General features: G+C 41.0%; 3 protein-coding genes and 1 long non-coding RNA gene across 6 annotated transcripts; 1 reads left to right on the plus strand and 3 right to left on the minus strand.

Annotated features, from left to right (window-relative positions):
- Window positions 1-2,762: 2,762 nt before the first annotated feature.
- On the minus strand, window positions 2,763-50,893 carry disc1 (DISC1 scaffold protein). 2 transcript variants are annotated; one of them, XM_031301316.2, is made up of 15 exons: window positions 50,399-50,891; window positions 50,280-50,368; window positions 43,989-44,902; window positions 43,205-43,274; window positions 41,490-41,646; window positions 40,052-40,148; window positions 39,436-39,668; window positions 36,080-36,134; window positions 33,840-33,942; window positions 33,476-33,664; window positions 25,600-25,660; window positions 17,273-17,516; window positions 14,350-14,394; window positions 6,858-6,975; window positions 2,763-3,499 (listed from the first exon to the last, which is right to left on the minus strand). In XM_031301316.2, exons 1-15 carry the CDS (start codon window positions 50,428-50,430, stop codon window positions 3,303-3,305), a joined length of 2,604 nt encoding a protein of 867 aa, XP_031157176.2. In that variant the 5' UTR covers window positions 50,431-50,891; the 3' UTR covers window positions 2,763-3,302. The 2 variants fall into 2 exon arrangements, 1 of the variants encoding a protein (XP_031157176.2); XR_004895189.1 differs by lacking the exon at window positions 2,763-3,499 and adding an exon at window positions 16,045-16,080 and having other exon boundaries at window positions 50,399-50,893.
- Window positions 50,894-55,039: 4,146 nt separating this feature from the next.
- Window positions 55,040-64,820, minus strand: tsnax (translin-associated factor X). 2 transcript variants are annotated; one of them, XM_031301358.2, is made up of 6 exons: window positions 64,477-64,820; window positions 62,895-62,984; window positions 62,669-62,783; window positions 62,268-62,398; window positions 56,460-56,567; window positions 55,040-55,676 (listed from the first exon to the last, which is right to left on the minus strand). In XM_031301358.2, exons 1-6 carry the CDS (start codon window positions 64,490-64,492, stop codon window positions 55,297-55,299), a joined length of 840 nt encoding a protein of 279 aa, XP_031157218.1. In that variant the 5' UTR covers window positions 64,493-64,820; the 3' UTR covers window positions 55,040-55,296. The 2 variants fall into 2 exon arrangements, with proteins under 2 accessions (XP_031157218.1, XP_031157211.1); XM_031301351.2 differs by having other exon boundaries at window positions 55,040-55,674; window positions 56,446-56,567; window positions 64,477-64,819.
- A 2,378-nt stretch (window positions 64,821-67,198) lies between these two features.
- egln1a (egl-9 family hypoxia-inducible factor 1a) lies at window positions 67,199-118,944 on the plus strand. Its single transcript, XM_031301338.2, has 5 exons — window positions 67,199-68,250; window positions 102,135-102,254; window positions 117,936-118,072; window positions 118,159-118,226; window positions 118,343-118,944. The coding sequence occupies exons 1-5, from the start codon at window positions 67,552-67,554 to the stop codon at window positions 118,396-118,398; spliced, it is 1,080 nt and encodes a 359-aa protein (XP_031157198.2). The 5' UTR covers window positions 67,199-67,551; the 3' UTR covers window positions 118,399-118,944.
- LOC116051113 lies at window positions 91,285-112,497 on the minus strand. The gene is made up of 3 exons (XR_004105271.1): window positions 112,487-112,497; window positions 98,101-98,103; window positions 91,285-91,420 (listed from the first exon to the last, which is right to left on the minus strand). It is a non-coding gene; the product is annotated as an uncharacterized LOC116051113 (long non-coding RNA).
- Window positions 118,945-121,172: the final 2,228 nt, after the last annotated feature.

The raw sequence follows: 121,172 nt of genomic DNA on the forward strand, positions 1-121,172 counted from the left end.
GCACATCTGTCAGTCTTTTGATTTCTCCACATGTGAAGTGGTTTGCATGGAGCTGCAGGGATGCTGACTTTTTGCCTGGGACATGTAGCTTTGGCTGATGTGTAATATATCATGCAAGTAGCCATCAAGTGCATATTTAGAACTCATTTTATAGGGTTCTCATTTTAAGTCAGCTGGAAACATCAATAAATTAGGTGGAGACTATGTTTTAAATCAACTAAGCTAATGTTAGGTCAATTAGCTAGCTACAGCTGATAAAATCAGTGGACAGTGGTAATTTCAGCCTGCTTTTGTCTGCCTCTATCTGAAATCAAAGACCCATTGTTTCCAAAATAACTACGAATTTCGAGTGGTAAATCTACCAATGTCGTCAGCAACAGATTAGAATAATATAGAAATACTATATAATTGGGCAATATTATAGCAAGCACATTGCAGAGACCTTACACTGCATGGTGCTTCATTTTACATCAGGAAACCTCTCACCCTGCTATATCTGCCTGCTGAAAACAATCAGCTTGGGCTTTTCTCTGTGGCCATTTTATGAGCAGAGCTTCCATGTGGGGCACAGTATGGCAGAAGCACAAATTCAATTATAAGGTGTTGGTGTTTGGCAGGAAGGTGTGTGTGCCAGGCTCTGTCTGTACGCTGCCTGAGACTGATAGATGTGGAGACTTCTGGCCTGGCAAGTGGTTTGCAACCTGTCAGTAATGTGAGAAAGGCCCATTGTGCTGCTGGAAAAACCCTAAATACTCAGCTGTGTTTACAGCCCAGAGCGTGGGACTGCAGACACGCCTCTGAGGATCCCTCAACAGCCCCCTGCTCCAAAACCACAGGGCAAAATCAGATTGAGACAAAGCAACATCATCCCATTTTCCCCGCCATGTCCTCTATGAGGCTGCCTCCCAATTAGCCACACCAACGCTGCTGAGGCGAGATAACAATTGAAGGCCCATGTATCCCCTATAGACCTCACTAGAGGACCTTTATGACCGTATTGATGTCTCCTACATGTCACCACTGCCCTCACTTGCCTGGCAGCATGCCCGCACATTTTATATGAGGGAAAATAACCAGATCGACTTTAACTCAATACAGGAATAAAAACAGCAGGACACAACATTAGGCTGAATGGTACATGCTGTAATTAGTGAGATGCTGTAAGGAATAAATATGATACAGCGAGTTCAAGCTGCACAGTAAATTAAAAAATGCATTAGTGGGTCAAAGTACAAAAATGTTTCTGGCAAAAAGTCAAGTGACACCCAGTGGAATGAAGAAAAATATTGAAATATTACTGAGCTTACATAAAGTAAAATAAAAATAACACAACACAATCAGTGGCAGATACAATTATTTTAGAAAAACAAAATATTTCTAAACTTAGCACAAAAAGTAAAATTTGTGTTTGGTAGATTATTTCTCTGTGGTAACAATGCTTTTTGGCAATACATCTTATACCGTTGGAAAGCCTGTTCAGTTCCTTTTTAAATGGTGCCCCATTTGTAAGGAACATGCATTTGTGCAATGGCAGAGAAGATTTGGCAAAGTTTTCATGGGCGCAACCCACATACTCAGCGCTGCTGCTCATCCCACAAATGCATGTTCCTTACAAATGGGGCACCATTTGAAAGGGAACTAAACAGGCTTTCCAACGGTTATAAGATTTATTGCGAAAAAGCATTGTTACCACAGAGAAATAATCTACCAAACACAAATTTTACTTTTTGTGCTGCGTTTATTAATGTGTCCACTGATATTTTATTTTTTTAGTATTTCCTACATGTATAAGACACAAATGGAGTTTTGTGACAGATGTATTTAAAAAAAATACAGAGCATCTCTCCAAACCTTCAGTGCTTTAACACAGGGAGGAAAAACATCTAAATATTGCACACAAAGAAAACCAAGTGTTCAAGTTAGCTCACATTCTGTAGCACCACAAAAGAGTTATTTCATGGACAATGGATTTCAAGTCCAATCGTACGGAAAACGCACAAAAGTGCCTAGCTGACCTAAAAGTGAAGCATACATTTTAGTTTATGTGCAAAACTGTTACCAGTAAAAGATGTTTAGATTGTCCACTTGGTCCCCGGCCATAATTCAGTTGGGTGGTCGTGCTGAGCGATTAGTTATTTTTAGGCTTCAGTTTGGTTTCATGCTTGCTATTTAAAAAAAAAAAAAGTATATAATTTTCTGTTTTTGTCATTGAATTTTAAAGCGCTACTATGTAACTCTTGAAAGAAGAAATAACACATTCTGAACCACACCCTTGGTCAATTCAGTTCACTCAGGGGTTTTGTGATACAGCTTTACTCTAACTTCCAGTGGCTATGTTAGCTAATATTAGCAAACCCTGGATAGATATTGCTTTGTAACTGACATTACTCATTAAGTTCACTCGCTGTATGACTCTTACTCTTACTGTTACACTAGTCTATATCCACGACTTTCCACTTCCGGGATTGCTCCGGTGCCGACGGAAATTCCTCCGGTGGATTTGTGAGGACTATGGTTAACTTCTCCTCAGATCTCTGCAGAGTGAATCCAGACAGCTTGCTAGACTGTCCGTTGGAGTTTTCTGTTGCACGACTAAAACAACTTTTGAATGTGCACGTTCCACCAAAAGAAGTTCCTTCCTGATGCTATTTTGCAGAGGCGCCGTTGCTCCGTACGGTGCTTAGCAACGCCCAAGACGATTGTGATCGATTGGTTTAAAGAAATGCCAATAAACCAGAGCAAGTTTCTCCCATCCCGGAATGCTGTGTGGCCTCACCAGACCCTCCTTCGCAGCGCTGTGGAGGAAGGTCTGGCATTGCATTTGCTGCAAAAGTTACACAGTCTCGCTTTAGGGCTGATCATTTAAAACTTCTGAGACTCAATAAATCAGAGCAACTGAAAATTTTCAACTAACCAAAAAATCACGTAATTGCTCAGCAACCAGTAAGACGTGACTTAAAAAAACATTGCAAAAATAATCACTATAACGGCATGGTAGCCTAAGGCACTCTTTACGTGGTTAAACTTAGGCTGGCAAGATTTGAGGAATGTGCATTAAAGTGTCTTATATTTTACATTAAAATCCTTCATATGTTTCTATTTGTAGATGGATACAATGTCATACACACTTTCCAAGGCTCTATACTGGAAACTTTCAGCAGTACCACAGAGGCTGGTTTTGTAGCCCTTTGAGTGAGGCTTTACAGTAAATGGATATGGGGTCACTCCTATTGCAAAGCTGAGTTCAGGCTCTCAGAGAGCCGGTCTCTGTGAGTGGTCATAAAACATTACAAGCATCCATTTCAAATGCCCCAGCTGTCACTGAAGTACTGATCATCCTCTTCTTCTTCCTCTTCTTCTTCATCGTCAGTCCCGTTTTTCACAAGGTCGTCACCTTGTAACTCATTCACTTCCTCTTCCTCCTCTTCTTCCTCTTTGAGCTGTGCGAGCATGGTTTGTAAAGTGGTTTTTAATTCCTGAACCTCCTTTTCCAATGACTGTGCAGCATGAGTTAAGGAAGAATCCGATGCTACAGACACAAACCGAGAGTCACACATTAACATGTAAATAAAAAGAATGCCAGCATACTAATATCAGGGCAAATGTGGCACTCAATAGTTAATGGTAATAGCAGAGGACAGCCATAACCTGATGAAGTAATCAATCTCCAGTTTGGCCACCAAACGGATTACTGGGACAGATCATCAAGTCATACCCAATTTAACCCCATCCAATTCACTATTCATGAGCTCATCTCGTCTGTGGAGCTGTGTGGCAGTGTGGGGACCCAAGCAAACAGACTGCCCAGCTAAATTATTTATAAACCATCAATGAAACGGGATAGAGGAGGTCATCAGTATGGGGATTGTTTAACCTGCTTAGAAACTCAAATTAATCGTATGAGTGTCCATCTTAAGTGGCAAATCAAAGGGATTGCTTTGATGGCAGATGGGGCCTGATGGCTCGTTTTACTGTCTGAATGGACACAGATTGTCATCATTTATAATTAACCAGCAGTTAAAGATCTTTTTATGAATACTGCAGACATTTCGCAATACTTTTAAGGCAACATGGTCTAAATAGGTAGATGAAGTTCAGAATCATGTTGAAGACCTTTTAAAACCAACCACAGAGATTGACATAATTTTTTTCTATCCCATCCAGTGTTTCCTCTGTGTTGATTTTGTAGTGGCGGCCCACCATGGCAAAATTTCTGCCACCACGGTATCAGAAATAGGGCTGTACAAAAAAATGTAGTCGCGGTTGCCTTTTAAAATATCCTGCCGACATAATGCACCCCCCATTGGCTGCCGCTCACATTGCAATTTAACAACAAGTAGAACTATTTAGAGGTTATTGGGCCCGTCCAGTTTAACACTGTTGTGTTGATGTAGTTTATTGTCAAAACGTTCGCTTTCTTCCGAGTCGACTATTAAACGAACAGCTCCACTAAAAACGTCACCGCAGTTGGTTAAGTGCCCTATAGTTCCTCAAAAAATACAGTTCAGTCACAACTGAAAATATGCCTCATTGTGTGTGAATAGAGGTGAATAAATATATTAGTTTGTGTTGCAGTGTAGTGTCAGTTCCGTTTCATACGTAAAACATTTGGCTGCAGGGGGTTGTTGTTCGGACAGAGCTGCCCCCACTGCTAAAAAAAATCCTAAAGGAAACACTGCCCATCTTTTGTTCTTTTTTGCAATTCCAGTCTCTGTGGTTGTCCATCCACCTCCATGTAGAAGGTGTAGACCTCTCTGTCAGCTCCCCAAAACGTATGCTGAGTTGTCTATTTTACAAATATTAGTTGAGCTTTATGTGGTTGACTTTGGAAGGTGATGACATGTGGCTATGAGTCGCTCATCAGGATCGGGAAATCAACTTGCCAGTCTCCTGCCAACTCTGCTAACCTCGTGCCAACTCTGCTAGCGTAGGCTAGCTAGCCAGCTGGCTCAAGTTTTCGAATGTAAACATCGGAGTAAACACTGAGGAAAAGGTGGAGAAGATGAGATTGAGCTAGCAAGACCATCTCTGCAGCCATCTCATGACTACGAGTCGCTAATCAGGATAGGGAAATCAACTCACCAGTCTCCCGCTGACTCTGCTAGCCTGGCCTGTCAAGGTTTTTTAAATGTAAACATCAGAGTAAACACAGCAAAAGGTGAAGATGACTATCAGCTATGGCCTATGGCTATGATCTCTACTATATGGACAAGCAAGACCATCTCTGAGTCCATCTCTATATCAGAGGGGCACCGAGGCAAGTGTGGAGGAATTGCAACACCGACTGCGACTTCTCTTCTGTGCATCCTGCTGGCCAGTGTGCAGGCGTTGGACGGTAAGCTGGGTGGCCTCAATGCATGCCCTTAAGGGGAATGTCGGGCGATGTGGTGTGCTTTCGCTGAGACTTGGCTGGATCCTGGAGTGCTGGTGCATTCAACCAGGTGACATATTTTTCTGTGTGCCGATCTGACGGCTACATTCTGCTTTATGATGAATCATGCACATGTTAAAGGAGCTCATGGGATAGCATTTCACTGGAATTGTACTTCGTACAAATTCATGTGACGAATACAATTGATTGATTTATTGAATTGAGAGAAGGGACTCAATTAAGACCACTAGAGACTGGAGGTTTGATCTTCCGTCACTATAGCAACAGTAGCATCATCCCAAGTTCAGTTTCTGTTCCATGTCTGCAACCCAACATCAATATTGAGCTGTATCTTTAGTGTCCTCTAGTGTCCCTGGCTCTTTTGCATGAGTGCCTTGACTTCAAAAGGCTGAAATGAATGGCACGTAAGGACACAGCAACAGCGAGGTGGAGAGAAGCAGGCCAATCTGTCTATCTCTGACTGCCAGGCTGCATTGATATCATGCAAACACTGTAAGGAGCCAGTACTAACCCCTGACAGCACAGCGGGGGACTTGAATCTCTAATCAGATGTGAAAAAGTCAGGCCACACTTGAACAGAGAGTGAAGGACGTACTGCATAACACAGCTTTTAGAGATCCTAAATTAACATCTTTATCAGATTAGGAAAGTATTTCTGGCAGCCCGTGTTCAAAGAAGAGAAATGAAGCATGACACAAAATAAAAAATAAATTAAAAAAAAGCAGGTTAGATGGCAAATTTTCTTCATCCCCGTGTTGAATCATCGCCTTTTCTATCTGTCTTAATAAGCCCACAGTGTAGAGGGGAAAAGTGGAGCGAGAAAAACACACTAATCTATTTCCAATCAGCTTTCTAATTAGCACAGAAAATGATGTATTGTAACATGTAATCAGCTTCAACAGTTTCATTTGAGTCATTATCATGGATATTGTAATTTCCTCCAAGCCAGATCCAACAAGTGGAAGTGAGCAGACGGAGGAGGGGAGGGAAAGGGAGGGTCAGCAGGAGAATGGACATTAAGATATGACAGGAGCAGAGTCATTACAGTGACATTCCTCTATCTGCTGAGGCGCTGCCCCCGTCGGCCGACTTTAATCTCAGCCCATGGTGACTGGCAGCCCACATCGAGCGCCCTCTAATAACCTCGCTTGGACTTTTTCCATTTCATTTTCCAGTTGGTACGTCAGGCCTGTCAAGAAAAATCCTCTGATCGCAGTTTATCTTCAATTCCCTCCCTGAATGGAACCATAATGTCAGATGAGACAGGTTGATTTTTCCTCGAAAGGAAAAGTCACAGAACATCAGTCAGCCTAAAGGTAGTTTGGATGTGTACTTTTTTTTGGAGTTGGAAGGCCTAGAGTAAACTAGGTCCTTAAGATGGATGTACAGAGACACAACACCCACACAGATAGTATACAGTCAGTTTACATGATGTATGTATAATTAGAGAGCAGTGAAAGGATATGGGTGAGGGACTGATCCCGGTTCAGTATGGCCGTCTGCAATTCATCTTCCAAGGTCATCAGTCTGTCGCTGATCAGCTCGCAGCGCTCTGTCAGGTCTGCAGCCTCGCTGCACCCGTCCTGGCAAGGAAAAGGAATTAAATGATGGGTAAGGAAAGATCAACAATTGACATCTGTGCTGCCTTACTCTCAGTTCACCTTCTCTTTTCTTTATATCCTCTGTGTGGCAGTAGTACTATTCCTACTCGAAGCAATTAACTTTAGCTGCAATGGTTTTAAATATATGGGTCTGATATTGAAGAATGAACACAAAAATCTATAACAATCTCTCACAGTAACTAACATAATCTAACAATAACAAGATTAACAATTTGTTATGAACCAGCTCTTAGGCCACAACAAATAGGAGACACACCATGATAAAGTTTTACAAAAATACATTTTATTAAACCAAACCAAAAATGATTAAGGTGTGGTTGTCAGTATAGTCACTGGTGTAAGCCAGACCCACATCAAGATGTTGGGTCTGGGAACACACCATTGGCAGGGCTCAATCCGAGGGGCGGGATAAACGGTTGTCTTTCAAATTCCCTCTGCACGCAATAGGATAGCGCAACCAGAGCAACGAAGAAGGTGACGTAGTCGGAGCGAGTTCAGTGCCGTTCTTTGTTCTTTTCTCAAAGAAAAGCTTAACTCCAAGTCTTCCAGAGTCGCGGCCAAAGCCGATTCGAAAGACCGCTGTTCGCCAGCAGCAGCAGCCATGTTCTTTGTTTTCAAGTAGCAGGGAATTCACACGCAACTCTGCCGTCATTATGTTAAGCCCGCCCACCGACTCTATACACAATGTGATTGGTCTGACTAGAGTTTAGTTTTTCCAGCTTACAAGCCAACGGAGAGTTGCTAGACGACCCTGGCTGCAAATTACATTTGCTGCTGCCTGGTGCGTCTAGATTTCTAGGCTAAGTGTAAAGTGCAGACAAAGCATAAAGATAAACTCGAGCAATATAACCAAACCAATCCAACGGATAAAAAGGGAGAGGTGGAACAGCAGCAACTGAGGGTGGTGTGCACAACATTCGGCAGTGTATGTGCACATCACCTGAGGATACTGCGAGCCAGGCTGAGTGTGTATTGGAGGATGGTGGGGATGTTAGGGTGGTGGAGGAGCAGAGTGCAGTAGAGCAGAGCATTCAGAGAGCAGAGCTGGCCATAATTAGAACAGGCCTCTTTGCAGACATCGTGTCCTAGTTTCTTCACACTTATCAAGCGTAGAGAACACACACACACACAAGTACACAGACGCATTTCAAGCAAATAGAAACACGCACATGCACGCGCGTAGACCCAGTGTTCTCGTCAAACAACACATAGAAAGTCTAATCTGACTCATCGCTGCAGGTAGAAAATATCAACTCCCTGCAGCTCAGAAGTGTCAAAACAATCACTGGAAAGTCGCGTCTCTGGTCTCTGTCCTGGAATAGCACTCCTTCTCCGGATGATGTAACAGCCCACAAGAAATTTACGACAACAACTGGCCTGAGGCACGATGATATGTAGGCTACAAGTCCTCGCTGATGCAATTAGGGACTTTGACTAAGACTTAAAGGGAGAGCAGCTCACAGGACAAAGGATTTAAAGAAAACACGTTTTGGGTGGCAGTAGCTCAGTCCGTAGAGAGTTGGGTTGGGAACCGGAGGGTCGCTGGTTCAAGTCCCAGTACGGACCAAAAGTACATAGTGTGGATTGGTAGCTGGAGAGATCCCAGTTCACCTCCTGGGCACTGCCAGGTGCTCTTGAGCAAGACACCGTACCCCCACCCCCCCAACAGCTCAGGGCGCTGGTCCAGCACCGGCAGCCCACTCACTCTGACACTGTCAGACACTGGGGATCAATAAACAGTATAAATTATTAATTATTTTGAGGCACTTAAATGAACAAACAACCATTGACACAGGTCTGCTCTCAGGCGTCACCTTATGTGATGCTGGCATCCCTGTCCTCCTATACCAACACAGTCAACTTATAGATTGACTGAGCTGTTTGTTTGTCAAGGTTAGGAGCTTCTTTAGCAGATAAGAGCCCTGTGTTTGTGCAGCTGATTGATTCTACACTTTAAAGCCTCCAGTCAGCATTCGTAAAGTCAATACAACCACAGGATAGAAGACAAAAGCTCACTGTGCAGAATGACACTGTTGAAAACACCCCTTTGTACACAAACCTTTTAAATAACTATTTAAAAGATGTTATTCTTGCACCTGGTGGCGATCAAAACAATACAAATGACTTTCTCTGCTACATCTGCTTTTGACAAACAAAGCATGGGAAATAAGATTTCAACCACATGTAAATTTGTAATCAATAATAATAGAATCTCAGGCATACATGTATTGGCGTGTTGATTCCTGATGCACATTAGGGATAATGTTATTAGACCACAACTAAACAAAGCAGACTGCATAAGTATGAAGAGATTATTTAGATATTCAATGTTCAGTGCATGCATGCACTGGTATGATTATTTAAGCAATAATTAGTGAGAGACAGCAGTTGGGCAATACAAAGCAATAATATTGCACTGGTATTACACTCAAGGTCATATTTATATATTATTATATGTACAAACAATAAAGTAGCTGAATTCATTTTAAACTCAAAAGCTAATTAACTAGCGTCTTTGTTACCACCGATGCTTTGCCAGTAGAAATACTTTTCAAGAACGTCGACAAGGTAATTTACAAATATGTGCAGTGACAGTATGAGGTGTTACTGTCTGTAGCAGTGTCCCAATTCTGTACCACACACTGATTCAAAGCAGGTTTTGAGGATGTAGTGTTTTCACACTGGAAAACAAACAGTTATGTATAATTAAAGGAAGTATGCCGATTAAAAAACACTGCTGATGGACAATAGTGTCCATCAGCAGTACACTCAAAAATCAACAATTCTTTAGTCTGCACACTGACAGTTTCGAGTATACAAAATGTTATCACTTAGTATGAAGTGGAATTGGGATACAGCTTCAATTTAAGAGTGTGCTGTTGGTGTACACTTCTGTCCCACAATGCACACTTATTCACAGGTTTTCATATTTTTTGGAAAAATATCAAACTTTTGTTTTGTTTGATAGTAACATTCTAAAGTTGCAGTTTGAGTGACATGACATGTAATAATGCATCACATTTTATATGTACTGTACCTAATCACCTGTTATTTATATTTGCAAAAACAATATACACAGTGTATGAAGATAGCCTATAATTAGTATGCAGTAACATTTCAATTTAATAATGTCTGTATATTTGTTTGGTACTGTGGGTCAGTGTGAAGAGGGGGATGTAAGGACCTTGAGAGGATAAAAGAACAATTAGTAGAGATTATAACAAAATAGAGTACACACGCACGCACACCAATCAATCTCCGTTGTGGCAGCAGGGCAGCGGCTTGGCAGCGGCTAAGTGGAAATCATTTACTTAAAGTCATTATGGAAAGGAGAAAGAGGTCAAACACTCTGCGAGGCAGAGAATCCAGCTCCTCCATAGGGCTATATCAAGACAAAGATACCAATACCATTCAGCAGCCATCATATCATTTGACTCAGTGATGCATCATACTTTATTGTGATTGAGGCATTTTATGTCAACTAGGTTTTCAATAATTCAATGTGATTTAAAGTTGCATAGTTCACATATACAAGTCACTGTCCTATACACCTTGTGCATGAGGAGAAACTGACCGTTCCAACCTTAGTTACAGTTGCTAAGCCTGGCAACCTTTCTATTCTCGCACAGCACATGAGCAGTTTATAATAACATTGGTAGATTTACCATCAAAATTCTTGGGTTTTTCTTTTTTTTTTTTTTTTAAACAATGGGTCCTTGATTTCAGACAGAGGTAGACAAGAGCAGCCTTCTCATGTAGAGGTCGACCGATTAATCGGCCGATTTTTGGCATTTTTTACATAATCGGTATCGGCCAATATCAAGCCGATTAATAAGCAGGCGCATCTGTGGGCAGCCTAGTGTTAAAAACATGAATAGGCGACATTTTTTACAGTGCGCCCAGACCAGCTGCCTCCAGCCCCTCCCCTCGTGAATTCTTGCCATGTGTCTCGCACAGTTACTTCAGGTTCAGATGCTACCGTTAGCAGTAGCATGTTGCTGGTGTTCTTGCCTTGGGATTAACTGTACTAATAAAACCGTACAAAACACCGCGGCCACACCGCTGTGGAAGCTCCCCGAATGTCATTTATCAGAGTCTGGTTGTTACCCCTGTCCGTGGCAGTCTCATCCACTCCTATAACAGAGCTAACTGGAGCTAACCGCTAACAGAGCTAAACGCTAACGGAGCTAAACGCTAACGGAGCTAATCGTTGTTAACAGAGCCTTCAGTTCTCCGTGCCTGTATCCATTAACTGCATCTATGGACTCGAGCACGAATAAAACCCTTAATTTTATTAAATTGGCTGGACAAGTTTTAAATTACAACTAAGAGTTGTTTGAATGACAGAAATCTGCTCAGATAAGATCCTAATGAGGTCAACATGTAACAGTAGGATCCCCAAAACACAGATAAAACACTGATCTAACAAACAAGGTGAACAAGAATTGACTTTAGATAGCCCTAGTCTTATGTGATTCAACAGGAGTTAGGAGGAAATAGTGTTGAGATTAATAATAACATGTCACTTTCTGTGAAGCTTGCAGATTTGTATTCTCAGAAGTTTAATAAATGCTGCTAAGTGCACTAAACTTTTTTTCAATTTTTTCATTGAAAGGTTTATTTGACAAAGTTTATTTTCTTCTTACCTGTTTCGTTTATTTAATATATTTTTCATACATTATTTAGGCTATACAATATACAGTAGGCATATGTTTTTACATTATACATTTTTAATTGAAGTAGCCTATACAGTGTAGATTGGTGAAGTGTTCAATAAATGTTTTTGTTGAGAAATTCTGTGTATATTAGTGTTACATTTTATCTTTCAAATAGAGGTTTAAAAACAAGCACATATCGGCCAAATATCGACCAAAATAAATCGGCAGCATTAATCGGCCATCGGCTGACCCTGATTTCTAAAGATCGGCATCGGCATCGGCCAGAGAAAAACCATATCGGTCGACCTCTATTCTCATGTCTAGCCGAAATCATAGATTTTGGTGGCTGAAATGACTGTTGCAAGCAAATTGTATGAGCTGTACTGTAGCTAACTAGCTGATTAAGCTAATGTGAGCTCCATGACTTGTGTTAAAACGCCGTCTCTGGCTGACTTTCGATGTTTTAGCTGACTTGTTTAAAACAAATCTTAGATATTTCATACACATGATATTGTGCTCAAGGACTGGCGCTAAAGATGCACGTCTCTGGTTGATTTATGTGGATGACACAGAAATAAAAAAATGTCTTACTGTATTGTAGTGGCTAGTTAGTCCTAGTATTAAAAGTATGATAAGGAAAAATTCTCAAAAGATCAGACCTGTATTTCATTAGAGATGCAAAGATTAATCGATTAGTCAATTAGTTGTCAACTACTAAATTAATCGCCAACTATTTGGTAATCGGTTTGAGTAATTTTGTTATGAAAAAAAAGTAAATATTCTGGGATTCCAGCTTCTTTATTACAGTAAATGGAATATCTTTGAGTTAAGGACAAAACAAGACATTTGAAGACGTCATCTTGGGCTTTGCAAAACACTGATCGACACTTTCCACCATTTTCTGACATTTTATAGACCAACTAAAAATAATCAACAGATTAATCGACTATGAAAATAATTGTTGCAGCCCTATATTTCATTGTAACATAACACTGTTTAGTAGGGGTGGAACGGTATATGTATTCATATTGAACCGAAACGGTACTGGCGTCACGGTTCGGTGCATGAATTTACACAGAGAATACACGGTATAAAAATATATATAAAACTCACGTGCAAATTAATTAATGTAATGCGGAACTAATGTAATGCAAACTACTGTTAGATACGCGGGTTCTTTAGGAACAACTAATCTGTAGCCCCGCCTTAGCTCTGAAGCTCTGAGCGAGTGGTGGCGACCCATAAGAGTTAGAGGATCCGCCGGCCTCTTTAACATCACAAGTTTGGGAAAACTTCGGTTTCTCAGTCCGTTCCAGTAATACAGGCGAGAGAGTGGTGGATAAGACTGCTGTTGTAGATTAGTGTTACGTTTCCAGCGTCGCGGCTCCAAACCGTAACCTTAGTTGGGACAGACGTCTTGTTTCTTCAGGCTAACTATATTAGCTTTAGCCAGGCAGGGAGCAGCTTTCTGCGGTGAAAAATGGCCGGTAGACGTTGTGATAACGTTGCATTAATCAGGTAATTTAGTTTGTCTTTGCAGAAAATAGAGATGATGTATTTTCAGTTTTATGGCTGATTGTCTTATTTTGTTTACAAGTTACAGATGGAGTCTGGAGATGATGTGGGGTACTTATTGTTTACTGTTTACATCTTACTTTACACATTTCAGGCTGTTGCAGCTAGCTCAGGGGAGAGACTGTATAACACTAGGTGGTACAGCCTGAGACATGCACAATAAAAGAAATTGCCTTCTACATTTTTGTTTTGCTTTTCCCTCCATTGTACCGAACTCGTACCGAACCGTGATGTCTGAACCGAGGTATGAACCGAACCGTGACTTCTGTGTACCGTTCCACCCCTACTGTTTAGCTTACAAAGAAAGACAGAGGTTAGATGTATGCTTAATTGTTCGTGTTTTTCAAACGGTGTGTATTCATTATTGGTGTTAAAGAAAAAGCTTTGAGGATGAGCACTAACAGATGAGTAAGCTTTCGGATGAGTTTCCCATGGTAACTAAAATTGAAGTGTTGGGTTACTACTGTAGGTAGTAAGCTAGTTAGCCAGACATGCTAATGTGTGCAGCTTACATTAGAAGGGATAAACATAGTTTAATCAATGTATCACAATTTTGCTCTTTTATTTTTTTGTTTTGGAGGGACACCACCCTCCAAACTCTATACAGAGTATTGCTCTCACTACAGCCTCATGTACATTGCTTCAAAATGTGGAGAAAGTTTGACAACCTGCCGTGCCGGACATGACTCATGCTCTGAGATATTGAAATAATTCTGTTTAAGTTTTGACAAGTTTAAGGGGCTAAATCACAATATGGTTTGAAATCCTGTATTGGAAATATCCTTAAAATTAAGCTGTGAATGAATATAAATGTATGAATTTTAAAGAAGGGAGGTGCTGAAAGGAGAACACATGCTCAGCAAAACCCTCCCCTGTATAAATAAAGGTCTTTGTGCAAACTCAGGCAGTCAGCGACACCAACCGACGCTTCTCATGTAGATCAGTATCGATCTGACAGTCAGAAAGGCGGCTGAAGTCATGTTTAGGTTAAGGTCAACTAATGGATTCTTCTCTGTTCCAGTAAGCCCAGCGTCAATGCAACTGACACTTTAATTACACTGATAACATTCCAGTATACAGTGACAGTGTTAGCATTACCAACCTCGGGGTGATTATCCTCCATGCAGAATAAAAACTCCTCCAATTTCTGCAACAAAGGGGAAACATTTGTTGAGGCCACACAGTCATAAACCAGCTCATGAATTATTGAAAATGCAATTATGTTGGCTGTGTACTGTATGTGTGCAGCATCATCATAATTAGAAGAGGTTGTAATTATTCATCACCAAAACTGACAAGGAGAAAATAGATTAACTGGCTCCTCATCTGTACTGCAGGTTTCCTTTGTTAGTATGTAATTGTACATTCTTCTCTTAAGGAAGGAGGCAATTACTGTACCTATTGGAGGCAAACATATTGTTTGTGGCTTTAGGGTAAGTACATAAGAAGGCAGAGTAACAACAAATAATAATCAGCCAAGTTTTAATTATTATTTTTTAATCAAAAATTGTATAACACGTGCCCTCATCGCTTTGCTCTCCAGTGAACATAACTCTTCATACAGTATCTGAGATCAGATCGTTTAAACGCTACCATTTTGAAGCAGTCGCACAAACTGGATTGTTTTTGCTCTCTCCAATTACATCCATCTCACAGCAAAATATAATCTGCCACATGCAGTTTTCTAGGTACAGATTGCAAAGGTTTTCCGGCATCCAACACGTAAAATCTCTTCTGTTGCCTCAACGTGATATCATGACTTAAACATATGTAAACATACACGCCACTTACTAAAGCCACATGCCGTGTTATCGTGAGACTACGGTCGGTTTTAACGTCACGCGGGGGAAAAGAAAAACCGGTTGGGATTAGGAAAAGAAGAACTGGGTTGGGTTTAGGAAAAGAAAAACGTGGTAAGGAAACAACACGCAGAAAACGAAGGAAACATCACACACGGGACGCGAGCTACGCTCTCCTGTGTGAAAGTCCTGTGTTTTACCCATCCTCCACCCCGACCAACCTACGGCGTTAATTCACACGCAAACGCAAGGTAATGTAAGTCAATGGAGGCCAAACGGCGTTGATAAACATGCTGAAAAGCGTGGGTCTTCATAACATGCCAATAAACGGCATACCAATTGGCATGTCATACATACGCCACTTCATGAGATCAGTTTGGTTGCCTTGAGATGAAAACCCTTTTGATGTGTGGATCTTTGAATATTCAAAAAAGAGACTTTACTTAACATATGCTGGAAGATACTAAATAGCTGAAATATAATAATTTTAGTATTTTTGTTCTGTAGTGTTTGCTTCACCAAAGATAAAATGCCAGATCTGCAGGACAAAAACCTGCCACTAAATTTCTGCTATCCATCTCTTCTTTTCTACAGTATAAAAGATAACAAGGTGCATGTTCTATTAAAAAAAAAAAAAAAAAAAAAGGTGAATGCGTTGTCATTCATGTAAAATGTTTCAAAGAGGATTTACAGTACAGCTGTGCTTTTTCTTCGGTCTGTGATCGTAGAATTACATATTCTTTTTATTACATTTTGTGCAAAGAAATTCAAAGCAAAATTGTGACTCCTTTCCAAAGAATAATTCTAAATTGAACAGCACTGATGTTCGAAAATATTCAAGGATTTACGCTAAAATTCTAAAACTTATAAAAAAGGTATACTTGCAGTGACATGATACACATTTTGCCCCATTGAGCTCCAGTGTTTCTAGCTTAGAGGACACAGAACAATAGTGCACAGGAGTGGAGACAAAAGGGAGAAATGGTTGGCTTTCTCACCTTTTAGTTCTCGGAGAAATGTTAGGAGGGGCCGGGCTTTAGGAGGAGATAGAAAAGCAGAGAGAAACAAAGGGAAAGCAGAAAATGGATCCATGCAGTTTGTAAAATGTGGACAGGCAAGGAAAGAAGACATCAATGCAAAGTTGACAAAGAGAGAAGGTTAAGATCTTGCAACAGTAGGTGAATTAAATATGATAATGAAAATCCACAGCTTCCAGTTTTAATACATGTAAGTGGACATTCTGCCAACAGCACCGGGAAAGATCACTGACAAATATATGCTTATGGCCACAGTAACGGTAAATCCATACTGAAAGGAGTGCACTTAATAGTCAAAGTAGCAACTACTGTGGAAAACAAAAGCAAACGTGATACAAATCACAGTCTGTAAGCTAAACTTAAAAAATATAGTCTCACAAAAACATGTCTGGCAAGTGTGCTATTTTTTATTAATGCTTGCTCTGTTGGCTTTGTTCCTATCTCAGACGAGTCTGTCAGACTACGTGGGTGGAGGAAAGTGTGAGGAGGGAATGAGTTGGACTCTGCCCTGAGGCAGTGCACCTCAACTCACTGTGGGATAGACCGGTGCAGAGCGCCCACACACACACACACATATATATACACACACACACACACACACACACACACACACACACACACACACACACATATATACACACACACACACGCACAGACGTATACACACATGCATTCCCAATACACAAATGTAATCATGCAGAAAGAGACTGTTAAATTTGCCCACTGTAGAATGAAACTCTTTTAAGGAAGCCAAATTTTCTCCAAATGGTTGCCTCCATAACGCCCACATATTCCTCGTCTGGAAATACCTTCAAGCCAAGGTTGTAATAGACTGCTGCTCATCTCGTTGTAGCCGACAGACTTTTATATTCTGCCAACACCTAAATGTTCAAACTTAAAATGTCCTCTTCACACTTTATGTGAGTCCACGTTTCACAACACAGTAAGAAAAGAAAAGAAAAGAATAGAAAAAGCAAGTGAATGTGAAAATAGGCTGTTCTCATTTGACCTTTTAGTGGCAAAGATGTGATATGTGTAGAAAATATGTAAGACTTCAGCAATGGACAGCCTCAAAAGGGCATCTTTTGTATTCAAGATACTCTAAATGTCTGCCTGCACACATCAATCTGTCGTATGAAAGCATAGGCATTAATGTGAATAATGACATTATAAGACATTGTTGCGTTACCTTTGTGAACTCGGAGTTCTGTAAGTTGGCCTCGGGACACCAGCGCCCTCCTAATGCAGTCAGCATGGCGCAGTCTTCTTCTTCTTTGGTGCACGGCTGGGTTGGAGGATAAACTGCTGCAGTGGAGAGGTCTTCGATGTCTCCTCCACTGCAGCTGGGAGTCCGCAACTGGAGGCCTCGCAAGAACAGGTGACACGCTTCCAGGTCAGCTTCCCAGATCCGCTCCAAGCCTGGGCAGCCACAGCTATAGAGAGGAACAGGCCACTATGTTATACCATAGCATGCAATACAAGATACAATGTGATACTATAAACTATCTAATATACCAACATGGTATAACATACGGTATATGATATGGTAAACAATAGGGAAAAACACGGCACAACACCATACTGCAAGGTACAACGCAATGTCGTGGCAGTAATGGTACAGTTGAATATGATATTCAATATTGTATTATATATATATATATATATATACTCTCAGCAAAAAAAGAAACGTCCTCTCACTTTTTTCCAGCCAACTTAATAGAACATAACAAAATTCAACTACTAACAACTAAACTGAACGTTTCACAGACATGTGACTAACAGAAATGAAAAGATTTGTCCCTGAACAAAGGATGGTCAAAATCAAAAGTTGCAGAACGTTACAGGAAAGACATCCTCCTCCCTCATGTGGTACCCTTCCTGCAGGCCCATCCTGACATGACCCTCCAGCATGATAATGTCACCAGCCATATACCGCTCGTTCTGTGCGCGATTTCCTGCAAGACAGGAATGTTAGTGTTCTGCCATGGCCAGCGAAGAGCCCGGATCTCAATCCCATTGAGCACGTCTGGGACCTGTTGGATCGAAGGGTAAGAACCACGCCCCCAGAAATGTCCAGGAACTTGCAGGTGCCTTGGTGGAAGAGTGGGGTAACATCTCACAGCAAGAACTGGCAAACCTGGGGCAGTTCATGAGGAGGAGATGCACTGCAGTACTTAATGCAGCTGGTGGCCACACCAGATACTGATTGTGACTTTTGATTTTGACCATCCTTTATTCAGGGACACATTTTTCCATTTCTGTTAGTCACATGTCTGTGAAACGTTGTTCAGTTTAGTTCTTAGTAGTTGAATTTTTTTATGTTCATACAAAGTTTTACGCATGTAAAAATGTTGGCTGAAAATAAAAGCAGCTGAAAGTGAGAGGACGTTTCTTTTTTTGCTGAGTTTATATATATACAATTTATATTGTTACATTTTGTTACTTAAATATCATCTACTATAAAACGTGGACACAAGAACGTAAACACAATAGTACATACATTATTTGACATGTCATGTATTAAAGGAATAGTTTGACATTTTGGGAAATGCACTTATTTGCTTTATTGGTGAGACCTAGATGAGAAAATCGATACCACTCCTACGTCTGTCCGTTAAGTATTGACCTGGAGCCTGGAGACGATTAGCTTAGCTTAGCATAAAGACCAGAAGCAGGCTGAAACGGTGCTTAACCCTGTGTGTAACCATCAGTGGTGGAATGTAACGTAAGTACAAATACTTCGTTACTGTACTTAAGTAAATTTTTCACGTATCTGTACTTTACTTAAATACAATCAATAGTGCATACTTTTGACTTTTACTTCGTTACATTTTGCAGCAATTATCTATACTTTCTACTCCACTACATTTCTACAACATTCCGTTACATTTTCGTTACATTTTCTGATCAGTTTTTCCCCCTGCCAAAACGTCTTCCTGACCATCACACGTTTGCAGTCCGCAGGGAAGCTTTCAGCAGCGGCCATCCAGCTCCCGGTGCCGCTCGTGAATCCCACTATGGCCACGCCAAGACCCGCCCTTCAATAGCATTTATTGGCCAGACGCGTACCGCTCCCAGTACTACCGCTGCTCCTGTTACTGCTGCTGCTCCCGATACTCTGCTACTAACTATTTAAAGAATTCACATGTATAAGGCTATAAGATGCTAAACATATAGTATGTTATGAAAGAATGTAGACATCATAATGACACTAATATCAGTACAACAGCACATACAAAATAATTGAAAAAAACTAAAAATGCATGTCATGACTGTGAACTGCTGCGTGACAACTGAGCACAGTAGTTGTAAAGGCACCGTTAAGGACATCTTTAATAACATCTCTATAATAAAGCACTGACAAAAGAGTTTGAATTCCATTGATACAAAATGATGTAATGACAGTGAATGTCCTCCTTGAAGGCTGCCCTTTTCTTAAAGAGCTGCAGCAGAGACAGAAGAAAGAGCCTGGATGTGTTCATCTCTGCTGGGCTCACTGAGCAGGAGTTCAGGGGGAGGACGAGAAGATTGCTTTTTGTTCATCTACTCAGTGAGTTACAATCAATCAATCAGTCATCCTTTTTGTACTCCCTCGCCCCTGAACCTTGTGATATCTCAGAGTGTAAAAACAGAAGGGAACAGTTAAAGCAGCTACATCTGATTGGATGTATGATTCAGAAAATGAGCAACATGGTCATTCCATTATTTAGGTTAAGCTGGTCACTGTGTGAAAGCAAACATTTACAATAACACTAGGCACTTCGTGATATCTGATAGTCCACCATGGTGAAAGTAGGGTATCAGAGTGCTGATGTTGAATTACAAGCATGTCTTTTTAGCTTTCCAAAAAAACAGTTTTCCATTTCCATTAAATAAAATACTCCTCCGCTGGCTCACATTTGTAACCTCTGACCTTTAAAATATTCATATTTATTCCCCTTCTTCTTTCAGTGACCTTTAGATCACAAATCATTCGAAAATAGTTGTCGTCCCAGGTGACATTGTAGGAACCAAATCCATTGATCTAAGAAATTCTACCTCTTAATATGGCTTAAGAGACACACACAAAAATGCTAAAATTCCACACTAAAGAGCATAAAGCTTTCTCTGTCTTAACAACCTTGTTTCCAGAAATCCATCTTGTGTAGAAAACAAACTAAAGCTGACAGGTTGCAAGGACAAAGATGTGGGTTTTATACATTAACATTAAGAGATGCATCAAACATCTTAAAGGAAGAAATGTCCTCAGTCTCTGTATGTGCCGATTTTCAAACCAGGGGGAGATTCTCTGTCACAAACACTGATTCTCACATTGACTGACTCGGAGTGATGAACACACAACAATTTCATACTCTAAGCACAAATATACTTACTTACACATAAGTATTTTCACCTAAAGAGTGCCACCTTGCTGCACATTCTCCATCACACATAAACAAACTCCAAGGCAAAATGCACCCCAGACAATATTGTTTAATCTCTCTCTCTGTTCCTTCCACTCTCTCTCAGTGATGAGGCCCCCTGAAAATTGAATGCCACTTGTTTTCCAGCCCATCTCCTGCCTGAAAAGGCTGCCAACCTTTGTACCCTGCCAATGCACGCCTCTCAGCCGTTCTCTAACCTTCATTTGGCACACAGACAATAGAAAAATTGCTCGGCCCAGCCCCCCCTGCCCTCACCAATTTGCTACTCAACGCCGCCGCTTCTGAATTCTGCTATAGTGGGGACGCACCCAGTGAGCCGTGCCATTGTTATGTGTCTCTTCTAAAGTGGAGAGACACACAAACACACACACACACACACACACACAAAAAATATGGGTGGGCACACGTGTTAACTTTCACACATACCCATAAATCATTCTCTGTGGGGATTAAGTGTTGTACAATCATAAATTCCCATAAAAATGTCAAAGCCGGCCTCATCTATCCCGAAAGTTAAGAATTGTAACTCCAGATCTATTAGTTCTTTTTCGTATAGGCTTCACCCTCTAAGAGTTATTGCTATTGGGTTAAGGGTGAAGCTGACAAAGTCAAAGCCACCTGTGACACCAAGTTCAAAAAGCAGATAACACACACTAGTTCATGGCTTCGTAAAAGAGAAGCTTATTAGGACAGGGAGGCACTGGCTGCATCATGGTTGACACCATGATCGCCCCTAGTGGCCTATTAGCCGAGTGACAAACTCTTCACAGCCGCACCGCTGGTGCAGGAGGATGAGACGGCAACATATTATACTTACGCAGCCTACTAATCTGTGATGATGGGATTAGAGGTTCTTGTTTGGTATCCAGCCCTATGGGACTATCTAGAAGCTCACGTCTGATCTCGGTAGAAAGCTATCACATGTGAAGCGTCTTCCATGCCATAATCCTGGACAGCGCCACTGTAGAAGTTGTGGTTAGGGTCAGGACAGCCGTCAGGGCCTTGCCGATGTCAGTTGCTAGCTCTGGGGAGAGAGCCCCAGGCTTACTGGCCATGCCGGAGACACCAGAGGACAACAGAGAAATGTTGTTTTGGGTCGCGGCCACCTGCGCAGAACAATGGTGCGAGCGGTCGGTGATGCGAGCACAGACCTCGTCCCGGGGAGATGGCAGTGTGGGCTTCCGCCAGCTGAAAAAAGGGGCTTTAAGAAGCAGGATGGAGGTCAGGCTTTTGCTCTAGCAATGGGACTGCAGGAAACACCTTTTCTGTGCCCCTGTGTACCCTTGTGAACAGCACGTAGCAGGATACCAGAGCCTTCAGTTTCCCGGGGTCAGAGAAAGCCTCCTCCATGAAGGGCTGAAGCTCTGTGAAGCAAGGCCACAGCGGAGAACATCTGGCAAACACCGCTGGTCTTCTTTCCCGTCTTCATACTGCTTGTAACACTTAAGGAAAAAAAGCTGTTCTATACAGTAACTGAGGACGTAAGAGAGGCCCGTGCAGGGCACAATGGCACAAAAGAAATCTTCACAACTGTACATGCATGAGGGATAAAGCCATTAGCAATAGCTCTTAGAGGGCGTAGCCTCTACTAAATAGAACAAAAGCTTCTCTTCAACAACAACCTCAGTTTATTACAAATAACCAGCATTGGCATTAGGGTTCTGAATACTGAAAATGCAGACAACATGTCATCTCCTAAGCATCCCTGTGATGGTTGTCTCCTGGTGCCTGTCGGTATGAACTCCTCGCCTGGGGGTTAATTGGTGGCAGCCGCTTGGCCTGCCATCTGACAGTGGCAGGGTGTGGGTGTGCTGCTCTTCTGATGGCCCAGTAATAAGAAAGAGAGACAGGCAGGCACACTCCTTCTACAGTCGCTAAGCCCCCCTGTGGGACTGCTGACTGACAGACTGCTCTTTCTCCTCAAGGCATTACGTACACACAGACGGAGAAAGGACTATTAATATACCAGTTAAAGGAAAGTAGCAGCGGTCCAGTCCTGCTGGTACCAGTTGGTTGAGTTAGACCTATCCATAGAGAAAAGGCACAAAGCAGTGAATGGCCAATATTTTGAACTCTACCCAGTCATATGTCCAGCTTCATCTTCAAGTCTCACACATGAATACCAATGACTGACAGACTGTGAAAAACAGCTCCTATCTTCAGTCACAGCTGGAGCTTTTAGCTATCAAAAGAGCAGCCATCTCCCCAAGAAATTACTATCCAGAATAAAATAAAATAAATATGACTTTCACCTGTAGTGGCACGACAGCGCTTCTGATATTTAGGACCTCCCAACACCATAAACAAAATTAGAATTCATAAAAAAAAACAAAAAGGAGTTGGAAATGTTTTCAGATTAATCATGCAGCAATATTTCAAATAACACCAGGAGAGGTGCTAATAATACAAAGGGGGTGACTATTGGATGAGCTGTGATGTTGAACTAAACAGTTTGTAAGGTGGGTGTCTTGATGTCTGGGGAGGTTTTTACAGCAGACAACTGAGCAACCAAGGTCCCTTTGTTACAAACACTTTGAATGTATCTTATGTAGATTCACGATTATGTACTATTATTATTATTATTATTATCATTAAAAGTGATAATAGAGTTTTTTTTCACTCCCTGCCTAGAGGCTCTCAGCAAGTCCTCAGTTTTAACTAGGGGACATGTCTTGTCTGAGTATTTCAATGACTTCTACATCGGTTGCATTGTATCCTTTAAATATGATAAATGACATCCAACTCTCAACAGAAGAATGCATAAATGTAAGAAATATTCTAGAGGCATTTCCTAATGAAACATCTACATAATGTATTAAACAACTGCTGCTAATCTGAATAAAATGTTTTTTTTTAGTCTGGTGACACATTTACAGCATCTGCGCTGCCCCAACATCCTGTTCTAGTCTTTAGCAAGGAAGAGATAATTGGTTTTTTCAACACCATCCGTCTCCACAGAGACCAGACATCTCACCAGTACTAATCTGCCTCTCTCCACCACCCCCCCCTCTCCTTGCCTCCCATCACCACCGCACTCCATCAACAGTAATGTACATTAGAGCTGACTGATCAAATTTACAGTGGATGGTGGGTGCATGTATCTGAGTGTGTGTGTGTGTGTGTGTGTGTGTGTGTGTGTGTGTGTATGCACATGTGGGGACAATTGCCCATTCAATCAAGCCGAATATGTGTCACCGTGCCGAACTGGAGAAAGCTACAGTGCTGGTCCATGCCTGAAGGCAAAGCTGTACTTGTGATTTGATCTGGACCAACTCTGGTAATGGAAGCTGATCCAAGGCTGGAGAGCCAACAATTAATATACAATGTGATAAGCAGGACAATTAGTTTACAGTACCCAATACCTAAGAAGGTTTCTTTTAATGTGATTTTTCTATCCATAGTGATGTGGTTAGACACATGTGGTCTCTATGGGTGAAACTAAAAGATAGGATCACCGAATATAGGAGCTCTATTAAGGCAGATATAAAGCACCCAGTAGACTGTTTAGGAAGCTGAGTATTTTAGTTTTATTGATATTGGTAGTCTGGGATTGAAAGGAAACTGAAAGAGGCTTTCTGGATTTAAAATCTCAGAAGTTTACATCAGGGGAGAATAAATTTAGATTTTAGCATCAAATTGTTTTTACATAGTTATCGTTTTAGTTATTTAAAGGGGCACTCCACTGATTTACACAAGTCCAGTGTAATGTTTTCTGTGGCTCTGGAGGAGCAGATAATGTCATCAGGGTTATCTCAGCTTGACTTTTTTTGAATTACAAACTGGAGGTGTGGAGTTTGAAAGACATAGGCATTTACCAGGCAGGAAGGGGGGGGGGGGGGGATTGCAGGATCCAGATGATGATTTTTGCTTTTGATGTAGATTTTTAGTTGTGCACATTTATTTTGAAGTTTCTGTGTTGGAGGCTTGCTACGGCTTGTAGTGTCTATATAGGCTGTGCTTTTACCCATTTTCTAAAATATCCTGTCAAATGTCTCTTCAACCTCTGTCGCTAGGTTGTTTTTTTCCACACATTTTTTCCACATAAGATGCATGGCCCAGACAGGTACTCTCAAAATCAAACAAACAAAACACAAAGCGACCATCTGCCCTATTGATAGAAAAGGTCTCGAGCCTTGCTCCCCTGCTGGGCACTGAGATCGCAGCCATATTGCTCCTTGACCACGCAGAGCTGCAACCTGTGCATCCCTCAAAAACAAACAGCCCTGCATTGTGTGCCCTGCTTCTCCAAGGATGCAACACAGAAAGCTACTCCCTCTCATGCACCACACACAAAAACATGGGTCAAGCAGACACACGGCGTCTCTGATAATTTAGGCTTTTCCTGGCTCAAAGTAAGCCCAGGCGGCCTAACCTTTCTCCTCTAAACACTTAAAAAAGAGACTGAGTAGAAAGCAGAGCTCATATGGTGTACACAAAAACATTACCAGCTCTATTCATCCATCTGTAAAACACAAATGGTTCCAAAATGCTGCAAAATATGAGCCGATCGCATTGCAGCTGCTCGGTGCTGTCTGTGTCAGTGGAGACGAGCTAACCAGCTCTAATCACCATAAGGAAGCATAAACAGGCGTATGGTGTTGACAGTTGACTGGGTTCCACAACCTCTGCTCGACAAAGTCTGTACATCACAACTGTATAACTGACAGGCGGGCTGGGCGACACACAACAGACCTGTCCTCAGTGATTTAGGAGTTTTGAGGCACAGATAGAAGGAATAAAAACAGACAAAAATGGTTTATACAGAGGAGGAAAAGGGTGGAAACTGAACTGATGTGGAGGTATAAAAAATAAAAGGTATAGAAAATATGTGAGAAGGTGGGAGGAGGAAGACAAATTGTGCAGGTGAGAGACAGAGTGAAATGTGAGAAAGGGGCTCTGGGAGACAACAGCATAAGAAAAAGGTGTGAGTGCATGATGTGGTAGGTGAGGTGATGTATTGGGAGACAGTGCTCTGGTTAAAGGGACAACAGAGGTGAGAGGAAATTCCTGGGAGGCTGTTGCTATGTTTATGTTTCCTGTGGAATATTGATGTCTTTGCTGAAATGAGAGAGACAGCACAAAATACTCTTACCTGTGCAATATGTCCTCCAATAGCTTGATATACTTGGTAGTGTTCTCTTTCAGTCGGCTTTCTGTATGGAGAGAGAAGCAGAGAGAACAGCCTGTTACTTGCACTTCATTTACTACTTTTATTAGCCATTATGGGGTATCCTAGCAACAAATCACAGCTCTAATACCATTAAAACTGGCTTGTCATTAGCTATATTGTACACGGGCTCTGTTAGGAAAGGTAGCAGTCATCACAGTTGTAGGTGGCCTTGTGCTGAGAAACTACAACAGTACAGTTCAGTACAAAGAAGAAAAACACACAATTTAAGGAAAGATCATTCCCACTGCTGTAAGTGGGGATGAAATTGGAGACGGCCTAAGGATAAAAGGGGATTCTAACATGGCATAGGTCCTTACACAGTGCCAGATTTCCTGTGGGGCATATAGTTGGATTGATAGCTTATGTTGCTTCCTGCGCCCTTTTGCCAGCAGTGAGCTTTGCCTGAGGAGGCAGACGCAGGCTGGCTGAGTGTTAGTCAGGATGGAGAGGAGGGCAATCTGAGTGCGGTTAATGAGCTCATGTATGAAACATGAGAATATGCCCCCCCCCCTGCAGCGGCAGATCTTTGAACACAATAGGATGCACTTATATCAAATTGTGCCTCATATATATCTGCACACAAGCTATAATGTTCAATACAACTCTCCTCCCCATTGAAACAAACACACACACACACACACACACCAGTGCTTTCCCACACTCTGCTGCAGTGGTTCATTTAAATCAGAAAGGTCTGGAAATGATTAACAGGATAGGAAAGAACAGAAAAATGTATTCTTACGTATAAAATGTACTCTGCTACACAAAATTGTGCATATTTCAGACGTTTCTATCATTTCTAGTTTCTTGCAAAATACTTTATACTTTTACCTGTTCAGACTAGAGATTATTAAACAATCTCAGGAGGGAAATGAACTCAGTTGGTTAGAGAAATAGTTCCACATTTGGGAAATACACATTTACTTTCTTGTTAAGAATTAGATGAGAAGATCAATACCACTCTCACATCTATCTATATAAACTTAGCTCAAAAAGTAAGGACATTTTTGTTTAGTAGATTATTTGGTAGACTGCCCTTCACCGTTAGGCCCGTTTGCGCTGGTGTCAGCAACATGTGACTACTTATTGGCCGTTAACAGTTACTTCTAACCAGATGAGACGCCAGGAAGTTATTGTGCCCAGCCAGGTAATAAACCGTCACACTACACCAATATTTGTATTTGGATTTTTGTACACATTAAACAAATAAGTTAATTAGTGAGCTCTAGAGGTGCTGGCTGACTAAGCCAGACCTTCCCACATTTCCAACATAAGTTATGAATTACTGTTCCCTGTACCGACAGAGTGTTAACAAACTCCTCCGTTAACTCTCGGCAAGAGGGCAATCAAACATATTTCCCAAAATGTTAAATAAAGGCATTAATAGAGTACATAGTGCGTTAAAAACGTAGACATTGCTTCATTTTAAGGAAACGCAAGCCAAAAATGGTTGAAAGCTACTCTAATGTTATGCAACTTAGCTTGCTCACACAGAGAGAAAGTCACCTAATTGGGTGTTCTGAATCACACTGAGGTTTGACACATAATTTGTATCATTGTCTTGGTGGTTGTTATTAGACAGCATCAGCTCCAGGATGAGACAAGCCGGGGGGCTGGCACAGCGGGGAGAGAAGGAAAAAGTCTTAGACTAAGTGACGCACACACGAGAGTGCCTGAGAGTTGTTTTTATTCAAAGTGGCCAAATCTGCTCAAACAGAGTAAGGAGGGAGGTCGCTGGATTAGCTATCACATATCTGGTGCTGTTCGTGACCAGACAGCTCACTTACCACTCCTCTAATTGCTATGTGAAATCATATACCACCTGACAGAGTCTCCCATGTCAACTTCCATTCATGCCGGCTCCGTTAGGCAGCGTGCAAGGAGATAGCCATTGAATAATACATGGGGGCATTAAGCCTGACTTCGGATGGCACAGGGCGTGTACATATGCGAGATGACTAAGTAGGCTTCGGCTCTAACAAGAGCAAAAGCCAGATTTAGAATATACTGTGAGGAATAGAAAAAATAAATACAAAAGGCATCTGCAGATGGGAGATACAGACATGAGTGTATGAACTGTTGACTTAATATTTCTTTTTATGCTGATACTGAGAGGCAGTGTGCCATCCTGTCGCCATGCCAACCGGTGGCAAAACTAGTGAGCCTCTTCAGGCGTGACAGATGAAACTAATCTTTTTTTATAGAATGGGACTAGACATCAAGCAGCAGAGCCTCCTCCTGCGTTGAGTGGAACCATAGCACTGGGTGATATTACCACTTCCTGTAAGTCTGCGGGAAGCTGCTGTCATTGGCAGGCCATGCGAATAACATCGACACTAAAAAGCCCATTGAGAAGAGAGCCCGTCTGTTAGTGCCTGATACATGCGGCAGTATATTTGGTGTTGAAGGAACCTCACAAAGGAGTTCACAGAGCCTGCACTGGAAAATTCATGAGCTCAGCCTCCTCTCACACCAGTAATCTCAGCAGGTGCTAAACATCACTGATTGCTGCCAAGGACCCAAGCCAAAATCAAAGAGGCCATTGCCATTCATTAATTCATAACACAAACAGAACTGAGACACTATTGAAAGATGAGAATGTGTTTGAAAAAAACAAACACAAATTCATTATTTTAATGAAGAAATAATTACTTCAGCTAAATAGATGTAAAGTTGATAAAAATGATGAAGCTAATGATTAGTGTAGACAGACAAAGCAAATGAAGCGGACACAATTCCCGATGATGAAGTTATGGGCTTTAATGAGCCTGTAGAAGTTAACGATGGCAAGGTGTTTGGATGTGCTGCTGCATTATGAGCATTTGAACAGCTCTCTAATTGAAAGTGAATAATGCAGTCGTTTCTTCATTGCCTTGTAACAATAAAAGCACCCAACATCAGCTAGGACTTCGTGTTGTCAAACAAATTAGAGGCGGATCCGTGCTAACCCAGCACCACCGATATGCGTGTTATAAAAGCCTGCACATAATAAGGCAGAAGAGAAATTGTGTGTCTTTGTAATTGAGTTGAAGGCACCGACTGTGATTAATGTGTTTAAGCTCGGCTCGGGCTGCTTAAGTGCAACAGCCCTGCAGGTAACAAACACACAGTCAGCATATGCAGACACTCAAATCGTATGAATGTATCTGAACTTAACAGCAGCATAGCTAATGAAGGAAGAGGGACATGCTGATATCTCAGACAGACACTCAAGAACCCTTTAAGGCTGTGGGATCACAAAGCATAGCAGTACACAGATTGCAGCTGGCACGGCGTAGCGTATTGTGGGGCTATGCACGAATGCACAACAAAAGGAATCATTTGACAAAAAATTGGCTGTGTGTACACAATCTGTGCTTGGGTGAATATATATATATTTCCGTTCTGGGTGCTGAATTGCTCTAACTGAAATGTTAGACATGCTCACTGTCATTATAACTCAAGTCAAACTTGGTAAACAGAGTTTGTTTAGAGGAGACGCTCAACTTACTTTGATGTGGGCTGCAAAATAAAAAATAATTCTGATGGCTGAATCTGGGAAGCACTTAAAGGCCCAACGAAGAGGTACTCTCCCAAAATGTGGTGCCATAAAAGCTCTAAAACACTATCTCAAGAGCGCACCTGCTCACACTCCTGCTCCATTAAACTGGCATCTTATTATTTCCTCTGCATCCTTTGGGAAACCCCATTAGCACTTGGCTGATACATTTTCCACAAAAACACATTTCTGAATTTGTCTCCTCCCTCAACTTAGACCTTTGTCTAAACTAGCCATGCTAGCTGCTCTGTGAGGCTGTACTTAAACACAGTGGTGCTATAGGCCGCGTTCAGACTGCCTGCGTCGACCGTCCGACGGTCAAGCAAAAACGCAGGTCTTTCCATTTATTTTAAATGGGGGTAGTGCGTTTAGGCTGCGGCAGGGGTTGCTGCAGGGGGAACACTGTTGTTGTTGGTTGTTTACCATCTTAGTTTACGGTGTTAGCATCCTAATATTTGCTAAGTAGCACTAAATACAAAGTACAGCTCAGGCTGATAGGAATGCCATTAGTTTTGCAACTATTTGGTCATAAATCAAAGTATTAGACCACCAATTGATTGCACTAGATGGAAAGTCAAATGATAATCCATCCGGTACTTGTTGAGCTATATCAGTCTGGACCAAAGTGGTGGGCTGACATACTGCTAGCATGGCTAAAACCAAACTGCTTCACTATGGAACTCAACCTCCTTTTAAGTCATAAGGAAAATAAATTGATAGATGCTGTGGTGCCAGCTATTGTAGTGGTACCTCAGTCAATTTCCCTATGTTTTTGCAGTAATTCTGATGGTTATGGATGCTATAATACTCACATTGAAGTGATATCCTCTACTGAATCACAGGAAAAATGAATACTGCCAAAACTTCAGAGAAAAAAACCAGGAAACATTCACCCAGGTCCACTTAACCACTACACCGCTCTCAATCATTCAGACAAACTTTAGGAGAAGAGCTGTCATACATTCCATCATGTTCTCAACAGAAGCACCCTGAAAGAGGCAGAGTCATGAATAAAGCATATATGTCCTCGCCTTTACTATTGGCACTCCATTAGGAGGAAATTGCATTTGTTTAATAACACAGAGAGACAGTATTTTGATGTACACTTCAGCTGCTTGACTGGTATGCACAGTTGAGTTTGGCACGAACAGGCTCCCAAATTGTGCCAAGGACCATAAATCCAGAGGTGACACTATGAGCTGTATGAAGAAACAATAGAGTGCAGAGAGATGCAGCAAAAGACAAAAAAAAAACACTAACTAAATGTGTTCCACTGGAGCCATGTGAAGAAGACAACCTACTGTGTTTATCACACATAGCCAAATTACCTGACTGCCACAGAATATACCGCCTGCATACTAACAATAGCATTAAATAAGCATTGGCAGAATACTTGGATAAATCAAGAGGAGCACACACTGACACTGCCTCCACATTTGAATGTCCTCACTCCTGGGGGTCATTTACTTCTCTTATTCAGCTCTTCAATTATTTATTTGTAAATGTAGTATCACTCCAGAACTCTCTTGGGGACAAAATGATTCTCTCAGCAGGGAATCAAACCTCTGGCTATAATGGGTTTGGTATTCATCAGCAGTCGTGTCATTGGCAATTAGGGATGTAATGGCTCCCAGGCCAAAAACCCCCACGCCACAAAGTACGCTGGGCGGAGATGCTCAACAAGCTGAAGCTGTGTAGTTTAAGTGAATGCATGTGCATGGATCCTGTCAAGGACTATGTGTTGCATTAGAGCTCATGCCACGACAATAGGCCTTTTCAAGAAAAAAGCATATGGTTTCCTTGTAATAAGATGCCACTAGTGCCATAAGGATGTGCTAGAAATGCCTCAGAAACAAAAAAGGATGGCCATCTTGACTTTGAAGTAGACTGTAATTTCTAATCCCCTCCAGCTAAAGAAATGTTAATGTGCTGTTTGTGGGCTATCAGTTTCCAGCTAGCAGGTGCCAGCCCCTTATTACCAAATAGGATGACAGTTTAATGAGCCCCTTGCTTGGTGTCTGCAACACATTGTGAAATTGCGCTTGCTGCCATATTGTGTGCGCCCACTTGAGCATTTGAGCAAGCCGCACAACCAATCATTAACTTGCTATCTCTTTATCTCTTCCCACATTTGTGACGTTTTTCTCACCTGATTCCCGTTCCTTTGTTTAGCCCTGAGCATTTGCATTTCACTGGTTTCCCAGTTAAGAGCTGCATTATTCTGTGTGAGGTGCACAGTGTATTTAGGATACTGAAGTGAACTTGGTGGTTGTCAGGGCCAGGGTCAGGGTCAGATTAATGCTATCCTTGGCTGTTTAGCAAGACAAGGTGTTCAGGACTGTATTTCACCAACAAAATTCTAGCAGGTAACTTAGTTTCGTGCACATAGGGTGAAGGAAAAGAAACATAATTTGCAAGTAAAAGGAATTAGTTTGTACTACAATAATATAAAAATCATGGACCTTACATGACCAAAAAATACCAAGTTCATGCATTAGTATACCCCATTAAAACTCAATGCAACTCTGCCTGACTGCAACAATGAAAGGGTGCCCCCTAGTGGCAGCAGAGGGTGCATTCAAGATAAGACAATGGGTTAATGGTGACGCCACAGCCACAGGCTTTAATGGTCTAGATCAGGGGTCTTCAATGTTTTTTAAGCTAAGGACCCCTTAGCTGAAAGAGAGACGGAGCAGGGACCCCCTACTAATATTGTATAAAATTGAGTTGAAATGGGCCTACAATAACATGTAGGGAGGCTTACGCATAGCTTTTAATGGTGCATACAATACTAAGCTATTAAAATCATTGACATACATCGTGTTTTAATGAATCCCCAGTAAGCCTATCATCAATGTTGAGTAATTTTTTTGTTGTTGCACAAATAGGCTGATTTATCTTTGTTAATAATATGTTGGATTCATGTTAATGTATCATTATGTATACCTTATCATTATTATTATTATTATTATTATTATTATTATTATTATTTAAATATTTAAAAAAAAAAACTCTGAGGACCCCTGGGGGTCCCGAACCCCCTGTTGAAGATCTTTGGTCTAGATAACAGTGTATGTTAGATGGCTGATTGCACGCCTTCGGGGTTCCAGCAGGAGCCCTATCCAGACCTCCAGTCTGTGGTCTTTCACTATCTGCCCTGGCCTTGTCACTTCACTTTCTGAGGCACTAAGCAAAAGAGAGGGAGGGGAACCTTTTTTTTTTTTTAGAAATCTCCCTGTGACTGATGGACTTCACTTCTGTCAAAGTCCATTTATTTCTCTGCCAGTGCCAGGAGGGCCAAAAAAAAATTCAGATCTCCTCTAGCTGGAGAGTGCGCAAGCACTGATACATCATGTCGGTACTGAGTAGCTTGGAGGTAATTGGCTACTTCACACAATCTAGAGCTCATTTCCCCTGCATACAAACCCCGCCGCCCCTCCCCTTCCTCTCAACAACTGCCAATCCTGCTGGTAACTCATTTGATGTCGACTCCCCACTGACAGCAGATCACTTCTCCTTCATTTGGGAGAAAAGTCATTGTCCATTGATGTCCTCTCAGCGTGTAGCAACGTCAAGAGAGGACTTCTCTTCCAAAGAGCTCTTGTGATGCACATTTGAATCGATATTTCAAAAGGTGTACTCACAGAAAGGAAGAGAGAGGCACCTTTTTTAAAATACAACAAATGTTTTCCAGTCTCAGTGGGCAAGAAAACGTTTTGTGTTAATAATGATAATGTAAAAAATATCATTGCTGTTTTTTCTCAGGTGACCAAAAACAGAGCTAAAAGTAGAGTGAATATTGGACGTCGCCAGATGGCCAGAGATATGACTTAAAATGACTGATCGTGTTGCTTTGTAATTGCTGGATGTGTGAACTACCGCCATCGACAAATCAACTTAAAAGGATATGTCAGTGTTGTGTTTACAGCTTGTTTCCACTGCCCCCAAGTGGCCAGAAAATCAGTTAATGCAGGTTTGAAGGGACAAAGATCAATTATTGATCACCCCATGAATGGCTAAAAGGTTAGCTTTTATCTGCAGTGTGTGGCCACGCGGAATACACAACAGCACGCAACTCATTTCTGTCTACTTTACTGCTCTGTGGTAAGAAAAATAAATAAGACTCCGGCTCATGTTTTTACAACTGTGAATGAGATTTAGGTCTAGGGAAGGGATCGTATTGCCTACAGCAGCCCCGTTTCTCCTTTGGGATGAAAACAGTCCATGTTATCTTGATGTAGACCGTCGTCAGTGACTCACCGTGCTGGGCCTCCCTTTGCTCCAGTTCCTGCCTGAGCTGCTGCCTCTGCTCTTTCATCCTGGCCAGCTCCTGGCTGCTACCCGAGCTGAGGCTGTGCAGCCTCTTGGCCAGAGCATCCAGCCGGTCCTGCTCCTGGTACACCGCCTTCATCTCAGCCTTCAGCTCCTTGGCACTGCTGAAGTCATTACCTGCACCGGTGCACCACAGGAGGCCATTATGCTTACACCGCCCATTAATGAGCGCCTCGATCATTAATAGCGTATTTAAGTGAGCCTAATGGTGGGCGATTCAAGTAAATGAGGTAAATAGAAGACGTGAATTGCGGTGCGGGTTGAATTGGGGTGTGGTTGAGTGGAGAGTTACCTGAGATGGCTGCCAGTTTGGCTTCATGCAGTGCCAAAAGCTGAGTTTCAGTCTCGCTGACTTTCCTCCTCAGGCTGCTGCCCAGCCTCTGACTCATGACCACCTGGGGAAAAGGAGGAGGAGAAGAGGCTGAGGAGATAGCGGGGGGGAGGGTGGTAACGAACAAAACATTTGCAGAAACATGGATCCCACAGGACGCGTAGCTCATTTCCAATTCCGCTTTCATTTCCTCTTTGACACTCATTCTTACAAGACCTTACAGATTCATTTCTGTCCTTCTGTGCTCGCCCTGCTTTGAATACACAGCAGAGCATCAACGCCGATGTGTTACCTTGTCTATAACCTTTAGGAAGAAAGAGAGTGTGTCTCCTTTCACGTAGACAGACAGAATGTGAAATCTCCATAAAAGATGCCATTAGAATGTCAAGAGAGGAAAAAGGCCACGAATGTCACGGGCCTGATGGGGATGCAGCACCTTAACTCTGCTGTATTCACAGAAGAGCTGATGGCTTCAGATACAGCCTGTCTGGCCCCCATCTGCCCTCACTCTGCCCTTTAAACCTCTGTTCTTTCCGATGTATTCACTTTGAGAAACAGCCAAATACAATGCCCATGATGCACTTCCTTCTTTTGAGGAACTATTTTCACCACTCAAAGGGATGTGGAGCTGGATTTTCTGACCCATTTTCTACTTGAATCTGACACAGTTTTGTGAAACACTTTGAAAATGCTGTCAACTAGTTTGGTATGTCTGAGGCAGAACACCTCCAGGGAGTTCTCTTCCCACAGAAATACAGAAAACTGTTTGCATAATTTTATTTCACGCATTACATGAACTGGAAACTTCTCTGAAGCGCTTTTCAAACTGTAGAAATTCTGACATTGCTGATTTAATTTCAAAACATGATGCTATTTGTCAATTTTGAAAAAGTCAATAGAGACAATGAAAGTTGCCAGCAATCATTTTTGTCACAGCAGGTGTGCCATTTCCCACATGTGGATATCTCATTTAGGAAGAAACCCTTTCATTTCAACTTAACAATGGACAATCTTGTGATTGAGGTAAAAGTGTCTCTCTGTGGAAAGCCAACATATTCCTTTGAGGTGCAGTCGCAGCTTCGACCAACCATTTGATGATGGCTTTCTAAAGGCCGCAGTAAAACTTGGTCTTTTCTGAGCCCCCTGTCTGTCCCCTGCTGTGATCTCTCCCTCTCTCCTTAAGCCACCACTTCTGATGGATTTCTGCTGCTTCTGGCTTCTTTTTTCCAGCTGCAGAGATCTATGTATAAAGATCAGTGAGAGGGAAAAGCAAACTCCTGAGAAGCAAGAGGGAACTCCAGAGACACAGCACATAGCATACTGCAAGAAGTGCTTCGGGACGTCTACAAACTACAACACCGAAAAGAGATGCAAACATATTTTCAAAAATAGGCATATGCTTATTTTTTAAAAGTAAGTGCTGTAGTACAACTAGCAGGAGACAAGTTATAATTGAGGTAAGTTTGGAGACACTACCTTATTTAATCATTAAATGAATAGCCTACATATTTTTGTTGTATCTCTTTTCTGTGTTGTAGTTTGTAGACGGTCCCTAAGCACTCTTAACTGCCGTCCCAACACCGGAACTAAACAGAGCTGAATTAGCAGAACTTTCATGCATTTCGTTCACATCTCATGGGTAGGCACTTTTAATGACATTTTGAACATGTTAAGAGGCTAAAAAAAAGTTTAAAACTTGCCCTGTTTAAGCCTGTTGGGTGCTAACGCTAGCAGGAGGATAACACGGTGTAGGCAGCACCGATTGTTTTCGTTTTTCTTGCTACTGACAGCACTCCAAATTTACAAACAACAGAGCTACGTGTTGAAATCGACCGGAATTCTCCTTTAAGTTGCATATTCCTCACCAGAAATAATCAGCTATCTGTATTTTTCTAGTGTTGTATTGTTTTACGGAGGATTTATAAGGAGGAATTTTTCAAAACGAAAGACCCTTACAAGACTCTGACATGCAATTTATTGACGGTTCACTGCCATGTCAAATAAAAATAAGCACATGAATACAGTCACTGACATTTAGTATGCATATTTAATAATACAATGATGCTGGCACACAGTACATGCTTTCTAGTTTGACTTACTACTCATTAGATATTCACACACACACATTCAGTCATTGCTGGCATGCTGAGGGGAGGCGGAGCTGTTATGGACTAAATCGGGTCAAAAGAAAATTGGCTTACTTTAGCAGTGGCTTCCTTGATGGACAGATTTAATGCCTGCTCCTGCTCCTGGAGTCTGCAGAAAAGGAAATAATGTTACAGTGCAGTACTAAAAAAGTATTTCTTCTCTTTTGGGGGCTTCATGTGAACTCAATAGATGTCAATGACAGGATTTAAAGTCCACCAGTTTGCTCTGGCATCTACTCATCTGAACACAAGAGTGGTTTATCAACCATCAAGAGAGTTCCTGAATATTTTATAACTTTTATAAAGAAATGTCTTAAAAGATCTTGTAAGAGCAAAAGAGCAGGCACTAATTATTCACTGATAAATCCACATCCTCGCATCTGCAGTGGACATAAACAGAAGAACTTCAAACGAGAGCCTGCAGATATCCACAACCAGAATAAGAGGTTTACATACTGTCTAGTAAAGCTGATTTAGACTGATATCATCTGCAAACAATGAAAGCATAAAAAACCATGAATGAGCTTATTTCCAAAACATGTCAAACTATCCCTTTAATTATTTTAGCTCTGGGAAAAATCCTTCTCTTCATGCCTGTTGTTCGTTCTCCAGTAACTGTTGTAGTTTTAAAAAAAAATAATAATCTTGCCTGTCACATTTCATAATGCAAAAACTGAGATACTAGTGTTTTCAAAAGCTCTTTAAAAAATATGTTGCTGTTTACATGCAAGGCTGTGAGATGATTTGTTTCTTAGTCACAGCTTAAATCTACATTCAAGTCATTTCAAATTGACCTGTCACACAGAGTATTTAGTTGGCTTACATTTGAGTTGTTTTTACAAAAATGGCCCAATAGATTTAACTCTCTAGATAATTTCAGATATCAAGGGTCGTTTCTGTACATGTATGTAAACATGCAAACTGAACAAACCATTAAGGTCACATTATTCGCTAACAGAGATATAAATCAATTACAAGATGGAAAAAAAGGAGCATAAAATCCATTATGCACAACAGTCACCTTGAGAGTCGTCTCATATGACAAAAATCAGTATGCCCTTTTCATGTTATTCAAACAGATGTTAAGGGTGAGTCCGAGTAAAATGTTGTCTCTGGACATCAGTGTTACAGCACCCTTTTCTTTAATCCAGTACCCATAAGGAAATAAATCTTGATATGAGAAAGAAATGTCCTGTGTTATTTGGAAAGGGAACTGCAAGCAACTCAATCATCATCATGACCCAAAGCACGCCACCTGGAGATGTGCATCTGAATATCCAATCTGGGGGGTCGCAATTTCAATCAGTAGCGAGAATAAATGCGTTCCAGTTATAGGGTGAGAATATGTCAGATATCAAATTATGCCTGTGATGGTGGGTCACGCCACCGAGAAGGCGATAAGTACAATTTACATGTCTTTCTAATGAGTGGCAAGATAGAGAGGCTTTTTCACGGTTCTCCGTCGCAAGCTATTAACTTTAGAGGATATGATGCAAAGTACAATTTGCATCTAAGAAAAAACATTAAAATTCAAAGCAGGTTCAAGCAGATGGGAGAGAAGAGGATTGAGGGCACAGGGGGATGCGAGGAATAAAGAAAAAGTAGTTGTGGCTGCTTGATACATCCTCTCTGAACCTAAAAATAAACAAATCATTCCTCATGAAGTATTAGACAATTATTGCATTGCATTAGATTTATTTTTGGCAAGCACTTTTGTTCAAATCGAATAACAATAAGGGCATTTAACCTCCGCTGGCACAACAGCTAGATGTCTTAAAAGAAAATTGCACGTGCATCCCTCCCAAACATCCAAATGTGTGTGGTACTATATCTGTATTTCCTTCTTTAATTATCAAAGCTCTTCTATGCTGTTATTTGGGTTGAACCATGATGGTGTGCTTTTGACTCAGTTGTACTTTCTTTGCACAAGACAAGACAGTCCTGCTGCAAGAAGATTTTCATTAAAAATGCCACTTTGTTTGTCGGAGGACAAATGAAGCTGGGAGGCAAAGATGTAGTGAAATAGAGGCTCTGTTCTGACACATCCTCCTCCAAACCAGCTAATTTAATGATAAGAAAATACGTGACTTGATACAGGAAAAAGCATTTAATTCATGGACTGATGTTTTTTATGTCACTACCTCTCACAGCTCTCTGGCAGCCCCACCTGGTGACTGACAGTACTGGAGGAGCTGTGGGTGCTATCCAACAAGGGTTAAAATGTGTGAAGATGTTTCTTCACAGAACACTCCCAAGGCGCAATTTGACATTTACATTTTTTCATATATTTGCACATTTTCTCAACTACTATATGTTGGACTATGTAGAGTAGAAGCACATACACTTTCTCGACAGCAAAAGCCAGTAATATGTATGTCCTTAATGCACTGATCACATAAGGACATTTCCCTATATATTGTCCTGTGCCAGGAAACCGTACATTATGTTTCACTCACTAATTACCAAGAGGTTTTTTTATAGGCTTAATATTGAGAATGAGAAAAACAGACTCATCTAAATCTGAAAATGTCTCATGCAATCATTCTAATATGAATAAAGCATTTATGTAAAGTATGTTTTTTGGTATGAGACTTAACTCAGAGAATATGTGCAGCTACTATGTAGCATGTAATCAACCATTTAAAGGGTAACTACCGTTTTTTTCAACCTGGACCCTATTTTCCTGTTTTTGTGTCTAAGTGACTGATGGGAACAACAATCTTTAAAATTGGTCCAGTATCCACTGCAGTCAGCACTGTCGAAACAAGCTAACATGTAAGTTAACAGGGCTATTGTCCAGCTTGTATTTACCTTCACAAAAGTGCTCGTTTTGCCACTGACAGGCTCAGATTAATATTCTAAGTTTCTGACAACATTATCGAAAGGGTTTCTAAGGAGGTCAACCTTTCTGTAAAAAAAGTAAAGAGTAAAGAGTTTTTAAACATAAAAAACATCTGGGTGTCTGGTGGGTTTAGCACTAGCGACTTCAGAGCTGTTTCTGGTTAAACAAAAAGGTCTCAAAGAGGTTTTAAAGGTCTCTCTCTGAAGGGATCCTTTCCATAATGTTGTCAGACACTTAGAATATTAATCTGAGTCTGTCAGTGGCAAAACGAGCCCTTTTGTGAATGTAAATACAAGCTGGACAATTGCCCTATTAATTACATTGTAGCTTGTTTTACCGCTGCCGACTGCAGCGATCTCGCTTAATACTGGACCAATGTCAAAGATTGTTGTTCCCATCAGTCACTTAAACACAAAAACATAGGAAAATAGGGTCCAGGTTGAAAAAAAACAGTAGTTACCCTTTTAACGTGCACATGATAATCTATAACCCAAAAAATTCAGATGCAACACAAATGAGTTGGTGTATAGGAAGAAACTGAAATATTCTGCAAATATGTGCAGCTGACCTGAGCATGGAGGGTGACGGAGAGACGGAGATCTGCGTGCGGTTTTCCGAGGTGACGAGGTCCTGCAGGGTTCGGCTGATGCCACGGAGCTGGGCCACGGTGCAGCTCCTCAGCATGGAGCCCTCAAGCTCCTCGGCCTCCACCTGCTGCTCCTCCTGCTGGATCTGCTGCTCCAGGCATCGACTGCGCTCCCTCCGCTCCGCCAGCCTCCGCTGCAGCTCCGCTATCTCCTCCTGCACACGTTTCATTTATGATCCTTGCATTAATTATCAGCTGTTACTCGTCAATGTTAGTTATTGTTCCATGTGATGGACATGACATTGTTCTTTTAGTTTGCGATTGGAAAAATAGCCCATGTATGTAATATGTATGTAATAAATAAAATTGTGCTTTAAGTATCCAAACCAGTACATTTAGCACTGTATATTCAAGTACTTAAGCTGAAACAGAACCAAACCACTAATTCTGAAACTGAGAGAGGCGAATATGAGCACAGCTACTGTATGTCTTTCTATAAATGATTAGCATTTATCAGTGTTATATTACACCAGCCGTGACACAAAGAGCCAGAAATGACCATTGTAAGCTTTTATGACATAATGTGAGCTGAATTTACCTCTACCAGCCGTTTCTCTTGGATCAGGCGATCTCTGCGATGCAGTGGACCATGCAATGAGTTGGACCGCTCCCCTGCATCAGGCTCCACAGTCTCCCTGACAACCAGTCACAAAAACACCCAGTCACTAAAAAAAGCCTCAGCAGTAGTTTTTTCACATCTTTAATCATGGCTTTTCTCATTTTTCATAACCTTCACTCACACTTAAGGGTCCTTTTGGTCTTTGTGCAGTACGTGTGTGTGTGTGTGTGTGTGTGTGTGTGTGTGTGTGTGTGTGTGTGTGTGTCTTTGAAATATCTCATGAACCGTTCATCCAATCTACTTCACACATGGTTTCCTGGGTACCCAATGACTTAGGGTTTAGAATTTTGAGCAGACAGCGTTGGATATCGGATCGGAAAAAGACCGTAAATGTTGATTGTTGAGAGGAAACTCAATAAAAAGGCATTTCTATCCTATACAATATGTCTGTGATTACTCCACATTTAAACTGTGATATTTTGTTGGTAAAATCTGAATCTGCGTTGTTCTCTGTCAGGTAATTGTAGTACAACTTTTCCCTCTGAATTAGAAGTACACAGTAAGTCAGTAGTAGGCTATACAGTAGGGTTCAATATTAAGTGCTTTGGGGTCCTTCTGTAACTAATTTTGGGGTATAATGGTTTTGGAGAAAGTTACAAGCAGCAATATCACAGGCCAAGCAATCGTCCCGTTCCAAACAGGCACATTTTGAACGGGCGCTGTACTAGTTAACATTTAATGTACCATTACAACTAAAACGGCTTTTCTCACTCTTGCTCCAACTCACTAAAAACTGAAGGGCGTGCTGTATAAAAGATGTGACCTTAAATGTTTGGGGCCATGTTTTTTCCTCTCTGTTGTTTTAGCATTTGAAAAACTCTAAGATACAGGTATGTGTGGAAAGCACAGTAACAATGCATTGCTGCATGAGCTTTAGGTTATTTGTTCAGGATACCCTCTGGAGAGGCCCCCACTGATTTCCTTCCTGTTGCAAGAACTATTTTTAAACTACTCTGTCCTACAACATTATAATGGAAGATATAGCATGATCATGATGATCTCAGGACAAAGCTTATGAACTCAATTTAATCACATAAAGCTGTCAGAATGAGCTGAACAACCTGTCGACTTCAACACTGCAAATCCAGTAGGGCTTTGTAGCTATGCTGTGCTATTGGTAATCACCATGTAATGGTATCAGATGATTTTCTAAATAAATAAGTACTGTCAAAAATATTACCTTTCACTTACACATGTGATTGTCCATATGTCAATAAGGGAGAAATACTATAGTTATTAAAACAGTAGCTCATGATTACTTTGGTATTAGTTTTTGGCTTAAAATTAGCATGACAGTAACTACAGAACATTATGTTGATTTATGGCTGGTTGTGGCCTCAGAATCACTGTGACTGACCTGCACTGACTGCAGTCTGCCCTCTGGAGGGTGCTGTGCACCACCTGTGTGAGTCGCTCGAGGAACAGAGCCACGCTGGGCTGTCTGGAGGGTAAACCCAGCTTCAGAGCACCTCGCTCCCTGCACAGCTCCTCCAGCTTTTTCCCAAAACGCTCAGCTGAAAACACACATGCACATACTGAATAACGTGCAGCAACATTTCTTAAAAAGTTCAGTTATTAGCAACTATAGGTTCAAGCCAGAAAGTCAAGGTAGAAACTTGTGACTGTACAGAAATCTGATTACTCTCCAGGTAATAACATCTATGTAGCCTACATTCACTGAAATAACGTGTTGGCGCCACATCACTCCTTATTCAACTACCAAATTATACCTTAACTAGAGAGCAAACTTCTGTCAATACTGACTCAGCTTGCGGTTTCCAGAAGATATAATTCCTATTATTTGAATCTTAAGAATCTCTTGACCCAGTAAACAACAACATAACCTTTCTGTTGGATTTTTGCTTAAGTTGATGATACAATGATAACTATTCGAGGGTAAATCCAATCAACTGTCCTATTCCTTGTTTCATTGTATGCAAAGCTGCTGGCTGAAAAACAGAAACAGAAGTTAACAGGGGAGGAAAGAACTTCCCTGGCCGTTTAACATGTCAGAGAAAGGTTTGTGATGCACAATATTAAAAAAAGCAAACGAAAACCTGACAAGACACACTGACCCAATAATCACTCCGCTCAAATAGTTCAAGATCTACAGCAGATGTTGGTTTTTATTTCTGTCACGAGGTCCAAGAAATGGGTCTGAATACACAGTCCTCTTTTAAAAGTAAACTTTCCTTAGGCCAGCTAGAAAAACATTCTGTTTCTTCTGGAGACAGATTCAAAATAAAGTCCAGATTAAATTTGTAAGGTTTTCCGGACTCATTGGTTCTTTCCCACGAAGTCTTCAAAGTTAAAACATCAAAAGTTGAAAGGGAATGAAGAAAAAGAAATCTGTGTTCACATTGCCCCAGAAGCCCCAGGTTTTTCTTGTAAATAAATGTGGATTTTGTTTCAGCTTTGACTGCTCTCTGCGCTACTTCCTGTAGTTTCACAATGTCCAGTTTTTAGTGTAACTCGGCTGATTAATCTCATGTGGTAAGCACTCACATGTAGACATCAGGACAGACTCTGTTCAAACCTTCAGTTTATGATACAGAGAAACTACTACTATTAAAGTCAGGGTCAGCTCAACTGTCATACTAATCCTCATCATCGTACTAATCATCAAAGTAAGAGTTATCATTTGTACTAATCCTCCAATAACAGACACTGTGTATAGGCCACATTGTTAAATATAAAACAAATATAACAAATCATATTATAATTAATTATTAATCACAGTAAAAGTAATTGAACCAGTCAGGAAACAAAAAAAAAAAGAATTTCTTCATGCAGCCACACATGCTTTATCAAACATCTCAGTATGATCCACAACTAATTCAGTTTGCAAGAAATCACATAAAGGCAAATGGGGGACTTCCCATAATCTTATCTCATTCTAAACGTCAAACTGATAAATGTCTGGGTCCTAAAAAAAAACAACAATGTTCTTGAGGGCATAAAACATGTCATAAATACAAGTTAGTTGAAAGTAAGCTCACTACAATCCATCCACAACAGAAGCTGAAATGACCTACTTATTAAAGCAACGGCTCAGTCTAAGTCTTAGTTCACCTGCGTCATAGTCGTCATCCAAAATGGCTTTCTGCTGGAGCCTCTGCAGCTTCAACATCATGGACTCGATCTGAGAAGGGAGACACAATAGACAGAAGACAGAACAGATAACCCAACAGTCCAGAGGGCAGTGCTCTTTAAACAGTTGCCACAGGCCAAAAAAAAAAAAGAAGTGTGAGTGCAATGACCATCATTTCAAAGTGAGACCGGGTCAGTAAGTTGAGGACTGGGAATGAAGTTTAAAAGCTCTTTATCATTATTAAGTGTCACTACTCCGACTGCATCTCATCAGCAATCTTTTTTATTGCAAAAATACTGGGTAGTTTTCCTTCTTCTAGCCTTTAAATACATTTAAATGAAACAACCTGAGGAGATAAAACTTAGCTGTAAGGAGTTGAATGTTGAAGCATACTGTGTAGTCTAAAGCTGCAGCAGACAGATAGCAGTTAGCAGAGCTACATGTATGTTCATTTTGTAGTTTTGGTAAAGTGTGTTTGCCCTCAGCAAAACCTGCACACTGTTTTCCTAGTTTGCTCTTGTTCTGAATCATATAGTTGGACATTTTGGGAAATGTGCTTATTTGCTTTCTTGCCGAGAGTTAGATGAGAAGATCAATACCTCTCGGTCACGAGAGAGGTATTGATCTAGTCGTTTCTCTTAATATGTCAAACTATTCCTTTAAAAAGAACATGTTGATGTGGTTTAGAGTCTTGACTCTGAACCTGGTCTTGGAATTGATTTAATAAACTCAATAATCCTCACATCCGGAGCCAAACGTGCCCACCTTAGTGTGAGTGCGGTTGTTTAGGAGGCAGTCTTGCAGCACGCCCTCGTACTTCTTCACCAGGCTGTCCCAGCCTTGGTCCGAGGCAGGCGTGGCGCTCTCGTAGCCGGAGGTGACAGAAGAGGCGGAGGCGGTGTCTGAGTCCACAGACAGTGAGGAGGTGATCTCTATGTCCAGAGATTGGGAGTCACAGTCAGGCAGGTCTGGCGTAACCTCCCTGCCTCCCCACAAACACTCCCGCCAAAACCTCCCACCTAACGACAACTCCTCTCTCTCCGCCTGGCTGCTAAGGGTGGAGGAGGGCACTGATTGGACAGGAGTTGACTGTTTTAAGACATTATACTCAATGGATAAGGTTGCTGGCTTGGTTTGAGGTGAACTAGGTGCTTTAGTTGACTGGTTTAGTGGTTCCGGCTGGTTTACGGATGGTTTGGCAGTGGTTGCGTCTGTCCTCTGGCTGGAGTTGAGAGACTGTTGGATGAAACTGAAGCTGGAGTTAAAGGAGTCCTCTGGTGAGGACCGGAGGGCCGGGCTTGGGTTTAACCTGAGTTCATTCTGGGGCAGAGAGGATGGACTCTGGTGGCTGGATGTACCATTAATGGCACTGTAGTCCACCTGACGGGTAACAGAGCAGGGAAGACTCTTACTCTTCTGGAAGCTGCATGTGAGTACATCAGGCTGTTGCTGATTCATTAAGGACACTTTGACAGCAGATGTCCTCTGAGCGCTGGTTCCCTCGCTGATGTCAGTGTGATGTCCAGATTTTCCATTCCTAATGCAAGGGGTCCTCCCTTCCTCCTCCTCCTGGCCATGAGTAGTGCTCTGTAGTCTGGACTGCTCTCCTCTCATGTACCCTGGTCTTCGGTGGAGCCTCTTACGAGCAGAGCCTCCAGCTGTCCCTGGTGCTCTGCCACCTGTCGATACAGAGATTAACCATTAAGCTGGACAACACGGTCATGAGGTAGATAAAGAGTAAGCTCATAGAACTGGCAGGATTAACTGTGCAATCATTGAGTACATCAGGAAATGTGCTAAATGTGCCAATTGCACAAGAATGTAAAACATCATATTGTTAGTATTCTGAATGTGATATAACCAAACCAAAATGACTTTTCCTACACCTCTGCCCTTAAAGCTAGCATCGCTGACTGAATGAAAAACAACTTGTGCAGATGTCTGACATGTCCCAGAGTTCTGCACCAGCTGTTGGGAAATACCAAGGCCACACAGTCATTTTGAGTTAAGACACACCTCTCGGTGGAGGAGTGGACTACATGAACAGTATTTCCTGAAGTTAAATTTGAATTGGTTTGTCTTTGAAAGCACAGTCATGACCTAAACCAGAGGTTCTCACACTGCCAGGCAGGCAATGCTGTAGCGGTGGAGTGCAAGTCAAGCTGAATGAATCTGACTCATGTTGGAACAAAAAACAAACTGCTGTGATGCCAGCAAGGATGTTAAGATTTAAGTTAGAAAGATCAATTTAGACAGCAAAATCACAAGCTCATTTTTTGTGGCACATTAAGACACGTTTGGTTGGACAAATCTTTGAAAAGGAACAAAAGAAAAGCATCAAGCAAACACATCACACAAAATCAATACGATTAAAGCTGCATTATTTGATTTTTTTTTTTTTTTACTTGGGGCAATGGAACAAGCTTTAAACACAACAGTGACAACAGGCCCTAGGGCCAGCAGCAACCCTCCAAGTGACGCGTTTTGCGTCAAAGGAGTCACATGGAGCAGATTTTCTGCTGGCCTGTGAGCAAGGGGGTAAGCTTCTCCTCGGAACGCGTAGCTCCTATGGCGCCATTTTGATGCTAACAAGCCATCACCTCCCGTTAGCATTCCATTGACTGCCATTCATTTTGGCGCCACTTTGACAGCAAATAACCTTACATCTGAAGCGTTTAAAGACTTTATTTGTCCATTGTTTATTTCTAAAGAAACACGACAATGTATAAAAGGCTCCATTACCTTGTATCTCACGTTATGGCTCCGTAGCAGACGTTTTTGTAAAAATAGGCTGACGATTGTGTCATAACCACGCGACTTACTGTCGCATAGTAGAGGAATTACCGTATAGTACAGGAGAAGCTCACAGGCAGTTTCAACTTACAGTAGCTGTTTTAAGTTTAATTACTAATGTTAACTAGCATTTTAGTTAGCAATAATTAGCCTGTGCCTATGTTATCTCCTTACATATACCTACGCTCTGCATCTCTGCAAGATTGGGAATGATTGAGATTTCTCTTGGCACAGCTACCAGAAGACTTCCAACTTTCAGACAGGTTGCTCACGTCACATCTACGTCTTCAAGCTCAGTTGGAGGCTGCGCAATAACGCTCAGCCATCACCAGAAAAGTGCTTCTAATGTCCTTCACTGGTCTCCGTCCAGAGCAATGGGATCTGTTGGTCCATTTTATATATGTCAAAGCCTGTGAGTAGGGAGATTTGGGGACTGGTAAGATGGAGGGAAGTTTACCATAGTTCTTTTACACATATCAACATTATTATGATACAAAGCTAGCTGAATTTCAGCAAAGATCTTTATCAGACCTTTTTGTTGCTTAAAAACAAGGTTGATGAGAGCAGTGAGAATCAACCAAAACAGTAAAACATAAACAACAATTGCTCACTTCATAGACCTGAGAGGAACTACGGAAAACTGTGGACTGGTCATAATTCTGTTTGGGTTTGTGACTATTAGCAACTCCTTTCACGTATGTACATTTGATTAATTGTTAATTTTTTTTTATAGTATTGATTAGTGCAGCTTTAAATTCAAGATGGGCAGATTTGTGATGGGAAGACACTAGTCAAACTGATCAAGCAAACATAATTTAAAATCAATTAGCCTATCTTCTTTTTTTTTTTTTTTACTTTTCCCCTTATTTCATAGTGACAGTGGATAGACAGGAACGGTGGGAGAGAGATGGGGGATGACACACAGCAAAGGGCCGCAGGTCGGACTCGAACCTGGGCTGCTGCAAAGGACTACATGGGGTGCACGCTCTTACTGGGTGGGCTAGAGGTCGCCCCCAATTAGCCTATCATGCTCTCAGGTTCACTGTCAACAAAGTGGGACAGTCCTTATCTTTTGTTTGGGAAATGTTTAACTTGCTTTTGCACAGCAGAAAGGTGTAAAGACAAATGCAGGCCGTGTTCTTAATAACGTTACTGATTTTCCTAATATTGTTACTGGATGAAAAACATGTTATAGGTTTACATAGGGGTGGGGGTCACAGACAAAAATAGGTTGAAAACAACTGCAGACAGACATGGCCAACCCCGAGCAATGAGAAGTGATAAAACATCAGCGTAAACAGTATTTGTTCTGAAAGTGGCGCAGGATGATAAAGACCAGTTTGTGTTCAGAGCTGGACACCTGCTGCAGCTCCACATGATTAGTACATATAATGTGTAGGATTCAGAGAGGGAGACAGGCTGAAATGTTGGGAATCAACAGCCCCTTTGTGTACAGCTGCGCCGCTCTCTCTTTCACTTCTGGCTCTCAGTTTTGCTCTTCCCACTCACACACACACTCAAGACACACTGACACATAGATGTTTGTACTGAAAACACTGGGGGCATTCATACTAGGCATTGTAAAACCCTGTTTCACTTTTTTTTTTAAAGCGTAATGACACAATTATACATTAGTAACAATCAAACACATCTGTACCAAGTAAGGAGATCAACTTGTATTACTATTTATTTTCTACAATGGGAGCACAGTTATTCAAATTCTGTGTCTAGCTGTATGTGAAGACAAGAATGGAGGGCATCAAACGAACCACGACCACTACAAAGCCCACCTGCTCAACCCCCCCATTGACCTCCAGTGGTGTCACTCCTAAACCCTCTCATGTGACCGGAGAGACACAAAAACACACCACTTAAGGGAGAGTTGGGATGTTAGACTGATTGGAAGGCAGGGTTTGTAGTGAGAGTAACATAGGAGTGTTCCCATTGTACCCAAGCTGTGTGTGTATGTGTGCGTCGAGTCTTCTGTACACTGGGACCACCGCACTAAAAGCTCAGGTTACATACAGCTCCATTAGTGTTTCTTTGCAGACGTGGCCACTGTTCCATAACCAATTTAAGAAACCCAACACCCTTCGTAGGTACCAAACACAACCATCCACCATCTGGAGTGATCAAGATATAATATAGAGTCCGCTCCAGAGAGTCAAAGAGCTCCGGAGCCGAAAGGGGAAGGGTAGAAAGTGTTACTGTGTCCTCGTCATGCTTCGATTACACAAAGAGAGCTCTTCTCAGTAAAGGGGAAGGAAATGCCTCAGGGCCCATTGTGTGTGTGTGTGTGTGTGTGTGTGTGTGTGTGTGTGTGTGTTGGGGGGCATCTACATCTCGGTTGAAACCCATTAGAGGTACAGTATGTCATTTGCTGCTTCCTGTCAGGCTTTGTGCTAAAATAGTTTTGACAGGAATTCCGGCAAATAAGCAAAAGGAGACCTAAAGTGGTTCAACACCGAGGGCCCACTGTAACAACAACAGCTTTCTCACTGCAACTTGTTGCTTATGTTGAAGAACCTCTGCACAAAGTGTGGGAAAACGAGGCATCTCAACCAGAAGGGGCTAGATTATTTACCTTTGGATATTAAACAGGCCCTCCTTGGAGCCCTTAGGTTAAACACCACATCCCATTGGTTGCTGAAAGTGCTTCGGCCAAAGAACAGAGGAATGCAGGGGATCCCATGAAAACAAACATTTGAGGAACAAGCTCAGGACATAACAGCAGATCTGCATGTCAGCAGACTCCTGAGAAGCAGCACTGCTTGGTAGATGTGCAGCACCTCAACACTTGTGACCAACCACAGCAACAGAAATAGGGAAGTGAAAGTATTTTTTTTTTTATTATTATTTTATTATAAATATAACAAATGGTTACTTAGATGTGAATCTATCAATCTATCTAGAAAATGCCTATAATGGCTGACAGGAAACTTTGTATGCCAATCCAGATTTAAATCTCTGCTCTGGTGAGACTTATAAAAAATAAAAAAAACAGCTCCACACTTCCTGTATGGTCACACGAGGATCATAAACCATCTGAATATGGTTGAGCTGGGTGGAGTGAAGCTACAGCAGCGAGAGACTGACATTGGGAAAATGAATACACCCTATAATACTATTTAACATGATTCGTATTACAGTTAAATGATAACGTTGTCAACTAACTGACAATTTGACATCACTGTCCATTATACCAAATGAGTAATTGTCACAGAGCCTAATCACCCGATGCTTCCTATAACTTAGATCATTTGATGTATTTAAAATGTCAACAATGTGTAAAAAAGACATGTCTTTTCTTGTAGTTGCTGAATTGTCCCACAAATTCAATAGGCTGTTAAATAATAAATTACAGTAATCTTACCAGCTGTTTACTGTGGGAGATGGGTAGCTGTGCTTTTGTAGCATGACATAATATATATAAATATCTGTGTCAAACGCTGGTTACATGTTTGACAGGGATATTTGTTCTAGAAAATTAGAAGAAATTGTAAAGAATCAAACCCTAAGGTAGTAACCATGATTATAGAGTTTAAATGTGCCCAGATTTGAATGAAGACAAGTAGTTATGGGCAGCCTATCAGAAACAGAAATATGTCACAGACAAGTCTGTATGCAAAATAGGCAAGTAAGTCATGCGAGATAGATAATATACAAGGGAGTGCCATCATATGTCTCCACGTTGTCTACATATTCAGAAGGGGGAAACATCTTCCATAAGTATTTAGTCACTTTGCACTCATCACATGTTAGGGAGCCTTTGGGCCTCTGTGACCTGAATGATGCAGACAGTTCATATAACAGACTTAACTGTGGGTCAATGTCAGTGTGGGGAACCAACTGAAGGACTCAAAAGCACACAGATCCTCAGACAGACAGACACTGTTTATTCAGTGACACTAACAGTAGCATCGCAGTGCAAATAGCAGCTTTTGTTTTGGATGAGTTTGTTGTTTGTTTGCACTGTTAATAGTAGTGAATGCAATATTTAGACCCACTCTATGCCCACAGCACATTCTCATGTAAGGACCCCCTACTGCTATGTGTTTGCTCTTTAGTTTATTCTCATAACCAGTGACTTACCCTTCTTTTCTTTCCTAATTATTATACTTGTGATTAATCTCCTGATGAAAATTCAAACCAGCTTTGTGATCATCACCATCATGGTCCTTTCTGCAGAACATCTACTGATGGTTGTTGTGAGAAACGGCAGTTGATAATTAAAAGAAAAGAAAAGAAGATGCATTTTGTTACCTTCCATGACTTCGCAGTGGTGAAGCAGAGAGTTACTGTGACATCCCAGCCCCATCAGTCCAGCAAACATCTTTCCATTAACAACAAGCTGTTTGTGGGCACAAGTCAGAGAATATCAGATCCCGGCACTGCATGGAGTTACGTCGACCATGTTTTAGAAGAAGTGGAGCCAAGCAATGGGACTGATCTCATTTCCGTTGTGGAAAAATGAACCCAGGCTGTTATTTTTTTTTCCCCACTTTGGAATGACGTGTGTAACCCGGCTTTTTACTCGCGGTGCTTTGTCCGTAATAAACATTTCCTGACACGTATTGATACTCGTACTTCAGATTCTTACATTTCTCCTCTGCGGCAAACAAGTGGCTCCAGTTGCGCATAAACAGGCGGCCTAGGGAGAAAAGATCATGTCATGTTTCTTGTAGGAAAATGGAATGGAAATGGAAAAAAGACATCCCATGGCGTGCTGTGATGGCAGAAGTAGGCAATACATATAAACTGTGTCTCATCGATGAGTTGATCAGTAATCCGTTATGCGCTGCGTCGTGCGTCGTGTTGGAGCAGCGCGAGGAGCTCCTACGTGTTCAGGAATTTGACTCCAGACTCCTTCAGCCCGCCTCATACAGTAACCACAGCAGGCTGAGGCAGCCTATTGCAGCGGCGGACACATCACCGGTTAACACTGCTGCTGTTTGTTTGTGTGTAGCCTACGCTTTATTTCTTTTTGACCATGAGGACTGCAGCTGATTGAGGAAAAGAGCAATAACATGCTCATCTTACCAACCCCAACTCTGTTAAAGTCACAGAAACAATATTACAAGTTCAAATGGGCAAACTTAGGATGTAGTAGCCTATAATGAACATTATTTAGATAATTATTGTGTTTTGTATAGGCTCTGTTTTCAAAGTCTGAAGTGTAGTAAAGGATTTCGCATTTAAATTAAATAAACATTACGCTATTACAAATCTAAGATTGGCTAAAAAAAAATAGTTGTAATTTTTTGAAGACTATGGCATTTATGTTTTGTTATTTAGTTTTGCAAAGACAGCCATAATAAAAGTTGTTGCAATAAAATGACTCTTTCTTGTTCTCTTTTGTTGTGTCATAGGCCTATGTAGATTTATTTGCACTGCATTTTCTAAATGGAATAATTCAACATATATTTGGACACATTATGTCCCTGCACTGTTGACACTTTAAGGCAGACTATCCAAGTGTATTCTGGCCATTAAATATGTAGGTCAAGTAATTGTGTGCAAAAATGCATGCTATTTTTTGCATATTTTTAGACACTCCTAACATCCTGATGGAAATACAAAAGTCGTTCTTTGTTTATGGCGTGAGGGAATGAATGAGAAGAGACCCCACATAGAGCAGAGTCTTTTCATCGTCCTTCCCACACGTCCAAATGTTCCTTTCATTCAGCGTGGCTGGCTGATGGACAAGACTCAGTGATAAAGAGCTCAGTTCAGCCAACGCAACAGAGTGCAGCTTTTATACTTAGTTAGGCTACACTGTAGAGAGTTAGGGCGCTGTGCTGCAGAAGGGATGACATCCATTGCCACACATGTACTGTAGAGTGAGATCACCTGTCCAGTATTAAAGATTAAAAGCACTTCATGTCCTTTGGCAAAGAAATCTGCCAACTGCATGGCTTTTTTATTTAGGTTATTAAAAGTTTTAAAAACTTGAAAAACTATATCACAGCGGGCATTTTGATTTCAAGTTTGGAAATAAACCGGTATGGGATTTGAAAAAAAATTGTTGTCCACAATAATTTCTCAGCCAGGATGGCTTCATTCAATAAAAAAGTAAATTCAGAAAAATCCAGTGGTTCCAAAACAATTTAGTGAATTTTTATCACAACAGGCATTTTGACTTGTCTCACACAGGTGCAACTTATCAGGAGGCTAATTGCTGCTTTGCAACAAGTGTGCCATAGCAGGAAAAACACAGGTTGAATTGATAACATTACATCAAAAACGACTGCATTCCATTTAGGTGAGCTAGTTTCAGGGGCCTGGTGTTGTGCATGCTGGCTCACTGGGGCTACGTTTACACATGGCCGGCTATTTTCATAAACGGACATTTCACCCTCTCTGTTTTCAAAAATAACATCGTGCACACCTGTCAGTTTTCAGAAAAGTGTTCGTTTACACGAACCCGTGTATATACGCCGTCAAGAGCATGCCAAACCTGTAGGTGGCAGTGTAACGAGAAGCTCAAGCCCACGTTAGCCAATCAGAATCCCAAAAATAGCAACAACAGCAACGAATCACTTCCTCTTTCTCTTTTGAACAACGACGTCGGCTGCCTAAACCTCAGTTTTTCTTGGTTTACATGCAAACGTGCAAACAAAGTTTTCCTAAATCTCCACTCTGGCCGGAGTTTTTAGAAAGAATTGTTTTCAGAGGCGAATTCTCCGTTTGCGTGTAAACGAAGGGCACAAACGAAGGGAAATGTCTCCGTTTGTCAAAATAACCATGTACGTGTAAACGGGCTACGGGACACTTGATGGAACTGAGCCATCGTTAAATAAATGAGTTTCACCTGTTCACCTAAACCACTGACATTCACCTCGTCCTGTGCCTCAGGTTCCCACTCTGTCACTGTCTAAAGCTACAGACCAGTGAGAGGCCATTACCTCAACAGACATTCTGGTCTGAGGCATACTGGAGATTTTCTCCGAATCAGTACGACATCCGGGTATTTTTGGCATACTGGAGATTTAGCTTTTGTTTGCATACTACATGCTACATTTTGGCCAAATCAGTACGCACTGCTAGTATAGTATGCGGTTTCGAAAACGGCCTTTGACTTGTCATAGTAGGAGATGCACAGGTGTAACTAATAACATTAACAAAGGCTTAATCCAGTGTCACAGTAAGTCAGCACACATAGCTGCAGGGCCCTGGGACACCTATCTTTTATTTATTGATATTGTATCGGTTGTATTTGTATTTTATTCTATTTGACTATTTTTACCATGTTTTTATTGTCTATGCATATTGTAAAGCACTTTGTGACTTTGTCTGTGAAAAGCGCTGTATAAATAAAATGTACTTACTTACTAAATGTAAATGACACTGCGCTATCAAGTCATCTGGGTTAATCAGGGTTTTCCCTGGGTTTGTGGAAGACTTATTGGGTGTACGTATTTGGTGGGGGTGGGGTTTAGTTTAGGGGTCCTCCCTGAAGGAAATGTGACGTTTTTTCGTCCAATTACATTTTTGGAACATTATTATTACCATCTGCGTCTTAAACACTGGAAAAGCTAGAGCAGATAACTCAAAAAGCTAAAAGACAAAACTTGACAAAGAAGTCCACACATTTAGTCAGTTTTGATGTTCACATTGATTTTACATTCATTGAGCCCAAATCGGCTTGGGTGCTGCGCTTAAGCCTTACAATGGAAAGGAAAACCCCTGACTATGTCCTTTCCATTATCCCTGCTAGTATGTGCATGTTGTTTACCATCCAACACCATTTGCTGCAAATATCTATTTAAAAGAGAAAAAGCTGATACATTTTATAATTTCCACACGTCCATGTTGCAGCTCCTAATCACTAATTGCTACAACTGAATGGTGATTGAACCTATATGTTGGTCATGAGAGCTTCTTATTTGCTGTTTAAAATATTATTTTATTCTTTACATACAGTCTGTGTGCTCTCTCACGCTACACAGAAAAGTTCATTTCTTTGAAATGAAAATAAAAACTGGGTAGTTAGCATGAGCACAGAGCCTTTCTAAGACCCATTTGAATACTTAAATATAACACTAGAAATACACACTATACCATCCAATTGATATGTTCCTTGGTTGCTTAATTGATTGACACACCTGTCTCTCAGACTACCTTGATACAATTCAACAACCCATTAAAAAGTTGATCCAATAAAATATGTACAATAAGAAAAAAAACAGAAAAACAAAAGTACTCCTTTCAACAGGAATAGCATTCCCTCCTAGAAGACTGTGGTACTGATATTGGCCACCAGATGGCAGACTTAAATTACATTGAAACCTTTTCTCTCTCAGTCTCTATGAAAGAGCCCCTAGAGCAGTGGAATGACAGATGATCTTATTTGTGTACAAATACGAAACTATTACCAACAAAATACCGAACGTCTTACATTTTCATACGTAAAGCAGAATTAATCAGAGATGCAGATTTTTCATCCTAAAGCTCCAGATGACGTTCTCATATGAGCAATTGCAGGCTGTGACGCACAACAGCTGCCGTCCAGGATAGAGACTGGAAAACCTACACAGGGGCAGTCGCGTTGTGGTTTGATTAATCAGACTCACAAGAGCTTCAGTTACTGATTATAGAGTATGCACATTACTCTGTGGCCATCCATGAACACTGCTGAATTGTTTATCTGGATGGTAATAATTACCACCATCAGATGATAAGGAAACAGCAGGAAGATATCAGTTATGTGCCAGAAATACTCTCAGCATGCTCCAAAATGTACATCATTGCAGCGTGGTAAAGATTGTTTAACGGTGGAATGAGGGGTAATGGGTTGTGTGTGTGTGTGTGTGTGTGTGTGTGCGCGTGCGTCAGCCTGAGAATAGGCACGTACAATGTACAAAGGTCACAATGTTCCTACTCCACACAGCATGCAAGTGAGTGCAGTGAGTGCGGCAATGGTTCTACCTTAGATTATCTGTGTGATAGAGAGAATGGGAAGACAGAGAGAAAAAAACACATACACACTATCAATGCAGCCTAAAGATTGGGAGAGCATGGCATATTTGGCACAGAACTTTTATTCAAGCAAAACAACTGAGGTCATCAGATCTTTATCAAAGAAAAATAATCAATTGTCTATTGTTACACTGTTTTTATTGTAGTAATAAAAACGAAATCAACCAGCGTGTCACGAACCATATCAAACATCTGTCCAAATCCCATTTAAAAATGCATACAAACATCAAACTGGAGCGAAACCAGAGCAGACAATGACACCATAGAGAACATAAACAATGTTGTACAAGCTGTGCAGGACTTAAACCACTCCTTCCTCCGGGTCGAGAAGTGTGGTCCTACTGGAGAACACGTCAGCCAGCATGTGTTTGGGGATTTCCGAGCCGCGGACACGCAAGGCGTAGCAGGCATCCTCCACTTTGCCCAGGCTCTGTCGCAGCGTGTGCAGCTTCTTGGACACCTCGTACGGCCCCGTGTTCCCGATGTAGGAGAAGCCGTCGTGGATCTGCCGCAGGAACTGGCTCAGCTGGAAGGGCGTGTCGATGTCGCCGTTGCCCACGCTGCTGATGCACATCCGCATCAGCTCGCCGGTCAGGTCGGCCACGCCGAGCAGGTAGTCGGAAGGCGTCACCTGGAAGGTCAGGACCTGACCTCCCGGCTGCAGGGCTTCAGCTGAACCCTGAGATGAAAAGCACGATGATGAAAGAATAAAAAAATCAAAAAACGAATGTCCACAAAAGACAAAGATTATGAACACTTTTTGAGATCATTTTGCACAGATTGTGCACAGAAATCCTTATCCCAACAGGATTTATACACAAGACAACACAAGATGGTGACAACAATATTTACAAGATATGATTGTTATGTTGTGTAGCTCTGCTTCTAGTCCTGGGCTACAAATAACCAAAGTCCAATTCTTCTCGAGGCACGATGATGCTTTTCTACTAAATGTTCAAGTTTCAAGCAATTTTCCTGCAACAACATCATCTTTGCAAATAACAGGCTGAGTGGATAAAATGACATAATGACACATAACGATTATAAATGCAGTACATAGTAACACCCAATGTTGCCTTTGTGTGCCATTACCACTGCTTTGAAAGAAACCGTAAAATGATAAAAAACGATGAGCAGTTTTTACCTTTGGACAAAGCCAGGCTGAGCTGAGCCCCTGTTGGCTGTAGCTTCGTATTCAGCGTTCATACATGAAAGTGGTATATATATCGACTCATGGCCAGAAAGCGAATAATGGTATTTCCCAAAAATACTTTTAAATCTTGTTAAGTTTGTTATTTGAAAAGAAAAAAAAAAAAAAAAAAAAAAGAACATTTCTTACTCTTCAGTCTGTACTGCAGCCATGACATGGACTAATACTGAGTTGGTTTTGCTAAATGAAATGACAAAACAAACACATGCAGCTTAACCACAAAGTCTTCTTTAAATTTACCTTTGGATCTAGCTTCTCTGTTGTCATGAACACCAGTCTAGCATTGATCTCCTCCAGGCTGATAAGGCTGCGATGGCGGATATAGTGCAGGAAAGAAACCGCTTCCACATACTCCTGGATCCCTGAAGCACAATAACATTGAAAAGAATCACTACAAAACATTGGAAAATACATCCAAATATTTCACTGCTCCAGGATCTAAATGTGTTTTTGGGTACAGTGGGCGCCTTTATTTTCTCCATTTATTTGTATTTGTTATTTACTAAAAAATACTACTATTACTAAACTTAGCACAAAAAGTAAGGACATTTGTGTTTGGTAGATTATATCTCTGTGGTAACAATGCTTTTTTGGCAATACATCTTATACCGTTGGAAAGCCTGTTTAGTTCCCTTTCAAATGGTGCCCCATTTGTAAGGAACATGCATGTGTGGGATGAGCAGCAGCGCTGAGTATGTGGGTTGCGCCCATGAAAAATTTGCCAAATCTTCGCTGCCATTGCCAAACAGCATATTCTGCCATTGACTCGTTTGGTGTTTGGTGGATTGGATGATTGAAGTTTGAAGAAACAAGACATATTGGCAATTTAACAATTTATTCATTTCACAAACAGGAGCCTCAGTAGCGTGTGGAAGAACCATACACAGCCACAACAGCCTGACACCTCCTCCTCATGCTGGTCACCAGCCTGGTCACACACTGCTGTGGGATGGCATCCCATTCTTCAACCAGCATTTGTCGCAAGTCAGCCAACGCGGTTGTGTTGGTCACTCTGGCACAAACAGCACGCCCAAGCTGATCCCACAAGTGTTCAATGGTGTTGAGGTCAGGACTGCTGGCAGGCCATTCCATCCTCTCCACTCCCACATTCTGGAGGTAGTCTCTGATAAACCCCGCCCTGTGGGGGCGAGCGTTGTCATCTTGGAGGATAGAGTTTGGTCCCAGACTGTGGAGATATGAGATTGCCACTGGTTGCAGAATCTCATCTCTAATTTATATCTCTCTGCATTGAGATTGCCTCCAATGACGACAAGCCTTGTTTTTCCAGTGAGGGAGATGCCGCCCCACACCATCACACTGCCTCCACCAAAAGGTGTTACTCTATCGGTGCAGCAATCATCATAGCGTTCTCCGCGTCTTCTCCACACTTTGACCCTATGATCCAACTGCAGTAGGCAGAATCTGGACTCATCACTGAACATTCCTCCACATGTTCAGGTTCCAGTGCACGTGTTGCCGACACCAGTGCAAACGGGCCTGATAGTGAAGGGCAGTCATGGCAGGACTCCTGGCAGCCCTACGAGACCGGAGATTGGCTGCGTGCAGTCTGTACCAGATTGTCTGGGCAGAGAGCCGTCGGCCATATCGTCCTGCAAACCTTGACTGCAAATCTGTAGAAGATAGCCTACGGCACCTAAGTGTTGACAGGGTGAAGAAATTATCTTCTTGGGGTGTCGTCTTCTTGGGACGCCCACTTTGCGGCCTGTCTTTGACATCCCCCGTTATATGGAACTTGGCCTTCAGTTTGGAGATGGTACTAAGGCTCACTCCAAATAATGCCGCTACTTGGTTTTGCGGAACACCAGCTTGAAGTCGATTCTTGGAGCAGACAGCTCCAAGAAGAATCGACTGCACTTACAGTAGTAGGGCCCATGCTCACAGGTGGGGGTACCAGAAGCTCAAAACAAGTGTCAACAGCAAAATAACCTGTTTGGCAATGGCAGAGAAGATTTGGCCAATTTTTCATGGGCGCAACCCACATAGTCAGCGCTGCTGCTCATCCCACAAATGCATGTTCCTTACAAATGGGGCACCATTTGAAAGGGAACTAAACAGGCTTTCCAACAGTATAAGATGTATTGCCAAAAAGCATTGTTACCACAGAGAAATAATCTACCAAACACAAATTTCCTTACTTTTTGTGCTAAGTTTAAAAAGGAGGTCAACTATGTATCAAATGAGCATAGCACGTAGAGTGTGTATAAACACTACATGGTATCTGCACAGTGTAGATCACAGATGTAGATAATGATTCAAATAAAACCTGCTTCCTGTCGCTGTCTTTTGATTGAACAACAGTGGCCATTTTTTGGAGCAGGCTGAGATGACCCCCTCGTTTGTTTTCTGGCCCTGTGCAAACAACAATCAAATAATCACAGGACGGAAGGCTTTGTGTCTGAAGTTTACTTTCGGAGCGGCAATTGAACTTCAAAGGGCCTCCTATCTCAGCGTGGCTAACCGCAGTGTGCTACAGAGAGGCGAGAGGAGAATGTGCTTCATCGCCACTTCATTTACCTTGACTTGACGGTTTACTCATTATGAATTATTAAAAAAGCCCCACTGAAATATTTTCACATTCAGCTTCTTACTCTGAGCAATGGAGTCCGACATAAACACACTTTCTGCCAAACGTAGAACAGTTTGCTTGTTTCAGATGAGAGATTTCTGTCATTTTAATTCAACATTGTGTAGACATGCGTTTACATTCCTACCAACTTGATTGTGAACTGACTCTGTTTTGTGTCCGCAGCATCCCTGTGCTATTTTTAGCTCAGGGAAAGAAGTAGGTTCATCAGGCTAACAGCACTGCACCTGAAAGTCTGTAGTTCTCAGGAGCTGCACCCTTGGTAAGCAGAGTGAGGTATGTAATATTAGGTCCTATGTAATATTAGATTATAATATTAAGTTCTATGTAATATTAGGTTCTATGTAATATTAGGTCCTATGTAATATTCAATTATATGTAATATTAAGTTCTATGTAATATTAGGTCCTATGTAATATTAGGTCCTATGTAATATTAAGTTCTATGTAATATTAAGTTCTATGTAATATTAAGTTCTATGTAATATTAGGTCCTATGTAATATTAGGTTCTATGTAATATTAGGTCCTATGTAATATTAGGTCCTATGTAATATTAAGTTCTATGTAATATTAGGTCCTATGTAATATTAAGTTCTATGTAATATTAAGTTTCAATGTAATATTAGGTCCTATGTAATATTAGGTCCTATGTAATATTAAGTTCTATGTAATATTAGGTCCTATGTAATATTAGGTCCTATGTAATATTAAGTTTCAATGTAATATTAGGTCCTATGTAATATTAGGTCCTATGTAATATTAAGTTCTATGTAATATTAAGTTCTATGTAATATTAAGTTCTATGTACAAGCGGTAAAGAAGCTTCAAGTTGGAAAATGTTGACTTCATGATCTCTAACTTACTGTTAAAGTCAAATGATTGCACCTGTTATTTTTGCACGTACTTCAGGATGTTGCGATTATTAGGACAGTTTTTGACTTTTAAACTTGTCACTAATAATACCATAAGGATGTTTTTTTTTTATATAACTTTACCAACGATTTTTGCTTATTTAGTCGTGAATATTTCCTGTTAAAGAGAAATATTTGGTTAATACTTGTCGTCAATGTTGTGGGGCTTTGAATGAACTGCTTATTAAAAGGAACTCTATCCTATTCTCATGAAGGAAGTACAACTCATTTTTCAGAACCTTTATCAACAACAACAAAACACTACAAACATCTAAACATTGCCAATGGCCCCACAGCTGTGACCCTGGGCTTAGAGTGAATACAACTCAGTCTGAGGCGGACAGGATATGACATGAAAAGGTTACGCAGGCTTTGAGGCAGGCAGGCGGAGTTCAGTTCCTGAGCTTACTGCCAGAAGCGGTTTGTGTTATTAGAAAAAAAAAAAAAAAAAAAAGAAAAAACATGACTATAGATGTCTAAACAATGACTCAAGGAAAACTCAACTGGAAATTGGAAGGATTTTACTGGAACACAGGTTGAAAACGTTGAGGGCTGAGTGTGTGCATAGGTGGACTGGATGAGATGATGAATGGACCACAGATGATTTACAGATTAATTGAGCTTAATGTTTGACCACAGAGTGGTTCGCCATGGGAAAAGCCCCAGCGGTACGCTTGTGCACAGTCTCATAGCCGCAAGCTGGGTACAGCTAAAGAGCTTATCAAAGAGCCGCGCAGCCCTGTTATCAGTGGCAATTATGTTCACATTTAGCCCGCAATATCTTTAACGGTCCTTATATATAAAAAAAACAAAAAAGCAAACCCATTAAACATGCCTGGATACTTCTCGTCCAGCCAAGATTATTTGGAGAGTCCGTGAAGCGAGCCCAGATTCAATCTAATCTAATAAAGACGATAAAAATGGGGATGGAAGTGTCTAATTGTAGGGGACTGCCACTGGTCACGTCGCCGAGGATGCAGCGCTGATTCCTGAGTGACCACAATCTAAAAATGACTTCCCCAGCTGCTAGATAACAGCTCACCCTCGCTCCCAGTAAAATTTTTTCTCCAAACACTGCAGACACTTTGGCTACGCTAACAAAAACTGATACTGTTGCTAGTGGGAAAACAAGTTTATCAGAGGGTGTGTCTATCATATCCAGGGCCTGCATTAAGGTCACGCTCTCACACTATCAGTGACTTTGCAATCAATCTAAAGCACAAATAGGACGATTGAGGTGATAGCAGCACAGCAGAGTTCATTTGAAGTGAAAGGTTTTGACTCCTATGCTGGAGCTTGTTTCTCAATTCAGGAATGTATTATTATATTGAAAGAAATTAATGCCAGACTGTATATGATGGGGAGACATCTTTTATTAAGGCTGGAAGACTCCAGGGGAACCATCTTTTCATGAATGGATTATTCAGCTACACAAGGTGGCCTTGTTAGAGAAGATCTCATTCAGCACGAGAGATAGGACTGATCGGCATGTGATCAAATGGGGAGGGTTTTTGAACTTGTAATACAATGATGTGCTAATGGGAGAGAATGCAGGACAATTAGGACTCTTTTTGAATTACAATAAAAAGGTAAATGAGATGAGAATTTCTTATTTAACACTGAAAGACTGAATTTATGGAAAGAAGGATATTTGTATGCAGCTTTGTGGGTACATGTGTACTAGATGTGTCTAAATCTTTATGAGCATATGTTTACGTTCGTACATGTGAGTAGCTAAGTATGGGCATATGCATATATAGGGATTAGAACTAAATTCAAAGTACAGCCGGAAATGGCATGAGTTTTGCAGGTATTTGGTCATAAAACCAAAGTATTGGAAAAACTAAAGATTTTCACCTGCTGATGGTGCTACATGAAATGTTAAGAAGTCCCCAGCGTTCATATAAAACAACCTGAGGGGGGGGGGGCATTAATGTCTGTACAAAGTATCATGGCATCTCCAACAATTGTTGAGCTAGATTTAGTCTGGACCAATGTGGTGGACCGACCCCCATACCTAGAGACACACTGCTGGAAAGACCAAAAAGTTAGCTTGTTGTCTTATTGTACATGGCTCTACATCCTAGCTACTAGCTGCATATTTATGCTAGAATATTCATGTTTCTAAGATTATAGGCAGTATTACTGAGCTGGGTATGAGATTGATTCATCTGAATCATTACACTTAATTAAGTCACTTAAGATGGGGAAAGAAATAGTGCTTGACACTTGCACAACTCCTCCAACTACTCCTTTTTTTTTAATGCAACAATACATACACGGATCTGGGAAGTTCAAAATGTCCAATTTGTGATTAAAAAAAATTCCTCTTTGCTTATTGAGTAAGCCAAAGACAATGACTAAATGCTTTTAAGTTAATGGCATGGTATCTTTGCTGAATTATTTTTCGGAAAACTTAATCTTGAACGTTTTTACATGCACTCTCATGCAGAACTTCAATATTATAAGAGAATGAAACAATCACAGAGTTTATTTAAGGGCTTATTTGTCTTTCTTAAACAAAAAAAGGTCTACGGAATCTCACCTGCTGTGAAAGCTCTGTGAAACTGAAAGATGTCCTCTCCTCTGAGCTCTTCAGCAATTTGACCGATTTTCTGCCTGACTGCATCCAGTTTCACGTCTGCTTCATTCAGAATATCCTCTGCATTTGGTACACTTCCAATCCAGAGAATAAAACAGAATAAAACTTTGAAATGCAAGACACACATTACTTTAAAATCCTCTTTAAAACAGAAGTTACATTGGGTTATTCCAATGCTTTGGGACAGTCCTTATGTAGCAACACAAACAACTGTTTCCAGAAACTGGAAAACAGCTTTCTTTAAGTTGAATTAAAACTAAAGCCACTGTAATAACTGTAAAATATATTATTTTTTTCCAAACTAAACTGCACCAATTAACACGTCTTGTAACAGTAGTATATACCTGGTCACTCTATGTAAAAGAAAAATGGTCCTCTTGCTTTCGATGGTGACGTCACGACTGATCTTGACAAGACGCTCATATTTGTCGTGTTTGGTGTCAAGCTCCTGTTGGAAAACTTAAGAGACAGAAACAAAAAGTTTAGTTTAAGTACTGATGTATTAACACACATGGAATACAGCAAATGTGTGGGTGGAAAATGCAATCAAAATGCTGGGGATGCAGTCACCTTTGAAAGCAGCAATGACAGGTGAGGATGGGTTGGCACTCGCATCACGGTCCTGCACTGCATCAGCATTTCTCCGGGGACATCCTTCACCTGACATGAGGCAAAAGTCAGGTGATACTGTAGTTGGGGTTCATTTTCTTTCAACTGGCACTGTCAAATTAAAGACGCACTCCACCTATTTTGCACATGTAGATCAGTTTAGTCGTTTTTAATCAATCTGGCTTGTCCTGAAGACGTAATTATTTAATATAAAGTCTGTGTTACAAACTGTGGGTATGGAGTTTGAAACACATTGGCGTGTATACCTCATGGGGGACTAACAAAAGACACTATAGAGTTATGTTGTGGGAATTGTAGGATCTAGCATTTTTTTGGGCTTGACCCATTTTTGGGACTAAATTCAGGATACTTTGATACTCTGCTGGATTCATTTTGACCATTGTTTTTTTTAAATCTGTTTCTCCCAAGTCCACAAACGTAATGAAAGTGTAATACTAAATCACTGGAGTACCTCTTTAAAGTGTGAACATGAACTTTAAACTTCTAAACAGATGTTTTTATCTGCAACAATTTTGATAATAGATGAATTGTTTATGGCAGTTTTAAATAAAATAAAAAAGCTAAACAAAATGATTGGTTTCAGCATGGATATAAACTGTTTTTATCTATGGGTTCCAGCTTATCAAATATGTATATCTGCCGATTTTCTTAGTTTTCTATGACAGTTAAGTGACTTGCCTTGGGTTTTGGACTCCTGGTCAGACATATCAAGCTATTTGAAGACATACTGTTAGGGCTGCCACCTCTTAGTCGATTAGTCGACTAATCGGTCGTTTTGGTCTTAGTCGACTAAGATTTCTTTAGTTGATGAGTCATTTTCTATGCTTATTCATGCTTAATTACTCATTTCCAAGAAACTTATGAGCACATTTCTGGTAAACACAAGATTTAAAGTGGTGCTTTTGCAGGATTAATTGTGGAGAAACTCAGTTTTACAGATGGTTAATTAACTACATTTATATTGTGCTTTTTCTAGTCTTAATCACCTCTCAAAGAGCACAGCTCTGTCGATTACATCAACTAATCGATTAATCGACAAAATCATATAAGTGTTAGTCGACTAAGAATTTCTTTAGTCGAGGACAGCCCTACATACTGTAGCTTTGGGTTTCCGGCATTTGTTTCTAGTCTTACATTTTGTAGACCAAATTATTAATGAACTAAACGAGACAATAGTGGGCTGATTCATCATTAAATGAAAATAACTGATTGTTGGGTTATAGCTGTCGTTGCTAGGACCACCACTTCTACTACTAACAAATGACTTATCTTGAGCTAACGTTGCAGTGTGATCTTGGCAAACAGTGCTGTAATAGCGGTGAGGCAGACAGGCAGTTTAGACATCAATATATTAATCCTTTCACTGCAGTCCTAACAGCTAACGTGAGCATACCGCATGTTATGCTAGCTTGATGTTTACAGACGTTGCATCCCATGCTGCTGATGACAACAACCAACAGGAACGTTACATTTTGCTTAATAACGTTGTTATTCTTAGTAAAGTCTCAGAAACTGGACTTACCTTCTCGCCTATTCATGCCTCCAGCGTTGCAATGTCTGCTTTTAATAAACGTAACTATTGTAAGCTCGGTTAGGGTTGTATATGAACTGGTTTAGCTAGCTAGCCTCTGAAGGTGCTGCCGACCAACTGTAACAAGGCAGAATACTTTACATCTGTCATGGATTATCTAGGCCACCACACAAAACAGCTCCGTTTACACATACAAGTTACCATCTCTGACCAAGAATAAGTATCAATTCCCTACGATGCGAAATAAATCGTATTTATTGTTTTTTAATAACAGGCATCCATACGGTCCTCATAATTCGCGGGGCTTATGCGAGATTTACACGCGTAGCAGGAAATGAAAAGTGCATTATGGGAGATGTAGTTTTATATAATTTATTTTTAAGGCACAATCAAAAAGGCACGTCATATTCAAGAGAATACAGATTGAAACAAACAAAAAACAATATGTAGGCTACATACTGTTGATGTATACCTGTGTTCTTTAAATGAAAAAATAATAACCGAGCGAGAGATATCAATAATAAACGAAAGGAAATCACAGGACAGAGATAATAATAGTGAAATAAAAAAGAAGAAAAACACAAGTGGCCAGTCAGGAATTCGGGTAGGCTACATTCAGACAGGTGTAGGGCTTTTTTGAATTTTCAAAATATTACACATCCAGCAAAAATAGCTGTTTTGTTTTTTTAATTATGAGAGATGTAATAACATAACAGAATGTGGCATTACGTTTATTACAACATGTCCCCAACTTACTAAAGTCATATTTGCTGATTTGTTTATTTATATAATTAAAAACTGTTACAAATAATTTTAACTACAGGTCGATCACAATTTTTATTTTCATTTTTTTAGATCAAAATTGTCCTGGAATATAACAAATGACATGTTTGTACGTGTGTTTAATTTTTTTATGAAGCATTTAGTGTCATGCATAATTGATTGTTGCAGATACTATATCTACTAATTAAAGGCATGTTTATGTAGGTTATGTATTCAATATGGAGTGACAGGCCCACCCTTTAAGCCCAAATACTTTCTGTTTCAAGTAAAAATCCAAATTGAGCAACAAGACATTTCAGACTGCCACCCTAGAATGGCCTGAGTCATTTGTTGCTATTAAAGTAGCTACAGTATGTTTCATCCAACCTTTCTTGATCAGATTACTGTACTCGCTTCTCTCCTGTAACCCCTCCTCCTGGGACTCCTGCAGACTGTGTACGTGCCACACGAGTGGTACCAACTTTAGCTTGCGCTTTGCCGCTGCACAGCACACTCCCTGTATTTCAAACACCGATTTCATTTAATTGATGAGTGATAGACCCTATCAATGTATATAATGTATATTCAGCTGAATATAAGTTGATGTTTCAGAAGAAAAAAAACAATTTAAAATGTGTTACAATATGCATTCCGATAGTCGATTTAAGTCCCCTCTCAACCGCAATCATGAGCCTCATAACCGCCTACCAACTCATTGATCCGTCTATCACAACACCAGCAACATCTTTATGCAAAATATTCTTTTGTTGCGTGATAGGAATTCCACACATGCAAGCCAGGAATGAGGGCAAAACACACTGATGATGACGTTGACTGATGATGCCTTCAAGTGCTACCTTCAAGCTCTTAAATTCGAGCTTTCGAACTGCAGGGGTTTCCTAATGCTCTTTTATTCATTAGTAATTATAACAACTGTTCTCGTAATGTTATGGTTATTTTTATTAATCAAGCTGCTGGGAACTACTTCGTGCTACTGTAGGAATAAAATGTGTATCACACATGTCAGTGATGCTCTAAGCCCAAACTGTAATACAGTAGGCTGCGTTACTTGCTGCAGACACACTTTACAGATTCACAATGCCCCCCCCCCCTTCAAAAAAAAAAAAAAAAACAACATCCTTCCAGCACATATCCATGGATCTGTATCTGTAAATAAAAGTGCTTCCTTTATTTTGCCATCTTGGTGTATTAAAGATGGGCTGCCTCTAGCTCTACACAGACACAATGTTTACTAAATCACTCCGTTTCCCTTCTATCAACCTATGTAGGCTAACGTGATGGTTTAACAATACAGACCCTTTGGTAAAAGAAGCAATACCAAATATACTTCATTACAAGTAAAATTGCTGCATTCAAAGGTTTACTTAAGTAGGCTATAAGTACAGATGTATTAGGCCCTATCAGCAAACTAATCTTAAGTATCAAAAATAACAGTATCATCATGTAAGATATTCAATTGTTCAATATTGTATGATTGTATGTAGGCTATATAATGTTTAATATTATTGGATAAATGCATTACTGTGTAAGCAGCATTATACAAAGTAGTAAGAAAGCTAGTAGGTGGAGCTAATTTATATATTTTAAACTGTTGGGCAGTTTAATCAGCAATTAATCAGAATGTATTAAATTGAAATGCTCAAGAAAAGTAGCCTACAAATAGCCTACCTTCCATTTGTAGGCTACTGAGTAAATGTACTTCACTCCACTGCCTATATGTCAGTGAAAATGATTAAAGAGAATAATCACTGAGGCTGCACGACTGGAGCCGACGGGTCTAGTCAAGATTACTTTTCTATTGATTGACCAGAGGCGGACTTTATCATACATGGACAAGGATATGCTCCCTGATTAAATGCTTCCACGTGTTTCGAGTCATTTTATGAACAGTCATTTGTCCGACAGCGGCAAAGGCAGCGCAATGGGGCGGGGCTTGAGTGTGGACGTCAGAGCAGGCTGGACCACAGACAGGCTGAGCACACATTGAGCGGCGCCATGCACCACTACCCTCGGACCGACAGCTAGCCAGTTGAGATGCCTCCTGAACACCTCGACCCAGCCCGAAATGCTCGGTCCAGGGCGCACGTTTTTTTATTATTCCACTGATACAAGATGTGTAGAGGGAGTAAGTGTGAAAAAAATGGCAAGGTTTTGAGTCTTACTTTTCCGTCTCGCTCGGTGTAGCGTGGCAGAGGCAGTGGATCGTTTCCAAAGTTGTCGCTTAGCAGGGCGCGTGTGAAGGATCTGAATTAAAGGCGCAGTGCCGCCTTTGTAGGCGCAAACATGGAGAAGCTGCAGAGCGATTTGGACCGAGACCGACAGTACTGTGAACTTTGTGGGAAAATGGAGAATCTCCTCAAGTGTGGTAGGTGCCGGAGCTCTTTCTATTGCAGCAAGGAGCACCAGAAACAGGACTGGAAGAAACACAAGCTAATTTGTAAGGAGATGGACAAGGCGCAGCTTTCCAAACAGAAGCCCGAGCAGCCTCCGCAGTCGGGGGACGACAAGGCACCGGAGAAATACCGGGAAAAGATAAGTCCCGAGCAGACGGACAATGCATCTTTCCCACAACCCACAAACACAGAAGCACCTGGTGACGGACTGGGAGAGGAGGGGTCCAACAACACCGCCACACCTAACGGACAAACCAGCGCATCCCCTCAGAAACTTGCCGTGGAGTACATAGTCCCGTGTATGAACAAGCACGGCATCTGTGTGGTGGACAACTTTTTAGGAGCAGAGACTGGCCTAGGCATTTTGGATAATGTTATAGCTCTGCACAAAACTGGCAAGTTCACAGACGGACAGTTGGTCAGTCAAAAAAGCGACTCCACCAAAGACATCCGAGGGGACAAAATCACGTGGATAGAGGGGAAAGAGGCCGGCAGCGAGAAGATCCGCTTTCTAATGAGTCGTATGGACGACCTGATTAGACATTGTAATGGGAAACTGGGAAACTACACAATAAATGGAAGGACAAAAGTAAGTATTGCAGCCAGTGGAAACACATAACACTCTGAATGTAGGGTATATTCCATTCCTGAAAGCCAGTTGTTTGCAGTGCTTGTCCGTCAGGAGCCAGATCCCTGCTGGTCTGCTGAATTATACCTGTCGCACCACAAGGTAGGTTACAAAACCAGCAGTACTTTGGCTCCATAAGACAAAATAAAAAGTAAGTTTTGCATGTATCTGCCTGTGCTGCACTCGGTTGAATCACAATAAGGCTGGTTAAACCTGGAGCTTTCAGACATATCCATTCTGTCATCAAGGCACAATTACTTTCAATATCTTGGTCCTGTTTCTTAATTAGACCTGACTGACTGACTGACTAACTGTAAAAGACTGCCGAGTCCTCTCTAACTCCAGGTCAAATCGTGGCTAATGCCCTGAGTCAGAAAGGTGGATTATTTCTTCAACGTCATTTCTTCTTTTAATACACCAGGCTGCTGAAATCTTACTTTATTGTTAAATGAATTTGCACAACAAGCGAATTACAAATGCCCACGACACCAGAAGGTTGACGAAGCCAGTTGTAATTAAGAAAATCCCCCCCAGTGCCTTATTTCAAACATATAACTGAACTAGGCAATAATCTGTAGTTTTGATAGATTAGTGTGAAGCTGCTGCATTCACGTAAAGTATTACATCAGTCCAAAATCCAATGAAAACAAGTCATAGAGCAAGTAGGAGTTCCTTAATGTGGCTTAGTATGTGTGACACACACACACACACACACACACACACACACACACACACACACACACACACACAGGTGTTTCATGTGAATCATTGCTTGAGAAAACGTTTAATCTAAATCAATATTATCCACGATCAGAATATATTACTAAATGCATATTACACTTGTAATACACATTACAATTTAGTTGTTTTTTTTTTTATGACAAATGATTATCAAAGTAGTTGCAGATTAGTTTTGACAATCGACTAATTGAATAATTAATTTATGGTTGAGCTCTACATGATTGTTGAATCACACTGCATTAGTTTTAGCAAAGCTATAGGTTGTGTGCATAATAAACAAGCGTGTAAGACTGTATAACACGTTGCACATTCTCCATATCATGCAGCTCTAATAGACGTGTGCTGCTGCTGAATGCACACACAAAAACAAGGACGACATCCTGCTCACACTTATTAAAATTGTGCATATTACATTAATGCTTTCATTCTTATTATAGTAAAATAACAGCATGCACGTGAAGGAGCCTCAGCCATTTGGCAAACAGTGGGATGATCATGGCCATGTCAGGCAGTATGAAGTGAACTGTGCTGCTGAACTATCTACAGGGATGCTGTTCTTTAGCTGACTGTCACCCCTGACTAGAGCTGGGCGATATGGAGAAACTCAAATATCACGATCATTTTGACCAAATACATCAATGTCGATATTGTGGCGATATTGAAGGGTTCACTATTGGTGTTTTCACAAATATTTACACAATGAGAGTTTTGATAAATAATCACCAATAATGTGGATACCATGGCAAATAATTATAAAACAGTAAGTAAGTCCAGAAAATTACATCACTTCACTGTAATGCAGCCTTTAAAACCAGGAAAAGACAACACGTGTCATATCACGATATTACAATATCCAAAATGTAAGACGATAACTAGCTTCATATATCGATGCCGATATAATATTGATATATTGCCAAGCCCTACCCGTGACCTCGCTGTAGAGAGGTGGCTTACAAAGTGTTGCGGTGATAAATTCAGTTCAGTATCACTCACAGACACACAGTAGGTTAGACAGAGCATTCCTATGTTGGGAAGGAAAATTTGCATGTCTCAAGGTTGGCAGTGTGGAGGAGAGGAGACTGTGGTCAGCTTTTGTTTCACTGAGACAGGTTTTCTAAGAAGATGATGTGATGGGTAGTCTCGTTTTCAGGCTGAGGCAATGAGCAGAACGTGTACTTTTAAAAGTTGTCCTTGGTAACACCCTGGTAGTCATTTCTAGCTGTTAGTCTTTTCTAACTGATGTGTGCTGCGGTTTTAAAAAAAATCAGCCTGCGTCAACCCAAAGCAATGTCAACCTTGCTCCAGCTCAGCTGTTAGGTTGCGTGTAGTCTGGATCACAGTTCATTTACCGGATTGTTCCGGTGCCGCCGGAGGTTCCACCGGATGTCCCTCACCTTCCACATTCTTTGTGTTGGCATTCTAAACTCTGGTCGATTTGAGAAACATCCTCCGAGCTAGAACCGACAATCAAATTGTATTTCTTCTTTATTAGGGGTCCAAGCCCAAGTCTGGAAGAACCGGCGGTAGCAAAGCTACGCCGTTCGCACAGCAGGGCTGTGGAACCCTATTGTTTTTCTAAGGATTATTTTCCTCCATTATTCTTCTTCTCCGCCTAAAACTCCCGCTACAGCCTAAACCGTACATGTTGGGGGGAGGGGGGGGGGGGGGTGCCATTTTCAGGACTGGTCCAAAACTCTGCAAGGACCTCAGGCGCAACAATTGACCCACTTCCACCACTAGGTGGCGCTATAGCAGAACAAACACTTTTGGCCCTATAACTCCCACACCGTACACCGGACATTCAAAAAACTTTTATGCGTGAAAAATCGCGATTTATCAAAAACCTGCTTTTTCGATCTCCTCCTAGACCGTGCGACCGATCTGCACGAAACTTGGCACGTAGCATCTGCAGACCGACCTGACAAAATGTTATTAAAATAATTTTTATAGGATAAAAATTGTGCATATTACGCACAAACAAATTTGTGTAGCTAACTATGAAAACACCAACTTTGCCATATCTCGGCCAAAATAAATGCTATCAACACGAAACTTTAGATTCTTGTTTGCCATGACCCTCTGGAGGTCCCCCACACATTTTACGAAAATTGGACACTAGGGGGCGCTACAAGTACAAAAAGTTTATATCTCATGAACGGCTCTTCCGATTTTTGCAAAATTTGATGGGTACCATCTAGGGCCACTCCTGAGGCCACCCCTACAGTGGGGTATTGAGGGGTCAAAGTGGGCGTGGCCTATGGGACCCACGTTTGGATTCACCACTTACACTAATGTGAATAACTTTAAATTTACAGGGTAGATGTACAATGGGTCATGGACCTCACCTACCAAAACTTACACACGTGGACCACTAGGTGGCGCTATAATGACATCAAACTCCCACATTACACATTAGGGGTGTGCCAAAAAATCGATTCACAGAAGAATCTAGATTCTCATTTGCAACGATTCAGAATCGATCTGAAATGTCCAAGAATCGATTTAATAAATAAATAAAATCAGCTGGCTGTTTGCCTCCATTTTTGTAACTAGCCTATCCGGGACGTCCGGACGTCACCACGCAGCCGGTTTTTGAACGTGAGCGGTAAATCACTAGAACAAAGGGGAAGCAAATATGGATGAGAGGGAGATCCAACCAGCCCCGTCTTCACTTAAAGCTAAAGTTTGGCGTAATTTTGGTTTTTACCGAATGCCTGGAAGCACTGCGCTGGACATGACACACACAGTGTGCAAGCTTTGCAAAACGAAGACCAAGTACTTCGGCAGCACAACAAATGTGCGGGCCCATATTAATAGGCATCACCCGGAGCTCAGTGACACAGAGCAGCCGCCAGCTGCAGACCAACGCACACTGCAGTGCTTCACGAAACTTCCTGCCAACTCCGAGAGGGCAAAAAAAATAACTCGGTCTATCGCCTGCTTCATCGCCAAAGACCTAAGGCCTTACAGTGTGGTGGAGAACGAGGGGTTCGTCTGCATGTTACAGACAGCAGAGCCGAGGTACACCATACCGTCCCGCAAGTTTTTCACTGAGACAGCTGTGCCACAGCTTTACAATGAGACTAAAAGAAAGGTCGCCAGTGCCCTAACCGAAACGACCAGAGTGGCACTAACATGTGAACATTTCAGAGACAGGTAGCTTAGGGGTACTATTTTTCATTTTGAAAGAAGCACTTTATTTTCATAACTTGTTATTCTTTAAGTTACTGAGTCTGACTGAGAAATATAGATGTTTTTTTGTCTTCACCGGTTATGTTCTACATGATATTTGTGGTAAACTGCAACTTTCCTGGGAAATGCATCTATTTTCAACCATTTTGTATTATGAAGAAGCACTTTATTTTTGTTCCAACTTATTTTATAGCTAGCTACTAATGAGTAGCAATTGAGAACCAGACAATGTTTTTGATAAAAGGCACTTCCCTGGCACTTCCCTGAGAATTGAACTTAATAAATGTGAAAAAGACACTTTAATGTCTCCGTTTGTCATTCTGTATAGCAAAGCAGATGAGAGTAGATCATGATCAGAAACCCGATTAGAAATCATTATGGATAAAATCGAATCGTTTTGAATCAAAAATCTTTTTGAATCAAATCGATTTTGAATCGAATCGTGGCCTCAAGAATCGGAATCGAATTTAATCGTGAGATGGTAAAAGATTCCCACCCCTATTACACATGTACATCCTTACATCCACGTGTTCCTTGAATCAAGCTGAATCACATGATATAGGCCATGCCCATTTCTGCTTAAAACTTTTTCCGCAATATCGCGCAAAACCAACTTTTTCGAACTCGTCCTAGGCTGTGCGACCGATCTGCACGAAACCTGGTACATAGCATCTACAGATGGACCTGAACAAAAGTTATTAAAAAAATTCTGTTACATTAAAATAAGCGCATTTGACGACCAAACAAATTTTCCTACCTTGCTACCACACATATCATATCATATCTCGGTCAAATTAAATGTTATCAGCAAAGAACTTGAGATCATTGTTCAAAATCCCACTACGATGCTCTGTACCAAATTTGGCGAAGATCGGCCATTAGGGGGCGATATAATCAACATTTATGTGTTTTGGCCAATAACTCAATGCATGCAAATGGCACATTTACGATTGCAATTTCTCTGCCATAGTAATTGCTATCGACACGAAATTTTTACAAAATTTGATGGGTACCATCTAGGGCCACTCCTGAGGCCACCCCTACAGTGGGGTACTGATTGGTGAAAGTGGGCGTGGCCTATGGGACCCACATTTGGATTCAGCACTTACACTAATGTGAATAACTTTAAATTTACAGGGTAGATGTACAATGGGTCATGGACCTCACCTACCAAAAATTACACGCGGACCACTAGGTGGCGCTATAATGACGTCAAACGTGTTTTGGCCTATAACTACCACATTACACATGTACATCCTTACATCCACGTGTTCCTTGAATCAAGCTGAATCACATGATATAGGCCATGCCCATTTCTGCTTAAAAGTTTTTTCGCAATATCGCGTTATGCGCAAAACCAACTTTTTCAAACTCGTCCTAGGCTGTGCGACCGATCTGCACAAAACCTGGTACATAACATCTACAGATGGACCTGACCAAAAGTTATTAAAAGAATTTTGTCACATTAAAGTAAGCGCATTTGACGACCAAACAAATTTTCCTACCTAGCTACCACACGGTCAAATTAAATGTTATCAGCAAAGAACTTGAGATCATCGTTCAAAATCCCACTACGATGCTCTGTACCAAATTTGGCAACGATCGGCCATTTTGGGGCACTATAATCAACATTTATGTGTTTTGGCCAATATCTCAATGCATGCAAATGGGACATTTACGATTGCAATTTCTCTGCCATAGTAATTGCTATCGACACGAAACTTGTGATCCATGTTCGGCATGCTGCTCTGTACCAAATTTGGCGAAGATTGGCCATTAGGGGGCGCTATAGTCTATGTAGATGAGTTTTGACCCTTTTAGTCAATCAGTGTTAAAGGTGCTCTAAGTGATGTTGGGTGATGTCACTTCTTGTTGATGTTCAAAGTATTGTCAAACAATATGGAAGCTAGCTCGCCCCTCCTCCCTTCCACGCACTAACCCTCTAACCCCCACCCCCAAATCCTTTTTGTCTGTTATTGGCTTGAAGACTGTTTATGTTTCGTGGTGCATTGCCACAGTTTGTTTTTGTTGTTGTTTGTGGAGCCTGGGCTGTCTACAGAGACCGTGATTTTTTACAGTGTGTTCAGGGGACAGGCAGTTGGCGGATAGTGAGATGTTTGCTATATGTGACAAAAAAAGTTGTAGCCTAAAAAATGCGCAATGTTACTTGGAGCACCTCTAATGGGATATTTGCAATGGTAATGTACCTCAGACCTTGTAGCTCACACCTCTCGATATTTACTGACATTTGCCTCCCCACTGTTACGCTTTGGGTTCCACTTTGCGCATCCCGAGGCGTCAGGGGCGACTGGCATCGGGAGGCTTGGACAGAATCAGAATCAGCTGAATTCCCTATCCAGTGCTCTTTTTATAAATGCAAACACCTAGATCAAACTAATGCAGTCTAATACAACAGCCCTGCGATAAATCCTACCTTCTTGAAGTTTAAAATGTTAATTTGTTTTGTAGAAAGTGTTTTAGAGAGGTGTTACAGTATATCAACTTTATGGTAATTTTAGAGGCTGTAGTTTGAGAGGTGTTTCTATTGTATTTGTCTAACCCATGTGTATCAATACGGGTAGACTAAATATTAGAAACATCTCTCAGTATGACGCAATACAAGTCAACAGCACCACAAGCTACAGCAGTGTTTCCCATACATAGGTTCTATTTGGGTGCCCAGATAGATAAAATCTGAATAACAAATTTTAAGGGCTAACCGAGCCTTCAGTTCTCCGTGCCCTTCGTATCCATGAACTGTAGTTATGGACTAAAACCCGTCATTTTATGAAGTTGGCTGTAAAAGTTTTAAACTACAATTCAGAGTTGTTTGAACAACAGAAATCGGTTGAGATAAGATCTTAATGACCTTAAACAGCGTGTTTAGGATCCCCAATAACACTTTAAAAAACGAACAATGATCCATAACAAACTAAATGAACAACAATTAACCTTAGTCTTATATGATTTAACAGGAGTGGTGGTAGTAGTAGTAGTAGGAGGAGACAGTGTTGAGATTTATAATAACATAACTGTATGGATCATAATGTAGTTTTAGGGTTAAGTTGTTAATGCATATAACATTTGGCTCTGGGTAATCAGGTATTTTATTTGCTGAACCATAACATTTGACAAATCAACCAGATTTAAATGACGAAGCACATCAAAAGCTACACTTTATCTGTATCATCTTTTAGCCTGATTTGTTTAAGGCGAGACACTACAGGTGAATAGGCTAACATTTTTAAATAATAGATATCTCCATGAAACTTCCTCAGTTGATTAGTTACACAAGTATATAAAAAAAATGTATTACAAGTTTTTGAAATGTTTATGTTTAATTATGCAAATTAGGCATTTTCTCATTAAATATGTGCGATTTTGCATATATTTTCGGTAGATAGATCTGAACATATGATAAAGCCAGGTGCAAAATTCTTTTTTCATTTTGTTTACACACAAGATGAAAACAAAATTACAGAGGGATTTCAGGATATCTGCTTTCATTACCTAGGAAATCAAAATATACTGTCCATAGCCCTAAAAAATCGATTTTCGCCATGTTTTTTAGCTTAAAATTTCACATAAATCAGGCCAGGAATGATTTATTAACAAATCCCTCTGTAAATATCTTCAGAATACTACTAAGTGTATAACTGGAAAGTTTGGTGTACATAGGTGCTACATAGGCTGAGATGTTTATACTGGAGAATGACAAAAAACTCATTTTGAGAAAACGGCATTTAAAGATTTAAATAGTGGAATTTAATACATTTCTATTGGAAAAATTGCTCAAAAACAGAATAAATGCTCAGGACCTTAGTGATAATAATATAGAATATTTCAAGCTCATGAAAATTGATTATTTAATAAAATGATAGGCATATAAGGCCTACAACTGCTGTAACTCAATGAATTAACATTGGCGTATCATGCACAAAGTTGCAGACAAAACCCACGCTGGACAGGTGTATGGACACAGAACAAGATCAACAATGGATGTAACAGCTTTTTAAAGTCTAACTGTCCATTCCAGCACCATATGTATTTTAGCTGTGCTTAGACTCTAGACTATGTTTTACACTGGCAGCTGTGACGGCCTCAGCTTTCGAGATCCTGAGCATATCAGTTTCTCTCATTGAATTGACCGTCACAACTGTGCTCTGAAGCCACAACTTCTCCATAACAGAAAGCATGGCAGAGGCACCTTCATGGCCATACTTGCTGCTGCTCCAGCTTACTTTTCCCACAAAACAGTCCCCTCAGTCAGCTGATGGTGAAGATAACTAACCAGAACCAGTCCTCTCAGTCAGCTGATGGTGAAGATAACTAACCAGAACCAGTCCTCTCAGTCAGCTGATGGTGAAGATAACTAACCAGAACCAGTCCCCTCAGTCAGCTGATGGTGAAGATAACTAACCAGGCTCCCATCAGCACTGGTTCATAACACAACAGAACAAAACTAATTATGACTCATTCAGAAGATCAATATTTAGAACATTGGAGAAAGAAAACAAAGTAGACTAAATTGTTATTTGACAGATTATCTTCACACTGTCAGAGATACGAAGAAGAGACGGATCCTGACTAAATACAGGCTCAGTGACCACCAGCTGGGTCAGACAGAGATACACTTCCTCCTCCACTGGGAAAAACTATCTTCACTAAGAGAATTACACTTTGAAAAAATAGCCAAAAGAAGTTAACACCAGAAGAGAAGCTGGTAGTTCTCCTAGGAGAGGTGACAGCAGCTCCACTGACAGCTACATATGGATCTGCCTGCTACAGCCTGAGGGACTCACACCACTTAGGATCCCAAAATTACAGATTTGTTTAGTAGCCTATTATATAGTAATTATATTATACAAAACTGTAACTGTTGTGTAATGTAATTGTTTTGTAATATAGTGTGTTGTATCGCGATCAGTACAGTGTGGTATATATGTGACAAATATTTAATATATGACATGTAGGCTATGACTTTCTGTAAACTGCTGAGAGAGAGAGAGAGAGAGAGAGAGAGAGAGAGAGAGAGAGAGAGAGAGAGTCTGATTACCTCCGCTGTCTGAACACTCCTGTTTTCTGAACGATAGTTTAAACATCGACGTACTATGTGATGTCATTTCATCATCTGCTGTCTTAGTTTGTAATCCCCTGTGTCTTCTTGCTAATGACAACTGTTTTCGTCTTCTCTGAGGTGATTTTCGGCCGTTTTCGACGCATTTCTTTCAACATTTTGAGCTACCGGGGAAATGTCAGAGCACGTCACGTGACGATTCTGAACGAATCACGTTGTCAGAAATTGGCATCAGCCAATGAGATTGCGCATTTTCAGTTCAATCCCCCCTTTTACTTTCACGATTGGTTGCTGATAAAAAGGAAATGACCATATTTGGATCCGACAGCATTGTACAGGAGAAAGAGAGCTTTCTAACGGTATATGTGATGACAGGGTGCAGACAGCGATCGCGGAGCAGCGCGATGATTTAGAACGCCAACTTTTGTTGAATTTAGGAGAAATCTACCGCCGCAAACAGACAAAGTGTAGTAAAATAAAGACCTAAATGTGTATTTCGGACTTTATTTCACCACAAGTCTGAAAGAAGACATGTTATTAAAGACAAATAGCCCAAAATCTCAAAATTGACCAGTGAAAAAAAAACGATGTTTTTGCCTGCCGTGTCTCGCCTTAATATGTAAATAGTTATTTCTTTGTAAATTATCTGTTAATGTTGTAGTCATTGTTTTCAATAAATAGTTCATAAACCTTTTGTTTGACTAGTTTATTACTGAACCCAGCCATCACACGCCGCGCCTCACATCCTGCGCCACCCACCACCACAGATAAATTCTCAACTTGTAGGAAACACTGTACAGCCTTTCAACATTAATAAAATTACCATAAAGTTGAATCAACACCCCTCCAGAATACAAATGAACATTATCACAAAGATAGGATTTATTACAGGACTACTGTTGTTAATAATCTGATACATGCTCTTAAGTGTCCGTCTAAAATCTAAACCTATAACTCAAGTTCTTTTTTTATTTTAGAAGAATTTCAAATGTTTACTTCATCTGCTGGTTTGTGTACTTATTTTTAGTTTTAGGCTTCCTATTCAGAGTTTTGTTTTCACGTTTTACTTTACGTTTCATTTGTCACGTAAAGATGTTGATAATGTCAAACCTTAGACACCGTGGGCGGTGAAGATAGCCATTGTTTAGACCTTCACACGGTCAGTGTAAAAAGTCAGGGTAGAGAGTTATAAATTCATACCCTAAAAGGATTAGGATTAGCACATAAACAACTATACTCCTAAACACTAAACTAACCTCACACACGGTACTCACTGTTTTATATTTGTCACCTTTCCTTATGTTCCGTTATCACAGTGCTTGACATTTAAGGGAGCTCGCAGTGAAAGTACACACATTGGATTGAAGCCTGTGGCCTTTGCTTGCTTCAGGTACTTGGTTTTCTGTGCTGGCACAAAGCTCTGATCACCGTACGCTGTTATTTTTAGGCTGCTCCTCCTGTCAAGTTGCGTTTTTTTCCCTGACTGGTTCTTAGTAGACATTTAAACGTTTTCAGAAAGCACATTATTTCGGTGAGTGGTCCGGTTGTAGAGTAGATCCACACAGCGGGCCAATGAGTCAAAATCTGTTAAGAACTTGACTTCCTTACCTACTGCCCTAGTTGCCTTGGCAAACACGCCTGGACTATGACCAGGGAAAATCAGCATGACTTGCACAAATGGAGGGCCGCTGGTATCAATGGCTCAAAGGGATACAACACAATGTAAGCACAGTTCTCATTGGGAAAGAGAGAGGGAAAAGATTTTGCCCAAATAGTTATTTAATGTCATTGTTTTCATTTCCCCTTTTCACTTGATAACATTGTGGGAAGTCACAGGCAGCAGGACATGTTTGTTTCTCTGCAGCTCCAGCATGTTGAATGCTTGCTGATGCCATTATAGCATTATATAAAGAAGTTTGTAGCAGTAACACTATTGTCCTGTCACTGACTCGCTGTTCCCTACTCAATGTTACTATGTCCAGCATGTTAAAATTGTAGCTTACTAAGCCAAGGCTGCATTATAACAATTTTACACCTATGTACAAAGCAGGTATGTTGTTGTACATGAAACATGATAACTCTAACTAGCATGCCATTTTGTTGCTCAGTATAGAGTTGAAATACTGGATTAGATATACTAAAGTTTGGTCCTCCGGGGACTGGACTGCTAATTATACAATGCAATCTAGGGATGTTAAAGTCCCATGGCATGACATCCCATCACTTTATGAGGTATTTTAACATTAATATGAGTTCCCCCAGCCTGCCTATGGTCCCCCAGTGGCTAGAAATGGTGATAGGTGTAAACCGAGCCCTGGGTATCCTGCTCTGCCTTTGAAAAAATGAAAGCTCAGATGGGCCAATCTGGAATCTCCTCCTTATGACGTCATAAGGAGGAAGGTTACCTTCCCTTTCTCTGCTTTGCCCACCCAGAGAATTTGTTGACAACTGACGTTTGATGTAGGCGACTTTGGTTCACTGAACATATTTCAATGACAATAAACTGTTTATTGTGGACAAATGCCTCTGCCATGAAACATACACAGACATAACATGTTTCAAATTATTCATAAATAGGCCCATGTATAATAAACCAACACCTTATCCGTGTCCTTTCCCGTTCGTTGTCCTGCAGATAACACAAACAAACACCTGTCCATGTGCTGTTTCTATGTTCGTATAAGAAAACCGCAGCAAATCTTTTGTTATTGTGGCCTCCATGTTTTCACACACCTGATGCTCTAGGCTACGGCCAACCGTTGGTGGCAGTCATGCAACAAGTTGTTATTCCAAACGCCAATATAACAGAAGAAGAAGAACACGCATCCCGACCATGTGAACGCTGGCAGTCGGAAAAAAAACGTAATCACGGGGACGGTCCCTGTTCTTCCCAGGTGGCATGAATGCAGCAAGAGACATCATGGCTTGGAAACAAGCAAAGCATGGCAGTTGGTCAAGGCCACACCCCCACCCTCCACCTTGCCCCCCTCTCTCTTCCTCAATAGCATTTAAATCTACAGACACAGAAATGGCACGTTCCTAAGGAAAGCTCATTGTGGGACTGGCTCTAGTGGCTGTAATTCTGCACCAAGGCTGAATCCATTTTTATAAGTGAAATAATTATCAAAGTTTCTGGATATTCGAGTTTCAGCAAAAAAAGCGACAACAAGAGCCAAAACGATAATTTAATAAACAGATTAATCAATGATGAAAATAATCACAGCCCTAAATACAACAGAGGTATGGGCAATGGATTGAAACATTGTAATTTCCCTTGCGGGATTAATAAAGTATAAATTATTATTATTATTAAAAGCTATATATATTAATTTTATATTGCAATAGAAAGATGTTTTGGATATTTCATTAACAGTTTGAGATAAAATACCAACATAGGACTGTCTTTGGTTAATTCAGTGAATTAAATACCTGACGACAAATAAAGGCCTTTTATCACATTTGAAGAAAAATATTGGAAATCCTTTATTGCCATGAAACAGCCCTGCACTAATTTGCAACATTACCCTCAATGGCCTTGCTACTGGGGCGGCTGTGACTTTAATCACAAGGCTTGATCCCCATCTCCCCCTGTCGAAATGTCCTTGAGCTAGACACTGAACACTAAACCCCAAGTTGCATGCCAACTCCCTGCATGGCAGCCCTGCCACCGTAACCACAAGACGCTATATAAATGCAGTCCATTTTGCATTTACCAGTACCGCAAAATCACTATTGTATAAGTACAGTATATTGTCCAGTCCCTCCAGGATTTCGCGGCCTTTTGTTGAGATTGTTGTGGCCCAAAATGCCTTTTGCAGGAGCTTTTGTAAAAAGAATTGCGATAAAAGTTGCGATGTCTTTTGTATTTTTGTTGCAATGAAGTTGAGAGAGACAGTGAAAATTGCCAAAAAAAATTGTGGTGATTTTTTTTTTTTTGGGTATAATTCTTTGAAAATAAAAGGGAAACTTATTTCGGGGAGAATAAAATTACACTAGGCTGAGTTTTCCTAGTAACCTTACCAAAAAGGCTCAGGATGCTGCAAATGTTGGTATAATATGAAAATGGCTGGTAATAATTTAAGACAAGTAATAATTTATTGAATGAATGAATGAATGAATGAAATTTGAACATGTCTGTCAGTGGCTTGTTGATCTTTACATTGTTAGTTATTTCCTATCCTGGCCTGGCCTAGGACACACATTCATACGGTTTCATAAAGTACTTATTGGACTTTAATAGGGCTGCAACTAACGATTATTTTAATAATCGATTAATCTGTCGATTATTTTTTCGATAATCGATGAATCGGATAAAAAAAACAAAAAAGCATTAATTTACATCAACTCAATACATACTTACATACATACTTGTTTTAGTTAATAGTTGTGTAAAGGTAAGTAACCCAAAGAGCAGATACAGACAACACACAAGCGTGCACACACACACGTTCACTTAATGTTTATTCATTAAATTATTACCATCATTGTAGTAAGTGCGAGTTAAGTTCATTTGTACACTACATTTAAACACAGCTTAAGATGACCAAGTGCTATAAAAGAACTTTAAAATGAAATTAAAAAGTACAACACACACAAATATATTTGTCAACAATAACTGATATGGGACAAAGCACAGAATATATACATGATGAAAATTAATGGGCCAAAAAAGGCGAGTGAATAAAAACGTGTCTTTAGTCCTGCTTTACTACTGTTATTAACGAGCTAACGCTAGCTTGTCATGCTTGTCAAGCTGGATAACGAGTAAACACCACACCAGCACCACTGGAGGGACGTTACATTCATCACTTCAAAACGGAACAAAAGTAGGATTCTGTAGTGACTTTACCCTGCTGTTGAACTCCCTTCCTCCTCATCAAGGACTCCAACATGTTTACGTTTTAGGTGCTGAATCATCACCGTGTTGCGCCTGTGCCATGCCGTGTCACTTTTGCTTATCTTGCAATTAACATGTTTTCGATTTATTTAGTGTGAAATGTTCCCACACCTTGGATGACTTAGGTCGTACTGATTTCTCTGCCTCCGCCGTGTGTTTCAGAACAACGTTAAGGGTCTCTCCGGTCTCTCTCCGTATTTCCAATTCCTCTACCCCCGCTCTGCTCTTTTTCTTTTCTTTCGCTCCGCGCCGCTCGGCACTCAACTCAATCGCTTTTATCTCCGCGACTGAGTGGCGTGTCGCGCGACACAATGAATCGATAATGAAATTCGTTGCCAACTTTTTTAATAATTGAATTTTATCGATTTTTATCGATTTGTTGTTTCAGCCCTAGACTTTAACTTATCATTGCACTTACAATAACAAATGTAGCTGTCCTCAATGTCGGTCATCCTATACATCTCATTTTCCTGAATCCACCGTGTGTGTGTGTGTGTGTGTGTGTGTGTGCGCGTGTGCGTGCGCGTCAGTCGCGGGGGGAACTGAGCAGCAGCCCCGCCCGCTGCAGAGAGCCGACAGGATTGAAACAGCAGCAGCTTTCAGCAACTTTAGAGTGAAAAATCGTTACAGCGTACATTGATGTCAAAAATGTATACAGGTTGGCAGGACGGTCTGAAATGTCTTTCGCTGTATGTTTTGTTAGTAAATGTGAGATGTTCAAGTCACACACGTCTCGTCTTCATATCAGAAACAAGGAAATTCATTTGGCGACGTATTTGTTAGTGGTGCACGATTCAGAAAATGTCACGATTTGATTCAATATCGATTTTTAGGCTCAAGATTCGATTCAAAATCGATTTTCGATTCAAAAACGATTCACAGTATGTAAATGTAGTTACTTTTCCCATTTAAAAAAAAAAAAAAATCGATTTTATTTTCTATGAATGGATTTTGAATCGGTAGAGCTTGAATTGCGATACGAATGTGAATCGATTTTTTTGCACACCCCTAGTACTTGTGTTACGTCAACCCGTTCTCACTCCCGCCTGGTCAGTGGCTCTCAGCGTCACATACTGACGCAAAGTCTGGCACGTGGGACTGCTGTGATTGGTTGAAGTCCCGGGAAACTCCGCTAATTGGTTAAAGTTGCGGTGATTGGTGACATCGCAAATTCCTGAAGGGAGTGATTGTCACGTCATTCAATTCTAGCTCACAGCTAGCCACACCTCTGATTTTCAGTGAAAACTGCTGACAGATGCTGTTCAACCTAAACAGGATAAATCTGGAAACAATCCGTCCCCCCTCCTCCCCCCATAATTGATCATTGATAATGACCAACTGAGTTTTTATATTGTTGCATGTTGAGTTATTTGTTGAGTCATTTGTGTGTGTGTGTGTGTGTGTATGTATGCTTTCATAAGGAAGTTGACCTAAATCTTAAAGCTCTATAGAGTAAGTAGGCTAGGGGAAGTCATGTGGTGGTGGTGTTGGAGACATCTGTACATTATGCTGTAGGCTGTGCAAGCCGCTCGTTCCTTCCGCCTACAGTACCTGCATGCCACCTTTCCCCTGCTTATTGTTTAACCATCACACAGTTAACAATAAATGTAATTGTTTGGGAGTTAGTCAGTCAGAGCACTGGCTCACCCATCATCCATGGTCAAGATGAGTTGACCTGCTACCAGGCCTTTCTTAAAGTCCGTTTGTAATCATCTCTGGGTTTCTAATGATGCTCATAATACCTTTTTGTTGTTATAATCTAATTCAGTGGTTCTTAATCTTTTCGCAATCCCCCCAAATAGCACTGTGTGCTGGCAAGTGGCTTAATGCTTTTTGGTGTCTAAATATTTGGGCATATGATTACTGTAAGCCCCACAGTTAAGCAAGTGGGCATTTGTGCTGTGAAATGGTGAAATGAGTATGGCTAAATTAGGGAGTGTGTGTGTGTGTGTAGATGCGGCACTGTCCGTGGTAATGAAATGGAGCGGAGAAGATGGATAGATAGACAGACAGATCGATCGATCGATCGATAGGGTAAAGCACATACACTTTAAAGAAACCGAACGTTCAGGTCACTGAGGGTAATAAAGTAGAATAAGAAAAAGCAAAAACTCAATATCGGTTACTTTTACGTTATTCCCGAAAGAGGAAGGAGACCAACCAAGATACAGCAGAACAGCACAAAACAGAAAGAGTCCGTATTAATCTCAGTCCATCCAGTCCACATATAAAACTAAAATGATTCATTCCTTATGGCAAGTATCCAAGGAACATGCCTGGAAGTCCAGTGTAAACCCAAGCAGACCAGTCACAGATAAAAAACAAAAAGGGGAAAGGAGCTTACAATACAACATACTGTATCCATTCCATGTGATAGTGCTAGTAAATCACAATGATAATGAGTTTAGTTAAGTTTTAATAGCTAGCACCTAGGCATTGTCCAGTGTGCTCTAGGCACTGTGGATTTTTGATGTTTCGTGACTTTTTCTCTCCCGCTGACACGCCAGAACGGAATCAGAAATTCATTCATTCATCTGGCGATCCGTGGAAATTATCTTGTGACTCTTGGATGAGAACAACTGATCTAATGTTGTATATGTGACATACAGAGAGATAAATATAAACAGGTGGTATAGCCCAATATCACAAATTTGCCTCAGGGGGCTTTACAATCCTGTACAGCATACAAAACCCTCTGTCTTTTTCAACCCTGCTTCGGTTAAGTAAAAAACTCCCCAAACACATCCATACTACTGTGCCGTGACTGTCTAAGGAGCACCGGGCCGTGATCCAAGTAGGGCTTTGAGAAAGAGGTCTTCTGTTTTTGACTGTTCGCAGCTGTGGAGTTGAAGACGGGGAGGAGTTATTGTGGGTGGAGCATTTAAAATCTATAAAGTGATTATAATGGTTTAAAGGTACAATATGTAACATTTCTGCATTAAAATGACTATACCTATGTTATATATTTTGGTGAGTTGTGTACTTACACTATCCCAAATCTTTCCAACAATTTTCAAACCCAGAGAAATCTCAAATTTTATTTTTGACACGGAACGTTTTGTTTAGTCGCCTGTCAGTGGTGTCATATAACCTTTGACCCCTCTGGGTTCTCTAACTTCCGTCAAAACTCGGAAACTCAGATGAGACGTTCAAGAGTAATTGTAAATCATACAATGTCACAGAAAATGTTATACTCAGTTACCATAATACTGTTTCTTTCTGCCACATGGCATCATTTTTTCATTGATTACATGCCACTTTGCAACACAGTAATACAGCAGAGACCTTATTTATTGATATTGATTGATTTCAATATCAATCGATCCAGCTTAATGTTAGGCTACTACAATGTGATGGTTGACAAGTAGCTAATGCTTATGCTTGGTGGGTAACATTTTAAGGTTACGACATCGTTCAACACGCTTATAAAGTTATTAGTATGATTGTTTTGACCACGGTTAACAGCACTGGGCTAACCCACGGATATGTTTGCCAGTAACGTTAGCTGTATAGATAGACGACTAATGTAATGCTAATTTAGCCAGCTAGCACACCGCGGTCTTTGCCTTACTGCCGCAGCGCTAAGAGACTTCAGTCGGGATAAGAGCCCCCGGGACATAAAGGCTGTGTCTCAAACCGCCTACTTGTACACTTCAAACACTTAGTTTTAAGTATATAGTGTAGATAACGCAAAATGTCCGTGTACTGAATAGAGGTCTACCAATATGGGTTTTCTCTGGCCGATGCCGATCTTTAGAAATCAGGGTCAGCCGATTGCCGATTAATGCTGCCGATTTATTTTGGCCGATATTTGGCCGATATGTGCTTGTTTTTAAACCTCTATTTGAAAGATAAAATGTAACACTAATATACACAGAATTTCTCAACAAAAACATTTATTGAACACTTCACCAATCTACACTTGTAGCCTATACTTAATTTAAAAATGTATAATGTAAAAACATACTGTAGCCTATATTATATAAATAATGTATGAAAAATATATAAAATAAACGAAACAGGTAAGAAGAAAATAAACTTTGTCAAATAAACCTTTCAATGAAAAAATAAAGTTTAGTGCACTTATCAGCATTTATTAAACTTCTGAAAATACAAATCTGCTTCACAGAAAGTGTCATATTATTAATCTCAACACTATTTCCTCCTAACTCCTGTTGAATCACATAAGACTAGGGCTATCTAAAGTCAATTCTTGTTCACCTTGTTTGTTAGATCATTGTTCATTTGTTGAAGTGTTTTATCTGTTTAGGGATCCTACTGTTACATGTCCTGTTGACCTCATTAGGATCTTATCTGAGCAGATTTCTGTTATTCAAACAACTCTTAGTTGTAATTTAAAACTCATCCAGCCAATTTAATTAAATTAAGGGTTTTATTCATGCTCGAGTCCATAGATGCAGTTAATGGATAGCCTACAGGAACGGAGAACTGAAGGCTCTGTTAGCAACGATTAGCTCCGTTAGCGGTTAGCTCCGTTAGCGGTTAGCTCCAGTTAATTCCGTTATAGGAGTGGATGAGACTGCCACGGACAGGGGTAACAACCAGACTCTGATAAATGATATTCGGGGAGCTTCCACAGCGGTGTGGCCGTTTTGTACGGTTTTATTAGTACAGTTAATCCCAAGGCAAGAACACCAGCAACATGCTACTGCTAACGGTAGCGTCTGAACCTGAAGTGGCTGCACGAGACACACTGCGCAAGAATTCACGAGGGGAGGGGCTGGAGGCAGCTGGTCTGGGTACGCTGTAAAAAATGTCGCCTATTCATGTTTTTAACACTAGGCTGCCCGCAGATGCGCCTGCTTATTAATCGGCTTGATATTGGCCGATGCCGATTATGTAAAAAATTGCCAAAAATCGGCCGATTAATCGGTCGACCTCTAGTACTGAAAGTACCCGGATGACCCCCTAAAAACGGTCAAAAAGTTCAGTGTGGAACGATGGGACACTACGCGCACTAAATGGGCGCCATCTTGACTACAAAGCGGAAAGGGGAGGGACCGGGGACGTCGACCAGCAGCTGATTGGACGAACGGGTCACGTGGGTCTGGCTTCTCCCGGATTTCACAACCGAGCATAATGGCGGCTCGTTCAGAGTACGATCTCGTATTTTACGAAAATAGTTTACTGAAACGTGTTTCTGAAAACATTTTAAGTGAGAAATAGGCCATGCGGTTGCTGAATCTGTCTGTTTTTTTGATCGACCAAGGTCAGTTTAACAGATTTTCGTCAGATTTTGAGAGGCAGCGAGCCGAGCCGACCGCTCGTCATTTCCGGTAAATGTTTTAACATAAGTGTTCCTTTTGGGACAATACTAACCATTGAAAGTGGGCACTACGGCAGTAAGTGGTCAGTGCACATTAGCAGTGTACTGACGGAAGTATGCGGAATGAGACACAGCTAAAGTTAACGTTAGCCCCCAGCCAGCTAGCAGCCAGCCACTATCATTACATCAATCCAAACCTGGCCAGCACTTAAGTATAGCGCCGGGTGCTTACGACACTAATATATATAATATATACATAACAGCAGTTTAATGAACCGTCGGGAAACAGACCATATCAGACCCAGGCACCCGAGTCAGAACAGCGGCCTTCCATAATGATACGTCACCATTAGCATTACCGGTGTTCGTCCCGAAAATCTCCTCCCTGCCGAATTTCTCCCACCTTGCCATTTAGCTGTCTTTATAGTTAGTTAAATTAACCCAGATAAAAGGGGGGTGAGGCACCAAAACGACTAGTTAAGATTACAAAAAAGTGAAGGGGAGATGACTCCGGGCAGCTAGGATATCTTCTGCTGCTGGACAACAACGGCCATCAGACATCTTCACTGGACCGGAGATTCCCCCAGCCATCCCCACTCACACCCGTCTCTCAGCGTCGTTGACTAACGTTACAACAAACCCCTTTCGCACCGGTGTTGAAAACATCCAAAAGGTCACACTGACATGTGAAATATATTGTGATAGTGTGGTTTTAGCTGCTGGCTAATATTAGCTTGCTTGCTCACTAGCTAACTGGTCAGCTACCAATACAAATCAAATCAAGAAAAATGTAATAATGTAGCTATTTTATTAGAATGATGGGGAGCTATACGTTGATGGTTGATATAAAGCTTTTATTACCTTTCTCTAGTACTTTGTTCATAACATCTCATTTCTTTCTTACAACTTTTTTTTTTAATTTTTTTTTTTTTTACTCTGACTCAAAATGGCTTTTCTATTTAGTCTTTTTTTTTTTTTTTTTCGAGTGATATTTCTTGTTGTGCTCAGTCTTCAACCACTGGCAACAAGAAAGTATCAGTGACTGATCCAATTACACAGTCAGCTCGCTTGGCTCACACACAGGCGTGACTGTTTGAAGGATTTAGGCCTGCACGATATTAGGAAAATCTACAATGTGAGATAATATTCTTCAATATTGTGATGACGATATGACTTGAGATAAATAAACAAATATTGAAGTGTGCATATTGCTACTTATATGTCCTATGTCAGCCTGGTTGTCTTTGGGCATGACAGCAGTGGATGAGAGATGAGCAGAGCAGATGCATATATATCGCTTTCTAGATGTCTGCATGTTTATGCTTGTTGAAGAGGTGTATTAATAAAATATAGGCTTTTTACTCGTAAAGGTTTTATTGCACTTACTTACAGTACCAAGTGTAGTTGTCTTCAACTCGAGCTATCTTCACTTCACTGTCTCCAATGTGGTCTCTCTGATCTGCTCTCCGCTGACTTCCCTTCGTGTGTGTGTGTGTGTGTGTGTGTGTGTTTGTGTGTGTGTTTGTGTGCAGGGCTCAACACTAACTTTTTAAAGTGGTTGCCGGCTTGGCAACCAGGCATCAGCTTTTGGTTGCCGAAATTGACAATACGGTTGCCATGTTTTAAAACTTCCTATGTTTGGAGCAATTAATTTCTTATGTAACTATACCACACGTTTTAATAATGAAACAATGAGATAATGGCTTGCAATATAATTTCCCATCCCTCTCAAATAGGGGTGCAATGGATCACAAAACTCACGGATCGGATCACAGTTTTGAGTCACGGATCGTATCAATTTTTGGATCAGCACAAAAAAGGGGGGAATTTAAATGAATATTAAAAATGTAATAATAACTTAACAATAATTACTTCTTTCACCAGATACACAGATAAGAAAAGGGTATTTTACAATAACTTTGAATGCACCACGAGGTTTACCAGTTTTAAGTAAACGCAACATTTATTCACGTAAATTCACATTTTGTTTTTCTGACAACAGTTGTGACTATAGTGCTAGTTTGAGTCTTTTAGCTTATAGCTTTAGCAGCAGACCGTTACGTCCCGCTGTTGGAATCCTCTACAGTGAAATACAGTCACACTTTTACACCGTTTAGCTGTCAGCAATTTATCCGTGTTTAATCCAGTTACTACTGTAGCCAACGGTAGGCTAACGTTACCTTCTGCCAAGTGTAACGTGTTATTAGTGTTTACTAGCGTGACATCCAGCGATGCTTCTGTTGCCTCTAATGTCCGTTTCGGAGCATCAGAGAGCAGCGCAGACATTTAGGTGGCACCGTAATGAAGCGCCGAAATCCGCGTTGCTATTCCATTTGTTTTTATATATTAAAAAAACACAAATTTTGACAACCTGAGGCCACGAAATGGTTGCCAATTGACTCAATCTGGTTGCCAAGGGCAACTGGGAAACCGTTACTGTCGAGCCCTGGTGTGTATGTGGAGGAGCTCAGCTCGGACAGCTCGTGATGATAAATACTACAGTCTTAAGCCCCAGGACCCATTTAGAACCAGGTGTCGTCCCATCCCTAAATATAATGAGTTTTCTTTTTCGTCACGTTTCAGTCTTTTGCGATGTGTTCATTGTGCATGTTCATATCGCGATGCCGATAAAAATGTGATTTATTGGTCAGCGCTAGACTGATTGCAGGACAGCTTTGAAGATGAGCTAATGCTCCCTGATACTCCCAAACATCCCGGCTTATCCTGTGTGGTTTTATGGCTTGTTTAAGAGTAGAAACACCAGGCTGTTCATGTGGGTGGATCCCAGCATTGAGTTAGCTAAGATCTAGCTTTAAGCTGAGTTCAGCCTATGCATTTATCTTTTGGTTGTCAATGAGAGAAAGCATCAGAGTGTGCTGAAATCTACAAGGCCTGCGACTTTACACAATCCCCTTCAGAGAATTTGTGTAATATCAGAAACTGTGCTTGTGTTTCCGCTGCAACATGTTGAGGGTGAAGGGTAGCGCCGCTGCTGTATACGTCCCTCTATTGTTTACAGCCTACAGTAAAGAAGAAAAGAATAAACTAGGTCATTACTTTAAACAGGGATTTCCTCTTGAGGCAGCAACACTGTCTTAACAGATAAAAAAGCTATCTTGGGCAGGGGCCCAAACTGCCTTACTTCCCACACTATGCGCTTCAAGGTCTCATTCCCAACAGTTTGTACTCATGTTTGGATAAGAATCTCTTCTGTGAAGTGAGCAGACCCCTTGCAGCTTTTCCTTTTCGCTCCACCCCAGTTCATGGCTCACATCAGTGCGCAGACCGGGGATGCGCTGATAGCATCACAGTGATCAGTGTATCCCTCCAAGTGATCAAGTCAACACAAGGTGACAATTATCTCAAGTTCTGTTGTGAGTTGTTTGACAGGTGTGTTTGAGCACATCCCCTCTTTCAAACCCCCAAACCAGAAGTGATGAGAAATGTGAGGGAAATGCCTGGTCAGATATGTAGTGTTGCTAAAATAATTATTTAATTAGTCAACAAACAACAAAATGAACAACCATTTTGGTAACCAATTATTCATATAATTTCTTTTTTAAACAAAAAGAAATATCTTTTTATAGCATGGCTTGACAGGAAATGTTCGTAGTAACATTGGATCAAATTATCATGCATGCACACTGGCGCATGCAGGTGACGCGTTACACACCCCCGGTACCAGTTTTAGCTGTTCCACCTATCGACAGTTGGTGGCAGAAACATACAAACAGCATTGTAGGGCTGTACGATTAATCGAAAATGTATCAACATTGAAACGTATTTTTCCCATGACGATAATTCCGATAATTCATTCCTGTTGATAGGCCTACTTTCTCCTTAAAAACATTCTATCGCGTGTTTAGTCATTTGACTTCGCCCGGACCAATCAGCCGTATGGAAAGCATAATGGAGGATAACTCGAACACAGAGTCAACTGAGCAAAGCTTCAGAAAAGATTATTTAGAACAAGGTGATTCATTATTATTCGTTTTTGTTAATGAGGTAAAATGTGCAATTAATCGTGATTTTGATTTTAGGTCATATCCTGCAGCCCTACCGCATTGTTAATATGGGGGGTGTTATTGTGAAACATTGTGAAACATTACTATACTATATATATATATTTTTTTTTAAAGATAATTTTTTTTGGGGGGGGGGCATTTTTAGTCCTTTATTTCCAGAGGACAGACGAAGACATGAAAGGGGAGAGAGAGGGGGAATGACATGCAGCAAAGGGCCACAGGTCGGAGTTGAACCCGTGGCTGCTGCGCCAAGAAGCAAACCCCCACACACGTGCGCCCGCTCTACCAACTGAGCTAACTTGGCCACCAGCTTTTCCCATTTTAACAGAAGGTGTTGTGTTGTACCATGCAAGGTGGTCACTGTCTCTCCTGTCATTTTACATATTAGTTATTTTGAATTCAACAGTTTCCATTGTCCGGTAATTACCGGTCATTGACCAGAAAAAAAATGATGAGGACCGAAAATTCTAATTGTCTTTGGTCAGAATGACCGGTGGAAATAATTACCTCTGCACAATTTGAATTGTTATAAAATAGGCTACAGTGATTTTCATATATTTTGTTCTATTAAACAATGAACAATCATGTTTTATTCTTTAAAAAAAAAAAAAGACTTTAGACTGTAGCGTATGCGATAAAGGAAAAAACTACATGTTGCACTCTCGCTCTGATTGAATACAGTAAACTACCGTAGGTTTAAACTACAGACAGCGGGGGCGGCCTCTAGCTCAGTGGTATACCGTTTCACGGTATTTTCTTTCTTTTGCTTGACTGGGCCTTTATATAGGTTTATAATTGCTTATTCTACTGTCAGGAGTACATAGAATATCACAAAAAACATTTTAATGTCATCATGTTTACTAAAAGCTTTGATTACTAAAGGGTTTGCTTGGCTCCACAACATTATACAATAACGTTATATGAAGGAGAACACATGAAACATTTACAGAATCTAAACTATTTTTATTGAGCAAACTGCAAGTAAAATAAACTTAAATCGAATGAATACACATACAAACAACTTTAACATTGTTTCCCTTTCAAAACAAGATAGTTGTATAAACACAAACACTACCTTGGCCACAGGTAAGTTAGGTTGTTGTAGAAAAATGGGCGACTGAACGTAGCTCCGCTGTCAGCCTCTTTCGGTGATTGAATAATGTTAGTAGGTTGGCGGACGTATTTCAGCGAGGCAAGGCATCTCTTGAATCGAGTGTTTTAATCATTGCTCTGAACCTGTCTTTCTCCCGTCTTTCTCAACGGTCTGTAGCGGGACCGTAGGTGGATTGTTATTGCATTGATAATGTTGCTCTGCTGCATGCTTGAAGTGACATGTCTTTAACGTTAGCACGGCCAAGTAACGTTAACGCAGCCAAGTAATGTTAGAGCGACGGGCAACAACAGTGGTTAAATTATGTCTGATTTTTTTAGAAACAAACTTGAGCATACGTTGTTCTGGTGTATCTCCAGTCTTTCTTCATCCTCTAACTTTCTTCTCTGTTCTTGAATGTGCAGTAGCAACCGGAGCCTCTCCCAGCTTAGACTGTTATGCTACCTGGCTAGCTAGAAGCTATAATTTTACCCAAGTTAATTATTAGTGTTAGAAATTCACAAATTGTTGTGTGCTATGGTGTTTTATCCTGTTAAAGAGAGTTAGTTGTGGGTTATTAATTGTTGTGTTATAAAGTTACTACCATGAGTGAGACGGGAACGCAGTTAACAGGGCTCCCGTTCTCAATTCACTCTCAGATTACTTCGGCTGTAGCGCTCTATTACGGTATATGAAAACTTCATATCAAACGGGAAATTAATACCAGTATACGGTATGAACTGGTACACCGCCCAGCACTATGTCATCCCCACTCTCTCTTCCCCCATCTTCGTGGCCCTCTTCAAAAGGAGAGTGACAGGAAAGTCAAAGCCCAAGCCATGGCGAAACAGGGAAATATTGTGAATACATAAAACAAGGGGAAAACAAATGATTTTCTCCCAGGATCGTGGTTTTAATCCAAACCACGATCTTTTCCCTAAACTTAACTAGTTGTTTTGGTGCCGAAACTTAATTGTCATCGCTGCAGGACGTTCACTTTTTATCTGAGCTCTGTAGCGGCTTAACACAACTACCAACTGCCGCTAATGGAATGGAAATCGTAAAAATAAAATTAGGATAAACGGACAGCTGAAGGTTAGCGGCGTTACTGAGAAAATACCTAATCTATATGAAAGGTAAGTATTATAGGCTACTGTAGTTCAAGTTGCGGCAGGCAGCGTTAGTGTTATAAGCTGGTTTTAGTTTAAAATACTGTTTTTATTGGTTTATTAGATCTGGCTTGCAAACTTTAATTAGCCTATTTTAATTCAAGTCTGCATTTTATGATATGAGATTTGTTTGTACTGTAATTTGTATTATTTTATTATTTCGGCCTTGCAAACATAAATTATTTTGATTCAACTTGCAATGTGTTGTGATGCACTTTATTATTTTATGAGCCAGTTTGTTTGAAAAACTGTAGTTTGTATTGTTTTATTTTATTTGATCGTTATATTTTCTTCAGATAGGCATTTTAAAATGTTATGTGCATTGATTTATTTTTGGCCTCTGCCTGTATCAAGTAGCCTACATTTCAATATAAAAATAGTATAAATCTACATGCCTTGATGATATTATTCTTTATGATAGCCTGCCTATCAATTGTTTTTAAGCGCAATAAACAAGGAAATATTTGACCAGAACTTTTCCCATTTCACCGGTAAAATGAAACCTTACAGATCACATTACGGGCACCGATATTTTTCTAGTGGAAACACTGCATCAGGTTATTTAGATAAAATCACGGAATGGTAAACCCACTGCAAGTCTGATTTAAATTGATTAGTTAGTTAACAGTAAATCTGTGGATCTAACCTCACATACACATGTAAGTCTTGCTTGTGCTTGTCATGTCCCTAGGCCTGTCACGATAACAAATTTTGCTGGACGATAAATTGTCCCAGAAATTATTGCGATAAACGATAATATTATCGTGTCCCATCCAGTTTGTTTGTTTTATTTGAGGTTTGAGTTTGAGCCTGGTTGACATCAGACCCTTCTCAGTTGTAACTGAGAGTGGGTCTGGGGAAGGTTCATTCACAGCTCATTTCCAAAGGGACGTCACCAATGGATCCCCTCAAATGCCTCTGGCCGCAATTGGATAGTCCTTCAACCAGTCAGACGTAGCAGCGACAGCGGCATCAACGGGTTACTGCGCTTCGGTGGCCGTCATGTTAAATGTAAACAAAAAGCTGCTTGCCGTCGCTGCGCTATCGTCATCGTGTAAAGCCCGCCTCAACGGTTGTGATTGGTGCCTCGATTTGGAAAAATTGGAAATTGGCTTGAATGGGCTCCAAAAAACTGAAGAACTACAACAATCCCAAAAGCTCTGTTTTGTCTGTGACTCACACAATCCTACGCGGTGTGTGTGCAGCTGGTATAGTCAGTTAAAACATACATTCCGCGGCACATACGCTCTGCTAACGGTCCGCATACGTTACTCGTTCAATGTAGCCAAAGTCGCGCAAACCCAGAAACACTGGATATGCACTTTCTAGACAATAATGAAAATCTTACGGACAATTACTTTAAAGTAATTGTCTGAAATTAACACTAGTTCACTCTTTGCCTATAAGTGCCAGTGGGCCTCCAAAGCTGTGCCTGTGGAATGTAAACAAACAAGCGAGGTCAACCTCCTAATGAGGGCCACAGAGGAACGCGGAAGAATAAGTGGCTGAGAGGAAAGGAAGCTCAAACAGGAGTAAAGGCCAGAGGTGAAAATGGCGAGAAAGAAAACCCTCCTGCAATGTAGAAGTTGCCATGTTGGGATGGAGAAATCATCAGCCCTTTTGATACTGGTAGTTAATTTAGACCAGGTTATATTAAGATATTTAGTTCTGTCAGGACTCTATTACAATATCACTTTTAGAGTTCGTAGTGCTGCAGTCAGAGAAGTGAATAATAAGGATTAACATGCATAGACATATACAGTAGTAATAGTGCATGTCTTATTATGAAGAATCAGTGAAACTGCTACACTGATTTGTCTATTGCTGCTGCATGTTGCATTTTTCATCAAGATCTTAGCGCCAAGCTATCTGTGGTCCTCTGACTGAAGATTTGATCAAAACTGGTGTCTCTTTTACTGCATATCAGCTTGCTGGGTCCTCATGACCAGATCACATGAAAGTCAAACTGGAGTTAAATAGCACTTCATACAATGTTGGCATTTGCAGATAGTAGCTGATCTGCATTCCAGTCTCATTCAAAATGAATAGGAATGTTTAAGCGGGTAACGTCTTTGTGCATGTGCGCTTGAGTGTGCGTGTGTGTGTGTGTGTGTGTGTGTGTGTGTATTTCTATACTACATTTGTAGGGTGTTGACTGGGATTGGGTACCGAACTCAGTACATTTTTGGGTACCAACCGAAAGACGTCGGTAGTACAGGGGACCGATTAACGTTAAATCAATCGCTGCCAAATTTCAGTAGGCTACCTGAGAGTAGTAAGCGCAAGCTTATCTGTCCTCTCTGCATGTTGACTGAGAGCGGGGCTCAGCTCTGACATACACACACGCAGAGGTGCGGTGCAGACGAAGCGAAACTACGTTGCCTCTGCAGTTTGTTTGAGTCACAGTGACGTTGCCTAAGTGAAAACCGCGTGTAGTTCCTTTTTAGCAACAGTTTGCTTTATTTGCAATAGTTTCTCAAAAGCATCATATGTCTTACAATTACATTACAGGATATACACTCACCTAAAGGATTATTAGGAACACCATACTAATACCGTGTTTGACCCCCTTTTGCCTTCAGAACTGCCTTAATTCTTCGTGGCATTGATTCAACAAGGTGCTGGAAGCATTCTCTAGAAATGTTGGCCCATATTGATAGGCTCAAGGTTGTGCATGCTGTGGCTTCACAAATGCTTTGCTACATACCTCGGTTGTAACGAGTGGTTATTTGAGTCAAAGTTGATCTTCTACCAGCTTGAATCACTCGGCCCATTCTCCTCTGACCTCTAGCATCAACAAGGCATTTTCGCCCACAGGACTGGCGCATTCTGGATGTTTTTCCTTTTTCAGACGATTCTTTGTAAACCCTAGAAATGGTTGTGCGTGAAAATCGGAGCGGATAAAATACTTATTTTCGTAACAGTCAAGTATCAAAAACTGAGGAGGACACGCTGTTGGATGCTGTCCTACTCTTTCTTCAATGCCTAACGAATCTATCTCTTTCTCTCCCTGACCCTGTCTTTCTGCTTGAGCAGCACTGGTTGAAGCCTGAAAATATTGTAAACAAATTAATAACATAACTAATTAAAGCTGCAAGCAGCGATGGATGGGCCCTCGCGCCTGTGCGCGTGTCGGGGTTACTGGCGGATGCCGCTCCTTGCGACCGTGCATTTGCGCGGCACTCAGACACTGCAAATCGTCACCAATGAAAAGGGAACTCCCTGCCGAGTTCAGTGATACCTCACACAAGACTCTACGTCATACAGTTCATAAGCTGTGAAAGGGGGCGTGGCCTAAGCATAGGGGTCAGGGCAAACCTTTACCAATAAAAAAGAGTCTCTGCTGAGTTCATTGATACCTCACATGAGACTCTACCTTAAACGGGTCACCAGTTATGAAAGGGGGCGTGGCTTAAGCATAGGGGGCAGGCCAAACCATCACCAATGAAGAAGGAACTCTCTGCTGAGTTCAATGATACCTCACACAAGACTCTACCTTAAACGGTTCAAATGTTATGAAAGGGGGCATGGCCTGAGTGAGTAGGCGTTGTTAAAGTATAGGGGGCAGCTCAGTATCCCATGTAGACCATACATTATAAGTTTCATGTAAATCGGATGATGTTTGTCATATAAGGCTGATTTCCTGTTGCCAGCGGGGGGCGCTATGACCAAAAGTCAATATTGGCCTGTATATGGCCTCGGGCCTTGACTCTTGTTGATTGTGGGGTTACAGCCACTTTGTTGTTCATCTCTAAACATTCAAAATGGCTGCCACGCCACGCCCACACCGTTTGACGAATTGTTTTTCTTTTAATAACTTTTCATCTTTAAGGTGTTGAGATGGTACAGACCAAATTTGAAGTCCATCGGATGAAATCTCTAGGAGGAGTTTGTTAAAGTCTAGCACCTTGACTTTTAGGCCTACTTCCTGTTGCCACTAGGGGGTGCTATGACTTTGAGTCAATTTTGTCCGGTAAATGTCCTCAGAGTTAGAGTCTTATGAATCATGAAAAGTTTCGAGCCAATTGGACAATGTACACTCGAGTTACACCCACTTCATGTTTCGATGGCGAAACGCACAAAATGGCCGCCCTGCCACGGCCATGCCCTATGGCAAAAAGTTTTTCTTTTAATAAGTTTTCATCTTTAACGTCTTAAGATGGCACAGACCAAATTTGAAGTTGATCGGATGAAATCTCTAGGAGGAGTTCGTTAAAGTACGACATGTGGAAATGACCAAAATCGCACTCATTTCGAACTTTGAATTGAAAATGGCGGACTTCCTGTTGGGTTTAGGGTATGGCTCCAATGACAATTTCTTGTACGTCTTGACATGCTACATATGTGTACCAACTTTCGTGAGTCTACGTTAAACGTACTGCAGGGGCAAACATTTTTTAAGTTTGTAGGGGGCGCTAGCGAGCCATTTCTGTGCGCCTATTCCCGAAAGCCTTAAAATACGTACATTTTCACCAGGCTTGATGCGCCCGCCAGTTTTGGTGAGTTTCTGAATATGTTAAGCCCCTCAAAAAGGCAATTCATTTGCCGTAATAATAATAATTCCTTCAGCTTCAATAGGGCCTTCGCCACTGTCGGCGCTCGGGCCCTAATTACATGGTCGGACTGTTCAGCTCTGTTTAAGACTGATACCTCCGGTTCAGGCTGGTCCTCATCCTCAACACGTGCCTTTTTCAGTCGCGGAAAATACTTTTCAATACTCATCTGGATTGAAGCAGCAAACATTCAGTGTAAGAGTAAAAAAATGACATAACATTATTTATAATAATACGTTTATTTGATTCACAGCTGCTACATATAGTGTTTTGACCTCGACAACCCAACTGCATTTTACCGCAAACTTGCAAATAGTTAACTTTCTAAAGCAGGCGCAATCGCTGGTTTGCTAAGGGTCGGGTCGGGACTCCAACATTAACACAATGACAACATTGTATTCAGAATATAAAATATGTTTTATAACACTTTTTAATGCGTGATTGTGTAAAGGTGTTCACAAGATACCAACCTTTCGTGAACTTGTGAATTTCGCCAGCCGTCTTCTCTCGTTTTCATGGAGACAGTGTGCGCGGAGGGGAGGGGCTGGCTGTGTGTGTGTGTGTGTGTGTGTGTGTGTGTGTTGATTTATTATTATTTGGTCAAAATTCTTGTTGCCGGTTAACGGTTAAATAGTTAATCATACATTCCAACCCTAAACAATTTGGTCACAATTTAGAAGATTGACCATACATATATTAGATTTCGACCTAGTGTTGTTGGTTTTGAGAAGTGCCAGCTGGAATAATGACATATTCATCAGGAAACTTGCTTGCTTTTGTTGTATATTTTAGTACGACCCTACCTGGCATGCTCATAGGTGCAAAATTTAGCTTGTGCTGGAGTTAAGCTTCCCTGCAGTAGATGAACCATTATAGAGTTTTTGCAGCTGTCCAGTCCAAGGAAATGAAAGGTGAAACTGCTGTGTCCGAGTTTTTGCGGTGTGCCAAAGCTCTCACACCTTCAGTCAGCACACACGCGCACACACACACACACACACACACACACACACACACACACACACACACACACACACACACACACACACACACACACACACACACACACACACACACACACACACACACCACCCTCACACATCTAAATCCACACAAACACGCTTTTCCTAGCAGAGACTGTTTACCCATCCTCAGCCTTGCAGTTTGAGCCAAGCAGTTAGGGGTGGGAGGGGTGACATAGCCGAGGATCAGCCAACCTTCCTCACGCTCTGCACGTAGCACAACCATTAAAATACTGCTCCCTCTGGAAGGAGGCCAGGAGTCAAAGTTTATTTCAGATCACTCCTCTCTTCTGCTCCAGCCCCACCTCTGTGCTATCCCTGTCTGTGCCCCTCTTTCGCTCTCCCTCTCTTTTACACACACACACACACACACACACACACACACTTTTTTGTAAAAGCTTACTGTATTGCGTCTTACCGACAGGAAGACCTTTGTCAGTTTGACTCCCCCACCCCCCTCATCTTTATGTTGGAGTTTTGTTGCTTTTCGGCTTTGAAGGCCCTCATACCGTGCATTGCAGTGGTAACCTGCATCACAATGTTGAGCGCAACGATGTGAGCACAATGTGGACTGACGCAAGCAACTATGGTCAGATGCGTAGGAAAATAAGATATATGTGTGATGTGGATGTTTTTTTTTACACACTGTGCTTGGAAGGAATTTACACGTACAGAATTTGCAATACAGTTACCAGGACTGCATTTAATAAACCGTGCTTTCACTTCCATGTTAATTCCATTAAGGATTGTCCTTATTCACCCTGCAGCTCCTATAGTTATAGTTTTAGTTTTATTTTATTTCTGTGTCATGCCAAACATTTGGCCCATCCCACATGGGATTACAAAACACCACAAACTTATTTAGCAAATGTATTCCAGTCGCATATACAAATCATTTGGAGAAATACATGAATACAAGTGTATACACACACACACACACACACACAAACAACACACAAACACTGGCGCACACACCAGACGCCAGCCACCACGTCACTTCTGTTTACTGATAGCTATCGTTTACCTCAGGCTAATTAATTAGCTAGTAAGTGGCGATTTTTGGCAGCCAGCTTTTCAAAAGATAGAACAATAAAATGAAATGTTAACCAATCATCAACCATTGACGACAAGCAGGAAACTGAGTCTCAGTTCACTCGTCCGGGAGGCTCTGACACATTTTCCGCACTCCGTGTCCGCTGACAGCTGTAGGCTTGTACCGGTTAACATTCTGTGCATTATCGGACACATGCAGCCACACACGCTGCAGGGTGCGCAAGCAGCTCCCCAAAAGTGAAGCCAAAACATCTTGATCGACCTCCTGGCGAATGGCTGTTAGAAACGAAGCTTGTTGGAAACGCATTGCTATTATCCCATTATTACCGGTTATCTATTCTGGGATAGGAGAAAAAAAATGCTCTGGCTTTTGCTGTGGTATTTCTTTATACCGGTGGCCACCATCCTGGGCAGCGCTATGCAGTGACGGTGCCCTTGCAAAATAGATAGCGGAAGGGTAGAGACAGATGTCAGACTTTATCCTAGAACTGTACATCCGGTAGGCATTACTAGGAAGCACTTGATTTGTTATGCAGCAGGAGATTCTATAAGCGGAGCAAGCATTTTAAACGTCAATATCGCAGTCAATCATGTTCAGTTAATTGTGAGACGCCAAAATAGTGATCGCAATTAATATTCTGTTAATTGAGCAGCCTTAACAGTTGGTATGTAGTACAATACAATTAAGTAGACATAGTCTTAATTAAGTGATTCTGTTCAACTCCTTCAAGTCCAAATATTTTAAAATGTAGTGTATCCTATCTTCTCTGCAGACGGGATACTTTTTCAAGATTCAAACAGAAAGTCTGACATTACTTCACTTGGCACGAGAGCGAGTGAAGGAGTTTAGTCTGCTGTGAGTGCTTATAATAATGTTGCTATGGTTTATGTTGATCCAAGTGCATTGAAGAATGTGGCGGAACTTGCCTTTTGTTTGTCATATCACTGCTTAGACATGGTACATGAGGGCTGAATCTGCCCTGTGTGTTTGTGCACGTTCACCACTCACCTCAGCACCTCCACACAGTTGCATGGTGTCCCCACAAGTGTTGGTTGTAATTTCCAGTGCTCATGGTCTGATATCTGAAAAACTATATACAGTCTAATATTGCAGTCTTCATTGGAAGTCTTATCTCTGAAGAAAAGTCAAGTGCTTCCGTCACAGTCCCTCTGTGTACAGTGTGCGAGTCACCACTTGTGTGTCTTATTTCCGAGGGACTTTTAAAATTGTTTACAACAAGAGCTTTACACCAGTTCATACGGCTTCACTGCCAACACCCAAGCAGATCATGCACGTCTTAATAGAGCAGGAAAAGGCAAGGGGAAGTTGACGTGCTGCATGATATCTCCGGTTTATTTTCTCGCTAGTTTAAAGTTTATAATGAGGCAGCTGTGTTGTAAGCTGCCCCTGCTTGTATCAGTCTTGGTGCAGGTGAGGCAGGGACAAAGCCATCTAGCTGTGCCAAGACCGTCTTCTGTATCCACATCACGGGCCAACAAAGGCAGTCTGAGCTGCTTCTCCATCCCCGGTTCATACTGACCACATCCACACTTGCAGCTGCATTTGCAGCACCTACACACAATTTTTTAAAGCAAAGCACCCTTGACTGTTCCTACTTTAAGTTCAGGCAGTACTGTTAACTTGTTTAATGACACATAAGATCTAGACATTGAATGCATATGTATGTGCTTTCTGTGTATCTGTTTTTACTAATCATGCTTTTTTATCTTCCTGTCTTCAGGCAATGGTGGCGTGTTACCCTGGAAAGGGAACAGGATACGTGCGCCATGTGGATAATCCCAATGGCGATGGGCGCTGTGTCACATGCATATATTACCTTAATAAAGACTGGACTGCCAAGGTATGTGAGTGATGTGTGGAGGGAATAATGCTCATTAGTACTAGATGATAATTATTCCAATTGGAACTTTATTAGATTATCTTGTTTGCAATTAGCATTTTTGTTATAGACATTGATTCAGTTGTGATTTGCAATAATCACTGAAATAACCATCAAAACAAAATGATTAGCAAAAAGGCCATATGTCGGATGTTCCGGTCACAAGCATATAACGAGATTACGTGTCACTAGGTGCTGTTTGGCCACTCTCCCTTATTATAATCCCATTAAAACACAGAGATCCTGCTAATCCAGCCACACCCAATCAAAGAGAATAGCGCCCCCATGCTACCTTCCACACATCCACTGTTCCTCCTGGAGGAAAGTGGATACACAGGCAGACGGAAAACAGGGACTTTAGGTGATACTGTGGTAGTTTATTACTCACCTCATTGCTGAAAAAATACTATATGGATCAAATAAGCATTTCAAACAATTTTGGTGTTTTGGTGCACTTGGGTTTTGGTTGTGTTTTGCTGAAGGAACATTCATAAAATAGTCAAATATTTTAACTTTGAAAAAGCCTATGAGCCTTCCTTTCACTGACGGCATTGTCCTGTGTGACAGAGCCTGCTCACCTGGTGCTCGAAGCAACCACCTGCCCTAGGTCTGACGTGAACAACTGAATACAGGCCTGCCTTCAGTCACAGTGCACATTCAGTGACATTTATAAAAAAAAAAAAAAGAAGTTGAGCAGGTGCTCTCAATTTACTTAATCCATGCTTTCTAATTAACAATCAATGTATAGATACAATATTGTATTTACAGCATTTTACCATATCTTTGATGGATGTCTAAGATATCACAACTTTGTTTAACTTGTAAAATACTAGTTAAAGGTGCAATATGTAATATATTTACTGTATTAAATCCAAAAATGATCACAATATGGTCAATATAACAATGCTAAAGCCAGTATTTTCTCCTTTCCATGACGGAATGTCTGTGTTTTGGCCTGTGTGTGTTGGTATCAACTGCCCATTTTGACAGCCGGGTTGCCAGATATATCTGTAAAAATACAAACCCAGCGCGCTACAGCTGTAGTACAGCCATGGAAGCATCAAACGAACGAACGGAATCAACGGAGATAAATTCTACCCCAAACTAAAAAAAAAAAACGACAAGATGTAACAAAACCCGGGTAAATATATTTGAATGTATTTGAAAGATGGAGACAGCTCCATGCCCAAAAGGACGCAGAGTTGGCAAATTTTCTCCTGAACAGGTAAGCATTAAGCTTCAGGCTAATTTATCACGGATACTAGGGATTTCAACATTTGTGTACATTGAATTATATAGAGAACTCGAGTTGGTTACTCACAAAAACAATTGAGACGAAGTGATCGCGACTGGTCCTGGCTAACGCCGCCATGCTAACCCTGCTAACTGCTAACGTTACCGGAGGACCAGGCAAAAGGGGCCACGGCTGTTTACAACCACCTTGACAAACCTATGACAGAAACCACAAGTTTGACTACCATCTTAAAATGGAAACATGCAATTTAACTTTGGCAAAAACAACCGTGTAGCCTGTTCAGCGGCCGTAGCTGACAAACGGTGAATAATTTTAAGCCAAGAAAGTGTGGCTGTCAGTCGGGTAGAGAGGACCGTGAGTTTGCAGTGTGTTTAGCGATTGTTGGCATAATTTTAAGCCGAGATAGTGTGTCTGTCAGTCTGGTATAGAGCACAGTGAGGTAGTGGTGTTTTTAGCGGTTCTTGCCGTCATTTTAAGTCGAGAAAGTGTGTCTGTCAGTCAGGTAGAGAGGACGACGAGGTAGTGGTGTTTCAGCAGTTGTTACCGTAATTTTAGGCCGAGAAAGTGTGTCTGTCAGTGGGGGGGAGAGCTCCACGTGAGCACATCCTTTTATGACTGTCAACATAGCCAGCATCTAACATTAGCTACTCCGCTGTGCTGTGGAGTAATGTCTGGCTATGTGAGACTAGCCTTTAGCAACATTGTTGGATGTTGCATCCTCAACCTGGCAACCTCCGTGAACTTCAAGACAGGGCAGGAGGGGCCGGGGGAGACGACTCTGTCCAGTATTTTGAATTTGTACTGCAGTAACTATTTAACGGTAGCTGTCTGTATTACATATTGCACCTTTAAAGTGTATTGACGTATCTCCATCCAAAATCAAACCAAAATTAATTAAACCCAGGCACCTCATTAAATTAGTTTGTCCATAGCTTTCATGCTTCTCTAATGAGCCGGTGACATGACAAGACATATAAGTAGACAAGAGATTGTCTTCCAGACTTCCTCACATACTTGACCTCCAGACCTGCATATGAAAATTACGTAATTACAGGAAACTCTGTTTTTGCCTCTGGATGCACGTTTGTGGTAGCGTGCAGACCATGCAAGAGTCGGTCTTCTGGCTATGAGTGTTACTGAAGTATGACCATCAAACAAGCAATAAGGCAAGTTGAGAGGTATTAGGGACCTGTCTTTTGCAACAATACCTTTTTTCGGTACTTTCGGTAAAAAATGTATTTCAGTTCACCTATTTATCTTATTTACTTAAAACATTTTGTTATTTATTTAGAACATTTAACACTCCACACAAAATAAAACCCCTCCCTCTACCTTCCCAAACCTATCCCTACAACCTATTAAATCAAATAAATATTTTTTTACACTGCACTGTTACTTTTATTCTTGTATCTGCATCTTATTCTATTTTAGGCTGTTTTTTTTTATCTCTTTTTAAACTGCTCTTTAATGTTTTAATTAATGGTAATGGTGTGCCTGCCTGTCTCAGAGGAAGTGTAATTGCACCGCGACCCATCATTAATATTATATTTTAGCGAACACTGTCTGCGTGGAGTCAACCCTACAATATCGTCACAGTGTAGACATTGAGGTATTGGGTCAAGAATATTGTGATATCTGATTTTTTTCCATATGGCCCAACTCTACTGTGAAGTACCTGAATCACCATTGCAAACACTACTACCAACGATGAGTATTGTGCATTACACTGATTCGGGGTGCAACAGATCACAAAACTCACGGTTCAGATCGGATCACTGTTTTGAGTTACGGATTGGATCAATATTCGGATCAGCACAAAATAGGGGGGAATTTAAATGATTTATTAAAAATGTAAATTGCTGTCAAACGACAAAAACAGATAACAAAAAGGTATTTTACAATAACTTTGAATGCACCACGAGGTTTACCAGTTTCAACTAAATGCAACATTTAGTCCCTTCTGTGTTGTTTTTCCGACAATATCGGTGACCAAGTGCTAGTTTGTGTCTTTTAGCTCATAGCTTTAGCTGCAGACGGTTGTACGTCCCGTTGTTGGAATCCTCTACAGTGAAATACAGTCACACTACACCGTTTAGCTGTCAGCATGTTAGCCGTGTTTAATCCAGCTACTAGCTAACAGTAGTCTGGCATCAACGTGACTCTTTTTCTGTGTGCCGATCTGTCGGCCACATTCTGCTTTGTGATGAATCATGCACAAGTTGTAGGAGCTGTTGAAGGAGCTGATGGGATAGCATTTCACTGGAATTTTATCTTGTATGATTTCATGTGACAAATAAATATTGATTGATTGATCAAAATGGCCGCCACTCGGACCATCCTGCTATGTTGATTTGAATGGGAATGTCCGCTCTACTCTCATTCTATTTCTATGACTACATCTTTTCCTGTTGACACACTGTGCATCAGGTGGGTCATACTGCCCCAATGTTAATCAACTAAGCTGTTGCATGATTTCTATGTTCATGCACAGGCTTCAGTTATTCAAACGAGCCTTGTTCTGGGACATGTAAATGATTCCAATCTGGTCTCTGATAGGCTGTTTATTAGGCGTGTGATGAGCTTTGTTTTATAGAATTTGGTTGCCTGGATACTGGGGCTCCATTAGAGAATGACATGGCTTTGGAATGTTCAGGTTTAGTTGTTTCAGTTATTTACCCACAATTTTCTCCATCATGTTTTTTTGCAACAGCTTCACGCCTATACACAATTATTATGAAACTGCAGCATGTGGGTGTCAGGTTAACTGTATTGTAAATCAAACATTTAGATTTCATATTTCAGCTCAGATTACACAGTAATATGGTTCATTTTATAGAATTGTATGAAGTATTAAAGCTTAATAATCATCAAAGTCTACAATACTGAAGTATTTGTTATATATTTATTCTCAAGTCCCAGTGTGGTACATTACGTATGTACTTCCATAATGCATAACAAGTTGCAATTTTTGAATTATTCCCATGCATCCATGTGACAAAAATAAGTGGGAGGAAAAAGATACAGGCAATCAAAAGTCAAAGTAGAAGAAAATGAATCAGCCATTGGAAATACTTTGCTTTCAGTAAAGATTCTCTGCGAATTATGCTTTAAATTCCACCCCAAAAAAGAAATGCTATTCAATATTTTAATTTGTAAATATGAACCCTGATAAAATAGCCCTCTGTAACTGCTGCTAGTTTGAGAAACATTGCTCTGAGTGGAATAAGTGAAATAAGATACTTTTTGTTAGGATGCAAAAGTGCTATAAAAAAGTGCAATCTGTTTTCTATAAAGTGCTTGTCTTGCTCAGGGTAGCAGGGGGTGGGAGTGTTTCCCAGCATGCATTTTGTGAGAGGCAAGGACAGGTCACCAGTCTACTACAGCTGACACAGAGACATGCAGACACATTCGCACCACTCGTTGTCATGGCTTCAGTATTCAGCAATCAGTAGTCATCATTCCTGTCATTTCTTCCAGAACCATCCAGCCTTCACACTTAACACATGGCATGAATCACATTGTGGAAAGTAGCACTTTTGTGAAACGTGCTCTCAGCGGGCATAGGGGTGTAAGGTTTGGCTAGATTATATTTGTGTTACTTGGACAGGGTGTCAGACATTTTCCATCCACTGTTTACTTACCTCGCACAGCAGCTGGATTCTTGTGATATCACAAGATCACGCGAGAATTCACAAGATCAAGTACACAAAAATCCATCTTGCCAGGCTTTAAGTAATGCCTTTGTGTCCAAACTACTGCTACTAGAAGATACGGGTGTGGTTTAGGTGTGTGTGATGACACAGAGAACACGACTGTTGGTTCAAAGCAACAACTGTTGCGCCTAAAGATTCAAGATTCAAAAAGCTTTATTGTCTAATATGTTGCCATGTTAGAAAATGTTCTTTTGATTGAAGGCAGAGTGTGTGTGATGTGTCAGTGGCATGAGTTTTGTATATGTATTGCATTGGGAATAAAGGATTTGTTGTATAATGACTTTTTAGCCAGAGGCACTCTGAACCTTCTTCCTGGTGGTAATAGCTCAAAGCTATGGTGGAGGAGGTGGGAGGCATCCTGGATGATGAAGTTAGATTTTCTTTCCACTGCTTGTATATAAAGATCAGATGGCTGTTTTTGTGGAATGCCTATGATTTTAACGGCTTGCCTGGCTATCCTAGCCAGCTTTCTCTTGCATTTGTTTGGTAGGAAGCTGTACCAAGATGTGATGCTGAAAGCGATGACAGACTATCAGTGACTGGTATACTCTGGATAGAATGTCCTGTGTCACTTCAAATCCTTTTAAGCCTTCTGAGGAGACACATGCGCTGTTGGGCCTTTTGGTAAATTGTGTCAACATGCAGGGTGAAGGTGTGACGGTGGTCAATCAAAGTACCAAGGTACTTGAAACTTTCAACCTGTTCCACTACTTGCCCTTCCAGTCTCAATGGTGTGGATAGTGGATGAGTATCAAGCAGTCGGACCCTATGGCAACACAGTTCCTTGGTCTTGGTGACGTTAAGCTCCAGTGAGCTTCTCTTGAACCAAAGTGCCATTGTGTTGACATACTGTCGTCTTCAGTGAGGTTGGCCACCAAGGCCATGTCATCTGCATACTTAAATAGCTTGAGTCTGTTGCTGCTGCAGGTGATCTCATTTGTATAGATGGAGAATAGGACAGGTGACAACACATAGCCCTGAGGCACTCTGGTGTTTAAAATAGTGTTGGTGGACTTAAACCCATTTACCCTCACATGATGTGGTCTGTCCTTTAAAAACTCCTTAATCCAGAGTGTCAGAGTTGGGTTAACTTGCAGCTGTTGGAGGCGGTGCAGAAGACTGTTGATGTTCACTGTATTGAATGCAGATGAGAAATCCATAAATAAGATCCTGACAAAGGAGTTGGGAGGGTCAAGGTGCCTTGTTACAGTGTCCAGAAGAGTCAGGCTGGCATCCTCCACACCTCGCTTTGATTTATAAGCAAACTGTAGTGGGTCCAAGCTCTCTCCGACCATGGTGATGAGTTCATCTGCAGCAAAATCGCTTTGACATTGGGCATCAAGGAACAGCTGGAAAAGTTGTCATCACACCAGCTAGCTGAGGTGCACACTTTTTTTAAGATGAGTCCCTTCAGTCCATCCGGGCCAGGAGCTTTGGTAGAATGGAGACGGGTAAAGATGGAGGCAACCCTCTTCTCCACACAGATGGATTCAGAGCAATGGCTCATGTTGTGTGGGATCCAACTAGGGCTGGGCGATAAAACGATCTCGATATGGGATCACGTTAAAATTTGGGTCGATAACGATGATTAACTTGGACATATTTTACTCGATATAGATAGATCTAACAGCCTATCACACAGCAGAAATAAACACCATTCCATTTCAGAAGGTGGCGGTAATGCGCACCAAAAGTTGTTTGCCAACCACCAAAAAAACGTCAATAGAAGAAGTAGTTTTTGGCTTGCACATCAAAGTACACGCCCATTGCCTTCACAGTGCATTGTATGAGCTACCGGCGGTGAAGAAAATGGAAGAAATGAGTGGAACCGAGGGGCATGGGCAAGAAAGCAACGTCGAAAGTGAACTTGCGTTATCCTCCAAAGCCGAGGAAATTGTTGACAAAAAAGGTAACAAGACGTCAATTATATGGAAGTGGTTTGGATATCTCAAAAGTGACGAAGCGCAAATTAACACGGTCTGCAAAATATGCCGTCGGTCCGTGTCGACCAAGACGGGAAACACAACAGATCTTTTCTGTCACTTGAAAAGGTACCATCCCAGCGAACACACTGAGAGTTTGAAAATGCGGGCCCATGTTAACGTTAGTCCGCCCACAGGTTTTGGCCAACGTCCTAGTGGTTCTCATGCTGTTAGCAGCGTTAGCAGGGCTGAAAAACAACAACCAATCGTGTCGTCTTTTGCGACCATTGCCCCATATGAAAAGTGATCAAAAAGGAGCAAGGTTATAACCAGCGCAGTTACTTAGTTTATCGCGAAAGACATGATGCTCCTGAGCACAGTGGAGAAAGACGGATTCGGGAAATTGATTAAAGTGCTGGACTCGAGGTATGAACTCCCAGGTAGAAAATACTTTCCAAAATGGCACTGCCTCATCTTTATGAAGAGTGCCGTAGAAAGCTGGAAATTCAGCTAAGGGATGTGAGATACTTTGCCCCAACCACCGACATATGGTCCAGCCGTACAGCTGAGCCATATATGAGCTTCACAATTCATTACATAGAAGACGAGTGGACTCTTCAAAGCAGATGCTTGCAGACGGCATATTTTCCGGAAGACCATACTGCCGAAATGATCAGCCAGGGGTTGGAGGATGCACTCGCATCTTGGGGCCTTAGTGATAGGGTTGGGTACCGAAACCCGGTTCCACTATGGAATCGTTTCCTACGCAAACGGTAGTATTTGGACCGGATTAGAACGCAAATTTTGGTTCCTCATTTCAGTTCCGACTGAAATATTTTCCCTCTGTCGCTCTGGACAGCGGCAGACTCTTTTTTTCTTTCTCCCTTTTCTGCCGAGTGGCGCACGTGCCTGCTCGCGGTGTGAAGCGCATGTCCGCACTATTCTCTGACACGCACTCTACAATCACTGCTGATAGACGGCTTTTTGTACACGCTCCGAAACGGACGCAAAAATATCACACTTTCTCTGTAGTCTACCGTTAGCTAGCTATCGTAAATGTAGGCTACTTTTAAAATGCCATATTTTCCCTCTGGGCTCACCAAAACGGACGTAAAAGCATATTAACCATTCACTGCACATGATCGCTAGTAAACATATTCCACTTGCTCTGCTTGTCTATCGTTCAGGACAAGACCCTGTAGCCTGGTGGTGGGGGAAGCGGGACAGCCTCCCCAAATTGTCTGCCCTTTCAAACTCATACCTATGTGTACAGGCCTCTTGGACACCATCTGAGAGAGTTTTCTCCTGTGCAGGACATGCCATAAGTCAGGAGAGGTGTCTTATCTTGCCAGAGAAGGCAAATATGGTCATTTTTCTGCAAAAGAACTGCTAAAGTTTGAAGCTGGTTGGCATACCAACTCAACATTTATTTTGTTACTTGTTAATAGCGTAACTGTTATTTGTTAAATTATTGTAGTTATGTGTTAGGTGACTGAGGTTTACTTATTAGATATGTAAGTACTTTAAAACATTAATATATTGTTAAATTTAAATAATTTTCAATTTTAAAAAAAACTCCATAAAAGAGCCTTTCTTTCTCATTTTTCAGTTTTTCAAGAATCGGTTTAGGAATCGGTTAGGAATCGGAATCGTTTTAAAAGTACCGTTTCGGCATCAGAATCGTAAAAATCCAAACTCAACCCTACTTAGTGAAGACCGACAGGTGTGCATCACCACGGACAATGGGGCAAACGTCAAGGCTGTTTTACTTAAAGATTGGACTCGCCTGCAGTGTTTTGGTCACCGGCTGCATCTAGCCATTGGTAAGTTAATGAACACATCCCTTTGGCAGAGGAAATATAATAATGATAATTAACTATAATACTAGTCATAACAATAATTCAATCAGGAGAGACTGTTTGCAGATATGCAAAATGTTTTATTGAACAAGAACATAATTTGAACATAGTATTGGAGATTGAACTCCATCGTTATATTAATACATTTGTATTAATACATTAGATATATTAATACATTTAATATAGGCTATAGGGGTAGGGAACCATGATGTAACCCCCTGATGGAATCCAGACACCGGTGGCGGTGGAGAAGGCCGGAAGACCAGGCCGAGGGGGCACTGGAGTGACAGCCGTAGAACCACCAGGACGGGAGGTGGAAGGGGAGGAGGAGGGACGACGCCTTTCTGAAATGACAGCTGATAGCACAGGGAGAGAAAGCGCTTTTAAACGTGTTGAGACGCTGTGATTGGCCTATGAAATCTTTGGCCTTTCCTGATTGGATTGTCAGAAGGAGAGCGCCTCAAGCGCTGATTCGCTTTAGGAGAGACTGATTATTGTTAGGTCTTCCTGAAAGAATTTACGCTGAGCTACATTATTGTATTATCACAAAAGCTAATTTAAACTAATTTGTATTATCCTCTTTGCCTAGTTACAAGTACACGTTTTACAGCATGTGCCTATTCTGTTTTCTTCTTTATCTTCAGAGGGAAGTGTGAGAGAGAAGAGAATCCCAAAGAGCCATGGGTGTGTGCAAAAAAGTGGTCAGTGCTTTTTCTTTATCATGGAAAAAGAAAAGACAACTAGCAGCTGCTCAAGAGGAGCTCAAACTACCCAAGCACAAGTTGATCACAGAATCACCTACCAGGTGGGGGTCCCGCCATGCAATGATGGCACAAGTGCTGGAGCAGGAGAAGGTCATTGCAAAGGTTTTATCAGCTGATTAAAAAAAACAAGGCACTTGGTTCCCTCATGGCAGGACATTGATGTTCTGGAGTCTGTCCACAAGGCTCTAAACCCACTTCACTGATGCCCTTTCTGGTGAAGCATATGTGAGTGTGTCTTACCTGAAACCTGTGCTGCAGCTCTTTAATGAGGAGGTCTTGAAGACAGAAGCTGATGACTCAGAGCTCACCAAGACCATCAAAGCTACTATCATCAGCTATCTGAATGAGAAATATGATGATGCTGCCACTGATGACCTCCTGAACATGGCTTCCCTAGTTGATCCTCGGTTCAAGACCCACTACATCAAAGATGACAAGGTTGAGGCTGTGAAATCCAGAGCTGTGGCTCAGATGCTGGATAAATGTCAGAGCACATTGCAAGCTACTCTCGCGTTCAGATCTACTGTACCGGGGGGAGGCAGAGGAGATGCTGCAGCAGCTACACCAGCCAAAATGCAGAAGACACTGGGCAGCTTTTTCAATAAATCCTACTCTCTTGCTACTTCTGGTCTTACAGACCAGCAGGCTATTGAGACCCCCTAACATGGTGGAACATCCACTCAACAACAAACCCCAGAGTGAGCCTCCTGGCAAAGCGGTTCCTGTGTATTCCTGCCACCAGCTCATCCTCAGAGCGTGTTTTTAGCACTAGTGGCAATATTGTGTCCTGCCACAGGGCAGCTTTGAAGCCAGACACTGTGGATAGACTAGTCTTTCTGGCCACAAACCTATAATGGGGTTACAAATGATGTGCACTAGCTAAAAGATATAGCATAATGACTGGTTTACAATTACAATCAGTCCCTCCAGAAAAACGTGATTATGCGATCGCATAATTCAATGCATAATCGGCCAAAGTCCGCATATTTATGCGGGGGCCGCATTTTTTCAAATACGCCGCACTTTCGCCGCATAAATTGCCAATTCCTGCGCAAAATATGCGGGGCTTGCATGATTTCATAATCCCCGCATTTTCGTTGCAAAAAAGTCACATATATCTTTTATCTTTATATATCTATATCTTTTAAAGTTGAAAAATGTTGCGTTTACTTCACACAAGAGCAGCCATTTTCCCCTGTTGCCATGGAAACGTTATGAAGTGACGTAATTACGCGACGTGAACATCATCGAAAAGCTGCAAACCCCGCGATGAAGCCATGATGAAACCGCAGTTTTTGCAAGTTCCCGCAATTTTTGCAAGTTCCCGCAATTTTTGCAAGTTCCCGCAATTTTTGCAAGTTCCCGCAATTTCATCGCATAAAATTGCATAAATATCCCGCATATTCCATCGCATTTTTTAAGAAAACGTGCCGCATAATCAAGGATTTTTGTCCGCAACAATCACAAAAAAACTCTGCATTTTTCTGGAAGGACTGTACAATGTTTACATTTTGCACTTTTAATTCAGATTTCTACCTCTAAAACATTTGAGGGCTGCAAAACCAGTACATAATTAATAGGTTATGTTACAGTTGAGTACTTAAATGTGCCAGGGCTTTTGTGATAATTTTGTGAAAATATTATTAGCATTTTAGCATTTTGTTCTTATAATTAAGCTTGGCAAGCTTGATCTTATGCTTTAGCTCTTTTCTGAGATCTTGGACACATTGTTTGTTTCCTTGAATAAAAGCAAATTTCTTCAAATTTAGACAGTGTTTGAGCTCTTTTGTAATCCAAGGCTTGTTATTAACAAATATCTTGACTTGTTTAGATGGAATTGACAGTCTGCACAGAATGATATTTAAGAGCAGATGGACTCATTAAGTGTGTTCAAGTCACCATTGCAGGCCTCAAAGAACATTTCCCAGTCTGTGAGCTCAAAGCATTTAATGTATTTAGGCAGTAGTAATATCACATTATGATCTGACAGACCAAGGGCAGGACGGGGCTTGGATACATATGCACCTGGAATGTTTCTAAAACATAAATCCAGCGTCCTATCCAATCGCGTTGCTAATGTGACATACTGCTCTAATTGGGGGAGTAATGGGGTGACGTCACAGCTGTTGAAATCCCCAAGCAGAAACACGGGCTGACCAGGTGCCCTGGAGACGGCATTGTTGTAGCATTGTGAAATGCCCTCTGATGCAAGTTTGTTGTCAGGACCAGGTACATAAACAAGGACAGTTATTTGTTGGAATTCACGGGGTAGATAGTGGGGACGAAACGACACCACCATAATTTCATAGTGGCGAGAGCAGTGCCTCTCACAAACGGTGTAGTTTGTTGTCCACCTGTTATTAACAGCCATGCAAAGAACGCCCCCGACTGATTTCTCCGTTCTCGCCGTGTCCCGATCATAGCGAATTAATGTGAACCCATTAAGGGTTCAAAAACAAACTGGCCAACCTGCAACACTAAACATAACAAACAGTGTTCCAGCCAATAACCGAAAAGAAGGATTTGGGGGTGGGGGTTGGGGGGTTAGTGCCATGGATGTATTAGTGTGCAGAAGGGAGGGGGGCGGGATGAGGAGAAGGGAGGGGCGGGCTTGTTTGACAATACTTCGAACTAGAGATGTTCCGATACCAGTATCGGTATCGGCGCCGATACTGCCTAAAACGCTGGTATCGGTATCGGGAAGTACTGGAGTTCATGCACTGATCCGATACCACGTAAGAAAGCCCTAAAGAAAATCTACGTTAAAGTAGTTTATTTATGTTCTTTTTCCGTTATAACTGACTGTCAAACTGCATAATAAAAGAAAGTTCTGTGGCGTTCATTGTTTGTTTGTTCATGTTTCATGAAGAGTTTGACCTGAGCCAGACCGACAACAAAGATATAGAAATCATATCACGTACATACAGGGATAGTAGTATACAGTTGTTAAAACATAATAAAATATATGACACACTGGTATCGGATCGGAACTCAGTATCGGCCGATACGCAAGTTCAGGTATCAGAATCGGTATCGGGAAGTAAAAAATGGTATCGGGCCATCTCTACTTCGAACGTCAACAAGAAGTAACGTCACCCAACATCGCTTAGAGCATCTTTAACTTCAAACATGAAATGGCGGTCAATATAAACAACACAGGAGTAAAAACCCAAAAAACATTCATTAGGTTTTGGAGAAAAAACATACCACTGGGTTGAGATTCAAGTTTAAGATTTCCTTTATTGTGATTCTCTAATGTATTTGCATACATGAAAAATACAAATGATGATCCCCAAAGAGCGATCAGAGCAGAGTAGAAAACCTGCGGTCCATTGCGCACAGCTGACTCTTGCCTATACTGCCTAAATGAAACAAAATATGTTGCTTTGCGCAGCGTCGTCCATTCCAAAAAAAGTGCCAATGTGTAGTTGTTGAGGAGCCGATAAACGGAACCGATTTTATTTATTTATTTTTACGAGTACCCGGTACTTGGCCTTTTGGAATCGGTTCTAATCTGGAACCGGGTTTCGGTTCCCAACCCTAATCCAAAAGCAGTTCCCACCTAAAAGACTGCACTAAAGATCAAAATAATAACTTATGCTGAGGCATTTTTACTTATTGGATTTTATTAGCATGTGCATTTTTCTTTCTAACTTAAAAAAAAAAATACAAATAAAAAACATTTCAAAAGTCAGTTGGGGTCTGTTTTGAGTTACAGCATAGTGTATCATATACTGCCCTACAAAAGCAAAACGCCGTAACATCATGTTTGGTCAAAAATGAGTTAATGTCATTTTTGGGTTATGTGAGACCTCCTTTATCATGTGAATAAATATCGTGAGTCAATTTGATTGTTTTAACGAGAAAATAAAGGGCTATGACAACCGTAACATCCAAAACGATACGAGAAACCACAGCAGAACGCCGTAACAGCCGTTACGGCTCTTTGCCTTTGTTCCGGCACGCTGAAGTTGAGTTACGGTGTTCTGACTTTGTTTAGCCAGGTATCAAGTGAGATGTTACTGTGCCGCCGTGATGTTACTGTACTCTGGCTTTGTCATACTGTCAAAGTTTGCCGCTTTTAATTGTCACCAAACCACGTAACATACACACGACACATCTTTGAAATAAAGTGGCGATGGTTCAGATCTGTCAACGTCAGTGACAGCCCGGAGCTAGCTAAATTTAATCTGTGTCACGTAGCGCTAACGGTGATGCTGACACACCTCCTCACTTGACGAAGCCTGACATCAGACACCGAAAACCAATTATTAAATACACAGGTATCCTACCTTTCCATGCAATCCGATATAATCCATGGAAGATATAATCCATAGCAATGCACCATGTCATCTGCTGTATCCACAACAATCCATACATGTTTGAACCATATTTCCTTCTTGCAGGTGTTCATGTCAGATCGTACACAAATCCATAATGGCACTAAGCTAGTTATCGCTAACGTCCGTACAAAGTAGGCTAACCTAAATGGTCGGTCAACTCTGTCTATGTTATCTCAGAGTTAAAAAGTAGTAATCCAAGTCCAGTTTGTTGACTGTGCATTGTGAGCAGTTTGGTGGCCCTTAACCCTTAACCAGGGGCGGTTCTAGGATCAGACCTTTAGGGGGGCTCAGCCACTAATGAGAATGTGACATGGATACAGTGCCTTGCAAAAGTGTTTTAACATAATATATTTATCGTTAAACAATAAATATACCTTTGTATTCAATTATAATTAAATTATCTTTATTGAGAAAATATTTATTGTATTTATTCATATTGTATACTGTACTGCAAAGTAACTTATCTGTCATACTGTTTAACTGTTAGTGTTGCTGCACTATCCTGATCATTATAGCACTAAATAGGAACAACCAAAGGTCTTCTATATCATTTAAAACAAATACCATGATGACTAGACCTTGGTTAGGTGTTCTTATAATGGATGGAAGTATGGTGAACAGCAAGCTAATATTGATCATATGTCAGTTATTGCCTTTTGCCTTTGCACGACTCCTTGTTTTTGGCACATGATACAAAGGCAGAGTACAGTAACTGCCAAACAAGGGTCAAAGGTCAATTTTGAGCTCAAGAGTTTTTTGCATACAAACATTTCTTCATTATACCAACTAGTTGTCAGATTTTGGGAGTCCTACCTATAATACTTTTGTCTGGACAAAACAGAAACTTTAAAGTCATTTTTCTCAGTTTCACACTCTAGCGAGTTAAGGTCTTTTGCCTTTGTAGGGCAGTATAGTATACTGCTTGTATCCATCCAGACTTTTAACGTACATCACATCTTTGGGTTGTAATGTATTGTCATTTGCATTTAGTCTAATTCAGCTTGATGTAGATCAAAAGGTAATGCCCTGCAGGCAAGGGGTCATCCTGTGCTCTTATCATTTACAAGTCGCCACCCTGAATGTTGGGATTTATGTGCAGTCAAACAATTGATAAAAAACAGTGGCGCTTGAGCTGCTTACATGTTGCAAAAAGAAAAATAATTCTCCTGTCTTCTATGACCCCATTGTGCTTAATTTAGTTTTGTCACACCACCGGCATTCCCCCCCATTCAAGTAGTATAAATGGGAATAGCATTACTTTCCCGACAAAGGGTGTGAACCTTTTTGCTCTGCTGGTTTGCGTGTGAAGAGAGGGGCCTATCATATCAGCTGTGTGAGAGTTTAAGCGGCACGCTTGCAGCAATCTGCTTTTTCACTCTCCAGGTCCTTTATCCAGCTAGAGCAGTTTTCCTGTGGGTTATTCTTCCTATCCCTCCACAGGAAAGCCGTCCCCCCGCTGTTGCTTCCGATCCTGAGCTTTCCTCTTAGCCCTTAGTTGGACAACCCTTTTCCTTAACATTGTTGTCCTATGTTCATAATTTTGAAAGCCCGACATGATATATATTTAAGTGGATCTTTCGTATGAGTGATACATGCAGTTTTTAAGAGACTTCATCTCCTTTCCCTGAATGTTTACTTTTCAATGGGTATGAACACGACGGGAATATTAAAAAAAAAACGTGATCACCGGAGAGGCTTCACTACAGTGTCTCCTTACCTTCCTGCTATTGCTTTGTTCAAATTTGTATACATAACAGGGTTGTTTCTTCTTGTTCTGCTCTTTCAGGAGCATGGTGGCCTTCTTCGTATCTTCCCAGAAGGAAAGGCCCAGTTTGCTGACATAGAGCCCAAATTTGACCGTCTGCTGCTGTTCTGGTCTGACAGACGGAACCCTCACGAGGTTCAGCCCGCCTTTGCTACCAGGTCAGCATCCAAGTCGGTCCACTGCACACACTCAGATCATCCGGCTTATTATGCAGTGACTTATTCTATCTCTATTGTCTCCGCAGGTATGCCATCACGGTGTGGTATTTTGATGCAGATGAGCGTGCCAGAGCTAAAGAAAAGTACTTAACGGGTATGTTTTGATGTACAAACTACACAATCCTGCTTCCGTTGTTTCAGGTCCTCATTGGGTTTTTTTATGCTTTTTTTACATCATATCTTGTGTGTTTGTGTTTCCTCTGTCTGCAGGTGCAGGAGAAAAAGGAGTAAAGGTTGAACTTGGTAAACCATCAGATCCCAGCTAGGGGGGCCCTGCATTTCCTACAGCCATTAAGTGCTCTATCTGTAAAGTGGCCTATAGAGTGTGTGTGTGTGTGTATGTGTGTGTGTGTGTGTGTGTGTGTGTGTGTGTGTGTGTGTTTTACATGGCAAAATCAGCAGACTTTTGCGCGAGTGTGTGGAAGATCCATTCTTATGGAGACAAAACAAACAAAAACAGTGATTTCTGTTTGTTTTCCGCAAACCGGGGCAACCCAGAGGACCTTGAATGTCATGACATTTTACTGAAAGGGATTGTGTGTTTTTTGTCTTTTACCCCTTTCACCTCTTTGGTGAAGAGCGCTTACATTTTCAGAAAATCAACAGGAATTAAGCTTCCAGAGAATCTACATCTTTTGCATATTGTTTTTGCAGTTAATTTCTTAAAGGTACAGTGTTCTGCATATGCTTAATGTGTTATGCTTTTCACATGGAATTAGCTGTTATAAGCTACTGTATTGCAAAATGTACTTGAGGTTGCAATAATATGAGGACTGATCTGAATTAAAAAACAACCTTTTTTCTGACAGAAATTGTTTGGTCTTAGTTTGAATTCAATCATTTTTAGCACAGTAGATGCTAACTGTCATTTTTCATACTCTCTCTTAATACAACTCATTTAAATTAGCACAGCTTTAGGGAAAAACATACATCTGACAGCAGTACACTACTGCCTCTCAAGCTGTCCTGTTTGCACTATATGCAGTTTCATGCTGCCCTCTGCAGGCCTACAGTGTATTGCACCTGTTTTGTCTGATTTTCTGGACCCCAGCATTAATTAGATTTCCTATGATGGAAATAAAATTCTTCACTCTGAGAAGTGAGAGGAAAAACATACTTAGCTTTAGGACAACCATCAGCAAATTCAACTTTTCCCCCCAATCATTGTCTTTACTGTTCTGAAAACTACAGCGTGTCAGCGATTATCACTAAAACTGAAAATAAGATAATGTGATTAAAGTGTTATAGCATATTGATCATGTGGCAAATTCTACTATCACCCAGTACATTATTGTATAAATGGCTTTGCAAATGGATTTTTCTAAGGTTATTTAATCTCCTGCACTATGTACCATTTGTTTTAGCCTTTGATGGCTAAAGTGATCAATGGCTTTATATTTACAATGTATGCATTAGATGACAAACAAATTAGTGCTCTAATAAAAATGAGTCACTAATCTAACATTTTAAAACCAATGCAGACCTTTTCCAAGACTTCCAATCTCTTAAACGTGAGCCTTGCAAGTACGTACATTGTGAGAATGTTTTTATATATTGTAGATACAACAAATCACTTTCTAAATTTGAAAGTATTGTTTTCGGTTAGAGTCCTGGGTACATAATGTATTTAGTGCTTTTAAAATGCAACCATTTATTAAAAACGGCTCATCAATAAAATGGGGAGAAGTGTGAAACATGTCCAGCATACTGGTCTTTTTGTTCTGCCACAAATTCTAATGTTCCATTATCAGAAGGATGTTTGGGCTTTTAATGGCCAACTCTGAACCAGTTTCAGCTGTACTCAATTACAACCAGCATCCTTACAAGGTGCCTGAACCACCTCAACTGGCTCCTTTCGATGCAAAGGACATTCCCTTCAGGATTTCGCGGCCTTTTTTTGAGATTGTTGCAGCCCAAAATGCCTGATTTCGCAGGAGTTTTTGTAAAAAGTTGTGATAAAAGTTGCGATGTCTTTTGTATGTTTGTTGCAATGAAGTTGCGGGAGACGGTGAAAGTTGCAAAAAAAGTTGGCGTTTTTTTATAGTTTATTAAAAATAAAAAGGAAACTTGTTTTGGGGAGAATAAAATTACTGTGGGCTGAGTTTTCCTAGTAACCTCACCAAAAAGGCTCAGGATGCTGTAAATGTTGGTATAATATGAAAATGGCTGGTGGATTTAAGACAAAAAATAACATACTGAATGAATCAAATTTGAACATATGTGTCAGTGGCTTGTTGATCTTTACATTGTTAGTTAATTTCCTAGCCTGGCCTGGGACACATTCATACGGTTTGATAAAGTAACGTTACTTATTGGACTTTAACTTATCGTTGCACTTATAATAACGAGCGTAGCTGTCCTCAATTTAGGTCATCATGTCGTCTCATCTCCGGTTTTTCCTGCAGCCTTTAGAGAGAAAAAACGTCACAGCGTACATTGAGTTCCTCACGATGACTGAGTTTCTCACCCTATCTCTAAGGGAGACGCCAGCCTCCTAACAAAACCCATTTTGGCTGCTTGTACCCACGATTTAGTTATTTGGGTCTTGACACAGCCTTCATGACCATAGGTGAGGGTAGGAACCAAAATTTAGCTCTTAGATCGAGAGCTTTGCCTTTCGGCTTAGATCTCTTTTTTTCGTCACAACGGCAACAACGGTGCTGCTCTGATTCTCTGGTCAATCTCCCGCTCCATTGTCCCCTTACTTGCGAACAAGACCCCGAGGTACTTGGGGTAAGGACTCATTCCCTACCCAGAGTAGGCACTCCATCGGTTTCCTGCTGAGAACCATGGCCTCCGATTTAGAGGTGCTGATCCTCATCCCAGCCGCTTCACACTTGGCTGCAAACCGATCCAGTGAGTGCTGAAGGTCACCGACCGATGATGCCATCAGGACCACATCATCTGCAAAAAGTAGCGATGAGATCCCCAGCCCACCGAACTGCACCCCTTCCCCACCACGACTATGCCTCGAAACGCCTGTCCAAGAATATCACAAACAGGATTGGTGACAAAGCGGAGCCCTGGCGGAGGCCAACCC

Source organism: Sander lucioperca, chromosome 15, assembly GCF_008315115.2.
Source record: "Sander lucioperca isolate FBNREF2018 chromosome 15, SLUC_FBN_1.2, whole genome shotgun sequence".
Classification (NCBI taxonomy): Eukaryota; Metazoa; Chordata; class Actinopteri; order Perciformes; family Percidae; genus Sander; species Sander lucioperca.

Coding starts and splice junctions, on each gene's coding strand:
- egln1a (XM_031301338.2), top strand. CDS start 67,552: ATGGAGAAGCTGCAGAGCGATTTGGACCGAGACCGACAGTACTGTGAA. Junction 102,255..117,935: donor ATAAAGACTGGACTGCCAAG/GTATGTGAGTGA, acceptor CTGCTCTTTCAG/GAGCATGGTGGCCTTCTTCG. Junction 118,073..118,158: donor CAGCCCGCCTTTGCTACCAG/GTCAGCATCCAA, acceptor TTGTCTCCGCAG/GTATGCCATCACGGTGTGGT.
- tsnax (XM_031301351.2), bottom strand. Junction 56,568..62,267: donor TCACAGAGCTTTCACAGCAG/GTGAGATTCCGT, acceptor ATTGTGCTTCAG/GGATCCAGGAGTATGTGGAA. Junction 55,675..56,445: donor CAGAGAAGCTAGATCCAAAG/GTAAATTTAAAG, acceptor TTTTCATCTCAG/GGTTCAGCTGAAGCCCTGCA.
- disc1 (XM_031301316.2), bottom strand. CDS start 50,430: ATGGTCGACGTAACTCCATGCAGTGCCGGGAT. Junction 33,943..36,079: donor TCAAGGAAGCCACTGCTAAA/GTAAGCCAATTT, acceptor CCTTTTCCCCAG/GTGGTCATGAGTCAGAGGCT. Junction 17,517..25,599: donor TTGGAGGACATATTGCACAG/GTAAGAGTATTT, acceptor TCCTCTCTATAG/CTGTGGCTGCCCAGGCTTGG.